The sequence below is a fragment of the Mobula hypostoma genome, chromosome 28 (assembly GCF_963921235.1).
Source record: "Mobula hypostoma chromosome 28, sMobHyp1.1, whole genome shotgun sequence".
Taxonomy (NCBI): domain Eukaryota; kingdom Metazoa; phylum Chordata; class Chondrichthyes; order Myliobatiformes; family Myliobatidae; genus Mobula; species Mobula hypostoma.
Genome location: NC_086124.1, coordinates 34,773,844 through 34,916,724, shown reverse-complemented (window position 1 = coordinate 34,916,724; position 142,881 = coordinate 34,773,844). Strand labels below are relative to the sequence as shown.

The window sequence follows — 142,881 nt, the reverse complement described above, 5'->3', positions numbered from 1 at the left end:
GGCATAGTTAAATATTTCAAGCACAAAATCACTGCACCGTAGGTAAAACCAACAGAAGTTTAAGACCGTGGATCCACACCTTGCCAAAGCCAATGCGAGACCGGTGGGAGTGAGACTGTGCACCTGACTTGTATTGGCGGGAAAGCAGTGCTCCTCGCATAACTGTGAGTTTTGGACACATATCATGAGACGTTGGTAGCAGTGCTCCTCGTATACCTGTGAATCTGCATAGTCTGAAGACGCATATAATGAGGATAGGGTGTATTCCGTCTGGGTAGCCTCCAACCTGATAGCATGAATATCGATTTCTCCTTACAGTAAAAATATTTTAACTCTCCCTCCTCTTTTCCTCTATTACCCATTCTAACTTCTACACCTCTTCTCACTTGCTTGTCACCCTCCTCCTTCCCTTTCTGCTATGGTCCACTCTCCTCTACAATCAGATTCCTTCCTCTCCAGTCCTTTACCTTTCTTGCCCACCTGGTTTCACCCATGGCCTCTAGTGATCCTCCTTCCCCACCCCCCATCTTTTTAATCTGGCGTCTTTTTCCTTCTCAGTCCTGACGAAGCATCCCAGTCCAAAGCGTTGATCGTTTATTTTTTCCGTGGATGCTGCCTGATCTGTTTTGGATTTTTTCCAACCCTATTTCTTCCTATTTCCAACCCTGTAATCCTTAACCACTTTATTAATGCAGAACCGATCAATGTAGAACCTATCAATATCCACTTTAAACATACGCAGTGACTTGGTCTCCACAACTACCTCTCGCAGTGAATTGCAGATTCACCACCATCTGGCTAAAGAAATTTCTCCTCGTCTCCGTTCTAAAGGGGCATGCTCCTGTTCTGAGGCTATCCCCTCTGGTCCTGGACTCCCCACTGTAGGAAACATCCTCTCCACGTCCACTCTATCTTGGCCTTGCAATATTTGATACGTTTTGATGAGGTGCACCTCTCACTCTTCCAAACCTCAGCGAGTACAGGCCCAGAGCCATCAAATACTCCTCATACATTCACCCTTCCATTCCCCAAATCATTCTTGTGACTCTCCTCTACACCCTCTCCGATGCAAAAATATACTTCCTTAGATATTGGACCCAAAACTGCTCACAACCTACCTGACCAATGCCTTATAAAGCCTCAGCAGTACATCACAGTGGTTAACACAACGTTTTACAGTACCAGTGACCCGGGTTCGATTTCCATCACACGGTAGTGTAGAGGTTAACACAACGGTTTACAGTACCAGTGACCCGGGTTCGATTTCCATCACACGGTAGTGTAGTGGTTAACACAACGGTTTACAGTACCAGTGACCCGGGTTCGATTCCCACTGCTGTTTGTACATTCTCCTCGTGACTGTGTGGGCTTCATCTAGGCGCTGCAGTTTAGACGGGTTGGTCATTGTAAATTGCCCCGTGATTAGGCTGAGTTTAACTCGGGGGTTGCTGGGTGGCATAGCTCGAAGGGCTGGAAGAGCCGATTTTGCATTCTATCTCAAAAATACCTGCCTCATGTTACACTTTGCCTCGTGCTCTACCTGGCTCGAGCTACACCTGCCTCGTACTCTACCTGGCTCGAGCTACACCTGCCTCGTGCTCTACCTGGCTCGAGCTACACCTGCCTCGTACTCTACCTGGCTCGAGCTACACCTGCCTCGTGCTCTACCTGGCTCGAGCTACACCTGCCTCGTGCTCTACCTGGCTCGAGCTACACCTGCCTCATGCTCTACCTGGCTCGAGCTACACCTGCCTCGTGCTCTACCTGACTCGAGCTACACCTGCCTCGTGCTCTACTTGGCTCGAGCTACACCTGCCTCGTGCTCTACCTAGCTCGAGCTACACCTGCCCTGAGGCAGAGCATTCCACATATCCACAACTCTCTGGGTGAAAAAGTTTTTCCTCAACTCCGTTCTAAATGGCCTACCCCTTATTCTTAGACCTAGAGCTCCACCTGCCTTGTGATACACCTGCCCTCATGCTGAACCTGCCCCGAGCTACACCTGTTTCATGCTCTACCTGCCTTGAGCTACACTTGTCTCGTGCTACACCTGCCTTGTGCTGTACCTGCATCAGACCATAAGACCATAAGATGTAGGAACAGAATTTGGCCATTCAGCCCATTAAGTCTGCTCTTAGTGCTGGTAATTATCCATACGACGGTTATTTGACATTGAAGTTGGAGTTCTTGGAACCGATGTGGGAGTGTCTGAGGTGCTGGTTTGTCCGTGCCCCGTTGAGAAGGGCGGTGTTTCACTTCTGGTTGGTGGTGGGGCTCAAGGAGCCTGCAAGGAGAAGGCTGGGAGAATTTTCTGGGAACATTTTCCATGTACCCAGTGTTCTGAGCGGCTTTTGAGGAAGTGCGTTTCTGCATTGGGCTGGATACCGAATGTAGACGCGGGGCTGTACGGTTCACCCAGTCAAAGTCAATCGTGTTAGACTGGAGTAGTGAGAGTGATGGGGACCCCCAAATTCCCCGGAGTGCCTGAGGGCGAAGCCCTCTTGGTGAACACTCTGGAAGACCACAGGGGGAGTCGGGCGTGCCTGCTGGGGTACTGGTGAGGCCCGAATTTCAGAAGCCCTCGGTTGTACAGGGTGGCAGTGATTGTCAGGAACACTACGAAGAGGGAGGTCACCTTCAAGTGGGAGATGCCCCTGGCGCATTTGTTCCCAGTGACGGTAATGTCTAGTGCCCCCGTGAGGCACGCTGGGGAGAAACTATTGGAAAAGGGTGGACAGCTGACCGCTGAATCATTCAACTTCGGGGACTCCCCGGTTTCTGCGGGTTGGAAGAGGAGGCTGGTAGAGGAGATGTTGAAGCTGGAAGGTGTCCCTTCCACTGATGAGTTTGATGTGAGTTGTTCCAAGAGCACTCGTCACACCATCCGGGTGACCAAGAACACCCCGTTTAGAGAGAGGTTGTGGCAACTGGCCCCTGTAGACGTGGAAGACATTGGGCAGCATTTGTGTAAGTTGAAGGAAGTTGGGATCATCACCAAGTCCCGAAGCCCCTATGCATCCCCAATAATAGTGGCCCGGAAGAAGTATGGGAAGGTACAGATGTGTGTGGACTATAGGATTCTGAACTGTCCCTGACCGGTAAATGGTCCCAAGGATTGAAGACGCACTGGCCTGCCTGAGTGGTGCAAAGTGGTTCAGTGTGCTGGACTTGAAGAGTGGATATTACCAGATCCCCATGAGTGAGGCTGACAAAGAGAAGACAACATTTATATGTCCCCTGGGATTCTTCCAGTTTGAAAGGATGCCGGGATATCAGGAGCCCCTGCCACCTACCAGCGACTCATGGAGAAGACAGTGGGGGATATGAATGTGATTGAGATATTGACATATCTGGATGACCTCATTGTGTTTGGGTCCACCTTGGAAGAACATGAAGCGAGGCAGCTGAAGGTGCTAGGCTGCCTGAAAGATGAAGGGTTAAAACTTTCCCTGGAAGAGTGCCAGTTCTGCCAAACGTCTGTTAGCTATGTTGGGCACATAGGGTAGCTACAGACCCAGCTAAGATCGAGGTGGTTACCACTTGGCCAAGACCCCAGACTGTGAGTGCTCTGCGCTTGTTCCTCGGGTTCTGTGGTTACTATCGAGGGTTGTGAAAAGCTACGTGAAAGTGAGTCACCCGTTGAATCAGCTTCTGTGTGGTTACCCTCCCTTGGGGAAGAAAGGGAGGGGGATAAAAGGACAGGAGGGTGGAGAGTATCTGAGCCCGTCGGAGCCCTTTGCACTGAGGTGGGATGCAAAATGTGAGGAGGCCTTTCAGTCGCTGAAGGAGCTGCTGACCCAGACGCCAGGGCTGGCTTTTGTGGACCCCTGATTGCCGTATGTCCTGCACACGGATGCCAGCCAAGAGGGTCTTGGGGGCGTCCTGTTTCAGGATCAGGACTCCAGGTTGAGGCCCATTGTGTTTGTCAGCTGGAGTTTGTCACCCTCCGAGAAAACCTATCCCACGCACAAGTTGGAATTTCAGGCGTTGAAATGGGCAATACTGGATAAGCTGAGTGACTACCTCTACGGGGCCAAGTCTGAGGTAAGGATCGACAACAACCCCTAATTTACATCCTGACATCAGCAAAACTGGATGTCACAGGCCATTGGTGGCTGGCTACGATTTCAGCCTGAAGTACTGGCTGGGGAGCCGGGACATTGATGCGGATGCTTTGTCCTGACGGGTGCATGACGGGACGAGGAGTGGGAGAACGTTCCTGTCCTGGGGGCCATATGTCAGTTTTCCATCACAGTGAAGGCAGAGGGAAAGGAGGGGCAGGATCGAGCGGTGGATCAATTGGGGGCTTCTGATGACGCCATCTCCCAAGTTCACTGTAAGCCGACTGCTCTGACGACAAACCAGCTGCTGGAATTGAGTTCTGGGGAAGTGGCAGCTGCTCAGTGAGATGACCCGGGCATCGGTATCGTTTGGGCAGCGGTCTGAAAGGGAGACTCGGCTCAGACAGAGAAGACAAAGCTCATGGCACTGCCTCCATTACTGAGAGATGGCCCTGGTCGGGGTGAGGAACCAGAACCAGGTCACTTCACCTTGACTGACCCTGGCGTCGCCAGCTGGTTCTGCCAGAGCAGTTTCGGAGGATTGTGTTGAAATCACTTTATGATGATTCTGGACGTTTGGGGGTTGAAAAGACCGATGGATTGCTCAGAGACTGGTTCTACTGGCCCTGAATGAAGTTGGAGGTCGAAGAATACTACAAGCCGTGCATTCGATGCATACGGAGGAAGATGCTGCCTACGAGGGCAGCTCTCTTGTCCCACTTGCAGAGTGCGGGGCCCCAGGACCTGGTGTGTACGGATTTCCTGTCCATAGAACCTGATACCAGCAACATGGCGAATGTCTTAGTCATCACGGACCACTACACCAGATATGCTCAGGCTTTTCCTACCAAGGACCAGAGGGCATCCACGGTGGTCAAAGTGTTTTGGGAGAAGTATTTCATCTTTATGGCCTCCCCAGGTGGATCAGGGACAGGATTTCGAGAGCAGACTCATTCATGAGTTGCTGTACGTGCTTGGAGTCGAGGAGTCAAGGACCACTCCCCATCTTCCACAGGGTGATCCCCGGCCTGAGAGGTTTAATCGGACCTTGCTGGACATCCTCAGGACCCTGGAGATCAGCAGGAAGAGCAGGTGGAGTCGACATATTGGACATCTGGTCCACTGCTACAACTGTACCCGAAATGAAGCTACGGGGTTCTTGCCATACTATCTGATGTTTGGGCGCGAGGTGAGGTTGCCCGTTGACCTTGTTTTGGGACTGACATGGGTGACTTACCACTGAAGACTTACCTGAAGTATGTGTCTGACGAGAGAAGAGAGCTGAAAAGTGCTTATGAATTAGCCGAGGTCACAGCAGCCAAGCAGAATCAAGGCAATAAGAGAAGGTACGATCAAGAGGTGAGGTTCTCCCAACTCCTGCTGGGAGACCGAGTCCTCATGAGGAATCTGGGGCTTACCTGGGAGGCACAAGTTGGCTGACTGCTGGGTGCGCCCTGTGTGGTGGAGAGTCGGGATTTCCGTGTGAAACCAGAGGATGGGAATGGGCCTGTCAACCACCTTCTGCCTGTGGGACAAGAGGAGCAGGTTGTCCCAGAGCCCGACCTGGAGCCGACACCGAGTAAGAGGACTCCGCAGTGATGCGTAGCGACTGCACGACCAACAGCAGGAGAGGTTAGGCCGGCCCCCATCGTTGAGACGGAAACTGAGAGGAGGAGGACTTGGATCTGTGGTACATGCCACCTTTCGCCAACTCCCCATTGATTGGGGAAGAGACTCCCGGCCCTTCCCCCATTGAGACAGGTGAAGTGGGGGTGGGGGGCGCTATCTGTGGGCAGCCTGGGTTGCAACGGGACCCTGCAGGGGATGGAGTGGGGCTTGGCCACGGGACAGAGGGGTCCGAGTTGCAGGTGGGCACAAGTGGGAGGCCGGGGGAGGCCTCGCCAGGTAGACCAGAAGTATCCCCAGTAGTGTCGGAACATGAAGAGGTAGCTGCGGGGGAGCGTAGGTCTCGGAGAATTAGGAGACCACCGGATAGGTTGGCCTATGTAGCACTGGGGGAACAGAGTATGGCCCCCACCGTTCTGGAGAGCTACATCACTGCCTTTCACACCTGGGTTGGACTTTGTGTTTTACAGGAAGGGTTGGCGAGACAGAGGACATGACTGAATTTGGTGAGGGAGAGTGTAACACCCTGGGAAAGGTTTCACAGCTAATGTAATGGTTTCTCTGTAGCAGCAGAGTTTGGGTTATGACTAGAGATAACGGGGCTTTGGAATGTGCGCGGTCCAGTGGGGGGAGTGGTTTTCTTTCTTGTGTGCCCGAGCGTGAGGGTTCGTGGGTGTTTGTTTGGTGGAAGATGAAGAGAAAAGAGGCCAGGAAGGAGTGGACTTGGAATGTGGTCGGGAGTCGATGACGCCCGGGGGAAATCGATCGAGAACGAACAGAGGGGAAACCGTGAGGTCCAACATGTGCTTTAGACAGTTCCATTAAAATGGACCCTTTCTCTTTTTGTTTTCTTTACTATCCCTTGAGTCAAATTAAGAATTATAAAGCTCAATTGTTTAATTGCATATGGTGTACTGTTTGTTATTTTGTGGGACTGATTTGTTACCAGGCAACACATCATGCAGCATCCACACAAACACGATTTCTCAGTTTAGCTGGGCCAGAGGCTGTCCTCCCCTAGACAAATGCATGTGGCCGAAACTGAGGGTGACACTTTGATGCCCTGACCGATCAGGAAACTATCAACCTCTGCTTTAAATATACCGATGGACTTGGCCTCCACTGCAGTCTGTGGTAGAATGTTCCAGATTCACTCCTCTCTGGCTAAAAAATTCCTCCTTACTTCAGTTCTAAAGGGTCACCCCTTAATTTTGTGGCTGTCCCCTCTACTTCTGGATGCCCCCACCAGGGAAAACAGCCTCCCCGCAGCTACCTTATCTGTTCCTTTCACCATTTGGTAGGTTTCAATGAGATCCCCACATAGAAACAGAAACAGAAAACCTAAAACACAATACAGGTCCTTCGGCCCACAATGCAGTGCCGAACATGTCCCTACCTTAGAAATTACCTGGGGTTACCCATAGCCCTCTATTTTTCTAAGCTCCATGTAGCCATCCACGAGTCTCTTAAAAGACCCTATCGTATCCGCCTCCACCACAGTCGCCGGCAGCCCATTCCACACACTCACCACTCTCTGAGTAAAAAACTTACCCCAACATCTCCTCTGTACCTACTTCCAAGCACCTTAAAACTGTTCCCTCTTGACAGTGAGTATAGGAATCGAGTGAGGTGGAGGATAAATGTGTGGCTGAGGGATTGGAGCAGGGGACAGGGTTTCAGATTTCTGGATCATTGGGACCTCCTTTGGGGCAGGAGTGACCTGTACAAAAAGGACGGGTTACACTTGAATCCCAGGCAGGCCAATATCCTGGCGCGGAGGTTTGCTAAGACTACTGGGGAGAGTTTAAACTAGAATTGCTGAGGGGTGGGAACCAAACTGAAGAGATGGAGGAAGGGGCAGTTGGCTCACAAATAGAGAAAGCTTGTAGACTGTGCGAGAGGGAGGATAGGCAGGTGAAGGGATGTGCTCAGACGGATGGTTTGAAATGTGTCTATTTTAATGCAAGGAGTATTGTGAACAAAGCAGATGAGCTTAGAGCGTGGATCAGTACTTGGAGCTATGATGTTATGGCCATTACAGAGACTTGGATGGCTCAGGGTCAGAATGATGTTGCTTTAGATGTTTCAGAAAGGACAGGGAGGGGGGCAAAAAAGGTGGGGGTGTGGCACTGCTGATCAGAGATAGTGTCACGGCTGCAGAAAAGGAAGAAATCATGGAGGGATTACCTACAGAGTTTCTGTGGGTGTAAGTTAGAAACAGGAAGGGGTCAATAACTCTACTGGGTGTTTTTTATAGACCACCCAATAGTAACAGGGACATCAAGGAGCAGATAGGAATACAGATTCTGGAAGGGTGTAATAATAACAGGGTTGTCATGGTGGGAGATCTTAATTTCCCAAAAATTGATTGGCATCTTCCTAGAGCAAGGGGTTTAGATGGGGTGGAGTTTTTGTTAGGTGTGTTCAGGAAGGTTTCTTGACACAATATGCAGATAAGCTTACAAGAGGAGAGGCTGTACTTGATCTGGTACTGGGAAATGAACCTGGTCAGATCTCTCAGTGGGAGAGTATTTTGGAGATAGTGATCATAATTCTATCTCCTTTACCATAGCATTGGAGAGGGATAGGAACAGACAAGTTAGGAAAGTGTTTAATTGGATTAAGGGAAAATATGAAACTATCAGGCAGGAACTTGGAAGCATAAATTGGGAACAGATGTTCTCAGGGAAATGTACGGCAGAAATGTGGCAAACATTCGGGGGATATTTGTATGGGGTTCTGCGTAGATACATTCCAATGAGACAGGGAAAGGATGGTAGGGTACAGGAACCGTGGTGTACAAAGGCTGTTCAAAACTTAGTCAAGAAGAAAAGAAAAGCTTACGAAAGGTTAAAAAACCTCGGTAATGATAGAGATCTAGAAGATTATAAAGTTAACAGGAAGGAACTTAAGAATGAAATGAGGAGAGTCAGAAGGGGCCATGAGAAGGCCTTGGCGAGCAGGATTAAGGAAAACCCCAAGGCATTCGACAAGTATGTGAAGAGCAAGAGGATAAGACGTGAGAGAATAGAACCAATCAAGTGTGACAGTAGAAAAGTATGCATGGAACCGGAGGAAATAGCAGAGGTACTTAATGAATACTTTGTTTCAGTATTCACTATGGAAAAGGATCTTGACAATTGTAGGGATGACTTACAGCGGACTGAAAAGCTTGAGCCTATAGACGTTAAGAAAGAGGATGTGCTGGAGATTTTGGAAAGCATCAATCTGGATAAGTCTCTGGGACCAGATGAGATACACCTCAGGGTACTGTGGGAGATGAGGGAGGAGATTGCTGAGCCTCTGGCGATGATCTTTGTATCATCAACGGTGATGGGAGAGGTTCTGGAGGATTGGAGAGTTGCAGATGTTGTTCCCTTATTCAAGAAAGGGAGTAGAGATAGCCCAGGAAATTATAGACCAGTGAGTTTTACTTCAGTGGTTGGTAAGTTGATGGAAAAGATCATGAGAGGCAGGATTTATGAACATTTGGAGAGGCAAAATATGATTAGGAATAGTTAGCATGGCTTTGTGAGAGGCAGGTCGTCCCTAATGAGCCTGAATTAACTTTTTGAGGATGTGACTAAACACGTTGATGAAGGTCGGGCAGTAGATGTAGTGGATATGGATTTCAGCAAGGCATTTGAAAAGGTACCCCATGCCAGTCTTATTGAGAAAGTAAGGGGGCATGGGATCCAAGGGGACATTGCTTTGTGGATCCAGAATTGGCTTGCCCACAGAAGGCAAAGAGTGGTTGTAGGTGGGTCATATTCTGCATGGAGGTTGGTGACCAGTGGTGTGTCTCAGGGATCTGTTCTGGGACCCCTTCTCTTCGTGATTTTTATAAATGACCTGGATGAGGAAGTGGAGGGATGGGTTAGTAAATTTGCTGATGACACAAAGGTTGGAGGTGTTGTGGATAGTGTGGAGGGCTGTCAGAGATTACAGCGGGACATCGATAGGATGCAGAACTGGGCTGAGAAGTGGCAGATGGAGTTCAACCCAGATAAGTGTGAAGTGGTTCATTTTGGTAGGTCAAATATGATGGCAGAATATAGTTTTAATGGTAAGACTCTTGGCAGTGTTGTGGATCAGAGGGATCTTGGGGTCCGAGTCCATAGGACACTCAAAGCTGCTGCGCAGGTTGACCCTGTGGTTAAAAGGCGTACGGTGCATTGGCCTTCATCAATCGTGGGATTGAGTTTAAGAGCCGAGAGGTAATGTTGCAGCTGTATAGGACCCTGGTCAGACCCCACTTGGAGTACTGTGCTCAGTTCTGGTCACTTCACTACAGGAAGGATGTGGAAACCATAGAAAGGGTGCAGAGGAGATTTACAAGGATGTTGCCTGGATTGGGGAACATGCCTTATGAGAATAGGTTGAGTGAACTCGGCCTTTTCTCCTTGGAGCGATGGAGGATGAGAGGTGACCTGATAGAGGTGTATAAGATGATGAGAGGCATTGATCGTGTGGATAGTCAGAGGCTTTTTCCCCAGGGCTGAAATGGCTAACACAAGAGGGCACAGTTTTAAGGTGCTTAGGAGTAGGTACAGAGATGTTTCTAAGCTGCTGTAAAAAGCCTTTATTGTTAGCCTTCTCTCTTGCGATCTGACACCAACCTGATTTTCCCAATCACCTTGCATATTGAAGTCCCCATTACAATTGTGACATTACCCTTATTGCATGCCCTTTCCAGTTCCCTTTGCAATCTCAACCCCACATCTTGACGACTATTTGGAGGCCTATATATGATTCCCTAAACATTTTTATTTACTCTTACAATTTCTTAACTCCACCCAGAAAGACTCAGCATTCTTTAACCCTATGTCACCTGAAATGGGGGCCACCAGGAAATGGTGCTGTTTCTGAAGATCTCCCAATCTCTGACAGGTTTCACCAATATACCGGAGGCCACACTGGGAGCACCAGATACAGTCGATGACCCCAACACACTCGCAGAAGAAGCGTCCATTGCCCCACCTGGAAGGATTGTCTGCAGCTCTGAATGGTCGTGAGGCAGGAGGGGTCGGGGCAAGTACAGCACTTGTTCCTCTTGCAAGAATAACACAGTTTCTTTCCCTAAGCAACACCTCCACCCTCTAACCCACCCCTCCACCCAGAAACCCACTGCCCCTACACCCACTAACCCACCCCTCCACCCAGAAACCCACCACCCCTACACCCAGAAACCCACCCCTCCACCCAGAAACCCACCCTACACCCACTAACCCACCCCTACACCCAGAAACCCACCCCGCCACCCAGAAACCCACCCTTACACTCACTAACCCACCCCTACACCCAGAAATCCACCCCTCCACCCAGAAACCCACCCCTACACTCACTAACCCACCCCTACACCCAGAAACCCACCCCTCCACCCAGACAACCAGCTCTCCACCCAGAAACCCAACCCTCCACCCAGACACCCACCCCTCCACCCAGAAACCCACTGCCCCTACACCCACTAAACCCACCCCTTCACCCAGAAACCCACCCTACACCCAGAAACCCACCCCTCCACCCTCTAACCCACCCCTCCACCCAAAACCCACCCCTCCACCCAGACACCCACCCCTCCACCCAGAAACCCACTGCCCCTACACCCACTAACCCACTCCTCCACCCAGAAACCCACCACCCCTACACCCACTAACCCACCCCTCCACCCTGAAACCCACCACCCCTACACCCACTAACCCACCCCTCCACCCAGAAACCCACCCCTACCCAGAAACCCACAACCCCTACACCCACTAACCCACCCCTCAGATACCCACCCCCCACCCAGAAACCCACCCCTCTACCCAGAAACCCACCACCCCTACTCCCAGAAACCCACCACCCCTACACCCACTAACCCATCACTCCACCCAGAAACCCACTGCCCCTACACCCACTAACCCACTCCTCCACCCAGAAACCCACCACCCCTACACCCACTAACCCACCCCTCCACCCAGACACCCACCCCTACACCCAGAAACCCACCACCCCTACACCCAGACACCCACCACTCCACACCCCGTTCAAACCCCTCTCTATCTCTGTAACCCCCTACACTCCCCCCTCCTGTTCAAACCCCTCCCTATCTCTGTAACCCCGACACTCCCCCCTCCTGTACAAACCCCTCACTCACCCCCTCCCTATCTCTGTAACTCCTACACTCCCCCTCCCATTCAAACCCTCCCTCAACCCCTCCCTATCTCCGTAACCCCTACACTCCTTCCTCCTGTTCACACCCCTCACTCACCCCCTCCCTATCTCTGTAACCCCTACACTCCCCAACCTCTTGTTCAAACCCCTCCCTCATGGCTCGTCCCCTCCCCTCCCAGTGCCGACCCAGAGACCAGACGGTTAATGTTGATGCTTTATTTCGTTAAGGAGCTCGATCCCTGCATCTAGTCCACCCAGAAGGTCGGAGTCCAGGCCGAGGGAAGAGTCTGCTGGTGGAGTCAGCGGTAGGAAGGATGTCTAGGATCCCTCTCTCTTCCTTGTCATGCCTCGAATGCCTCGGATGTGTTGTGGGGGGGAGGGGGCTATTGTTCACCCCTCCCCTGACGGAACCGAGACCCCCAGTTCCTGGCGTCATCCACAGGCCCCCATGGGATGTCCCGGTGGGAAGGGACACTCACCCCCGGCTCCTGGTCGTGGGCCCTTGGCCTGAGAGAAGGGCGGGGGCGAGGGGGGCAGGAAGGAGGTGGAGGAGAGGATGGAGTCAGTTCCCGGGGTTGGGGCCGCAGCTGGCGGTGGGCAACGGGACCCCGGCGGTACACTGGCCCGTGTTCGTCCCCACCCCTCAGGGGGGAGTGGGGGGAGGTGACGGGGAGGTGACCGCGGGGAGGCGTCCCCTCAGAGTGAGAGAGCACCCGCTGGACACAACCAGCGGCCCAGAGCCGACCTCCTTCCTCACCCGGATGATGAGGGTGAGGGTGAGGGTGAGGGTGAGAGTGGGGTGAGGGTGAATCCTCCCCGTCCTCTCCCTCAGAGGTGGGAGGGTGGGATCCCGAGGGGAGAGTGGCAGGGCATGGGGGTGAGGCTGAGGAGGAGGGGGAGGGGAGGGGCAGCCGGCTGGCTCCCTCATGGGGACGGACAGCCCGATGGAGGCGAGGGTTGGGGACGAGGTGGATGGTGGGTGGAGGAGTGTTTTCCTCACCTACCCCTTCCTGCTCACTCTCTTCCTCCTCGCCCTCAGAGGTCGGAGGGTGGGAATCCTGCTGGACAATGGAGGGGCAGGGGGAAGGGGAGGATGAAGGAGAGGGGGAGGCGGAGGGTGAGGAGATGGGGGATTGGGAGGGGATGGACGAGGCGAGGGAGAGGGGCTGGGAGATGAGGGAGGGGCTGGGGCGGGTGGAGGCGAGGGAGTAGGAAGGGCGGGAGATGAGGCTGGGTGCGGCTCGGGTAGAGACGAGGGAGAGGGAGGGTTGGGAAGAGATGAGGGAGGGGGTGGCACGAGAGCGGAGGGATGGGGACGGACGGGAGGAGTGGGAATCCCGAAGATAGCGAGGAGGAGAGGGGGTGGGGGAGGGTGGGCGTGTCTCCATCTCCTTCTCGTCGCCATCTCCATTGTAGACCACGCTGGTGAGGGAGGTGGGAGGGCTCAGGGAGCCACAGGGAGGGGCAGGCTGCCCCTGAGAGGGAGGGTTCCAGAGGCGAGTGTGGGGGGGGGGGCGGGAGCGAGAGTCACCTCGCGGCCCCTTCCTGGGCTCTGCCTCCTCGGGGTTGGCGAGGGAGGGTGTTGGGGTGGGCGTCTCCCTCGGTGGATCTCCTCCGCTCAGGCCAAGGCACACCTGGGGCAAAGGTGAGGGGCAGGGGGAGAGGCAGTGGGTCTGCGAAGGAGGGGCTGGCGCAGGCTCGCCTAAGGGGTAGAGGAGGAAGAGGGTGGTATATGGGGAGAGGGGAGGGAGGAGAGTTAGGAGGGAAGGGATGGGATGGAGGTAGGGAGGAGAAAAAAAAGTGAAACATAATTCAGATTGTGTCGTGGTTGAAGACAACCCCCTCCCACCGCTCTCGACCCCCTGAACACATATCTTTATCTACCTACACCATTCCCTTACACCAAAACCAGCCCTTGACACGGACCCCTTTCCCAGGATACAAGAGCTTTGGGCGAGACAGATGTGCGGGGCAGCGAGGATGGGTGCTTCCTTCCTACACAGGTAGGACGTAGGGAATGAGGTGTTAGCATACATCTTGAGAGGACCAGCAAGGACGTAATGCTGAGGCTTTACAAAGCTCTGCTCGGACTGCAACCGGGGTTTTGTGCCTTTATCTCAGAAAAGGTGTGTTGGCATTGGAGAGGGTGCAGAGGATGTTGACAAAACTATGGAAGGGTGAATGTAAAAGCAGTGTTTGATGGCTCTGGGCCTGTACTCGCAGGAGTTTAGAAGAATGGTGGGGGTGGGCATCTCACTGAAACCTTCTGAATGGTGAAAGGCCTCGATAGAGTGGATGTGGAGAGGATGTTTCCTATAGTCAGGGAGTCCAGGACTAGAGGGCACACTCTCAGAATAGAGGGGTGTTCACTTAGAACGGAGAAGAGGAGGAATTTCTTTAGACAGAGGGTGGTAAATCTGTGGAACTAATTGCCACAGGCAACTGTGGAGGCCAGCTGGGCCAGATGTTGGGTATAATTAAAGCGAAGTTTTATAGATTCTTGATTCATTGGGGCATCAAAGATTACAGGAGAATGGGGTTGAGAGGGATAATATGATTGAATGGTGGAGCAGACACAATGGGCCAAATTCTGCTCCATATCTCATGGTCTAATAACAACAGCAGTGTGTAGGGATGACAATCTTCGGGGATTGGCCGGTGAGGACACTTGGGTGGAGCTTCGAAATGAGAAGGGGAGGGTATAGACCCCAATCCACTCCACCTGCAGTGGTTAATGGAAGCCTGGCAAGACAGTGTAGAGAAATTGCTCATCATTGTAAGAATATTTGGGTTGTATGAGTGGGAGATTTTAACTGGGGCACCGGGAGTGATGGAATGCAATGGATTAAAGTTTATGAAATTCACCCAGTGGCCACCTGTAAACCTGCTTGGTAATGCAAATATCTAATCAGCCAATCACGTGGCAGCAACCAATGCATAAAAGCATGCAGACATGGTCAAGAGGTTCAGTTGTTCAGACTGAACATCAGAATGGGGAAGAAATGTGATCGAAGTGACTTTGACTGTGGAATGATAGTTGGTGGCAGATGAGCTGGTTTGAGTATCTCAGAAACTGCTCGTCTCCTTTATTAGGGACATCCACAACGTGGGCACAGACTCAAAGTTTGACACAGGAGCAGCTTCATCCCCTCTGAGTGGACAATGAACCCACAAACTCTTCCTCAGTATTTTCCCTCCTCACTGCGTGTTTAGTTTCGAATTGTCTATATTTATTACATTCTTAGAGATTTTATGATTACGTATTACAATGCTCTGTGGCCACAAAACAACAAATCTTACTGCATATGCCAGTGAGATTCAACCTGATTCCAATTCAGGAGCTGTCTCAAAAAGTGGCCACTAAGAGAATGTCCAGGAATGTCCTCTCATCAGGGGGACCCCACTCAGGAGGGTGCAACAGTCAGGAAATTGTGAGTCCAACAGAAATAATCCTGTCAGTTCTCAGATTGTGATGGGAAAGGATAGGACAATTAGTGATAATTTTTCAAAACTCGTTAGATTCTGGACTAGTTCCTGAGGATTGGAGGGTGGCTAATGTAACCCCACTTTTTAAAAAAGGAGGGAGAGAGAAACCGGGGAATTATCGACCGGTTAGCCTAACGTCGGTGGTGGGGAAACTGCTGGAGTCAGTTATCAAGGATGTGATAACAGCACATTTGGAAAGCGGTGAAATGATCGGACAAAGTCAGCATGGATTTGTGAAAGGAAAATCATGTCTGACGAATCTCATAGAATTTTTTGAGGATGTAACTAGTCGAGTGGATAGGGGAGAACCAGTGGATGTGGTATATTTGGATTTTCAAAAGGCTTTTGACAAGGTCCCACACAGGAGATTAGTGTGCAAACTTAAAGCACACGGTATTGGGGGTAAGGTATTGGTGTGGGTGGAGAATTGGTTAGCAGACAGGAAGCAAAGAGTGGGAATAAACGGGACCTTTTCAGAATGGCAGGCGGTGACTAGTGGGGTACCGCAAGGCTCAGTGCTGGGACCCCAGTTGTTTACAATATATATTAATGACTTGGATGAGGGAATTAAATGCAGCATCTCCAAGTTTGCGGATGACACGAAGCTGGGTGGCAGTGTTAGCTGTGAAGAGGATGCTAAGAGGATGCAGGGTGACTTGGATAGGTTGGGTGAGTGGGCAAATTCATGACAGATGCAATTTAATGTGGATAAATGTGAAGTTATCCACTTTGGTGGCAAAAATAGGAAAACAGATTATTATCTGAATGGTGGCTGATTAGGAAAAGGGGAGGTGCAACGAGACCTGGGTGTCATTATACACCAGTCATTGAAAGTGGGCATGCAGGTACAGCAGGCGGTGAAAAAGGCGAATGGTATGCTGGCATTTATAGCGAGAGGATTCGAGTACAGGAGCAGGGAGGTACTACTGCAGTTGTACAAGGCCTTGGTGAGACCACACCTGGAGTATTGTGTGCAGTTTTGGTCCCCTAATCTGAGGAAAGGCATCTTTGCCATAGAGGGAGTACAAAGAAGGTTCACCAGATTGATTCCTGGGATGGCAGGACTTTCATATGAAGAAAGACTGGATGAACTGGGCTTGTTCTCGTTGGAATTTAGAAGATTGAGGGGGGATCTGATTGAAACGTATAAGATCCTAAAGGGATTGGACAGGCTAGATGCAGGAAGATTGTTCCCGATGTTGGGGAAGTCCAGAACGAGGGGTCACAGTTTGAGGATAGAGGAGAAGCCTTTTAGGACCGAGATTAGGAAAAACTTCTTCACACAGAGAGTGGTGAATCTGTGGAATTCTCTGCCACAGCAAACTGTTGAGGCCAGTTCATTGGCTATGTTTAAGAGGGAGTTAGATATGGCCCTTGTGGCTACGGGGATCAGGGGGTATGGAGGGAAGGCTGGGGCGGGGTTCTGAGTTGGATGATCAGCCATGATCATAATAAATGACGGTGCAGGCTCGAAGGGCCGAATGGCCTACTCCTGCACCTATTTTCTATGTTTCTATGTTTCTATGACAGGTCCACAGGTCAGGCTGGATCTGATTTGAGAGGAATTTGACAAGGTCAAGCTGGGTTTGAGTGGGTGAGTCCACTTGAAGGTGAAGGAGTGAATCAGCAGACAGGAGAAAGACTGAAAATCTAGCTGAGCTGAGTGGTGTCACAACAACACCCTGTCACGCAACGCCAGCAAGACCAAGGAACTGATTGTAGACTTCAGGAGAGGAAACCAGAGGTTCATGAACCAGTAATCATCGGAGGACCAGAGGTTGAGAGGGTCAGTAACTTGAAATTCCTGGGCGTTACTATTTCAGAGGTCCTGTCCTGACCCCAGCACGTAACTGCAATCGCAAAGAAAGCACGACACCAACTCAACTTCCTTAGGCAACATACATCAAAGTTGCTGGTGAACGCAGCAGGCCAAGCAGCATCTATAGGAAGAGGCGCAGTCGACGTTTCAGGCCGAGACCCTTCGTCAGGACTAACTGAAGGAAGAACTCTTCCTTCAGTTAGTCCTGACGAAGGGTCTCGGCCTGAAACGTCGACTGCGCCTCTTCCTATAGATGCTGCTTGGCCTGCTGCGTTCACCAGCAACTTTGATGTATGTTGCTTGAATTTCCAGCATCTGCAGAATTCCTGTTGTTTACGTTCAACTTCCTTAGGAATCAGTTGAGGTTCGGTATGACATCGAAAACGTTGACAAACTTCGATAGGTGTGTGGTGGAGAGTGTGCTGACTGGCTGCATCACATCCTGGTATGGAAACACCAACGCCCTTGAATGGAAAATCCAACAAAAGGTAGTGGATTCAGCCCCGTCCATCACGGGTGAAGCCCTCCCAACCATTGAGCACATCTACGTTAAACACTGGCGAAGGAAAGCAGCATCCTTCACTCTCAGCCTCTTGCTCCAAACACTGTTCAGTTTTGAAATGCTCAAAGGAGAAACACTTATTAGAAAAACAAGACGTTTACCGGTATTTACAGATGGGACAGTATGTTAATAGGACGGTTAAATATGTAACCAAGGCAAGTACATGTCTGATAGAGCTATTTAGAAAAGCATATAATTCAGGCAATGGTAGTAGAATCATTTCAAGCGTGTATAAGGGTTTGTCAAATCTTAAAACACATTCGACTTCATACATTAAAACAAAATGGGGGAAGGAAGGAGGGATAATAATATCTGAGGAAGACTGGACAATAATATGGAGGTATCAATGGAAATGTACCAGCTCACAGAAATGGAGAGAGTTTGGCAGGAAAAACTTGATAAAATATTTTATTACACCCTCTCAGAAATCCCATTATGACAGTAACCTCCCTGTTTGCTGGAGAAATTGTGGAAATCAAAATGCAACCCATTATCATATTTTCTGGGAGTGCCCCACTATCAAAGACTATTGGAGTGGGATACATAATGCCCTACAAGACATCTTTAAATGTGAAATACCCTTAGAGAGTAAGACCATATATTTTGGGTATATACCTCAAGAATGGTTGAAAAGAGATAAATATTTAATGAATATACTGCTGGTGGCTGGTAAAAAGACCCTTACCAGGAAATGGTTATCACAGGAGAGCCCAACTTTAAGTCTATGGATGGAAATTACAATGGACATTTATAAAATGGAGAAGATAACAGCATCTGTTAATCATAAGTTGGAACAATTTGATTCATACTGGGAAAAATGGTTTAACTACATAACACCTCATAGGCCTGATTTTATTCTCACAAGTCAATGAATATGTTGTAAAAAAAAATCACTCCCTACTTTGTCCATAGTTTTCTTCTTTCAATTGTTCTTTCTTTCCTCTCCTTTCTGTAAGTGTATACCTCAGATAAATATTATGTGGAGATTTGTGATACATATGATTATACATATGATATATATGTACAGTATCTGAAATACATCTTATGGAAATGTTTGTTTGATGATGAAATGTATGACATGTATAGGAAACAGGGAGCAAATAAGGTGCTTGAGGAGTATAAAAAGAGCAAAAAAATAGTTAAGAAAGAAATCGGGAGGGCTAAAAGAAGACATGAGGTTGCCTTGGCAGTCAAGGTGAAGGATAATCCAAAGAGCTTCTACAGGTATATTAAGAGCAAAGGGATAGTAAGGGATAAAATTGGTCCTCTTGAAGATCAGAGTGGTCGGCTATGTATGGAACCGAAAGAAATGGGGGAGATCTTAAATAGGTTTTTTGTGTCTGTATTTACCAAGGAAACTGGCATGGAGTCTATGGAAATAAGGCAAACAGGTAGTGAGGTGATGGAACCTATACAGATTGAGGAGGAGGAGGTGCTTGCTATCTAGAGGCAGATCAGAGTCGATAAATCCTCAGGACCTGACAGGGTATTCCCTCGGACGTTGAAGGAGACTAGTGTTGAAATTGCAGGGGCCCTGGCAGAAATATTTAAAATGTTGGTATCTATGGGTGAGGTGCCGGCGGAATGAAGGATAGCTCATGTTGTTCCGTTGTTTAAAAAAGGCTCTAAAAGTAATCTGGGAAATTATAGGCCAGTAAATTTGACGTCCGGTAATCGGTAAATTATTGGAAGGAGTACTAAGAGATAGGATCTACAAGTATTTGGACAGACAGGGACTTCTTAGGGAGAGTCAACATGGCTTTGTGCATGGTAGGTCATGTTTAACCAATCTGTTAGAGTTTTACAAGGAGGTTACTGTTAGAGTGAGCTTTTGGGCAGATGATTCATTTACACTTAAATGACTTTGGCCAGTGGTCTTCTGTTTGTCAAAGTACTGTGGATTGAGTTCATAACAATGCCTTTCCTTAGAGCTGTGAATACCAGACGCTGCTGACACCGTAGTTTGACCAGATGCTGTAGTTTCAAAGACAGTTTTATCTAAAAATTTATAAATCTGGATTGTCCTCTATGTTAGCACGTAAAGTACCGAATAAATGTATTGTGGATTTAACTTGCATTCCTAAAGGCTGCCAATACTAACCCAGACATGTTGGCACCAGGAGGAAAGGATGAAGTCAGAAGGTGTGAAGTTTTGTATGTAGCTTCAAAAGGAAGCATTGTCTGTAACTTTGTAAGTACCAATTGCCTTTTGTGTTTAGCATATAAATATCGAGCCCACATTGGGCTAGCAGATCTTTCTACGGAAAGCGTCTCTGTCTGTATGATGCCTGCTGTACATTGTTGTGTCAAATAAAGCTGTTTTGTATTTACCAGTGACTCTGTCTCTCCAGTGATTACATCCACGCTACAACATTTGGTGTCAGAAATGGGATACTTCATGACCCATCATGTGGCCAGCGTTCCTGGCAGTCTAAGTTGGTGAGTATTTTTCTAAAATAACACTCACACTTGGATCTGTTTGGTCGGTGGTACATGGGAACAGGAGGTATCACGAACGCGGAGAGCTGAGCTGGTGGATATAAAAGTAGTGTGTGCGTGTGGTTGTGTGTTTATGTACGTGAGGAATCTTTACGTGTTAACTTGGTTAACTTGGACCACCAGTTGCGAAAGGTGGTACCCGACGGTATGATTCGAGACGCCAGAGTAGGGACGAGTATACTCATTCGGGGAGCTACATTTTAGTGTATGCGTTGGCAAGTGTGATGCAAAGGAATACAGCAGGCATCATGAGTTTGTGTACTCAAAAGTGGCAAATTGTGCAATACATACTCTGCAGTTTTAAGTATGTACTGTTTAACTGCTACCCGTTTTTGATATTTTGTGTAGTGTGGGAATTAGTGTGGGGATATCTCAGGGAGAGGTGTTACCCAGATAGATCTACCAGAATGGCACCTGTTGAGGTCAGGCAATGTCACGTTGAGAACCCTGATGATCCAAGCCTGCCCTTGACCTTGATTACGACTATTCATAAGCCCTTCACCCCCGGAGAGAAACAGAGTATCTTGTCTGAGTTGCCCTCACTTAAAATCGCCTGTGAGAATTCAGAATTCTGGCGCAAGCTCGAGGAAATGGTTGAAATTCACCAGATGCACCCTAAAGATATACACGTGTTGGTAAAAGCGAAGTGCCCAAGGAATATGTGGGACAGGATGGCCCAGGGGGTGAGGGATGGTACATGGGCAACTACTGTGAGCGCCAGTAATGAGGAAAGATATCGCTCTTTTAAAGGCAGCGGCTGGGGGGAGGCGAGAGTAGCTGGGGAACGATAATGGCAGTGATTCAAAAAGCTGACGAGACAGCCATGGATTATGCAGAACACAAATACTGAGTGTATGAGGAGTATTCAGGGTTGGATAATCCAGAGAGGGACGACCCAGTCTTCCTAAAAATGCTGAAGGAAGGCCTGAGCTCAGCCCACCGGCAAGTTTTAGATTTAGGCATAACGGTAGGGTCCAACTACTCTGCGATAGTTTCATGGGCCAGTGAGATAGACCCAAGGCAAGAGAAATCGTAAAGTGGGTTTAGTGGATGCAGCTGCTGTGATGTCCCGGAGGGATTGTTTTGCTTGCCGGCAGCCAGGGCACATAGAAAGCACTGCCGGACCAGGTATAAGACAGTGAAGGAGTTGATATGCTACAGCTGGGGCCTATCGGGACGTGTCTGGAGACAGAGTCCAAAAGAGAGGGGAAAACCCAGGTGAAGGTCACGGCAGACGCCCAGTCACTCACCCCATCAGCAGCCAGTCTGACTGTCGATGGATCAAAGAGCTAGTGACGGCGCCTCTTAGGGCAGGAAAGGATGTGGCAGCGGACTGCCCTGCCAGCCCTGGTGACCCGCGGGTGTACACGACGGCATTGTGAGGGGTTGGCAATGCAATATGTTCGTGGACACAGGGGCATCGGTATCGATAACAGGCTTACCCTTACCAGCAACCGGACGGGCCAGTTATATCAGGGTGTCGGAGGGAAAACAGTAAAAGCAGAAAGAAGCAAATCGCAAATACTAGAAATCGGGGGAGTGCAGCTTCCAGCGTATTTCTGGATATGTCCAAATAAAGAGGGCACGATCCTTGGAATAGACATCCTAAGGGAAGCAGGAGCTGTTTAGATTCAGGAAAAGGAGAAATAAAATGGACGTGTCAGGGGCAGTGAACGCGCACAACCAACAGAATACACGGCCTGGTTAGCATAGGCACAGCTGCCCCGATCATCAGAGACTGGAGCCCGGATGGGGCCTATGGGTTACCTTGTCAGCAGTTCCCAGCAGTGTGGGCTACACACAAGCAAGATTGTGGTCGAGCAAAGATAAACCCAGTTAAAATAGAGGAGGGTCTGTATAAACCCCCTAAGCAGGACCCTATACAGACTGACACACTGACCGCTGTTCAGGGTGAAACGAAGGAACAAAAACACCAGGGATACTCAGAGAGACTGCGGACACTCCAGAACATAAAGTTTTCCCAGATCCTCCGAGGGCAGACATTACTGCGAATAAGACAGCAGGGGAACAAGAGGCAATTGAAATTGCCAGTGTGCAGGAGGAAACGACAGAAGCCAGCTTAGTAAAATTATATGAAGAGGTAGAGACAGAAGAGAAGGAGAAATGGAGGAGAAAAGGAGGAAAGGAGGGACAGACGGGTGCTGGACACACGGGGAGGAAAGAGTCGTGATGGCCCCACCCTGTATTAGACAGATAGGACTGAAGTTATATCATGGGGCGATGCATGAGGGAAGGCAGAGCACGATCACAACCCTCCGGCAGGACTGGTGGGGGCCAGGGATGGGCGGGGATGTTGAGAAATTCTGCCACCATTGCATCATTTGTGCCCAGCATAACCCTGGTGAGGGCAGAAAGCTACAGCTGGCAAATCAGCCTCGGCCGAGGGGACCCTGGGAAAACATCCAGATAGACTTCACAGGGCCCCTGCCAAAAAGCACGGGGAAAAGTTGCTGTCTAGTAATCCTGGATCTCTTCACTCGGTGGGTAGAGGCTTTCCCAACAAGGGACCGCACCACCCACACCACTGCATGGATCCTAGTTCAGGAAATCCTCCCAAGGTGGGGGACCCCAGTTCAGGTGGATTCAGATCAGGGAGCACATTTCACGGGGAAAGTGATGAAGGAAATGTGCCAACTACTGGGGATTCGACAACGGTTCCACGTACCCTACCACCCCCAGAGTTCAGGGATGGTAGAAAGGATGAACCGAACAATCAAGAATGCGTTAGCCAAAGCTATAGCTGAGACAGGAAAGACGTGGGTTGATGCATTACCAGAAATCCTGATGAGATCGAGCGCAACCCGGAACCGCAAGTTGGGCCTCAGCTCCTATGAATTATTGATGGGGCGAGCAATGCAACTCCCTTAAGGGGTAATTACGGGTTGTGGGGAGCCTGGGGCTTACAGGGATAGAATGACACAATATGTTAAAGACCTTTGTAACCAACTTAAAGTGTTAAAGGACCGAGCAAAACAACAGCACTGAATCGCTGATCAGAGAGAGCCAGGGGGAAAGGGGATAGTCCTTCCACAGACCGGCGACCAAGTAATGGTGAGGGTACTGCCGGAAAGGCCGGGGTTTGCCCCCAGGTGGACAGGACCACAGACGGTACTCTTAACGAAAGATACGTGTGTCTGTGTACAGACTCGGCGAGGCAGCCAGTGGAAACACTGGACTCAGGTTAAAGCATAAAACTCACCCTCTTGTTGCTCCCACAGACAGAGCGGGGAACCAAGTGTACCCAGTAACCATGTAATTACAGAGAACCTGAGAGAGGAACACCAGCCGGCCATGCCAGACCTGACCACAGCTGATGAAAACATTACCCAGAGAAAACGCAAAGGCGGAAAACACAGACAGTGTGGCAGAAGACACTGAGAGCGTGTTGGAAAACCATGAATAGCCTGCTAAAGTGTGATGATGATGGTACTCTGTAGAGAAGGCTGGTTGCTGAGGGTAGATGATTAATTTTATAGCATAGTATAGAAAATTGTTGGGAAATAGATGGGGAGGGATTCTTGAGTTAAAGCAGAGACGGCGAGTTCCACCACTTTGATGGCATTTCATCATTGAAATGTTTCTACAACCAATGATCTCACTTTAGGAACTCTTTATCTCATTATTCCATTATTTATTGCTAATTATTTTTTACTTGCATTTGTTGTCTTCTACACTCTGGTTGATCCTTCATTGACTGTGTTATAGTTACTATTCTGTAGATTTGTTGAGTATGTCCGCAGGAAAACAAATCTCAGGGTTTTATACAGTGACATATATATACTTTGTACTGCTCCCAAAAAATTCCACTATTCAACCTTCCTGTCCTCCCCCCACCCCACACTGCTCCACTGTGGAAGAGGGTTCTCTAACAGAGGGATATATCTCTTGTCCCAAACAGGAGAAAATCTGCAGATGCTGGAAATCCAAGGCCAGGCAGCATCTGTGGAAAAGCGTACAGTTGACGTTTTGGGCCAAGACCCTTCAACAAGACTGAACATCTGTCCTGCTGAAACGTCGACTGTACTCTTTTCCATAGACGTGCCTGGCCTGCTGAGTTCCTCCAGCATTTTGTGTGATGTACCTGTGGTATCTGTAGAGGATTCTCAGAGAGGGATCTCTTGATTTGAGACCTTGAGGGAGTGGAACCTCAAGGGGAGGGATGAGGACTCTCCAGGAGGACTGATGTCATCTGGTGAATTTACCCCCCCCCCCACCTCCCCAGGACTTACCTGCTGCGGCTCCCATAAGGTGTGAGAACTCCAGCTCTGGGGATCCCCTACCTGCGGAGGAACACAGACCCTCTGTCAGTGAATGACTTCCTCACCGACCCCTTGCCAGGGAGGGAGAGTGCCTCACAAACTCACACAGACCCCTCGCTTGATTGTAAGACCTCCAACTCACTCACTCCCTCCTACAAACCTCTGTCATTCCCTCTCATTTCCACCCCTCATCTCCTCTCTCTCTCTCTGTGTTGTGTGTGTCTATGGATAGATATCCGTTCTCCTTCCCCCACTTCTCTCTATCTTTCACTCCCTCTATTCCTCTCTCTCCCTCTCCCCCATTCTTTCTCCCTCCCCTGTATTTCTCTCTCTCCACCCCCCAGGACAGAGGGAAATGGTGATGGACCCCTGGTGCAGATTTCACCCTTTCACCGTGACGTTGTTTCCAAATCAACACTCACGTTTTCTCTGAACCATCTTGCGTTTGAAACCAATGGCTGTCATCTGGAACTTGGAATAAACCTGTAGAAAGAGGGGTCACAGGTCACAATTAGAGCTGGAACCCTGGCTGAACTCTCCCCCGCTCTCCCCCACCCCCCCCGAGGGGACACTGGGGTGGGGAGAGGGGAGACTGGGGGTGGGGGAGAGGGGAGACTGGGGTGGAGAGAGGGGAGACTGGGGTGGGGGACTGGGGGTGGGGAGAGGGGAGACTGGGGTGGAGAGAGGGGAGACTGGGGGTGGGGAAGAGGGGAGACTGGGGTGGGGGAGAGGGGAGACTGGGGTGGGGAGAGGGGAGACTGGGGTGGGGGAGAGGGGAGACTGGGGGTGGGGAAGAGGGGAGACTGGGGGTGGGGAGAGGGGAGACTGGGGTGGGTAGAGGGGAGACTGGGGGTGGGGAGAGGGGAGACTGGGGGTGGGGGAGAGGGGAGACTAGGGGTGGGTAGAGGGGAGACTGGGGGTGGGAAAAGGTATGGGATTTGGTAATCTGGGGGAGGTGTTGGCTATTGAAGACTCTCACCATGAGAATGGTGTTGGTGATGATGATCACGAGGATAACAGTGCCAAAGGAACCCAGGAGGATCTGCCCAAGGTACTCGCAGCATTCTCCTTCCCCTGACTCCCTCGTACAGGGGTTCTCTGCCTCGCCCAGCGCTACGTTTCTCCACGACAGGAATGTAGCCATTGGGAGGAGGGAGTTAGAGCCCTGTGGAGGCTTCTCCTCCTCCCTCCTCCTCCTCTGTCACACTCTTGAGGTGCTCTCTCTCTCCTTCTTCACTCCTGCTCTCTCACTCACGGTCTCAATGGCCTCTCACTCTTCCTGCCGTTGCTCCCTCTCTCAGTCGTGGGCTTCAGACTCTCTCCCTTTTTCTGTCGATCTCTCAGTCTTGATGTTCTCTCTCTCCGCCTCCCGTCTCTCTGTCCCTCTCTCTCTCCCTCCCTCACTTTTTCTCACCGGTCTCAATGCTCTCTCTTTGCCCACAGCAGACTCTCTCTTCCATTCCCTCTCTCTCTGTATCTCTTCTCTTCGTAGACTCGAGTGAGGTGTGGACTGACCCACACACACGACCCGTCAGGGTCCAGGCAATGTCTGCTGTTCCCCTGCCCCTCGTCAAGGCCCTCACTGAAAGGAGGCATTGTGACCCGGGCCAGACTGGCGAGTGTTGTTTGTGATGTGGGTGAGTGATGGCAGGAGGGGCGTGAGAGGGAGGGAGGAGAGGGGGAGGGGTGGGATGAGAGGAGGGGAGGGGGGAGTCAGGGAGGAGAGGGAGAGGGGATGGGCTGGGGGAGGGGAATGGATGGGAGGAGAAGGCAGAGGAACTCAGGGTAGTGGAGGGAATAGGAGAGGGAAAAGGAAAGGAGGAGGAGGGGAGAGAGGGAGTGGTTGAAAGAGAGAGGGGAGGGGAGAGAGAGGGAGTGATTGAAAGAGAGAGGGGCCATGAAGTGTGAAGCTTGTGAAGACTCTGAAATAGACAGAAGCTAAGGATACTCCCGTAGCTGTCCCCTGACGGGACAGGATAACACAAAAAAAATATCACTACGGTACAGGATAACCCGTAAATGCATCCCTACGAGATAGGGTATCCCGTAAACATATCCCCACAGGACAGGATAACCCGTAAACGTATCCCTACGGGACAGGATAACCCATAAACATATCCCTGTGGAAAAGGGTATCCCGTAAACATATCCCTACGGGACAGGATAACCCGTAAACGTATCCCTACAGTTCAGGATAACCCGTAAACATATCACTACGGGACAGGATATCCCGTAAACGTATCCCTACGGGACAGGATAACCCATAAACATGACCCTACAATACAGGATAGCCCCATAACCGTCCCCCTACGGATCAGGATAATCCGTAACTGTATCTCTACGGGATAGGATAACCCGTAAACATATCCCTACGGATCAGGATAACCTGTAACTGTATCTCTATGCTACAAGCTTCTCCAGTGCCCGTCTCCCAATGGTACAGTGAACCCCTGTGCCCATCCCAGCAAAAGTACAGGGTACCTGAGCACCCATTTCACCTACATTACATGGTATCACTGTGCCCATCTCCCAATGACACAGTGCACAGCAGTGCCCATCCCCGAATGGTACAGTGTACCCCCCAGTGCCCATCCCCCAATGGTACAGTGTACTGCCTGTAAGTGATTATAAATAATGTGGGCTGCCTTAATGACTATCACCCAGTAGTACTCACATCGACAGTGATGAAATGCTTTGAGAGGTTGGTCATGACTAGACTGAACTCCGGCCTCAGCAAGGACCTGAACCCACTGCAGTTTGCCTATCGCCACAATAGGTCAACGGCAGACGCAATCTCCATGGCTCTCCACACGGCTTTAGACCACCTGGACAACTCAAACACCTACATTCATCGACTATTCCTACAATCCTGATGGAGATGTTACAGAACCTGGGCCTCTGTACCTCCCTCTACAATTGGATCCTCAACTTCCTAACCGGAAGACCACAGTCTGTGCGGATTGGTGATAACATCTCCTCCTCGCTGACGATCAACACTGGCACACCTCCGGGGTGTGTGCTTAGCCCACTGCTCTACTCTCTCTATACACATGACTGTGTGGCTAGGCATAGCTCAAATACCATCTATAAACTTGCTGACGATACAACCATTGTTGGTAGAATCTCAGGTGGTGACGAGAGGGCGTACAGGAGTGAGATATGCCAACTAGTGGAGTGGTGTCACAGCAACAGCCTGGCACTCAATGTCAGTAAGATGAAAGAGCTGATTGTGGACTTCAGGAAGGGTAAGACGAAGGAAAACATACCAATCCTCATAGAGGGATCAGAAGTGGAGAGAGTGAGCAGCTTCAAGTTCCTGGGTGTCAAGATCCCTGAGGATCTAACCTGGTCCCAACATATCGATATAGTTATAAAGAAGGCAAGACAACAGCTATACTTTATTAGGAGTTTGAAGAGATTTGGCATGTCAACAAATACACTCAAAAACCTCTATGGATGTACCATATTCTGTATTGCCTGTATTCTGACAGGCTGCATCTCTGTCTGGTATGGAGGGGCTGCTGCACAGGACCAAAAGAAGCTGCAGAGGGTTGTAAATCTAGTCGGCTCCATTATGGGTACTAGCCTACAAAGTACCCAGGACATCTTCAAGGAGCGGTGTCTCAGAAAGGCAGCGTCCATTATTAAAGACCTCCAACACCCAGGGCAGCCCTTCTCTCACTGTCACCATCAGGTAGGAGATACAGAAGCCTGAAGACACACACTCAGCGATTCAGGAACAGCTTCTTCCCCTCTGCCATCCGATTCCTAAATAGACATTGAACCCGTGAACACTACCTCATTTTTTAAATATATATTATTTCTGGTTTTGCACATTTTAATATCTATTCAATATAGGTACATTGTAATTGATTGATTTATTTTTTATTATTATTTATTTTATTTTATTCATTTTTCTCTCTCTGCTGGATTATCTATTGCATTGAACTGCTGCTGCTAAGTTAACAAATTTCACGTCACATGTTGATGATAATAAACCTGATTCTGATTCTGATCCGATTCTTAATTGAGTGCCCATCCCCCACGGTACAGTGAACCCCAGTACCCACCCCCCCAATGGTACAGTGAACCCCAGTGCCCATCCCCCCACAGTACAGTGAACCCCAGTATCCATCCCCCCACGGTAGAGTGAACCCCAGTGCCCACCCCCACGGTACAGTGAACCCCAGTGCCCCCCCCCCACGGTACAGTGAGCCCCAGTGCCCATCCCCCAATGGTACAGTGAACCCAGTGCCCATCCCCCCACGGTACAGTGAACCCCAGTACCCACCCCCCCCCCACAGTACAGTGAACCCCAGTGCCCCCCCATGGTACAGTGAACCCCAGTGCCCATCCCCCACGGTACAGCGAACCCAGTGCCCATCCCCCCACGGTACAGTTAACCCCAGTGCCCCCCCCCCACCGGTACAGTGAACCCCAGTGCCCACCCCCCAATTGTACAGCGTACCCCAGTGCCCATCCCCCACTGGTACAGTGAACCCCAGTGCCCATCCCCCAGTTGTACAGTGAACCCCAGTGCCCGTTCCCCAATTGTACAGTGAACCCCAGTGCCTATTCCCCAATTGTACAGTGAACCCCAGTACCCATTCCCCAGTTGTACAGTGAACCCAGTGCCCATTCCCCAATTTTACAGTGAACCCCATTACCCATTCCCCAGTTGTACAGTGAACCCCAGTGCCCATTTCCCAATTGTACAGTGAACCCCAGTGCCCATTCTCCAATTGTACAGTGAACCCCAGTGCCCATCCCCCAATGGTACAATGTACACCTTATCCTTGTTATATGTGGGGGATAGGTTCCTCGCAGTGGACGCATAATGTGAAATCGCATGATATGAATAATGATTTAAATGGAGGAAATAGGGATGCGCTCCAGAGGGCTTCCTAAATATGTTTTATCTGTAATTTATTCACATTTTCATACCAATAGGACACAAAAGCAGTACCACAAGACAACATTTGTATTATATTTAATCAATTTAAGGTAATATTCAATGTAATAAATGATAGAAAGGTAACATCCTCTGGTGTACAGTAGTCGCCAACAGTGGCAGGTATGTTCACTCCGGGAGATGAGGAAAAACTTTTTCACCCAGAGAGTGGTGGATATATGGAATGCTCTGCCCCAGAAGGCTGTGGAGGCCAAGTCTCTGGATGCTTTCAAAAAAGAGACAGATAGAGCTCTTAAAGATAGCGGAATCAAAGGTTATGGGGATAAGGCAGGAACTGGATACTGATTGTGGATGATCAGCCATGATCACAGTGAATGGCCGGTGCTGGCTCGAAGGGCTGAATGGCCTACTCCTGCACCTATTGTCTGTTGTCTATTGAGATGAGTGGTTGTTGTGGTGTCGGGCAGCTTTACAGCGATGAGGTGGATAGATAATATCAAGCACGGCACGGGCTGAAGGAAGACTCACGGAAATCTTAGAACTGCCGGCAGCAGAAGATTACAGCAATTTGAATAAAATGGTGAGGGTTGTTTGCTTGGCAGCATTTTGTTTTTCAGCATAAATTTGGTTGCAGGGAAGAAGGGTTGACGGCAGGGAATGACTGAAATGCTGACTCTGTTCTAAACTTGGGTCCATGTCCATCGCCATTTGTGCCAAATGTTCCGAATTCCGCCATTCCCTCCCCGTTGGTAAACTCCCGGGATTTTCAAAATCGTCTGTTGCTTGCAGCATCTGAGAGATAGTTCACCGTAAAACAAAATGAAAAACGCCTTGAATGTGGATCACACCTTGGTCGAGTGGTTGAATCAGCAATGTTGTGTTCAGCGGCAGGAAACGCACTGTTATGTTAGGATGAAAGCTGCCCGAGTGTTTCGGATGGGCTGGCGTATTGTCAAGCAACAAAAGAACTTTAAAGGCAGATTCTGTTCCTGGCAGCAGCGCCCCGGAGCTGTGTTACCGTCAGCTGATGCCGCACTGTTTCTCGATGTTAAAGCGGTTCTCTGCCGACCCAGGACATGACAGCGGACACGGTTAAATATGTCAAAGGCAAAGTCACTGCACCGCAGGTCAAACCAGCAGAAGTATGAGATCGCGAACCCGCACCTTGCAAAACCGACGCGAGACCGCGAGGCGCGCACACCCGACTTGTACCCCAGTGTCCACCCCCCCCACAGTACAGTGTACCCCAGTGTCCACCCCCCACAGTACAGTGTACCCCAGTGTGCACCCCCCACAGCACAGTGTACCCCAGTGTGCACCCCCCACAGTACAGTGTACCCCAGTGTGCACCCCCCCACAGTACAGTGTACCTCAGTGTGCACCCCCACAGTACAGTGTACCCCAGTGTCCACCCCCCACAGTACAGTGCACCCCAGTGTGCACCCCCACAGTACAGTGTACCCCAGTGTGCACCCCCACAGTACAGTGTACCCCAGTGTCCACCCCCCACAGTACAGTGCACCCCAGTGTGCACCCCCACAGTACAGTGTACCCCAGTGTCCACCCCACAGTACAGTGTACCCCAGTGTCCACCCCCACAGCACAGTGTACCCCAGTGTCCACCCCCCCACAGTACAGTGTACCCCAGTGTCCACCCCCACAGTACAGTGTACCCCAGTGTGCACCCCCCACAGTACAGTGTACCCCAGTGTCCACCCCCCACAGTACAGTGTACCTCAGTGTGCACCCCCACAGTACAGTGTACCTCAGTGTGCACCCCCACAGTACAGTGTACCCCAGTGTCCACCCCCCACAGTACAGTGTACCCCAGTGTGCACACCCCACAGTACAGTGTACCCCAGTGTGCACCCCCACAGTACAGTGTACCCCAGTGGCTGCCCCCACAGTACAGTGTACCCCAGTGTGCACCCCCCACAGTACAGTGTACCCCAGTGGCTGCCCCCACAGTACAGTGTACCCCAGTGTGCATCCCCACAGTACAGTGTACCTCAGTGTGCACCCCCACAGTACAGTGTACCCCAGTGTCCACCCCCCACAGTACAGTGTACCCCAGTGTGCACCCCCCACAGTACAGTGTACCTCAGTGTGCACCCCCACAGTACAGTGTACCCCAGTGTCCACCCCCCACAGTACAGTGCACCCCAGTGTGCACACCCCACAGTACAGTGTACCCCAGTGTGCACCCCCCACAGTACAGTGTACCCCAGTGGCTGCCCCCACAGTACAGTGTACCCCAGTGTGCATCCCCACAGTACAGTGTACCCCAGTGTCCACCCCCACAGTACAGTGTACCCCAGTGTCCACCCCCACAGCACAGCGTAACCCAGTGCCCACCCCACAGTACAGTGTAACCCAGTGTGCACCCCACAGTACAGTGTACCCCAGTGTGCACCCCCACAGTACAGTGTACCCCAGTGGCCGCCCCCACAGTACAGTGTAACCCAGTGTGCACCCCCCACAGTACAGTGTACCCCAGTGTCCACCCCACAGTACAGCATACCCCAGTGCCCCCCCACAGTACAGTGTACCCCAGTGGCCACCCCCCCACAGTACAGTGTACCCCAGTGTCCACCCCACAGTACAGTGTACCCCAGTGTCTACCCCCACAGTAGTGTACCCCCAGTGTCCACCCCTACAGTACAGTGTACCCCCATGTCCATCCCCCAACAGTACAGCGTACCCCAGTGCCCATCCCCCAACAGTAGTTTACCCCAGTGCTCACCCCAACATTACTGTATCCCAGTGTCCAGCCCCTTGTGGTACAGCGTACCCCAGTGCCCCCCCACAGTACAGCGTACCCCAGTGCTCACTTGGATTTAGCAAAATGAGGAGGGATCTCCTTGAAACCTTTTGAATTTTGTAAGATCGAGATGTGGGGGTGGGGGGAGCCCAGGACCAGAGAGCACAACCTCAGAATAGAGGGACATCCATTGAGAACAGATATGAGGAATTATTTTTTAGCCAGAGGGTGGTGAATCCGTGGAATTTATTGCTGGCCAAGTCATTGGGTATATTTAAAGCTGAAGTAGATAGATTATTGATCAGCAAGGGAGAATGGGGTTAAGAGGGATTATAAATGAGCAGAGCAGACTCCATGGGCAGAATGACCTAATTTTGCTCCAACGTCTTAAGGCTTCCATACTTGATTTCTCAAATAACTATTGAGATTGCGGCATAATGAATTCTGAACCGCTGTTGGGTAAATTCAGGAATTTTGTAATTGCCCAGTGAGCATGTTTGTGATTACTTATTGTCTTAGGCATGTGTTCCCAGCGTGTAAACTCACGTCCTTCTGCAGGTGTGCAGTAGACGGTATCCAAACATGGAATGGAAGCTGGTCTGCAACGGGTAGTCAAAACTGCCCAACGCATCGCCAGCACCCGCCCACCTGCCATCACCGACAGACGCACAGAAAGGTGCCGGGAAAGGGCCAGTGACTTGGATCCCACCCACCGTCTGTCCCACTCCCATCAGGGAGGGGCTACACACCCTGTCTGTCCCACTCCCCTCAGGGAGGGGGCTACACCCTCTGTCTGTCACACTCCCCTCAGGGAGGGGGCTACACACCCTGTCTGTAACACTCCCCTCAGGGAGGGGGCTACACACCCTGTCTGTCCCACTCCCCTCAGGGAGGGGGCTACACACCCTGTCTGTCACACTCCCATCAGGGAGGGGCTACACACCCTGTCTGTCACACTCCCCTCAGGGAGGGGGCTACACACCCTGTCTGTAACACTCCCCTCAGGGAGGGGGCTACACCCTCTGTCTGTCCCACTCCCCTCAGGGAGGGGTCTACACACCCTGTCTGTAACACTCCCCTCAGGGAGGGGGCTACACCCTCTGTCTGTCACACTCCCCTCAGGGAGGGGGCTACACCCTCTGTCTGTCACACTCCCCTCAGGGAGGGGGCTACACACCCTGTCTGTCACACTCCCCTCAGGGAGGGGGCTACACACCCTGTCTGTCCCACTCCCCTCAGGGAGGGGGCTACACACCCTGTCTGTCCCACTCCCCTCAGGGAGGGGGCTACACCCTCTGTCTGTCACACTCCCCTCAGGGAGGGGTCTACACACCCTGTCTGTCCCACTCCCCTCAGGGAGGGGGCTACACACCCTGTCTGTCCCACTCCCCTCAGGGAGGGGTCTACACCCTCTGTCTGTCACACTCCCCTCAGGGGGGGGGCTACACACCCTGTCTGTCACACTCCCCTCAGGGAGGGGGCTACACCCTCTGTCTGTCACACTCCCCTCAGGGAGGGGGCTACACACCCTGTCTGTCACACTCCCCTCAGGGAGGGGGCTACACCCTCTGTCTGTCACACTCCCCTCAGGGAGGGGGCTACACACCCTGTCTGTCCCACTCCCCTCAGGGAGGGGGCTACACCCTCTGTCTGTAACACTCCCCTCAGGGAGGGGGCTACACCCTCTGTCTGTCCCACTCCCCTCAGGGAGGGGGCTACACCCTCTGTCTGTCCCAGTCCCCTCAGGGAGGGGGCTACACCCTCTGTCTGTCACACTCCCCTCAGGGAGGGGGCTACACCCTCTGTCTGTCCCACTCCCCTCAGGGAGGGGGCTACACACCCTGTCTGTCACACTCCCCTCAGGGAGGGGGCTACACACCCTGTCTGTCACACTCCCCTCAGGGAGGGGGCTACACCCTCTGTCTGTCACACTCCCCTCAGGGAGGGGGCTACACAGCATCAAAAAGAGACACAAGAAAGTCTGCAGACGATGGAAATCCCAGAGCGACTCACACACTCAGCAGGTCAGGCAGCGTCTGTGGAAATGGACAAACAGTCGACGTTTTGGTTCAAGACCTTTCTTCAGGACTGAGAAGGAAGGAAGAATCTGAAGAAGAGGGGAGGGGAGGAAAAGGTACAAGGTGGCAGGTGATGGGTGAAACCTAGAGCCTGGAGGAATTCGGGTGGCGTAAAGAGCCGGGAAATTGACTGGAGAAAGAGAGACAGGGCTGGGGAAGGGGAAATCTGATGGGAGAGAAGGCCATGGAAGGGAGGGGAAGGAGAGGAGCACCAGAAGGAGGTGATGGGCAGGTACGGGAGGGAAATGGTGAAGGGGGGCTGGGGGTCATTACCAGAAGTTTGAGAAATCCATGTTCATGCCATTAGGTTGGAGACGACCCAGATGATAAGGTGTCGCTCCTCCAGCCTGAGTGTGGCCTCATTGGAGCAGTGGAGGAGGCCGTGGACTGACATGTCGGAATGGGAATGGGAAGTGGAATTGAAATGGGGGCCACCAGGAAATGGTGCTGTTTCTGAAGATCTCCCAATCTCTGACAGGTTTCACCAATATACCGGAGGCCACACTGGGAGCACCAGATACAGTCGATGACTCCAACACACTCGCAGAAGAAGCGTCCATTGCCCCACCTGGAAGGATTGTCTGCAGCTCTGAATGGTCGTGAGGCAGGAGGGGTCGGGGCAAGTACAGCACTTGTTCCTCTTGCAAGAATAACACAGTTTCTTTCCCTAAGCAACACCTCCACCCTCTAACCCACCCCTCCACCCAGAAACCCACTGCCCCTACACCCACTAAGCCACCCCTACACCCAGAAACCCACCCCTCCACCCACTGACTCACCCCTCCACCCAGAAACCCACCACCCCTACACCCACTAACTCACCCCTCCACCCAGAAACCCACCACCCCTACACCCAGAAACCCACCACCCCTACACCCACTAACCCATCCCTCCACCCAGAAACCCACCACCCCTACACCCAGAAACCCACCCCTACACCCACTAACCCACCCCTACACCCAGAAACCCACCCCTCCACCCAGAAACCCACCACCCCTACACCCACTAACCCACCCCTCCACCCAGAAACCCACCACCCCTACACCCACTAACTCACCCCTCCACCCAGAAACCCACCACCCCTACACCCAGAAACCCATCCCTCCACCCAGAAACCCACCACCCCTACACCCACTAACCCACCCCTCCACCCAGAAACCCACCACCCCTACACCCAGAAACCCACCCCTACACCCACTAACCCACCCCTACACCCAGAAACCCACCCCTCTACCCAGAAACCCACCACCCCTACACCCACTAACCCACCCCTCCACCCAGAAACCCACCACCCCTACACCCACTAACTCAACCCTCCACCCAGAAACCCACCACCCCTACACCCAGAAACCCACCCCTCCACCCAGAAACCCACCACCCCTACACCCACTAACCCACCCCTCCACCCAGAAACCCACCACCCCTCCACCCAGAAACCCACCACCCCTACACCCACTAACCCACCCCTCCACCCAGAAACCCACCACCCCTACACCCAGAAACCCACCCCTACACCCACTAACCCACCCCTACACCCAGAAACCCACCCCTCCACCCAGAAACCCACCACCCCTACACCCACTAACCCACCCCTCCACCCAGAAACCCACCACCCCTACACCCACTAACTCACCCCTCCACCCAGAAACCCACCACCCCTACACCCAGAAACCCACCCCTCCACCCAGAAACCCACCACCCCTACACCCACTAACCCACCCCTCCACCCAGAAACCCACCACCCCTACACCCAGAAACCCACCCCTACACCCACTAACCCACCCCTACACCCAGAAACCTACCCCTACCCCTACACCCACTAACCCACCCCTCAGATACCCACCCCTCCACCCAGAAACCCACCACCCCTACACCCAGAAACCCACCCCTCCAACCAGAAACCCACCACCCCTACACCCACTAACCCAACCCTCCACCCAGAAACCCACCACCCCTACACCCAGAAACCCACCCCTCCACCCAGAAACCCGCCACCCCTACACCCACTAACCCACCCCACCACCCAGAAACCCACCACCCCAACACCCACAAACTCACCCCACCACCCAGAAACCCACCACCCCTACACCCAGAAACCCACCCCTCCACCCAGAAACCCACCACCCCTACACCCACTAACCCACCCCTCCACCCAGAAACCCACCACCATTACACCCAGAAACCCACCACCCCTACACCCACTAACCCACCCCTCCACCCAGAAACCCACCACCCCTACACCCAGAAACCCACCCCTACACCCACTAACCCACCCCTACACCCAGAAACCCACCCCTCCACCCAGAAACCCACCACCCCTACACCCACTAACCCACCCCTCCACCCAGAAACCCACCACCCCTACACCCACTAACCCACCCCTCCACCCAGAAACCCACCATCCCTACACCCAGAAACCCACCCCTACACCCACTAACCCACCCCTACACCCAGAAACCCACCACCCCTACACCCAGAAACCCACCCCTACCCCCTCTACCCCACCCCTACACCCAGAAACCCACCCCTCCACCCAGAAACCCACCACCCCTACACCCACTAACCCACCCCTCCACCCAGAAACCCACCACCCCTACACCCACTAACTCACCCCTCCACCCAGAAACCCACCACCCCTACACCCAGAAACCCACCCCTCCACCCAGAAACCCACCCCTACACCCACTAACCCACCCCTACACCCAGAAACCTACCCCTACCCCTACACCCACTAACCCACCCCTCAGATACCCACCCCTCCACCCAGAAACCCACCACCCCTACACCCAGAAACCCACCCCTCCACCCAGAAACCCACCACCCCTACACCCACTAACCCAACCCTCCACCCAGAAACCCACCCCTACACCCACTAACCCACCCCTACACCCAGAAACCCACCCCTCCACCCAGAAACCCACCACCCCTACAGCCACTAACCCACCCCTCCACCCAGAAACCCACCCCTCCACACCCCATTCAAACCCCTCCCTCACCCCCTCCCTATCTCTGTAACCCCCACACTCCCCCCTCCTGTTCAAACCCCTCCCTCACCCCCTCCCTATCTCTGTAACCCCTACACTCCCCCCTCCTGTTCAAACCCCTCCCTCACCCCCTCCCTATCTCTGTAACCCCTACACTCCCCCCTCCTGTTCAAACCCCTCCATCACCCTCTCCCTATCTCTGTAACCACTACACTCCCCACCCTCCCATTCAAACCCCTCCCTCATGGCTCGTCCCCTCCCCTCCCAGTGCCGACCCAGAGACCAGACGGTTAATGTTGATGCTTTATTTCGTTAAGGAGCTCGATCCCTGCATCTAGTCCACCCAGAAGGTCGGAGTCCAGGCCGAGGGAAGAGTCTGCTGGTGGAGTCAGCGGTAGGAAGGATGTCTAGGATCCCTCTCTCTTCCTTGTCATGCCTCGAATGCCTCGGATGTGTTGTGGGGGGGAGGGGGCTATTGTTCACCCCTCCCCTGACGGAACCGAGACCCCCAGTTCCTGGCGTCATCCACAGGCCCCCGTGGGATGTCCCGGTGGGAAGGGACACTCACCCCCGGCTCCTGGTCGTGGGCCCTTGGCCTGAGAGAAGGGCGGGGGCGAGGGGGGCAGGAAGGAGGTGGAGGAGAGGATGGAGTGGGTTCCCAGGGTTGGGGCCGCAGCTGGCGGTGGGCAACGGGACCCCGGCGGTACACTGGCCCGTGTTCGTCCCCACCCCTCAGGGGGGAGTGGGGGGAGGTGACGGGGAGGTGACCGCGGGGAGGCATCCCCTCAGAGTGAGAGAGCACCCGCTGGACACAACCAGCGGCCCAGAGCCGACCTCCTTCCTCACCCGGATGATGAGGGTGAGGGTGAGGGTGAGGGTGAGAGTGGGGTGAGGGTGAATCCTCCCCGTCCTCTCCCTCAGAGGTGGGAGGGTGGGATCCCGAGGGGAGAGTGGCAGGGCATGGGGGTGAGGCTGAGGAGGAGGGGGAGGGGAGGGGCAGCCGGCTGGCTCCCTCATGGGGATGGACAGCCCGATGGAGGCGAGGGTTGGGGACGAGGTGGATGGTGGGTGGAGGAGTGTTTTCCTCACCTACCCTTTCCTGCTCACTCTCTTCCTCCTCACCCTCAGAGGTCGGAGGGTGGGAATCCTGCTGGACAATGGAGGGGCAGGGGGAAGGGGAGGATGAAGGAGAGTGGGAGGCAGAGGGTGAGGAGATGAAGGATTGGGAGGGGATGGACGAGGCGAGGGAGAGGGGCTGGGAGATGAGGGAGGGGGTGGGGCGGGTGGAGACGAGGGAGTAGGAAGGGCGGGAGATGAGGCTGGGTGCGGCTCGGGTAGAGACGAGGAAGAGGGAGGGTTGGGAAGAGATGAGGGAGGGGGTGGCACGAGAGCGGAGGGATGGGGACGGACGGGAGGAGTGGGAATCCCGAAGATAGCGAGGAGGAGAGGGGGTGGGGGAGGGTGGGCGTGTCTCCATCTCCTTCTCGTCGCCATCTCCATTGTAGACCACGCTGGTGAGGGAGGTGGGAGGGCTCAGGGAGCCACAGGGAGGGGCAGGCTGCCCCTGAGAGGGAGGGTTCCAGAGGCGAGTGTGGGGGCGGGGGCGGGAGCGAGAGTCACCTCGCGGCCCCTTCCTGGGCTCTGCCTCCTCGGGGTTGGCGAGGGAGGGTGTTGGGGTGGGCGTCTCCCTCGGTGGATCTCCTCCGCTCAGGCCAAGGCACACCTGGGGCAAAGGTGAGGGGCAGGGGGAGAGGCAGTGGGTCTGCGAAGGAGGGGCTGGCGCAGGCTCGCCTAGGGGTAGAGGAGGAAGAGGGTGGTATATGGGGAGAGGGGAGGGAGGAGAGTTAGGAGGGAAGGGATGGGATGGAGGTAGGGAGGAGAAAAAAAAGTGAAACATAATTCAGATTGTGTCGTGGTTGAAGACAACCCCCTCCCACCGCTCTCGACCCCCTGAACACATATCTTTATCTACCTACACCACTCCCTTACACCAAAACCAGCCCTTGACACGGACCCCTTTCCCAGGATACAAGAGCTTTGGGCGAGACAGATGTGCGGGGCAGCGAGGATGGGTGCTTCCTTCCTACACAGGTAGGACGTAGGGAATGAGGTGTTAGCATACATCTTGAGAGGACCAGCAAGGACGTAATGCTGAGGCTTTACAAAGCTCTGCTCGGACTGCAACCGGGGTTTTGGGCCTTTATCTCAGAAAAGGTGTGTTGGCATTGGAGAGGGTGCAGAGGATGTTGACAAAACTATGGAAGGGTGAATGTAAAAGCAGTGTTTGATGGCTCTGGGCCTGTACTCGCAGGAGTTTAGAAGAATGGTGGGGGTGGGCATCTCACTGAAACCTTCTGAATGGTGAAAGGCCTCGATAGAGTGGATGTGGAGAGGATGTTTCCTATAGTCAGGGAGTCCAGGACTAGAGGGCACACTCTCAGAATAGAGGGGTGTTCACTTAGAACGGAGAAGAGGAGGAATTTCTTTAGACAGAGGGTGGTAAATCTGTGGAACTAATTGCCACAGGCAACTGTGGAGGCCAGCTGGGCCAGATGTTGGGTATAATTAAAGCGAAGTTTTATAGATTCTTGATTCATTGGGGCATCAAAGATTACAGGAGAATGGGGTTGAGAGGGATAATATGATTGAATGGTGGAGCAGACACAATGGGCCAAATTCTGCTCCATATCTCATGGTCTAATAACAACAGCAGTGTGTAGGGATGACAATCTTCGGGGATTGGCCGGTGAGGACACTTGGGTGGAGCTTCGAAATGAGAAGGGGAGGGTATAGACCCCAATCCACTCCACCTGCAGTGGTTAATGGAAGCCTGGCAAGACAGTGTAGAGAAATTGCTCATCATTGTAAGAATATTTGGGTTGTATGAGTGGGAGATTTTAACTGGGGCACCGGGAGTGATGGAATGCAATGGATTAAAGTTTATGAAATTCACCCAGTGGCCACCTGTAAACCTGCTTGGTAATGCAAATATCTAATCAGCCAATCACGTGGCAGCAACCAATGCATAAAAGCATGCAGACATGGTCAAGAGGTTCAGTTGTTCAGACTGAACATCAGAATGGGGAAGAAATGTGATCGAAGTGACTTTGACTGTGGAATGATAGTTGGTGGCAGATGAGCTGGTTTGAGTATCTCAGAAACTGCTCGTCTCCTTTATTAGGGACATCCACAACGTGGGCACAGACTCAAAGTTTGACACAGGAGCAGCTTCATCCCCTCTGAGTGGACAATGAACCCACAAACTCTTCCTCAGTATTTTCCCTCCTCACTGCGTGTTTAGTTTCGAATTGTCTATATTTATTACATTCTTAGAGATTTTATGATTACGTATTACAATGCTCTGTGGCCACAAAACAACAAATCTTACTGCATATGCCAGTGAGATTCAACCTGATTCCAATTCAGGAGCTGTCTCAAAAAGTGGCCACTAAGAGAATGTCCAGGAATGTCCTCTCATCAGGGGGACCCCACTCAGGAGGGTGCAACAGTCAGGAAATTGTGAGTCCAACAGAAATAATCCTGTCAGTTCTCAGATTGTGATGGGAAAGGATAGGACAGGTCCACAGGTCAGGCTGGATCTGATTTGAGAGGAATTTGACAAGGTCAAGCTGGGTTTGAGTGGGTGAGTCCACTTGAAGGTGAAGGAGTGAATCAGCAGACAGGAGAAAGACTGAAAATCTAGCTGAGCTGAGTGGTGTCACAACAACACCCTGTCACGCAACGCCAGCAAGACCAAGGAACTGATTGTAGACTTCAGGAGAGGAAACCAGAGGTTCATGAACCAGTAATCATCGGAGGACCAGAGGTTGAGAGGGTCAGTAACTTGAAATTCCTGGGCGTTACTATTTCAGAGGTCCTGTCCTGACCCCAGCACGTAACTGCAATCGCAAAGAAAGCACGACACCAACTCAACTTCCTTAGGCAACATACATCAAAGTTGCTGGTGAACGCAGCAGGCCAAGCAGCATCTATAGGAAGAGGCGCAGTCGACGTTTCAGGCCGAGACCCTTCGTCAGGACTAACTGAAGGAAGAACTCTTCCTTCAGTTAGTCCTGACGAAGGGTCTCGGCCTGAAACGTCGACTGCGCCTCTTCCTATAGATGCTGCTTGGCCTGCTGCGTTCACCAGCAACTTTGATGTATGTTGCTTGAATTTCCAGCATCTGCAGAATTCCTGTTGTTTACGTTCAACTTCCTTAGGAATCAGTTGAGGTTCGGTATGACATCGAAAACGTTGACAAACTTCGATAGGTGTGTGGTGGAGAGTGTGCTGACTGGCTACATCACATCCTGGTATGGAAACACCAACGCCCTTGAATGGAAAATCCAACAAAAGGTAGTGGATTCAGCCCCGTCCATCACGGGTGAAGCCCTCCCAACCATTGAGCACATCTACGTTAAACACTGGCGAAGGAAAGCAGCATCCTTCACTCTCAGCCTCTTGCTCCGATTTAAAAAAGACCGTTTAAAATTCCCCTCCGTTTTAAACCTTTGGCGCTCTACGTCACGAGCCTGCGCACTCTAGCCTCTTTTCCTCGAGCAGTGTGAAAAAAAAGACTTCTCTCTGAGTTTCCTTTACTCTCAGCCTCTTGCTCCGCCAAAGGTTTAAAAAGGAAAATTGAAGCAATAGTGATAAGTGGGGACACTGAAAAGGCATTTGATGCGGTTAATTGGAATTTTCTACATGACACAATTATTAAAACTATATGGGCACCAGACGACAATCCTGCTGCTAGGATTAAATTCAATGGATATTTATCTAATAGTTTTACCCTAGAAAGGGGCACGAGACAGGGTTGTGCATGGTCACCGCTACTCTTCACATTATATCTGGAACCATCAGCTCAACACATCAGACAAAATGAAGATATCAGGGGAATTGCTATTAAAGGGACAGAACATAAATTGCCCTGTTACGTGATGATATTTTGATCTGTCTAGGGCAACCAACATACTCTTTACCTAAGTTGATGCAATCCTTTGAACAATATGGTCAATTATCAGGGTACAAGATGAACATAGATAAAACCCAACTACTTTCATATAACTATAGCCCACCAAGAGAAATTGAAAGTAGATATCCTTGGGTATGGCAAACAGAGTCTGTCAAATATTTGGGCATCATTATGCTAAAAGATTTGGCAAAATTATCGGAATGCAATTATCATGTTATACATAAAAAATTAAGGAAGATATAACAAGAAGGAACCGAATTCCTTTTCTTGGTCTCAGTTCAAGGATTGAATCTGTTAAAATGAATATACTGCCCAGATTACTATATCTCTTTTGGACCCTACCAATAGATTAAGCAAAATCAATTCAATGAATGGAACAAGAGGCTATCAAGGTATATATGGCGAAGTAAAAGGCCTAGGGTTCGTCTCAAAATTTTGCAATTAGCCAAGGAAAAGGGGGGATGGGGCCTACCTTCTCTTAGAGATTATTATTTTGCAGCACAGTTGAGAGCCGTGATATGCTGGTGCAACACATCATATGATGCTCAATGGAAAAACATTGAGGAGGGGATACTTTCCATCCCCATACAGGCAATTTTGGCTGATAACAACCTACAAAGTTACATAAATACATGGGTGAAATGGACTCTTAAAATATGGAAAACTATTATAAAAGAATATAAACTAGAGAGAGACATTGCAATTCTTAAATGGTGTGCATATGACTCGGATTTTACACCAAATAAACTGGATGCTAGATTTAAGGACTGGACAGCTAAAGGAACAACAGCTATTTGCAATATAATGAAAGAAGGAACAATGTTCAGTTTTGAAATGCTCAAAGAGAAACACTTATTAGAAAAACAAGACTTTTACCGATATTTACAGATGGGACAGTATGTTAATAGGACGGTTAAATATGTAACCAAGGCAAGTACATGTCTGATAGAGCTGTTTAGAAAAGCATATAATTCAGACATGGTAGTAGAATCATTTCAAGCGTGTATAAGGGTTTGTCAAATCTTAAAACACATTCGACTTCATACATTAAAACAAAATGGGAGAAGGAAGGAGGGATAATAATATCTGAGGAAGACTGGACAATAATATGGAGGTATCAACGGAAGTGTACCAGCTCACAGAAATGGAGAGAGTTCGGGTGGAAAAACTTGATAAAATATTTTATTACACCCTCTCAGAAATCCCATTATGACAGTAACCTCCCTGTTTGCTGGAGAAATTGTGGAAATCAAAATGCAAACCAGGAACGCCCTGTTATCAAAGACTATTGGAGTGGGATACACAATGCCCTACAAGACATCTTTAAATGTGAGATACCCTTAGAGAGTAAGACCATATATTTTTAGTATATACTTCAAGAATGGTTGAAAAGAGATAAATATTTAATATGTACTGCTGGTGGCTGGTAAAAAGAACCTTACCAGGAAATGGTTATCACAGGAGAGCCCTACTTTAAATGTATGGATGGAAATTACAATGGACATTTACAAAATGGAGAAGGTAACAGTATCTGTTAATCATAAGTTGGAACAATTTGATTCATACTGGGAAAAATGGTTTAACTACATTAAATTTTGAGAGTGCTGAGTTTGTATGTTCCTGTCAGGATTAAAGGCTGAGTGAATAAGAATAAGGAACCTTGGTTCTCAAGGGATATTGCAACTCTGATAAAGAAGAAGAGAGAGTTGTATGACATGTATAGGAAACAGGGAGTAAATAAGGTGCTTGAGGAGTATAAAAAATGCAAGAAAATACTTAAGAAGGAAATCAGGAGGGCTAAAAGAAGACATGAGGTTGCCTTGGCAGTCAAAGTGAAGGATAATCCAAAGAGCTTTTATAGATATATTAGGAGTAAAAGGATTGTAAGGGATAAAATTGGTCCTCTTGAAGGTAAGAGTGGTCGGCTATGTGTGGAACCAAAAGAAATGGGGGAGATCTTAAATGGGTTCTTTGCGTCTGTATTTACTAAGGAAACTGGCATGAAGTCTATGGAATTAAGGGAAACAAGTAGTGAGATCATGGAAACTGTACAGGTTGAAAAGGAGAAGGTGCTTGCTATCTTGAGGCATATTAAAGTGGATAAATCCCCGGGACCTGACAGGGTATTCCCTCAGATCTTGAAGGAGACTAGTGTTGAAATTGCAGGGGCCCTGGCAGATATATTTAAGATGTTGGTGTCTACAGGTGAGGTGCCGGAGGACTGGAGAATGGCTCATGTTGTTCCGTTGTTTAAAAAGAAAAGTCATCCAGGAAATCTGGTTCAAGAACAGTTACTACCCCTCAACCATCAGGCTCTTGAACAAAAGGGGACAACTACACTCACTTGCCCCACAACCAGTGATATCACTTTCAGGGACTCTCAACGCATTATCTCATGTTCTCCTTATTTATTACTATTTGTTTAGATTTGCATTTGCACAGTTTGTGGTCTTCTGCAGCCTGGTTCATTGATCCTGTTATCCTTACTATTCTGTAGAATTGCTGAGTATTCCCACAGGAAAATGAATCCCAGGGTTGTCTATGGTAACGTATTTATACTTCCATCATCAGAGATCCCCACCACCCAGGCCAGGCTCTCTTCTCACTTCTGCCATCAGGTAGAAGGTACAGGAGCCTCAGGACTCACACCACCAGGTTCAAGAACAGTTACCACCCCTCAACTATCAGGCCCCTGAACAAAAGGGGATAGTTACACTCACTTGCCTCATCATTGAAATGTTTCTACAACCAATGATCTCACTTTAGGAACTCTTTATCTCATTATTCCATTATTTATTGCTAATTATTTTTTATTTGCATTTGTTGTCTTCTACACTCTGGTTGATCCTTCATTGACTGTGTTATAGTTACTATTCTGTAGATTTGTTGAGTATGTCCGCAGGAAAACAAATCTCAGGGTTTTATACAGTGACATATATATACTTTGTACTGCTCCCAAAAAATTCCACTATTCAACCTTCCTGTCCTCCCCCACCCCACACTGCTCCACTGTGGAAGAGGGTTCTCTAACAGAGGGATATATCTCTTGTCCCAAACAGGAGAAAATCTGCAGATGCTGGAAATCCAAAGCAACACACACAAAATGCTGGAGGAACTCAGCAGGCCAGGCAGCATCTGTGGAAAAGCGTACAGTTGACGTTTTGGGCCAAGACCCTTCAACAAGACTGAACATCTGTCCTGCTGAAACGTCAACTGTACTCTTTTCCATAGACGTGTCTGGCCTGCTGAGTTCCTCCAGCATTTTGTGTGATGTACCTGTGGTATCTGTTGATTCTCAGAGAGGGATCTCTTGATTTGAGACCTTGAGGGAGTGGAACCTCAAGGGGAGGGATGAGGACTCTCCAGGAGGACTGATGTCATCTGGTGAATTTACCCCCCTCCCACCTCCCCAGGACTTACCTGCTGCGGCTCCCATAAGGTGTGAGAACTCCAGCTCTGGGGATCCCCTACCTGCGGAGGAACACAGACCCTCTGTCAGTGAATGACTTCCTCACCGACCCCTTGCCAAGGGAGGGAGAGTGCCTCACAAACTCACACAGACCCCTCGCTTGATTGTAAGACCTCCAACTCACTCACTCCCTCCTAAAAACCTCTGTCATTCCCTCTCATTTCCACCCCTCATCTTCTCTCTCTCTCTGTGTTGTGTGTGTCTATGGATAGATATCCGTTCTCCTTCTCCCCCCACTTCTCTCTATCTTTCACTCCCTCTATTCCCCTCTCTCCCTCTCCCCCATTCTTTCTCCCTCCCCTGTATTTCTCTCTCTCCACCCCCCAGGACAAAGGGAAATGGTGATGGACCCCTGGTGCAGATTTCACCCTTTCACCGTGACGTTGTTTCCAAATCAACACTCACGTTTTCTCTGAACCATCTTGCGTTTGAAACCAATGGCTGTCATCTGGAACTTGGAATAAACCTGTAGAAAGAGGGGTCACAGGTCACAATTAGAGCTGGAACCCTGGCTGAACTCTCCCCCGCTCTCCCCCACCCCCCCCCGAGGGGACACTGGGCTGGGTAGAGGGGAGACTGGGGTGGAGGAGAGGGGAGACTGGGGGTGGAGAGAGGGGAGACTGGGGGTGGGAGAGGGGAGACTGGGGGTGGGGGAGAGGGGAGACTGGGGGTGGAGAGAGGGGAGACTGGGGGTGGGAGAGGGGAGACTGGGGGTGGGGGAGAGGGGAGACTGGGGGTGGAGAGAGGGGAGACTGGGGTGGGGGAGAGGGGACACTGGGCTGGGGAGAGGGGTAGAGATGAGACTGGAGGATGGAGGGGAGACTGGGGGTGTGGGGGGAAAGGGGAGGGGATAATGTGGGAGTGGGTGGAAGCGGGGATGGAGGGGAGACTGGGGGTTGGGGGTAGACCGGTGTGGTTGGAGGGGGAGAGGGGAGACTGGGGGTGGGAGAGAGGGGAGACTGGGGGTGGGGAGAGGGGAGACTGGGGGTGGGGAGAGGGGAGACTGGGGGTGGGAAAAGGTATGGGATTTGGTAATCTGGGGCGGGGGGTGTTGGCTATTGAAGACTCACCATGAGAATGGTGGTGGTGATGATGATCACGAGGATAACAGTGCCAAAGGAACCCAGGAGGATCTGCCTAAGGTACTCGCAGCATTCTCCTTCCCCTGACTCCCTCGTACAGGGGTTCTCTGCCTCGTCCAGCGCTACGTTTCTCCACGACAGCAATGTAGCCATTGGGAGGAGGGAGTTAGAGCCCTGTGGAGGCTTCTCCTCCTCCCTCCTCCTCCTCTGTCACACTCTTGAGGTGCTCTCTCTCTCCTTCTTCACTCCTGCTCTCTCACTCACGGTCTCAACGGCCTCTCACTCTTCCTGCCGTTGCTCCCTCTCTCAGTCGTGGGCTTTAGCTTCTCTCCCTCTTTCTGTCAGGGTCCAGGCAATGTCTGCTGTTCCCCTGCCCCTCGTCAAGGCCCTCACTGAAAGGAGGCATTGTGACCCGGGCCAGACTGGCGAGTGTTGTTTGTGATGTGGGTGAGTGATGGCAGGAGGGGCGTGAGAGGGAGGGAGGAGAGGGGGAGGGGTGGGATGAGAGGAGGGGAGGGGGGAGTCAGGGAGGAGAGGGAGAGGGGTTGGGTTAGGGGGAGGGGAATGGTTGGGAGAAGAAGGCAGAGGAACTCAGGGTAGTGGAGGGAATAGAAGAGGAGAAAGGAAAGGAGGGGGAGGGGAGAGAGGGAGTGATTGAAAGAGAGAGGGGGTATGAAGTGTGAAACTTGTGAAGAGCCTGAAATAGACAGAAGGTAAGGATACTCCCATAGCTGTCCCCTGATCGGACAGGATAACCCCATAAACGTATCCCTACGGGACAGGATAACCCATAAACATATCACTACGGGACAGGATATCCCATAAACGTATCCCTACGGGACAGGATAACCCATTAACGTATCCCTACGGGACAGGATAACCCATAAACGTATCCCTACGGGACAGGATAACCTATAAACGTATTGCTACGGGACAGGATAACTCATAAACATGACCCTACAATACAGGATAGCCCCGTAACCGTCCCCCTACGGATCAGGATAATCTAACTGTATCCCTACGCTACAAGCTTCTCCAGTGCCCGTCTCCCAATGGTACAGTGTACCCCAGTGCCCATCCCCCAATGGTACAGTGTACCCCAGTGCCCATCCCCCCACGGTACAGTGTACCCCAGTAAGTGAGTATAAATAATGTGGGCTGCCTTAACGACGATCACCCAGTAGTACTCACATCGACAGTGATGGAATGCTTTGAGAGGTTGGTCATGACTAGACTGAACTCCGGCCTCAGCAAGGACCTGAACCCACTGCAGTTTGCCTCTCGCCACAATAGGTCAACGGCAGACGCAATCTCCATGGCTCTCCACACGGCTTTAGACCACCTGGACAACTCAAACACCTACATTCATCGACTATTCCTACAATCCTGATGGAGATGTTACAGAACCTGGGCCTCTGTACCTCCCTCTACAATTGGATCCTCAACTTCCTAACCGGAAGACCACAGTCTGTGCGGATTGGTGATAACATCTCCTCCTCGCTGACGATCAACACTGGCACACCTCCGGGGTGTGTGCTTAGCCCACTGCTCTACTCTCTCTATACACATGACTGTGTGGCTAGGCATAGCTCAAATACCATCTATAAACTTGCTGACGATACAACTATTGTTGGTAGAATCTCAGGTGGTGACAAGAGGGCGTACAGGAGTGAGATATGCCAACCAGTGGAGTGGTGCCATAGCAACAACCTGGCACTCAACGTCAGTGAGACGAAAGAGCTGATTGTGGACTTCAGGAAGGGTAAGACGAAGGAACACATACCAATCATCTTAGAGGGATCAGAAGTGGAGAGAGTGAGCAGCTTCAAGTTCCTGGGTGTCAAGATCTCTGAGGATCTAACCTGGTTCCAACATATCGATGTAGTTATAAAGAAGGCAAGACAACAGCTATACTTTATTAGGAGTTTGAAGAGATTTGGCATGTCAACAAATACACTCAAAAACCTCTATGGATGTACCATATTCTATATTGCCTGTATTCTGACAGGCTGCATCTCTGTCTGGTATGGAGAGGCTGCTGCACAGGACCAAAAGAAGCTGCAGAGGGTTGTAAATCTAGTCGGCTCCATTATGGGTACTAGCCTACAAAGTACCCAGGACATCTTCAAGGAGCGGTGTCTCAGAAAGGCAGCGTCCATTATTAAAGACCTCCAGCACCCAGGGCAGCCCTTCTCTCACTGTCACCATCAGGTAGGAGATACAGAAGCCTGAAGACACACACTCAGCGATTCAGGAACAGCTTCTTCCCCTCTGCCATCCGATTCCTAAATGAACATTGAACCCGTGAACACTACCTCACTTTTTTAATATATATTATTTCTGGTTTTGCACATTTTAAAATCTATTCAATATAGGTATATTGTAATTGATTGATTGATTTTATTTTATTATTTTTTTCTTCTGTATTATGTATTGCAGTGAACTTCTGCTGCTGAGTTAACAAATTTCACTGCACATGCTGGTGATAATAAACCTGATTCTGAATTGACAGCCCATTCCCCCAACTGTACAGTGTACCCAGTGTCCATCCCCCAACTGTACAGTGTACCCAGTGCCCACCCCAACTGTACAGTGTACCCCGTGCCCACCCCCAACTGTACAGTGTACCCAGTGCCCAGCCCCCAACTGTACAGTATTCCCCCAGTGTCCATCCCCCAATGGTACAGTGTACCCCAGTGCCCACCCCCAATGGTACAGTGTACCCCCAGTGCCCACCCCCAATGGTACAGTGTACCCCAGTGCCCATCTCCCAACGGTACAGTGTACCCCAGTGCCCATCTCCCAATGGTACAGTGTACCCCAGTGCCCATCTCCCAAGGGTACAGTGTACCCCAGTGTCCATCTCCCAATGGTACAGTGTACCTCAGTGCCCATCTCCCAACGGTACAGTGTACCCCAGTGCCCATCTCCCAACGGTACAGTGTACCCCAGTGCCCATCTCCCAATGGTACAGTGTACCTCAGTGCCCATCTCCCAACAGTACAGTGTACCCCAGTGCCCATCTCCCAACGGTACAGTGTACCTCAGTGCCCATCTCCCAACGGTACAGTGTACCCCAGTGCCCATCTCCCAACGGTACAGTGTACCTCAGTGCCCATCTCCCAACAGTACAGTGTACCCCAGTGCCCATCTCCCAATGGTACAGTGTACCTCAGTGCCCATCTCCCAACAGTACAGTGTACCCCAGTGCCCATCTCCCAACGGTACAGTGTACCTCAGTGCCCATCCCCCAATGGTACAGTGTACCCCAGTGCCCATCCCCCACCGGTACAGTGTACCCGTGCCCATCTCCCAACGGTACAGTGTACCCCAGTGCCCATCCCCCAATGGTACAGTGTACCCCAGTGCCCATCTCCCAATGGTACAGTGTACCCCTAGTGCCCATCCCCTTGTGGTACAGGGTACCCCTGTGCCCGTCCCCTATAAAAAGACTGATGAAACCAATGTGTACAAGAAGACAAATAAAAAAGTAAGTCAGGTGGAGAACATAAGTTGTAGAGTCTGTGTGTGTTTGAATTAGTTCAGCGTTGAGGTTTGTGAAGGTATCCAAGCTGGTTATCCATTGGCAGGGAGGAAGCGAGAGAGAAGGAAAGGGAGAGGTGACATGGAGAGAGGGAGGTGTGGAGGGTCGGGAGCAGAGGGGAAGGGAGGAGAGAGGAGAGGAGAGCGCGTCAGGAAGGGTCGGGGGAAGGATGAGGGGAGAGAACGTGCAAAATGACTAACCCCCGCTGTTAGAGAGGGAGGGGACAGTGCGGAGAATGACCCCCCCCCACTGTTAGAGAGGGAGGGGGCAGTGTGGAGAATGACTCCCCCCTCCCCCCCCCGCTGTCAGAGTACAAAGTACATGGGTGGGTAATCGAGTAATCTCAGCAAATCTATAGAACGGATCTATAACAAGACCAACTGACAAACGCAAAGATACATAAATAGCGATAAATCATGAGAAAATGATAGAGAGTCTTTAAAGTGAGATCATTGGTTGTGGGAACATCTCAATGGATGGGGCAAGTGAGTGTAGCCATCTCCTTTGGTTCAGGAGCCTGATGATTGAGGGGTGGTAACTGTTCTTGAACCTGGTGGTGCGAGTCCTCAGGCTCCTGCACCTTCTACCTGATGGCAGCAGTGAGAAGAGAGCCTGGCCTGGGTGGTGGGGATCTCTGACGATGGATGCTGTGTTTCATGTAGGCGTGTTCAATAGTTGGAAATGTTTTACCTGTGATGGACTGGGCCATACCCAATACCTTTTGAGGGGTTTTCTACTGAGGCATTGGTGTCCGCATACAGATTGTAATGTAACCAGTCAGCACACCTTCCACCACAAATCCATCGGTTCGGTAACACCCAGGAATTTAAAGTTACTGACCTCTCTACCTCTGACCTCTGATGATTACTGGTTCATGGACCTCTGGTTTCCCTCTCCTGGAGTCTACAATCAGTTCCTTGGTCTTGCTGACATTGAGTTAGAGTTTGTTGCTGTGACACCACTCAGACAAGTTTTCACTCTCCTTCCTGTATGCCAATTCATCTCCCCCTTTGATACGGCCCACAACAGTGGTGTTGTCAGCAAACTTGTATCTGGTGTTGGGGCTGTACCTAACCACACAGTCACAGGTGTAAAGTGAGTAGACCAGGGGCTAAGTACACATCCCCGTGGTGCTCCTGTGCTGATGGAGATTGTAGAGGAGATGTTTTTGCAAAACTGAATTGACTGTGATCTACAAGTGTGGAAATCCAGGGTCTCCAAGTGTGGAAATCCAGGGTCCAATTGCACAAGGGGGTATTGAAGCCCAGGTCATGGAGTTTATTGATTAGTTTTGAGGAAATAATGGTATTAAATGCTGAAGAGCATCCTGATGTATGTCCAGGCAAGAGGTGACATGTTTCATCACCAACTTCTCAAAACACTTTGTCACTGTGAATGTAAGTGTTACTGAACGATAGTCACTGGGGCAGGTCACCATGATTTTCTTCGGCACTGGTATGATTGAAGCTTGCTTGAAGCCGGTGGCTACCAAACACTGGCAGGGAAAGGTTGGGATGGTGGGAGCGAGAGGGAGAGAGACAGACAGAGAGAGATAGGGGGAGAGGAAAGCAGAAAAGCAGAGAGAGAGAGGGAGGGGTCTGAACCTCTCCCTCAGCCACTCCTTCACACCTCTCACAATCCCCTCCCTCCCTCTTCCCTGCCCTATATCTCTCTATCTCCCTTTCCACCCCTCTCCCCTTCTCCTTCCTCCCTCTCTCTCATCCCTCCCACCTCCCTCCCTCTTTCCTGCCCTCTCTCTCTCCTCTGATCCTTCTCCCCTTCCTCTCCTCTTGCCTCTCTCCCTTCCCTCTTCCCTGACCCTTCTCTCCCTCCCTTCCTGTCCCTCTCTCCCCATCCGCCTCCCTATCTGCCCTTGCTCTCCCCTCAATACCCCTCTGCCTATCCTCCCTCGCTCTCCCCTCCCCACTTCCTCTCTATTCTACCCCTCCTTATCCTCCCCGATATCCCCACCCCATCTCTCTTCCCTCCGCTCCCTCCATCCCCTCTCCTTCTCCCCCTCTGTCCCCTCCCCCTCCGTCTCTCTCCCTCTCTCCCCTCCCCCTCGCCTCCTCTCCCTTTACCCCTCTCCCCTCCCCCCCTCCGTCTCCCTCCCTCCTCCTCCTCTCCCTCCTCCGCCCTCCCTCTCTCTCTCCCTCCGTCCCGACCTCTCCCCGCTCCGTGCGCCATGAACGTGTTCAGGTTTCTGGGAGACCTCTCGCATCTGCTCGCCATTGTGCTGTTGCTGCTCAAGGTCTGGAGGAGCCGTTCGTGTGCAGGTGGGTTGCGGGCACCGCCCGGGGAGAGGAGGGGAGGGGGCTCTGCCGGGCCGGGCCTCGCCGTGGGAAGCTCCGGCCCCGGAACTCGGGCCGGGCCGGGCCGGGCCGGGGAACGCGCTCCACGCGGGACCAGGTACTGTACATGCCGGGCATCGCTGGGCCTGACCGGGGACTGGCCGGGCCCGGAACCAAAACTGCTCGGAGTCCCGGAGACGGCGAGGCCGAGTGGGCGTAGGTACCGGCCCGGCCGGGAATGCACGGCGCCAGGGACTGGGATTGAAGCCGTCTCCACCTCGGGGCCCCCTTCCCTGCCCTTCGTGCGGGTTTGAGCCCCGGAGTGGAGGGACAACTGTTCACCCTCACCGCCACCCCATGGAGGGGGGGATCAGCCGGGGGTCCTGCTCCCCATCTCCGTACAGTGACAGTGAGAGTGACCGCGGGGTGGGGGGGTACAAGGTCCTGAAGTGATGAATGTTGTAAAAATGCATTTATCTCTGTCTCACCCCCTCCCCCTGCACATCCTCCCTCCCTCCCCCTCACTCCCTCCCTCCCTCCCTCCCCCTCACTCCCTCCCTCCCTCCCTCCCTCCCCCTCACTCCCTCCCTCCCCATCACCCCCTCCCTCCCTCCCCATCACCCCCTCCCTCCCCATCACCCCCTCCCTCCCCCTCACCCCCTCCCTCCCTCCCTCCCCCTCACTCCCTCCCTCCCTCCCTCCCCCTCACTCCCTCCCTCCCTCCCCCCCCTCACTCCCTCCCTCCCCATCACCCCCTCCCTCCCTCCCCATCACCCCCTCCCTCCCTCCCCATCACCCCCTCCCTCCCCCTCACCCCCTCTCTCCCCTCACCCCCTCTCTCCCCCCCTCTCCCTCCCTCCCTCCCTCCCCCCCTCTCCCTCCCTCCCTCCCCCCCTCTCCCTCCCTCCCTCCCTCCCCCTCACTCCCTCCCTCCCTCCCTCCCCCTCACTCCCTCCCTCCCTCCCCCTCACTCCCTCCCTCCCTCCCCCCCCTCACTCCCTCCCTCCCTCCCCCCCCCTCACTCCCTCCCTCCCCATCACCCCCTCCCTCCCTCCCCATCACCCCCTCCCTCCCCCTCACCCCCTCCCTCCCCCTCACCCCCTCTCTCCCCCCCTCTCCCCCCTCTCCCCCTCTCTCCCCCTCTCTCCCCCTCTCTCCCCCTCTCTCCCCCTCTCTCCCTCCTCTCCCTCCCCTCACTCCCTCCCTCCCCCTCACCCCCTCCCTCCCCCCTCACCCCCTCTCTCCCCCTCTCTCCCTCTCTCCCCCCTCTCTCCCCTCACACCCTCCCTCCCCCCTCACCCCCTCTCTCCCCTTCACCCCTTACACCCCCTCCCCCTGCACATCCTCCCCCCTCTCTCCCCTCACACCCTCCCTCCCCCTCACCCCCTCTCTCCCCTTCACCCCTTACACCCCCTCCCCCTGCACATCCTCCCCCCTCTCTCCCCTCATACCCTCCCTCCCCCCTCACCCCCTCTCCCCTCACCCCCTCTCCCCTCACCCCCTCTCTCCCCCTCTCTCCCCCTCCCCCCTCTCTCCCCTCACACCCTCCCTCCCCTCACACCCTCCCTCCCCCTCACCCCCTCTCTCCCCTTCACCCCTTACACCCCCTCCCCCTGCACATCCTCCCCCCTCTCTCCCCTCATACCCTCCCTCCCCCTCACCCCCTCTCTCCCCTTCACCCCTTACACCCCCTCCCCCTGCACATCCTCCCCCCTCTCTCCCCTCATACCCTCCCTCCCCCTCACCCCCTCTCTCCCCTTCACCCCTTACACCCCCTCCCCCTGCACATCCTCCCCCCTCTCTCCCCTCATACCCTCCCTCCCCCCTCACCCCCTCTCTCCCCTTCACCCCTTACACCCCCTCCCCCTGCACATCCTCCCCCTCTCTCCCCTCACACCCTCCCTCCCCCTCACCCCCTCTCTCCCCTTCACCCCTTACACCCCCTCCCCCTGCACATCCTCCCCCCTCTCTCCCCTCATACCCTCCCTCCCCCCTCACCCCCTCTCTCCCCTTCACCCCTTACACCCCCTCCCCCTGCACATCCTCCCCCCTCTCTCCCCTCACACCCTCCCTCCCCCTCACCCTCTCTCTCCCCTTCACCCCTTACACCCCCTCCCCCTGCACATCCTCCCCCCTCTCTCCCCTCACACCCTCCCTCCCCCTCACCCCCTCTCTCCCCTTCACCCCTTACACCCCCTCCCCCTGCACATCCTCCCCTCTCTCCCCTCACCCCCTCTCCCCTCACCCCCTCTCCCCCTCACTCCCTCTGTCCCTCACTCCCTCTCTCCCCTTTCCCCCTCTCTCCCCCTCACCCTCTCTCCCCCTCACCCTCTCTCCCCACACCCCCTCCCCCTCCCCCTCTCTCCCCCTCCCCCTCTCTCCCCCTCCCCCTCTCTCCCCCTTCCCCCTCTCTCCCCCTTTCCCCCTCTCCCCTCACACCCTCTCCCCCCTCTCCCCCTCTCCTCTCCCCCCTCTCCCCTCCCCCCTCTCCCCCCTCTCCTCTCCCCCCTCTCCTCTCCCCCCTCTCCCCCCTCTCCTCTCCCCCCTCTCCCCTCCCCCCTCTCCCCCTGCACATCCTCCCCCCTCTCTCCCTCTCCCCCTCTCCCCTCACACCCCCTCTACCCCTCCCCTTTCCCTTCCCCCTCCGCTTCCCCTCCCCTTCCCCCTCCCTCTCCCCTCTCCCTCTCCCCCTCTCCCTCTCCCCCTCTCCCTCTCCCCCTCTCCCTCTCCCCCTCCCCCTCTCCCTCTCCCCCTCCCCTCTCCCTCTTCCCTTCCCCCCTCCTCTCCTCATCTCCTCTCTATCCTCCCCCTCCCCCCTCCCCCTCACCTACTCTCTCTCCTCACCTCTTCTCTCTCCCTATCCCCTCTCCCACACCCCATCTCACCCCCACCCCTTCTCTCCAAATCCCTGTAATAACCTCACCCCACTTACCCCTCTCGCCTCCACACCCTCTCTCTCACTCTGCTCTCTCCCCCTTCACCCGCTCCCTCACCCTCACAACCTCTCATCCACCTGTTCCCTCTCTCCGCTGTCCCCTATCCCTCCATCTCTCACTCTCTCCCCCTCTCCTCCCCCTCACCCCATCTCTCCTTTGCCCTCTCTCTTCCCACACTCTCCCAATCTCTGTCCTCTCCTGCATCTCCTCATCTCTCCCCTCTTCTCAGGAATCTCGGGGAAAAGCCAATTCCTCTTTGCCGCTGTCTTCACCACCCGCTACCTCGACCTGTTCACTAACTTCATCTCCTTCTACAACACTTGCATGAAGGTACTGTTCCGCATCAGACTGTTACCAGAGCCTCTGAAGGGATGGTGTGGAGGGAGCTTCACTCTGTGTCTGACTCCGGGAGTGTGTGATGGGACGGTGTGGAGGGAGCTTCACTCTGTGTCTGAGCCCGGGAGTGTGTGATGGGACGGTGGGGAGGGAGTTTCACTCTGTGTCTGACTCCGGGAGTGTGTGATGGGACGGTGTGGAGGGAGATTCACTCTGTGTCTGACCCCGGGAGTGTGTGATGGGACAGTGTGGAGGGAGCTTCACTGTGTATCTGACCCTGGGAGTGTGTGATGGGACGGTGTGGAGGGAGCTTCACTCTGTGTCTGACCCCGGGAGTGTGTGATGTGACGGTGTGGAGGGAGTTTCACTCTGTGTCTGACCCTGAGAGTGTGTGATGGGACGGTGTGGAGGGAGCTTCTCTCTCTGTCTGACCCCGGGAGTGTGTGATGGGACGGTGTGGAGGGAGCTTCTCTCTCTGTCTGACCCCGGGAGTGTGTGATGGGACAGTGTGGAGGGAGATTAACTCTGTGTCTGACCCCGGGAGTGTGTGATGGGACAGTGTGGAGGGAGCTTCACTGTGTATCTGACCCTGGGAGTGTGTGATGGGACGGTGTGGAGGGAGTTTCACTCTGTGTCTGAGCCCGGGAGTGTGTGATGGGACGGTGGGGAGGGAGTTTCACTCTGTGTCTGACCCCGGGAGTGTGTGATGGGACGGTGGGGAGGGAGTTTCACTCTGTGTCTGAGCCCGGGAGTGTGTGATGGGACGGTGGGGAGGGAGTTTCACTCTGTGTCTGACCCCGGGAGTGTGTGATGGGACGGTGTGGAGGGAGTTTCACTCTGTGTCTGACCCCGGGTGTGTGTGATGGGATGGTGTGGAGGGAGATTCACTCTGTGTCTGACCCCGGGAGTGTGTGATGGGACGGTGTGGAGGGAACTTCTCTCTCTGTCTGAACCCGGGAGTGTGTGATGGGACGGTGTGGAGAGAGATTCACTCTGTGTCTGAACCCGGGAGTGTGTGATGGGACGGTGTGGAGGGAGATTCACTCTGTGTCTGACCCCGGGAGTGTGTGATGGGACGGTGTGGAGGGAGATTCACTCTGTGTCTGACCCCGGGAGTGTGTGATGGGACGTTGTGGAGGGAGATTCAGTCTGTTTCTGACCCCGGGAGTGTGTGATGGGACGGTGTGGAGGGAGCTTCTCTCTCTGTCTGACCCCGGGAGTGTGTGATGGGACGGTGTGGAGGGAGATTCACTCTGTGTCTGACCCTTTTTTTTTATATACAAAATTCTTTATTACAAATGTCGGTGCTATACAATATTTACAAACCCAGTGACTAACATATTTACTACACTACAAACAGACAATACATCTTAAACCAATATATTGCCATCCTCATCAATGATGGCATTTACACCCCGCGGAGCCCAACGGTCCCGGAACACCTCTACGGTCGCCGTGGACTGTGCGTATTCCTTTTCAATGTTCACCCGGGCACGAACATACCCCCTAAACATAGCCAGGCAGTCCGCCCGGGGAGAACCTCCTGCCACCCTTTTCCAGGAGCCACGGATGGCAATTTTCGCCAGCCCCAGGAGCAAGTTGACAAGGACATCCTCATCCCTCTGTGCCCCCCTCCTTACTGGATGACCATATATAAATAGGGTGGGACTGAAATGCAACCAGAAGGCGAGAAGCAGCCCACGCAAAAACGCGAAAAGGGGCTGCAGCCTCACACACTCCACGTACATGTGGTACACGGTCTCCTCCAGCCCGCAGAAGTGACACGCGGCTGGGAGATCCGTGTACAGACTAAAGAACTTATTGCAGGGCACCGCTTTATGCAGCACCCTCCAGCCGAGATCCCCAAGGTGCATGGGGAGGACTCCCTTGTAAAGGGACTTCCATTGGGGACCCCCCTCACCTCCAGGTGGAAAGACCGACCGCCATGGCGTGTTGGGACGGTGGACAAAGGCTAGGAAGTGGAGGGTGTGGAGCAGCAGCCCCTAAAGGTACCTCCTGCCTGCATCCCTGAATGGGATTGTGGGTGTCGATGAAAGACGGCTCAAGTTGTGTGGATTCGTCTCTCGGGTAAGGCTGCGGGGCCTGGGCCCGACGAGCAGCTCAGCTTGAGTCGATCCACACACCTGAGCCGCACCGACATCCGCTGAGGCAGGGCAAGGGTCGGCCAGGACCCCGCCCTCTGCCAGAGGAGGGGATTCCCGGCCTGAGGCAACCATGTTCCAGACTCTCAGTAGGTCCTGATAGAAGCCGGGCAGCCTCTGCAAAGCAGCACGGCTGACGCCTGCCGGTGGTAGCTGCATATCTTCGTGAAGGCAGCAGCCCCTCCGGAGGAAGAAAGTCGCCAACACGTGCCACCTGGGAGGGCGCTCGGCGTACAGGAATCTCTGCAGAGTCCTGAGGCGGAGAGCCGCCAGTCGTGTGCGTACACACACCAGCGACTGTCCGCCCTCTCCTACTGGGAGACTCAGAACCGCTGCAGAGACCCAGTGTTTCCTGTTTCCCCAGAAGAAGTCCACCAGCTTCCTCTGCATTCTCGCAACAAAAGGGGCAGGGGGGGCCAAGGTGACCATCCGGTACCACAACATGGAGGCCACCAGCTGGTTTATGACCACCACCCTGCCTCGATAGGAAAGCACCCTGAGAAGGCCTGACCAGCGCCCTAGCCGGGCCATGACCTTTGTCTCCAGGTCCTGCCAGTTCGCCAGCCAGGTCTCCCCAGAAGGACTCAGGTAGACTCCCAGATAGAGAAGACGTCTGGTGCTCCACTCAAAAGCTCTCATCTCCTCCGGCAGGGAGTCCACCTGCCACTGGCCTACTAAGAGTCCGGAACATTTCGCCCAGTTGATCCTGGCGGAGGATGCCGCCGAGAAAACATCTTGGCACTCGCGCATCCTCCGCAGGTCACAGGGGTCTGTCATCATGAGGAGTACGTCATCGGCGTAGGCTGAGAGGACGACCCTCATGTCCGGTTCGCGCAGAACCAGACCTGTCAGCCTTCGCCGAAGAAGGCCGAGGAATGGCTCGACACAGATCGCATACAGTTGACCGGACATGGGGCACCCTTGACGCACTCCTCTTCGGAAGTGGATAGGTCCTGTCAGTGATCCGTTGATCTTAACTAGGCACTCTGCGGCAGAGTACAGGAGCCGAACTCGGGCCACAAAGTGTGGTCCGAGCCCAAAAGCCTGCAGGGTGCCCAGCAGGAAACTGTGGTCCACCCGGTCAAACGCCTTCTCCTGGTCAAGAGAAAGAAACGCTGCCGGGGTCCCAGTCTCCTGGAGCAGGTGGATCAGGTCCCGTACTAGGTGGACATTGTCCTGGATGGAGCGGCCCGGGACCGTGTAAGATTGGTCAGGATGGACCACCTGTCCAATTACCGAACCCAGACGGTTGGCCATTGCCCGGGCGAAGATCTTGTAGTCCGCGCACAAGAGGGAGACCGGCCGCCAGTTCTTTAGCAGGCGGAGGTCTCCCTTCTTGGGCAGTAGGACCACAACAGCTCTTCGCCATGAGAGGGGCATTTCTCCGGTGGCTAGGCTCTCCCCTAGGACAAGGCTGTAATCATCCCCCAGGACATCCCAAAAAGCCTGATAAAACTCAACACTCAGTCCATCCAAACCAGGGGACTTGCCCCTCCGGAGTTGCCGAAGGGCAGTGGACAGCTCCTCCCGAGTCAGGGGGGCATCCAGACGCACTGCATCCTCTGGACTGACCTTAGGCAAATCCTTCCAGACTTCATTGCACGCCTCCGCATTTGACGGATCAGACGAGAATAAGGACCGATAGAATGAACGGACCTCGTTGTTAATTCCATCAGGGTCCGTGATGGAGGAGCCATCGGCAGCCAGCAATTCCACTAGCTGCTTTTGAACTCCCCGCCACCTCTCCAACGAGTAGAAGAAGGGTGAGCCACGGTCCAAATCCTGCAGCATTTGGATCCGTGACCTCACGTACGCACCTCGGGACTGCTGAAGCTGCAAGTCCCTTAGTGCGTCCTTCTTCTCCTGGTATTCCTGCCACAGCTGCTGGTCTCCAGTGGTCGGACCGAGGCGGGACTCCAGGTCAAGCAACGCTCTCTCAAGCCACTCAATCTCAGAGCCCCGCCCTTTGGTCGACCCCCTAGTGTACTCCCGACATAAAAACCGGATGTGGGCAAAGCCCACATCCCACCATAGCCGTAGGGAGCAGAACTCTCTCCGCCTCTCCTTCCAGGAGACCCAGAACGCTCGGAACGAATCCCGGAAACGGCTGTCCTCCAGCAGCCGGTTGTTAAAATGCCAATACCTGGATCCCACCCGAGGGTGTAGTGGAATAAATTCCATCCACACAAGGTGATGATCCGAGCACGACACTGGCCGCATGGAGGACGCCGACACGCGGGAGGCGTAGGCCCGAGAGATGTAAATGCGGTCTATCCTGGAACCTCCTTCTCTAGACCTTCTCGAGAAGGCGCTAGAGTTGGGGTGAAAATTCCGCCAGCTGTCCACCGAGTCAAAGGAGCCGACTAGCTCCTTTAACTTTTTTGCTGATGCTGGGTCGCGTTGGAGGCCCGAACGGTCCTCCGCCTCGAGGGTACAATTGAAATCTCCCCCGAGGATGACGCAGTCCCCAGGATCGATGGAGCTCAGCAGGGTGGACAGCTGACAGAATAGGCGCGTCTGCATCACACCGCGCCTGGGAGCGTACACATTGATAAAATGCAATGGTACGCCATCCAGGCGCACAACCAGGTGGAGCAGACGGCCGGGCACAAACGTCTTGGACCCTTTCAATTACTGGCTGGAAGGTCGGGGCCAACAGGATCGCCACCCCGCTAGAAATGGAGCTGAGGTGGCTCATGTAGACCCCGCCCTGCCACTCCAGGAGCCAAGCAGACGCGTCCCCAGGGATGGTATGGGTTTCCTGCAGGAAACTCACCGTATACCGCCCATCCCTGAGGACTGAGAGATTGTTATGCCTGCGAAGAGGACCCCTGCTGCCATTTACATTGAGACTAGCTATGGTAAGCTTCATGGCGGGAGCACACTAGGTCTCAGCAGCTGCGCCCATTTCGGTGAGAGCGGAGGCGCCTTCCACCACACTGTCCGGAAAGAAAGCAAGGATACCTTTTGCTTTCCGGGCTCGGGCGGTACCAGCAACACCCTGTGACCCACCATCCCCCGTAGGAGCGAGGCTGCTTCTCCCTCTGATGTCCCTTACTAGGTCATCCAGGAAAGATTTTAGTTGCCGTCTGTCGTTCCCCACCACCGCATTCCTCTTTCCCTTTCCCTTTCGTCTGAGGATGACTCGCAGGGACCTCACCAGCCTCGGCATGCTGGGCCAGCGAAGCGAGGCTAGCTGAGGCCGGTGCTTGGCACCCTCAGAGGTGAGAATGAAATGCTTAATTTCCTCTACAGGTATCAATGGGGATTTCTCAGGAGGGGTGAGGATGTCCATTGTTTCACTATCGAAAGAGTCCCCCTCCAACCCGTCACTGCAGACAGAATCCCCATCGGCCTCCCCGCATGTTCCAGTAGATGGCTGCGCCTGCGACCCACACCGCGCAGCGGGCACCTCGCTCTTACCTGCCTGCTCCACCGTCGCATCAGCCTCATCCACATTTGCGACAGTGGAGAGACAATCCCCAGGGACTCCCTGCAAGTCATTTATTGCTGGGGTCGATGTGCACAGAATATCGTCCTCCCTAGGGGGCAGGCATAGAGGGGAACCCGGCACCTTTGGTCCAAGGGATTCATAAGCCGCCTGGTGCTGAGAATGAGAGAGCTTTGCCTCGTCTCCTCTTACAGTATTCGGTACACTGGTCTCCAGAGAGGCGCTGACTTGTAGGTCCTGGGTGGAGGCCTCCAGGGCTGCCTCATTTGTGCAAACAGGCCTATCACAAGCTTTTTGCACAACCACACCGTCTACCCCAGGACTGGTGGCTACATCTGAGGACTCAGGTTTAGAACCAACCCCTACCCGGATTCCCACCCCTTCCTGGGACTCCCCCGCATCTACATCCCCTGCCCTCTTGCGGGAACGTTCCCTTCTCCTCTTCACGCTGGAGGAGCACACAGGTGCAGGCTTCACCGATGGGGCGGCGCCTTCTGTTTCCATCGCCCCGTCTGCTTGCGCACCTCCCCGAGCCCCACGCTCCACTTCAGACGAAACGGGTGTGAGCTCTGCGGCCTCAAAGACCCGCTTCTTACTATGTTTGGATTTCCCCTTTGCCTTCTTACTCCGCACAGACTCCACCCCGTCCCCCACCTGAACTACAGGGAGAGGAGCAGGGACCGACCCAACCGTAGAAGTAGGGACAGGGGTAGGGGTAGGGGCAGGGTGAGGGGCTGGGGCAGGATCACGGGCGGGGGCAGGGTCAGATGCAGGCGCAGGCGCACGCGCAGGAGTAGGATCAGGGGCAGAGGTAGCTGGGGCACTGGTGCCCGAAGTGGGCTCCCTCGGGTTCCGGGCGGCAGGACAGTCCCTCCGAAAGTGCCCCACCTCCCTGCACGCATGGCACCGTGGGCGCTCGGAGCTCCAGTACACCTGATAATCTACTCCCTCGTGCCGTACAGTAAAGCGGCCCTCAACATCGTCCTCCCTTTCCAGCTGCATGAAAACCTGACGCCGGAAAGAGATTACGGTGCGGAGGGTGCGTCTCTTAAATTTGTGTCGGATGGCAGTGATCTCCGACCTTACTTGCCCTAAACGGGCCAGTGGGGGAAGCAAGTCCTCATTTGGAATGAAAGGCTTAACATGCCCAAGCACGATACGTTGCGTGGGGGCCGTCACCAGCTCCATAGGTAAAAAGATGTTGTCCACCGTGACTCCCCTGCTTAGGGCCCGGTGCACTAGCTCTTCATTCACCAGATAGAACACCGCCTTTCCGAACTCCTTCTCGGTGGCCAGAATACCACCTTTCCCCACAAGGTCCTCCATTGCCTCCGTACACTTTTCTAGTGTCATTCCAGGGCGCAAAATACATTGCACCCCACGTTCCACCTTCACCGACCGAAACAGGGCGTTGTCCGAGGCCGGGGAGGCAGCCACCCTTGAGTAACTCCCCGAAGGCCCGCGACTCCCTGGAGACTGGTCCGGCATGCTGGCGCTCTTTCCAGTCCGAGAATTTTGCGGCGGTGCCAGTTAGAAGTCCTGGAGCGAGTCGAATAACTGGCCGGGAAAGTTTGCAGTCGACAGTTCCTCGCTGGCTCGGCGCCAGGAAAGGCTCCGTCGGACGTGCAGAGACCCAGGCCGGGAGAGGCCGAAACGTCCTTCCAGATGCTCCGGCACCGGCACCGACACCGGACAAAAAATCAGGAAAACAATGGAGGAGGAACGTTGCCCCGATGTCAATGGGGGGAAAACGACGGCGTTTCCCTCCGGTTTTGGAGCGAACCGGCTTACTGGCGAGTTGCCAGCGGCCGCAGCTGGGAGCTACGCAGTAAGCAGCCGCCAACAAACCCAGTCCAAACCGGCAGCAAAAACTCCACACCGAGCTTCCACGCCAACGCCGTCACTCACTCAGTTGTCCAAGAGACTTTTAGAGCCACCTCCAAAGTATTCCACGAACTTTATCCAGTAGTTTTCCTTCGATTTCTCCCAGCTCAGTCAGCACAGCTCCTCTCTGTGTCTGACCCTGGGAGTGTGTGATGGGACAGTGTGGAGGGAGATTCACTCTCTGTCTGACCCTGGGAGGGTGTGATGGGACGGTGTGGAGGGAGATTCACTCTGTGTCTGACCCCGGGAGTGTGTTTTGGGATGGTGTGGAGGGAGATTTACTCTGTATCTGACCCCGGGAGTATGTGATGGGATGGTGTGGAGGGAGATTCACTCTGTGGTGTGTGATGGGATGGTGTGGAGGGAGATTCACTCTGTGTCTGACCCCGGGAGTGTGTGATGGGATGGTGTGGAGGGAGCTTCTCTCTCTGTCTGACCCCGGGAGTGTGTGATAGGACGGTGTGGAGGGAGATTCACTCTGTGTCTGACCCCGTGAGTGTGTGATGGGACGGTGTGGAGGGAGCTTCTCTCTCTGTCTGACCTCGGGAGTGTGTGATGGGACGGTGTGGAGGGAGATTCACTCTGTGTCTGATCCTGGGAGTGTGTGATGGGACGGTGTGGAGGGAGCTTCACTCTGTGTCTGACCCCGGGAGTGTCTAATGGGACGGTGTGGAGGGAGTTTCACTCTGTGTCTGACCCCGGGAGTGTGTAATGGGATGGTGTGGAGGGAGCTTCACTCTGTGTCTGACCCTGGGAGTGTGTGATGGGATGGTGTGGAGGGAGATTCACTCTGTGTCTGACCCCGGGAGTGTGTGATGGGATGGTGTGGAGGGAGCTTCACTCTGTGTCTGATCCCGGGAGTGTGTGTTGGGACCGTGTGGAGGGAGCTTCATTCTGTGTCTGACCCCGGGAGTGTGTGATGGGACGGTGTGGAGGGAGCTTCTCTCTGTCTGACCCCAGGAGTGTGTGATGGGACGGTGTGGAGGGAGCTTCACTCTCTGTCTGACCCCGGGAGTGTGTTATGGGACGGTGTGGAGGGAACTTCACTCTGTGTCTGACCCCGGGCGTGTGTGATGGGACGGTGTGGAGGGAGATTCACTCTGTGTCTGACCCCGGGAGTGTTTGATGGGACGGTGTGGAGGGAGCTTCTCTCTCTGTCTGACCCCGGGAGTGTGTGATGGGGCGGTGTGGAGGGAGATTCACTCTGTGTGTGACCCCGGGAGTGTGAGATGGGACGGTGTGGAGGGAGATTCACTCTGTGTCTGACCCCGGGAGTGTGTGATGGGACGGTGTGGAGGGAGATTCACTCTGTGTCTGACCCCGGGAGTGTGTGATGCGATGGTGTGGAGGGAGCTTCTCTCTCTGTCTGACCCCGGGAGTGTGTGATGGGACGGTGTGGAGGGAGATTCACTCTGTGTCTGATCCCGGAGTGTGTGATGGGACGGTGTGGAGGGAGATTCACTCTGTGTCTGACCCCGGGAGTGTGTGTTGGGACGGTGTGGAGGGAGATTCACTCTGTGGTGTGTGATGGGATGGTGTGGAGGGAGATTCACTCTGTGTCTGACCCCGGGAGTGTGTGATGGGATGGTGTGGAGGGAGCTTCTCTCTCTGTCTGACCCCGTGAGTGTGTGATGGTACGGTGTGGAGGGAGCTTCTCTCTCTGTCTGACCCCGGGAGTGTGTGATGGGACGGTGTGGAGGGAGATTCACTCTGTGTCTGACCCCAGGAGTGTGTGATTTGATGGTGTGGAGGGAGATTCACTGTGTGTCTGACCTTGAGAGTGTGTGATGGCACAGTGTGGAGGGAGCTTCTCTCTCTGTCTGAACCCGGGAGTGTGTGATTGGACGGACTGGAGGGAGTTTCTCTCTGTGTCTGACCCCGGGAGTATGTGATGGGACGGTGTGGAGGGAGATTCACTGTGTCTGACTCCGGGAGTGTGTGATGGGACAGTGTGGAGGGAGATTAACTCTGTGTCTGACCCCGGGAGTGTGTGATGGGACAGTGTGGAGGGAGCTTCACTATGTGTCTGACCCTGGGAGTGTGTGATGGGACGGTGTGGAGGGAGATTCACTCTGTGTCTGACCCCGGGAGTGTGTGATGGGACGGTGTGGACGGAGCTTCACTCTGTGTCTGACCCCAGGAGTGTGTGATGGGACGGTGTGGAGGGACTTTCACTCTGTGTCTGACCCCGGGAGTGTGTGATGGGACGGTGTGGAGGGAGCTTCACTCTGTGTCTGACCCCGGGAGTGTGTGATGGGATGGTGTGGAGGGAGCTTCTCTCGCTGTCTGACCCCGGGTGTGTGTGATGGGACGGTGTGGAGGGAGATTCACTCTGTGTCTGACCCAGGGAGTGTGTGATGGGACGGTGTGGAGGGAGCTTCTCTCTCTGTCTGACCCCGGGAGTGTGTGATGGGACGGTGTGGCGGGAGATTCACTCTGTGTCTGACCCCGGGAGTGTGTAATGGGATGGTGTGGAGGGAGATTCACTGTGTGTCTGACCTTGAGAGTGTGTGATGGCACAGTGTGGAGGGAGATTCACTCTGTGTCTGACCCCGGGAGTGTGTGATGGGACGGTGTGGAGGTAGCTTCAGTCTGTGTCTGACCCCGGGAGTGTGTGATGGGACAGTGTGGAGGGAGATTCACTCTGTGTCTGATCCTGGGAGTGTGTGATGGGACGGTGTGGAGGGAGATTCACTCTGTGTCTGATCCTGGGAGTGTGTGATGGGACGGTGTGGAGGGAGCTTCACTCTGTGTCTGACCCCGGGAGTGTCTAATGGGACGGTGTGGAGGGAGTTTCACTCTGTGTCTGACCCCGGGAGTGTGTGATGGGACGGTGTGGAGGGAGCTTCACTCTGTGTCTGACCCTGGGAGTGTGTGATGGGATGGTGTGGAGGGAGATTCACTCTGTGTCTGACCCCGGGAGTGTGTGATGGGATGGTGTGGAGGGAGCTTCACTCTGTGTCTGATCCCGGGAGTGTGTGTTGGGACCGTGTGGAGGGAGCTTCATTCTGTGTCTGACCCCGGGAGTGTGTGATGGGACGGTGTGGAGGGAGCTTCACTCTGTCTGACCCCAGGAGTGTGTGATGGGACGGTGTGGAGGGAGCTTCACTCTCTGTCTGACCCCGGGAGTGTGTTATGGGACGGTGTGGAGGGAATTTCACTTTGTGTCTGACCCCGGGAGTGTGTGATGGGACGGTGTGGAGGGAGATTCACTCTGTGTCTGATCCCGGGAGTGTGTGATGGGACGGTGTGGAGGGAGATTCACTCTGTGTCTGACCCCGGGAGTGTGTGATGGGACGGTGTGGAGGGAGATTCAGTCTGTTTCTGACCCCGGGAGTGTGTGATGGGACGGTGTGGAGGGAGCTTCTCTCTCTGTCTGACCCCGGGAGTGTGTGATGGGGCGGTGTGGAGGGAGATTCACTCTGTGTGTGACCCCGGGAGTGTGTGATGGGACGGTGTGGAGGGAGATTCACTCTGTGTCTGACCCCGGGAGTGTGTGATGGGATGGTGTGGAGGGAGATTCACTCTGTGTCTGACCCCGGGAGTGTGTGATGCGATGGTGTGGAGGGAGCTTCTCTCTCTGTCTGACCCCGGGAGTGTGTGATGGGACGGTGTGGAGGGAGATTCACTCTGTGTCTGATCCCGGGAGTGTGTGATGGGACGGTGTGGAGGGAGATTCACTCTGTGTCTGACCCTGGGAGTGTGTGATGGGAAGGTGTGGAGGGAGCTTCACTGTGTGTCTGACCACGGGAGTGTGTGATGGGACGGTGTCGAGGGAGATTCACTCTGTGTCTGACCCCGGGAGTGTGTGATGGGACGGTGTGGAGAGAGATTCACTCTGTGTCTGACCCCGGGAGTGTGTGATGGGACGGTGTGGAGGGAGCTTCTCTCTCTGTCTGACCCCGGGAGTGTGTGATGGGGCGGTGTGGAGGGAGATTCACTCTGTGTGTGACCCCGGGAGTGTGAGATGGGACGGTGTGGAGGGAGATTCACTCTGTGTCTGACCCCGGGAGTGTGTGATGGGACGGTGTGGAGGGAGATTCACTCTGTGTCTGACCCCGGGAGTGTGTGATGCGATGGTGTGGAGGGAGCTTCTCTCTCTGTCTGACCCCGGGAGTGTGTGATGGGACGGTGTGGAGGGAGATTCACTCTGTGTCTGATCCCGGGAGTGTGTGATGGGACGGTGTGGAGGGAGATTCACTCTGTGTCTGACCCCGGGAGTGTGTGATGGGACGGTGTGGAGGGAGATTCAGTCTGTTTCTGACCCCGGGAGTGTGTGATGGGACGGTGTGGAGGGAGCTTCTCTCTCTGTCTGACCCCGGGAGTGTGTGATGGGGCGGTGTGGAGGGAGATTCACTCTGTGTGTGACCCCGGGAGTGTGTGATGGGACGGTGTGGAGGGAGATTCACTCTGTGTCTGACCCCGGGAGTGTGTGATGGGACGCTGTGGAGGGAGATTCACTCTGTGTCTGACCCCGGGAGTGTGTGATGCGATGGTGTGGAGGGAGCTTCTCTCTCTGTCTGACCCCGGGAGTGTGTGATGGGACGATGTGGAGGGAGATTCACTCTGTGTCTGATCCCGGGAGTGTGTGATGGGACGGTGTGGAGGGAGATTCACTCTGTGTCTGACCCTGGGAGTGTGTGATGGGAAGGTGTGGAGGGAGCTTCACTGTGTGTCTGACCCCGGGAGGGTGTGATGGGACGGTGTGGTGGGAGATTCACTCTGTGTCTGACCCCGGGAGTGTGTGATGGGACGGTGTGCAGGGATATTCAGTCTGTGTCTGACCCCGGGAGTGTGTTTTGGGACGGTGTGCAGGGAGATTTACTCTGTGTCTGTCCCCGGGAGTATGTGATGGGACGGTGTGGAGGGAGATTCACTCTGTGTCTGACCCCGGGAGTGTGTGTTGGGACGGTGTGGAGGGAGATTCACTCTGTGGTGTGTGATGGGATGGTGTGGAGGGAGATTCACTCTGTGTCTGACCCCGGGAGTGTGTGATGGGATGGTGTGGAGGGAGATTCAATCTCTGTCTGACCCTGGGAGGGTGTGATGGGACGGTGTGGAGGGAGATGCACTCTGTGTCTGACCCCGGGAGTGTGTGATGGGACGGTGTGCAGGGAGATTCACTCTGTGTCTGACCCCGGGAGTGTGTTTTGGGATGGTGTGGAGGGAGATTTACTCTGTCTCTGACCCCGGGAGTATGTGATGGGATGGTGTGGAGGGAGATTCACTCTGTGTCTGACCCCGGGAGTGTGTGTTGGGACGGTGTGGAGGGAGATTCACTCTGTGGTGTGTGATGGGATGGTGTGGAGGGAGATTCACTCTGTGTCTGACCCCGGGAGTGTGTGATGGGATGGTGTGGAGGGAGCTTCTCTCTCTGTCTGACCCCGGGAGTGTGTGATGGCACAGTGTGGAGGGAGATTCACTCTCTGTCTGACCCCGGGAGTGTGTGATGGGACGGTGCGGAGGAAGCTTCACTCTGTGTCTGACCCCGGGAGTGTGTGATGGGACAGTGTGGAGGGAGATTCACTCTGTGTCTGACCCTGGGAGTGTGTGATGGGACAGTGTGGAGGGAGATTCACTCTGTGTCTGATCCCGGGAGTGTGTGATGGGACGGTGTGGAGGGAGATTCACTCTGTGTCTGATCCTGGGAGTGTGTGATGGGACGGTGTGGAGGGAGCTTCACTCTGTGTCTGACCCCGGGAGTGTGTAATGGGACGGTGTGGAGGGAGTTTCACTCTGTGTCTGACCCCGGGAGTGTGTGATGGGACTGTGTGGAGGGAGCTTCACTCTGTGTCTGACCCTGGGAGTGTGTGATGGGATGGTGTCGAGGGAGATTCACTCTGTGTCTGACCCCGGGAGTGTGTGATGGGACGGTGTGGAGGGAGATTCAGTCTGTTTCTGACACCGGGAGTGTGTGATGGGACGGTGTGGAGGGAGCTTCTCTCTCTGTCTGACCCCGGGAGTGTGTGATGGGGCGGTGAGGAGGGAGATTCACTCTGTGTGTGACCCCGGGAGTGTGTGATGGGACGGTGTGGAGGGAGATTGACTCTGTGTCTGACCCCGGGCGTGTGTGATGGGACGGTGTGGAGGGAGATTCACTCTGTGTCTGACCCCGGGAGTGTGTGATGCGATGGTGTGGAGGGAGCTTCTCTCTCTGTCTGACCCCGGGAGTGTGTGATGGGACGGTGTGGAGGGAGATTCACTCTGTGTCTGACCCCGGGAGTGTGTGATGGGACGGTGTGGAGGGAGCTTCACTGTGTCTGACCCCGGGAGTGTGTGATGGGACGGTGTGGAGGGAGCTTCACTCTCTGTCTGACCCCGGGAGTGTGTTATGGGACGGTGTGGAGGGAACTTCACTCTGTGTCTGACCCCGGGAGTGCGTGATGGGACGGTGTGGAGGGAGATTCACTCTGTGTCTGATCCCGGGAGTGTGTGATGGGACGGTGTGGAGGGAGATTCACTCTGTGTCTGACCCCGGGAGTGTGTGATGGGACGGTGTGGAGGGAGATTCAGTCTGTTTCTGACCCCGGGAGTGTGTGATGGGACGGTGTGGAGGGAGCTTCTCTCTCTGTCTGACCCCGGGAGTGTGTGATGGGGCGGTGTGGAGGGAGATTCACTCTGTGTCTGACCCCGGGAGTGTGTGATGGGACGGTGTGGAGGCAGATTCACTCTGTGTCTGACCCCGGGAGTGTGTGATGGGACGGTGTGGAGGGAGATTCACTCTGTGTCTGACCCCGGGAGTGTGTGATGGGACGGTGTGGAGGGAGATTCAGTCTGTTTCTGACCCCGGGAGTGTGTGATGGGACGGTGTGGAGGGAGATTCACTCTGTGTCTGACCCCGGGAGTGTGTGATGGGACGGTGTGGAGGGAGATTCACTCTGTGTCTGACCCCGGGAGTGTGTGATGCGATGGTGTGGAGGGAGCTTCTCTCTCTGTCTGACCCCGGGAGTGTGTGATGGGACGGTGTGGAGGGAGATTCACTCCGTGTCTGATCCCGGGAGTGTGTGATGGGACGGTGTGGAGGGAGATTCACTCTGTGTCTGACCCTGGGAGTGTGTGATGGGAAGGTGTGGAGGGAGCTTCACTGTGTGTCTGACCCCGGGAGTGTGTGATGGGACGGTGTGGAGGGAGATTCACTCTGTGTCTGACCCCGGGAGTGTGTGATGGGACGATGTGCAGGGAGATTCACTCTGTGTCTGACCCCGGGAGTGTGTTTTGGGACGGTGTGGAGGGAGATTTACTCTGTGTCTGACCCCGGGAGTATGTGATGGGACGGTGTGGAGGGAGATTCACTCTGTGTCTGACCCCGGGAGTGTGTGTTGGGACGGTGTGGAGGGAGATTCACTCTGTGGTGTGTGATGGGATGGTGTGGAGGGAGATTCACTCTGTGTCTGACCCCGGGAGTGTGTGATGGGATGGTCTGGAGGGAGATTCACTCTCTGTCTGACCCTGGGAGGGTGTGATGGGACGGTGTGGAGGGAGATTCACTCTGTGTCTGACCCCGGGAGTGTGTGATGGGACGGTGTGCAGGGAGATTCACTCTGTGTCTGACCCCGGGAGTGTTTGGGATGGTGTGGAGGGAGATTTACTCTGTCTCTGACCCCGGGAGTATGTGATGGGATGGTGTGGAGGGAGATTTACTCTGTCTCTGACCCCGGGAGTGTGTGATGGGATGGTGTGGAGGGAGATTCACTCTGTGTCTGACCCCGGGAGTGTGTGTTGGGACGGTGTGGAGGGAGATTCACTCTGTGGTGTGTGATGGGATGGTGTGGAGGGAGATTCACTCTGTGTCTGACCCCGGGAGTGTGTGATGGTACGGTGTGGAGGGAGCTTCTCTCTCTGTCTGACCCCGGGAGTGTGTGATGGGACGGTGTGGAGGGAGATTCACTCTGTGTCTGACCCCGGGAGTGTGTGATGGGACGGTGTGGAGGGAGATTCACTCTGTGTCTGACCCCGGGAGTGTGTGATGCGATGGTGTGGAGGGAGCTTCTCTCTCTGTCTGACCCCGGGAGTGTGTGATGGGACGGTGTGGAGGGAGATTCACTCCGTGTCTGATCCCGGGAGTGTGTGATGGGACGGTGTGGAGGGAGATTCACTCTGTGTCTGACCCTGGGAGTGTGTGATGGGAAGGTGTGGAGGGAGCTTCACTGTGTGTCTGACCCCGGGAGTGTGTGATGGGACGGTGTGGAGGGAGATTCACTCTGTGTCTGACCCCGGGAGTGTGTGATGGGACGATGTGCAGGGAGATTCACTCTGTGTCTGACCCCGGGAGTGTGTTTTGGGACGGTGTGGAGGGAGATTTACTCTGTGTCTGACCCCGGGAGTATGTGATGGGACGGTGTGGAGGGAGATTCACTCTGTGTCTGACCCCGGGAGTGTGTGTTGGGACGGTGTGGAGGGAGATTCACTCTGTGGTGTGTGATGGGATGGTGTGGAGGGAGATTCACTCTGTGTCTGACCCCGGGAGTGTGTGATGGGATGGTCTGGAGGGAGATTCACTCTCTGTCTGACCCTGGGAGGGTGTGATGGGACGGTGTGGAGGGAGATTCACTCTGTGTCTGACCCCGGGAGTGTGTGATGGGACGGTGTGCAGGGAGATTCACTCTGTGTCTGACCCCGGGAGTGTTTGGGATGGTGTGGAGGGAGATTTACTCTGTCTCTGACCCCGGGAGTATGTGATGGGATGGTGTGGAGGGAGATTTACTCTGTCTCTGACCCCGGGAGTGTGTGATGGGATGGTGTGGAGGGAGATTCACTCTGTGTCTGACCCCGGGAGTGTGTGTTGGGACGGTGTGGAGGGAGATTCACTCTGTGGTGTGTGATGGGATGGTGTGGAGGGAGATTCACTCTGTGTCTGACCCCGGGAGTGTGTGATGGTACGGTGTGGAGGGAGCTTCTCTCTCTGTCTGACCCCGGGAGTGTGTGATGGGACGGTGTGGAGGGAGATTCACTCTGTGTCTGACCCCAGGAGTGTGTGATTTGATGGTGTGGAGGGAGATTCACTGTGTGTCTGACCTTGAGAGTGTGTGATGGCACAGTGTGGAGGGAGATTCACTCTCTGTCTGACCCCGGGAGTGTGTGATGGGACGGTGTGGAGGTAGCTTCAGTCTGTGTCTGACCCCGGGAGTGTGTGATGGGAAGGTGTGGAGGGAGATTCACTCTGTGTCTGATCCTGGGAGTGTGTGATGGGACGGTGTGGAGGGAGATTCACTCTGTGTCTGATCCTGGGAGTGTGTGATGGGACGGTGTGGAGGGAGCTTCACTCTGTGTCTGACCCCGGGAGTGTCTAATGGGACGGTGTGGAGGGAGTTTCACTCTGTGTCTGACCCCGGGAGTGTGTGATGGGACGGTGTGGAGGGAGCTTCACTCTGTGTCTGACCCTGGGAGTGTGTGATGGGATGGTGTGGAGGGAGATTCACTCTGTGTCTGACCCCGGGACTGTGTGATGGGATGGTGTGGAGGGAGCTTCACTCTGTGTCTGATCCCGGGAGTGTGTGTTGGGACCGTGTGGAGGGAGCTTCATTCTGTGTCTGACCCCGGGAGTGTGTGATGGGACGGTGTGGAGGGAGCTTCACTCTGTCTGACCCCAGGAGTGTGTGATGGGACGGTGTGGAGGGAGCTTCACTCTCTGTCTGACCCCGGGAGTGTGTTATGGGACGGTGTGGAGGGAATTTCACTTTGTGTCTGACCCCGGGAGTGTGTGATGGGACGGTGTGGAGGGAGATTCACTCTGTGTCTGATCCCGGGAGTGTGTGATGGGACGGTGTGGAGGGAGATTCACTCTGTGTCTGACCCCGGGAGTGTGTGATGGGACGGTGTGGAGGGAGATTCAGTCTGTTTCTGACCCCGGGAGTGTGTGATGGGACGGTGTGGAGGGAGCTTCTCTCTCTGTCTGACCCCGGGAGTGTGTGATGGGGCGGTGTGGAGGGAGATTCACTCTGTGTGTGACCCCGGGAGTGTGTGATGGGACGGTGTGGAGGGAGATTCACTCTGTGTCTGACCCCGGGAGTGTGTGATGGGATGGTGTGGAGGGAGATTCACTCTGTGTCTGACCCCGGGAGTGTGTGATGCGATGGTGTGGAGGGAGCTTCTCTCTCTGTCTGACCCCGGGAGTGTGTGATGGGACGGTGTGGAGGGAGATTCACTCTGTGTCTGATCCCGGGAGTGTGTGATGGGACGGTGTGGAGGGAGATTCACTCTGTGTCTGACCCTGGGAGTGTGTGATGGGAAGGTGTGGAGGGAGCTTCACTGTGTGTCTGACCACGGGAGTGTGTGATGGGACGGTGTCGAGGGAGATTCACTCTGTGTCTGACCCCGGGAGTGTGTGATGGGACGGTGTGGAGAGAGATTCACTCTGTGTCTGACCCCGGGAGTGTGTGATGGGACGGTGTGGAGGGAGCTTCTCTCTCTGTCTGACCCCGGGAGTGTGTGATGGGGCGGTGTGGAGGGAGATTCACTCTGTGTGTGACCCCGGGAGTGTGAGATGGGACGGTGTGGAGGGAGATTCACTCTGTGTCTGACCCCGGGAGTGTGTGATGGGACGGTGTGGAGGGAGATTCACTCTGTGTCTGACCCCGGGAGTGTGTGATGCGATGGTGTGGAGGGAGCTTCTCTCTCTGTCTGACCCCGGGAGTGTGTGATGGGACGGTGTGGAGGGAGATTCACTCTGTGTCTGATCCCGGGAGTGTGTGATGGGACGGTGTGGAGGGAGATTCACTCTGTGTCTGACCCCGGGAGTGTGTGATGGGACGGTGTGGAGGGAGATTCAGTCTGTTTCTGACCCCGGGAGTGTGTGATGGGACGGTGTGGAGGGAGCTTCTCTCTCTGTCTGACCCCGGGAGTGTGTGATGGGGCGGTGTGGAGGGAGATTCACTCTGTGTGTGACCCCGGGAGTGTGTGATGGGACGGTGTGGAGGGAGATTCACTCTGTGTCTGACCCCGGGAGTGTGTGATGGGACGCTGTGGAGGGAGATTCACTCTGTGTCTGACCCCGGGAGTGTGTGATGCGATGGTGTGGAGGGAGCTTCTCTCTCTGTCTGACCCCGGGAGTGTGTGATGGGACGATGTGGAGGGAGATTCACTCTGTGTCTGATCCCGGGAGTGTGTGATGGGACGGTGTGGAGGGAGATTCACTCTGTGTCTGACCCTGGGAGTGTGTGATGGGAAGGTGTGGAGGGAGCTTCACTGTGTGTCTGACCCCGGGAGGGTGTGATGGGACGGTGTGGTGGGAGATTCACTCTGTGTCTGACCCCGGGAGTGTGTGATGGGACGGTGTGCAGGGATATTCAGTCTGTGTCTGACCCCGGGAGTGTGTTTTGGGACGGTGTGCAGGGAGATTTACTCTGTGTCTGTCCCCGGGAGTATGTGATGGGACGGTGTGGAGGGAGATTCACTCTGTGTCTGACCCCGGGAGTGTGTGTTGGGACGGTGTGGAGGGAGATTCACTCTGTGGTGTGTGATGGGATGGTGTGGAGGGAGATTCACTCTGTGTCTGACCCCGGGAGTGTGTGATGGGATGGTGTGGAGGGAGATTCAATCTCTGTCTGACCCTGGGAGGGTGTGATGGGACGGTGTGGAGGGAGATGCACTCTGTGTCTGACCCCGGGAGTGTGTGATGGGACGGTGTGCAGGGAGATTCACTCTGTGTCTGACCCCGGGAGTGTGTTTTGGGATGGTGTGGAGGGAGATTTACTCTGTCTCTGACCCCGGGAGTATGTGATGGGATGGTGTGGAGGGAGATTCACTCTGTGTCTGACCCCGGGAGTGTGTGTTGGGACGGTGTGGAGGGAGATTCACTCTATGGTGTGTGATGGGATGGTGTGGAGGGAGATTCACTCTGTGTCTGACCCCGGGAGTGTGTGATGGGATGGTGTGGAGGGAGCTTCTCTCTCTGTCTGACCCCGGGAGTGTGTGATGGCACAGTGTGGAGGGAGATTCACTCTCTGTCTGACCCCGGGAGTGTGTGATGGGACGGTGCGGAGGAAGCTTCACTCTGTGTCTGACCCCGGGAGTGTGTGATGGGACAGTGTGGAGGGAGATTCACTCTGTGTCTGACCCTGGGAGTGTGTGATGGGACAGTGTGGAGGGAGATTCACTCTGTGTCTGATCCCGGGAGTGTGTGATGGGACGGTGTGGAGGGAGATTCACTCTGTGTCTGATCCTGGGAGTGTGTGATGGGACGGTGTGGAGGGAGCTTCACTCTGTGTCTGACCCCGGGAGTGTGTAATGGGACGGTGTGGAGGGAGTTTCACTCTGTGTCTGACCCCGGGAGTGTGTGATGGGACGGTGTGGAGGGAGCTTCACTCTGTGTCTGACCCTGGGAGTGTGTGATGGGATGGTGTCGAGGGAGATTCACTCTGTGTCTGACCCCGGGAGTGTGTGATGGGACGGTGTGGAGGGAGATTCAGTCTGTTTCTGACACCGGGAGTGTGTGATGGGACGGTGTGGAGGGAGCTTCTCTCTCTGTCTGACCCCGGGAGTGTGTGATGGGGCGGTGAGGAGGGAGATTCACTCTGTGTGTGACCCCGGGAGTGTGTGATGGGACGGTGTGGAGGGAGATTTACTCTGTGTCTGACCCCGGGCGTGTGTGATGGGACGGTGTGGAGGGAGATTCACTCTGTGTCTGACCCCGGGAGTGTGTGATGCGATGGTGTGGAGGGAGCTTCTCTCTCTGTCTGACCCCGGGAGTGTGTGATGGGACGGTGTGGAGGGAGATTCACTCTGTGTCTGACCCCGGGAGTGTGTGATGGGACGGTGTGGAGGGAGCTTCACTGTGTCTGACCCCGGGAGTGTGTGATGGGACGGTGTGGAGGGAGCTTCACTCTCTGTCTGACCCCGGGAGTGTGTTATGGGACGGTGTGGAGGGAACTTCACTCTGTGTCTGACCCCGGGAGTGCGTGATGGGACGGTGTGGAGGGAGATTCACTCTGTGTCTGATCCCGGGAGTGTGTGATGGGACGGTGTGGAGGGAGATTCACTCTGTGTCTGACCCCGGGAGTGTGTGATGGGACGGTGTGGAGGGAGATTCAGTCTGTTTCTGACCCCGGGAGTGTGTGATGGGACGGTGTGGAGGGAGCTTCTCTCTCTGTCTGACCCCGGGAGTGTGTGATGGGGCGGTGTGGAGGGAGATTCACTCTGTGTCTGACCCCGGGAGTGTGTGATGGGACGGTGTGGAGGCAGATTCACTCTGTGTCTGACCCCGGGAGTGTGTGATGGGACGGTGTGGAGGGAGATTCACTCTGTGTCTGACCCCGGGAGTGTGTGATGGGACGGTGTGGAGGGAGATTCAGTCTGTTTCTGACCCCGGGAGTGTGTGATGGGACGGTGTGGAGGGAGCTTCTCTCTCTGTCTGACCCCGGGAGTGTGTGCTGGGGCGGTGTGGAGGGAGATTCACTTTGTGTGTGACCCCGGGAGTGTGTGATGGGACGGTGTGGAGGGAGATTCACTCTGTGTCTGACCCCGGGAGTGTGTGATGGGACGGTGTGGAGGGAGATTCACTCTGTGTCTGACCCCGGGAGTGTGTGATGCGATGGTGTGGAGGGAGCTTCTCTCTCTGTCTGACCCCGGGAGTGTGTGATGGGACGGTGTGGAGGGAGATTCACTCCGTGTCTGATCCCGGGAGTGTGTGATGGGACGGTGTGGAGGGAGATTCACTCTGTGTCTGACCCTGGGAGTGTGTGATGGGAAGGTGTGGAGGGAGCTTCACTGTGTGTCTGACCCCGGGAGTGTGTGATGGGACGGTGTGGAGGGAGATTCACTCTGTGTCTGACCCCGGGAGTGTGTGATGGGACGATGTGCAGGGAGATTCACTCTGTGTCTGACCCCGGGAGTGTGTTTTGGGACGGTGTGGAGGGAGATTTACTCTGTGTCTGACCCCGGGAGTATGTGATGGGACGGTGTGGAGGGAGATTCACTCTGTGTCTGACCCCGGGAGTGTGTGTTGGGACGGTGTGGAGGGAGATTCACTCTGTGGTGTGTGATGGGATGGTGTGGAGGGAGATTCACTCTGTGTCTGACCCCGGGAGTGTGTGATGGGATGGTCTGGAGGGAGATTCACTCTCTGTCTGACCCTGGGAGGGTGTGATGGGACGGTGTGGAGGGAGATTCACTCTGTGTCTGACCCCGGGAGTGTGTGATGGGACGGTGTGCAGGGAGATTCACTCTGTGTCTGACCCCGGGAGTGTTTGGGATGGTGTGGAGGGAGATTTACTCTGTCTCTGACCCCGGGAGTATGTGATGGGATGGTGTGGAGGGAGATTTACTCTGTCTCTGACCCCGGGAGTGTGTGATGGGAAGGTGTGGAGGGAGATTCACTCTGTGTCTGACCCCGGGAGTGTGTGTTGGGACGGTGTGGAGGGAGATTCACTCTGTGGTGTGTGATGGGATGGTGTGGAGGGAGATTCACTCTGTGTCTGACCCCGGGAGTGTGTGATGGTACGGTGTGGAGGGAGCTTCTCTCTCTGTCTGACCCCGGGAGTGTGTGATGGGACGGTGTGGAGGGAGATTCACTCTGTGTCTGACTCCTGGAGTGTGTGATTTGATGGTGTGGAGGGAGATTCACTGTGTGTCTGACCTTGAGAGTGTGTGATGGCACAGTGTGGAGGGAGATTCACTCTCTGTCTGACCCCGGGAGTGTGTGATGGGACGGTGCGGAGGAAGATTCACTCTGTGTCTGACCCCGGGAGTGTGTGATGGGACAGTGTGGAGGGAGCTTCACTCTGTGTCTGACCCTGGGAGTGTGTGATGGGACAGTGTGGAGGGAGATTCACTCTGTGTCTGACCCCGGGAGTGTGTGATGGGACGGTGTGGAGGGAGCTTCTCTCTCTGTCTGAACCCGGGAGTGTGTGATTGGACGGACTGGAGGGAGTTTCTCTCTGTGTCTGACCCCGGGAGTATGTGATGGGACGGTGTGGAGGGAGATTCACTGTGTCTGACTCCGGGAGTGTGTGATGGGACGGTGTGGAGGGAGATTCACTCTGTGTCTGACCCCGGGAATATGTGATGGGACGGTGTGGACGGAGCTTCACTCTGTGTCTGACCCCAGGAGTGTGTGATGGGACGGTGTGGAGGGACTTTCACTCTGTGTCTGACCCCGGGAGTGTGTGATGGGACGGTGTGGAGGGAGCTTCACTCTGTGTCTGACCCCGGGAGTGTGTGATGGGATGGTGTGGAGGGAGCTTCTCTCGCTGTCTGACCCCGGGTGTGTGTGATGGGACGGTGTGGAGGGAGATTCACTCTGTGTCTGACCCAGGGAGTGTGTGATGGGACGGTGTGGAGGGAGCTTCTCTCTCTGTCTGACCCCGGGAGTGTGTGATGGGACGGTGTGGAGGGAGATTCACTCTGTGTCTGACCCCGGGAGTGTGTGATGGGACGGTGCGGAGGAAGCTTCACTCTGTGTCTGACCCCGGGAGTGTGTGATGGGACAGTGTGGAGGGAGATTCACTCTGTGTCTGACCCTGGGAGTGTGTGATGGGACAGTGTGGAGGGAGATTCACTCTGTGTCTGATCCCGGGAGTGTGTGATGGGACGGTGTGGAGGGAGATTCACTCTGTTTCTGATCCTGGGAGTGTGTGATGGGACGGTGTGGAGGGAGCTTCACTCTGTGTCTGACCCCGGGAGTGTGTAATAGGACGGTGTGGAGGGAGTTTCACTCTGTGTCTGACCCCGGGAGTGTGTGATGGGACGGTGTGGAGGGAGCTTCACTCTGTGTCTGACCCTGGGAGTGTGTGATGGGATGGTGTCGAGGGAGATTCACTCTGTGTCTGACCCCGGGAGTGTGTGATGGGATGGTGTGGAGGGAGCTTAACTCTGTGTCTGATCCCGGGAGTGTGTGTTGGGACCGTGTGGAGGGAGCTTCACTCTGTGTCTGACCCCGGGAGTGTGTGATGGGACGGTGTGGAGGGACTTTCACTCTGTGTCTGACCCCGGGTGTGTGTGATGGGACGGTGTGGAGGGAGCTTCACTCTGTGTCTGACCCCGGGAGTGTGTGATGGGATGGTGTGGAGGGAGCTTCTCTCGCTGTCTGACCCCGGGTGTGTGTGATGGGACGGTGTGGAGGGAGATTCACTCTGTGTCTGACCCAGGGAGTGTGTGATGGGACGGTGTGGAGGGAGCTTCTCTCTCTGTCTGACCCCGGGAGTGTGTGATGGGACGGTGTGGAGGGAGCTTCTCTCTCTGTCTGACCCCGGGAGTGTGTGATGGGACGGTGTGGCGGGAGATTCACTCTGTGTCTGACCCCGGGAGTGTGTAATGGGATGGTGTGGAGGGAGATTCACTGTGTGTCTGACCTTGAGAGTGTGTGATGGCACAGTGTGGAGGGAGATTCACTCTGTGTCTGACCCCGGGAGTGTGTGATGGGACGGTGTGGAGGTAGCTTCACTCTGTGTCTGACCCCGGGAGTGTGTGATGGGACAGTGTGGAGGGAGATTCACTCTGTGTCTGACCCTGGGAGTGTGTGATGGGACAGTGTGGAGGGAGATTCACTCTGTGTCTGATCCTGGGAGTGTGTGATGGGACGGTGTGGAGGGAGATTCACTCTGTGTCTGATCCTGGGAGTGTGTGATGGGACGGTGTGGAGGGAGCTTCACTCTGTGTCTGACCCCGGGAGTGTGTGTTGGGACGGTGTGGAGGGAGATTCACTCTGTGGTGTGTGATGGGATGGTGTGGAGGGAGATTCACTCTGTGTCTGACCCCGGGAGTGTGTGATGGGATGGTGTGGAGGGAGATTCACTCTCTGTCTGACCCTGGGAGGGTGTGATGGGACGGTGTGGAGGGAGATTCACTCTGTGTCTGACCCCGGGAGTGTGTTTTGGGATGGTGTGGAGGGAGATTTACTCTGTCTCTGACCTCGGGAGTATGTGATGGGATGGTGTGGAGGGAGATTCACTCTGTGTCTGACCCCGGGAGTGTGTGTTGGGACGGTGTGGAGGGAGATTCACTCTGTGGTGTGTGATGGGATGGTGTGGAGGGAGATTCACTCTGTGTCTGACCCCGGGAGTGTGTGATGGGATGGTGTGGAGGGAGCTTCTCTCTCTGTCTGACCCCGGGAGTGTGTGATGGGACGGTGTGGAGGGAGATTCACTCTGTGTCTGACCCCGTGAGTGTGTGATGGTACGGTGTGGAGGGAGCTTCTCTCTCTGTCTGACCCCGGGAGTGTGTGATGGGACGGTTTGGAGGGAGATTCACTCTGTGTCTGACCCCAGGAGTGTGTGATTTGATGGTGTGGAGGGAGATTCACTGTGTGTCTGACCTTGAGAGTGTGTGATGGCACAGTGTGGAGGGAGATTCACTCTCTGTTTGACCCCGGGAGTGTGTGATGGGACGGTGTGGAGGGAGATTCACTCTGTGTCTGATCCCGGGAGTGTGTGATGGGACGGTGTGGAGGGAGATTCACTCTGTGTCTGACCCCGGGAGTGTGTGATGGGACGGTGTGGAGGGAGATTCAGTCTGTTTCTGACCCCGGGAGTGTGTGATGGGACGGTGTGGATGGAGATTCACTTTGTGTGTGACCCCGGGAGTGTGTGATGGGACGGTGTGGAGGGAGATTAACTCTGTGTCTGACCCCGGGAGTGTGTGATGGGACGGTGTGTAGGGAGATTCACTCTGTGTCTGACCCCGGGAGTGTGTGATGCGATGGTGTGGAGGGAGCTTCACTCTGTGTCTGACCCCTGGAGTGTGTGATGGGACGGTGTGGAGGGAGATTCAGTCTGTGTCTGATCCCGGGAGTGTTTTATGGGACGGTGTGGAGGGAGATTCACTCTGTGTCTGACCCTGGGAGTGTGTGATGGGAAGGTGTGGAGGGAGCTTCACTGTGTGTCTGACCCCGGGAGTGTGTGATGGGACGGTGTGGAGGGAGATTCACTCTGTGTCTGACCCCGGGAGTGTGTGATGGGACGGTGTGGAGGGAGCTTCTCTCTCTGTCTGACCCCGGGAGTGTGTGATGGGGCGGTGTGGATGGAGATTCACTTTGTGTGTGACCCCGGGAGTGTGTGATGGGATGGTGTGGAGGGAGCTTCTCTCTCTGTCTGACCCCGGGAGTGTGTGATGGGACGGTGTGGAGGGAGATTCACTCTGTGTCTGACCCCGTGAGTGTGTGATGGTACGGTGTGGAGGGAGCTTCTCTCTCTGTCTGACCCCGGGAGTGTGTGATGGGACGGTGTGGAGGGAGATTCACTCTGTGTCTGACCCCAGGAGTGTGTGATTTGATGGTGTGGAGGGAGGGAGATTCACTGTGTGTCTGACCTTGAGAGTGTGTGATGGCACAGTGTGGAGGGAGATTCACTCTCTGTCTGACCCCGGGAGTGTGTGATGGGACGGTGCGGAGGAAGCTTCACTCTGTGTCTGACCCCGGGAGTGTGTGATGGGACAGTGTGGAGGGAGCTTCACTCTGTGTCTGACCCTGGGAGTGTGTGATGGGACAGTGTGGAGGGAGATTCACTCTGTGTCTGAACCCGGGAGTGTGTGATGGGACGGTGTGGAGTGAGCTTCTCTCTCTGTCTGAACCCGGGAGTGTGTGATTGGACGGACTGGAGGGAGTTTCTCTCTGTGTCTGACCCCGGGAGTATGTGATGGGACGGTGTGGAGGGAGATTCACTGTGTCTGACTCCGGGAGTGTGTGATGGGACAGTGTGGAGGGAGATTAACTCTGTGTCAGACCCCGGGAGTGTGTGATGGGACAGTGTGGAGGGAGCTTCACTATGTGTCTGACCCTGGGAGTGTGTGATGGGACGGTGTGGAGGGAGATTCACTCTGTGTCTGACCCCGGGAGTGTTTGATGGGACGGTGTGGACGGAGCTTCACTCTGTGTCTGACCCCAGGAGTGTGTGATGGGACGGTGTGGAGGGACTTTCACTCTGTGTCTGACCCCGGGAGTGTGTGATGGGACGGTGTGGAGGGAGCTTCACTCTGTGTCTGACCCCGGGAGTGTGTGATGGGATGGTGTGGAGGGAGCTTCTCTCGTTGTCTGACCCCGGGTGTGTGTGATGGGACGGTGTGGAGGGAGATTCACTCTGTGTCTGACCCAGGGAGTGTGTGATGGGACGGTGTGGAGGTAGCTTCTCTCTCTGTCTGACCCCGGGAGTGTGTGATGGGACGGTGTGGCGGGAGATTCACTCTGTGTCTGACCCCGGGAGTGTGTAATGGGATGGTGTGGAGGGAGATTCACTGTGTGTCTGACCTTGAGAGTGTGTGATGGCACAGTGTGGAGGGAGATTCACTCTGTGTCTGACCCCGGGAGTGTGTGATGGGACGGTGTGGAGGTAGCTTCACTCTGTGTCTGACCCCGGGAGTGTGTGATGGGACAGTGTGGAGGGAGATTCACTCTGTGTCTGATCCCAGGAGTGTTTGATGGGACGGTGTGGAGGGAGATTCACTCTGTGTCTGATCCTGGGAGTGTGTGATGGGACGGTGTGGAGGGAGTTTCACTCTGTGTCTGACCCCGGGAGTGTGTGATGGGACGGTGTGGAGGGAGCTTCACTCTGTGTCTGACCCTGGGAGTGTGTGATGGGATGGTGTGGAGGGAGATTCACTCTGTGTCTGACCCCGGGAGTGTGTGATGCGATGGTGTGGAGGGAGCTTCTCTCTCTGTCTGACCCCGGGAGTGTGTGATGGGACGGTGTGGAGGGAGATTCACTCTGTGTCTGATCCCAGGAGTGTGTGATGGGACGGTGTGGAGGGAGATTCACTCTGTGTCTGACCCCGGGAGTGTGTGATGGGTCGGTGTGGAGGGAGATTCTCTCTCTGTCTGACCCCGGGAGTGTGTGATGGGGCGGTGTGGAGGGAGATTCACTCTGTGTGTGACCCCGGGAGTGTGTGATGGGACGGTGTGGAGGGAGATTCACTCTGTGTCTGACCCCGGGAGTGTGTGATGGGACGGTGTGGAGGGAGATTCACTCTGTGTCTAACCCCGGGAGTGTGTGATGCGATGGTGTGGAGGGAGCTTCTCTCTCTGTCTGACCCCGGGAGTGTGTGATGGGAAGATGTGGAGGGAGATTCACTCTGTGTCTGATCCCGGGAGTGTGTGATGGGACGGTGTGGAGGGAGATTCACTCTGTGTCTGACCCTGGGAGTGTGTGATGGGACGGTGTGGAGGGAGCTTCTCTCTCTGTCTGACCCCGGGAGTGTGTGATGGGACGGTGTGGAGGGAGCTTCTCTCTCTGTCTGACCCCGGGAGTGTGTGATGGGACGGTGTGGCGGGAGATTCACTCTGTGTCTGACCCCGGGAGTGTGTAATGGGATGGTGTGGAGGGAGATTCACTGTGTGTCTGACCTTGAGAGTGTGTGATGGCACAGTGTGGAGGGAGATTCACTCTGTGTCTGACCCCGGGAGTGTGTGATGGGACGGTGTGGAGGTAGCTTCACTCTGTGTCTGACCCCGGGAGTGTGTGATGGGACAGTGTGGAGGGAGATTCACTCTGTGTCTGACCCTGGGAGTGTGTGATGGGACAGTGTGGAGGGAGATTCACTCTGTGTCTGATCCTGGGAGTGTGTGATGGGACGGTGTGGAGGGAGATTCACTCTGTGTCTGATCCTGGGAGTGTGTGATGGGACGGTGTGGAGGGAGCTTCACTCTGTGTCTGACCCCGGGAGTGTCTAATGGGACGGTGTGGAGGGAGTTTCACTCTGTGTCTGACCCCGGGAGTGTGTGATGGGACGGTGTGGAGGGAGCTTCACTCTGTGTCTGACCCTGGGAGTGTGTGATGGGATGGTGTGGAGGGAGATTCACTCTGTGTCTGACCCCGGGAGTGTGTGATGGGATGGTGTGGAGGGAGCTTCACTCTGTGTCTGATCCCGGGAGTGTGTGTTGGGACCGTGTGGAGGGAGCTTCATTCTGTGTCTGACCCCGGGAGTGTGTGATGGGACGGTGTGGAGGGAGCTTCTCTCTGTCTGACCCCAGGAGTGTGTGATGGGACGGTGTGGAGGGAGCTTCACTCTCTGTCTGACCCCGGGAGTGTGTTATGGGACGGTGTGGAGGGAACTTCACTCTGTGTCTGACCCCGGGAGTGTGTGATGGGACGGTGTGGAGGGAGATTCACTCTGTGTCTGACCCCGGGAGTGTGTGATGGGACGGTGTGGAGGGAGCTTCTCTCTCTGTCTGACCCCGGGAGTGTGTGATGGGGCGGTGTGGAGGGAGATTCACTCTGTGTGTGACCCCGGGAGTGTGAGATGGGACGGTGTGGAGGGAGATTCACTCTGTGTCTGACCCCGGGAGTGTGTGATGGGACGGTGTGGAGGGAGATTCACTCTGTGTCTGACCCCGGGAGTGTGTGATGCGATGGTGTGGAGGGAGCTTCTCTCTCTGTCTGACCCCGGGAGTGTGTGATGGGACGGTGTGGAGGGAGATTCACTCTGTGTCTGATCCCGGGAGTGTGTGATGGGACGGTGTGGAGGGAGATTCACTCTGTGTCTGACCCCGGGAGTGTGTGTTGGGACGGTGTGGAGGGAGATTCACTCTGTGGTGTGTGATGGGATGGTGTGGAGGGAGATTCACTCTGTGTCTGACCCCGGGAGTGTGTGATGGGATGGTGTGGAGGGAGCTTCTCTCTCTGTCTGACCCCGGGAGTGTGTGATGGTACGGTGTGGAGGGAGCTTCTCTCTCTGTCTGACCCCGGGAGTGTGTGATGGGACGGTGTGGAGGGAGATTCACTCTGTGTCTGACCCCAGGAGTGTGTGATTTGATGGTGTGGAGGGAGATTCACTGTGTGTCTGACCTTGAGAGTGTGTGATGGCACAGTGTGGAGGGAGCTTCTCTCTCTGTCTGAACCCGGGAGTGTGTGATTGGACGGACTGGAGGGAGTTTCTCTCTGTGTCTGACCCCGGGAGTATGTGATGGGACGGTGTGGAGGGAGATTCACTGTGTCTGACTCCGGGAGTGTGTGATGGGACAGTGTGGAGGGAGATTAACTCTGTGTCAGACCCCGGGAGTGTGTGATGGGACAGTGTGGAGGGAGCTTCACTATGTGTCTGACCCTGGGAGTGTGTGATGGGACGGTGTGGAGGGAGATTCACTCTGTGTCTGACCCCGGGAGTGTGTGATGGGACGGTGTGGACGGAGCTTCACTCTGTGTCTGACCCCAGGAGTGTGTGATGGGACGGTGTGGAGGGACTTTCACTCTGTGTCTGACCCCGGGAGTGTGTGATGGGACGGTGTGGAGGGAGCTTCACTCTGTGTCTGACCCCGGGAGTGTGTGATGGGATGGTGTGGAGGGAGCTTCTCTCGCTGTCTGACCCCGGGCGTGTGTGATGGGACGGTGTGGAGGGAGATTCACTCTGTGTCTGACCCAGGGAGTGTGTGATGGGACGGTGTGGAGGGAGCTTCTCTCTCTGTCTGACCCCGGGAGTGTGTGATGGGACGGTGTGGCGGGAGATTCACTCTGTGTCTGACCCCGGGAGTGTGTAATGGGATGGTGTGGAGGGAGATTCACTGTGTGTCTGACCTTGAGAGTGTGTGATGGCACAGTGTGGAGGGAGATTCACTCTGTGTCTGACCCCGGGAGTGTGTGATGGGACGGTGTGGAGGTAGCTTCAGTCTGTGTCTGACCCCGGGAGTGTGTGATGGGACAGTGTGGAGGGAGATTCACTCTGTGTCTGACCCTGGGAGTGTGTGATGGGACAGTGTGGAGGGAGATTCACTCTGTGTCTGATCCTGGGAGTGTGTGATGGGACGGTGTGGAGGGAGATTCACTCTGTGTCTGATCCTGGGAGTGTGTGATGGGACGGTGTGGAGGGAGCTTCACTCTGTGTCTGACCCCGGGAGTGTCTAATGGGACGGTGTGGAGGGAGTTTCACTCTGTGTCTGACCCCGGGAGTGTGTGATGGGACGGTGTGGAGGGAGCTTCACTCTGTGTCTGACCCTGGGAGTGTGTGATGGGATGGTGTGGAGGGAGATTCACTCTGTGTCTGACCCCGGGAGTGTGTGATGGGATGGTGTGGAGGGAGCTTCACTCTGTGTCTGATCCCGGGAGTGTGTGTTGGGACCGTGTGGAGGGAGCTTCATTCTGTGTCTGACCCCGGGAGTGTGTGATGGGACGGTGTGGAGGGAGCTTCACTCTGTCTGACCCCAGGAGTGTGTGATGGGACGGTGTGGAGGGAGCTTCACTCTCTGTCTGACCCCGGGAGTGTGTTATGGGACGGTGTGGAGGGAATTTCACTTTGTGTCTGACCCCGGGAGTGTGTGATGGGACGGTGTGGAGGGAGATTCACTCTGTGTCTGATCCCGGGAGTGTGTGATGGGACGGTGTGGAGGGAGATTCACTCTGTGTCTGACCCCGGGAGTGTGTGATGGGACGGTGTGGAGGGAGATTCAGTCTGTTTCTGACCCCGGGAGTGTGTGATGGGACGGTGTGGAGGGAGCTTCTCTCTCTGTCTGACCCCGGGAGTGTGTGATGGGGTGGTGTGGAGGGAGATTCACTCTGTGTGTGACCCCGGGAGTGTGTGATGGGACGGTGTGGAGGGAGATTCACTCTGTGTCTGACCCCGGGAGTGTGTGATGGGATGGTGTGGAGGGAGATTCACTCTGTGTCTGACCCCGGGAGTGTGTGATGCGATGGTGTGGAGGGAGCTTCTCTCTCTGTCTGACCCCGGGAGTGTGTGATGGGACGGTGTGGAGGGAGATTCACTCTGTGTCTGATCCCGGGAGTGTGTGATGGGACGGTGTGGAGGGAGATTCACTCTGTGTCTGACCCTGGGAGTGTGTGATGGGAAGGTGTGGAGGGAGCTTCACTGTGTGTCTGACCACGGGAGTGTGTGATGGGACGGTGTCGAGGGAGATTCACTCTGTGTCTGACCCCGGGAGTGTGTGATGGGACGGTGTGGAGAGAGATTCACTCTGTGTCTGACCCCGGGAGTGTGTGATGGGACGGTGTGGAGGGAGCTTCTCTCTCTGTCTGACCCCGGGAGTGTGTGATGGGGCGGTGTGGAGGGAGATTCACTCTGTGTGTGACCCCGGGAGTGTGAGATGGGACGGTGTGGAGGGAGATTCACTCTGTGTCTGACCCCGGGAGTGTGTGATGGGACGGTGTGGAGGGAGATTCACTCTGTGTCTGACCCCGGGAGTGTGTGATGCGATGGTGTGGAGGGAGCTTCTCTCTCTGTCTGACCCCGGGAGTGTGTGATGGGACGGTGTGGAGGGAGATTCACTCTGTGTCTGATCCCGGGAGTGTGTGATGGGACGGTGTGGAGGGAGATTCACTCTGTGTCTGACCCCGGGAGTGTGTGATGGGACGGTGTGGAGGGAGATTCAGTCTGTTTCTGACCCCGGGAGTGTGTGCTGGGACGGTGTGGAGGGAGCTTCTCTCTCTGTCTGACCCCGGGAGTGTGTGATGGGGCGGTGTGGAGGGAGATTCACTCTGTGTGTGACCCCGGGAGTGTGTGATGGGACGGTGTGGAGGGAGATTCACTCTGTGTCTGACCCCGGGAGTGTGTGATGCGATGGTGTGGAGGGAGCTTCTCTCTCTGTCTGACCCCGGGAGTGTGTGATGGGACGATGTGGAGGGAGATTCACTCTGTGTCTGATCCCGGGAGTGTGTGATGGGACGGTGTGGAGGGAGATTCACTCTGTGTCTGACCCTGGGAGTGTGTGATGGGAAGGTGTGGAGGGAGCTTCACTGTGTGTCTGACCCCGGGAGTGTGTGATGGGACGGTGTGGTGGGAGATTCACTCTGTGTCTGACCCCGGGAGTGTGTGATGGGACGGTGTGCAGGGATATTCAGTCTGTGTCTGACCCCGGGAGTGTGTTTTGGGAAGGTGTGCAGGGAGATTTACTCTGTGTCTGTCCCCGGGAGTATGTGATGGGACGGTGTGGAGGGAGATTCACTCTGTGTCTGACCCCGGGAGTGTGTGTTGGGACGGTGTGGAGGGAGATTCACTCTGTGGTGTGTGATGGGATGGTGTGGAGGGAGATTCACTCTGTGTCTGACCCCGGGAGTGTGTGATGGGATGGTGTGGAGGGAGATTCAATCTCTGTCTGACCCTGGGAGGGTGTGATGGGACGGTGTGGAGGGAGATTCACTCTGTGTCTGACCCCGGGAGTGTGTGATGGGACGGTGTGCAGGGAGATTCACTCTGTGTCTGACCCCGGGAGTGTGTTTTGGGATGGTGTGGAGGGAGATTTACTCTGTCTCTGACCCCGGGAGTATGTGATGGGATGGTGTGGAGGGAGATTCACTCTGTGTCTGACCCCGGGAGTGTGTGTTGGGACGGTGTGGAGGGAGATTCACTCTGTGGTGTGTGATGGGATGGTGTGGAGGGAGATTCACTCTGTGTCTGACCCCGGGAGTGTGTGATGGGATGGTGTGGAGGGAGCTTCTCTCTCTGTCTGACCCCGGGAGTGTGTGATGGGACGGTGTGGAGGGAGATTCACTCTGTGTCTGACCCTGGGAGTGTGTGATGGGACAGTGTGGAGGGAGATTCACTCTGTGTCTGACCCCGGGAGTGTGTGATGGGACGGTGTGGAGGGAGCTTCTCTCTCTGTCTGAACCCGGGAGTGTGTGATTGGACGGACTGGAGGGAGTTTCTCTCTGTGTCTGACCCCGGGAGTATGTGATGGGACGGTGTGGAGGGAGATTCACTCTGTGTCTGACTCCGGGAGTGTGTGATGGGACAGTGTGGAGGGAGATTAACTCTGTGTCAGACCCCGGGAGTGTGTGATGGGACAGTGTGGAGGGAGCTTCACTATGTGTCTGACCCTGGGAGTGTGTGATGGGACGGTGTGGAGGGAGATTCACTCTGTGTCTGACCCCGGGAGTGTGTGATGGGACGGTGTGGAGGGAGCTTCACTCTGTGTCTGACCCCGGGAGTGTGTGATGGGACGGTGTGGAGGGACTTTCACTCTGTGTCTGACCCCGGGAGTGTGTGATGGGACGGTGTGGAGGGAGCTTCACTCTGTGTCTGACCCCGGGAGTGTGTGATGGGATGGTGTGGAGGGAGCTTCTCTCGCTGTCTGACCCCGGGTGTGTGTGATGGGACGGTGTGGAGGGAGATTCACTCTGTGTCTGACCCAGGGAGTGTGTGATGGGACGGTGTGGAGGGAGCTTCTCTCTCTGTCTGACCCCGGGAGTGTGTGATGGGACGGTGTGGAGGGAGCTTCTCTCTCTGTCTGACCCCGGGAGTGTGTGATGGGACGGTGTGGCGGGAGATTCACTCTGTGTCTGACCCCGGGAGTGTGTGATGGGATGGTGTCGAGGGAGATTCACTCTGTGTCTGACCCCGGGAGTGTGTGATGGGACGGTGTGGAGGGAGATTCAGTCTGTTTCTGACACCGGGAGTGTGTGATGGGACGGTGTGGAGGGAGCTTCTCTCTCTGTCTGACCCCGGGAGTGTGTGATGGGGCGGTGAGGAGGGAGATTCACTCTGTGTCTGACCCCGGGAGTGTGTGATGGGACGGTGTGGAGGGAGATTGACTCTGTGTCTGACCCCGGGCGTGTGTGATGGGACGGTGTGGAGGGAGATTCACTCTGTGTCTGACCCCGGGAGTGTGTGATGCGATGGTGTGGAGGGAGCTTCTCTCTCTGTCTGACCCCGGGAGTGTGTGATGGGACGGTGTGGAGGGAGATTCACTCTGTGTCTGACCCCGGGAGTGTGTGATGGGACGGTGTGGAGGGAGCTTCACTGTGTCTGACCCCGGGAGTGTGTGATGGGACGGTGTGGAGGGAGCTTCACTCTCTGTCTGACCCCGGGAGTGTGTTATGGGACGGTGTGGAGGGAACTTCACTCTGTGTCTGACCCCGGGAGTGCGTGATGGGACGGTGTGGAGGGAGATTCACTCTGTGTCTGATCCCGGGAGTGTGTGATGGGACGGTGTGGAGGGAGATTCACTCTGTGTCTGACCCCGGGAGTGTGTGATGGGACGGTGTGGAGGGAGATTCAGTCTGTTTCTGACCCCGGGAGTGTGTGATGGGACGGTGTGGAGGGAGCTTCTCTCTCTGTCTGACCCCGGGAGTGTGTGATGGGGCGGTGTGGAGGGAGATTCACTCTGTGTCTGACCCCGGGAGTGTGTGATGGGACGGTGTGGAGGCAGATTCACTCTGTGTCTGACCCCGGGAGTGTGTGATGGGACGGTGTGGAGGGAGATTCACTCTGTGTCTGACCCCGGGAGTGTGTGATGGGACGGTGTGGAGGGAGATTCAGTCTGTTTCTGACCCCGGGAGTGTGTGATGGGACGGTGTGGAGGGAGCTTCTCTCTCTGTCTGACCCCGGGAGTGTGTGCTGGGGCGGTGTGGAGGGAGATTCACTTTGTGTGTGACCCCGGGAGTGTGTGATGGGACGGTGTGGAGGGAGATTCACTCTGTGTCTGACCCCGGGAGTGTGTGATGGGACGGTGTGGAGGGAGATTCACTCTGTGTCTGACCCCGGGAGTGTGTGATGCGATGGTGTGGAGGGAGCTTCTCTCTCTGTCTGACCCCGGGAGTGTGTGATGGGACGGTGTGGAGGGAGATTCACTCCGTGTCTGATCCCGGGAGTGTGTGATGGGACGGTGTGGAGGGAGATTCACTCTGTGTCTGACCCTGGGAGTGTGTGATGGGAAGGTGTGGAGGGAGCTTCACTGTGTGTCTGACCCCGGGAGTGTGTGATGGGACGGTGTGGAGGGAGATTCACTCTGTGTCTGACCCCGGGAGTGTGTGATGGGACGATGTGCAGGGAGATTCACTCTGTGTCTGACCCCGGGAGTGTGTTTTGGGACGGTGTGGAGGGAGATTTACTCTGTGTCTGACCCCGGGAGTATGTGATGGGACGGTGTGGAGGGAGATTCACTCTGTGTCTGACCCCGGGAGTGTGTGTTGGGACGGTGTGGAGGGAGATTCACTCTGTGGTGTGTGATGGGATGGTGTGGAGGGAGATTCACTCTGTGTCTGACCCCGGGAGTGTGTGATGGGATGGTCTGGAGGGAGATTCACTCTCTGTCTGACCCTGGGAGGGTGTGATGGGACGGTGTGGAGGGAGATTCACTCTGTGTCTGACCCCGGGAGTGTGTGATGGGACGGTGTGCAGGGAGATTCACTCTGTGTCTGACCCCGGGAGTGTTTGGGATGGTGTGGAGGGAGATTTACTCTGTCTCTGACCCCGGGAGTATGTGATGGGATGGTGTGGAGGGAGATTTACTCTGTCTCTGACCCCGGGAGTGTGTGATGGGATGGTGTGGAGGGAGATTCACTCTGTGTCTGACCCCGGGAGTGTGTGTTGGGACGGTGTGGAGGGAGATTCACTCTGTGGTGTGTGATGGGATGGTGTGGAGGGAGATTCACTCTGTGTCTGACCCCGGGAGTGTGTGATGGTACGGTGTGGAGGGAGCTTCTCTCTCTGTCTGACCCCGGGAGTGTGTGATGGGACGGTGTGGAGGGAGATTCACTCTGTGTCTGACCCCAGGAGTGTGTGATTTGATGGTGTGGAGGGAGATTCACTGTGTGTCTGACCTTGAGAGTGTGTGATGGCACAGTGTGGAGGGAGATTCACTCTCTGTCTGACCCCGGGAGTGTGTGATGGGACGGTGTGGAGGTAGCTTCAGTCTGTGTCTGACCCCGGGAGTGTGTGATGGGACAGTGTGGAGGGAGATTCACTCTGTGTCTGATCCTGGGAGTGTGTGATGGGACGGTGTGGAGGGAGATTCACTCTGTGTCTGATCCTGGGAGTGTGTGATGGGACGGTGTGGAGGGAGCTTCACTCTGTGTCTGACCCCGGGAGTGTCTAATGGGACGGTGTGGAGGGAGTTTCACTCTGTGTCTGACCCCGGGAGTGTGTGATGGGACGGTGTGGAGGGAGCTTCACTCTGTGTCTGACCCTGGGAGTGTGTGATGGGATGGTGTGGAGGGAGATTCACTCTGTGTCTGACCCCGGGAGTGTGTGATGGGATGGTGTGGAGGGAGCTTCACTCTGTGTCTGATCCCGGGAGTGTGTGTTGGGACCGTGTGGAGGGAGCTTCATTCTGTGTCTGACCCCGGGAGTGTGTGATGGGACGGTGTGGAGGGAGCTTCACTCTGTCTGACCCCAGGAGTGTGTGATGGGACGGTGTGGAGGGAGCTTCACTCTCTGTCTGACCCCGGGAGTGTGTTATGGGACGGTGTGGAGGGAATTTCACTTTGTGTCTGACCCCGGGAGTGTGTGATGGGACGGTGTGGAGGGAGATTCACTCTGTGTCTGATCCCGGGAGTGTGTGATGGGACGGTGTGGAGGGAGATTCACTCTGTGTCTGACCCCGGGAGTGTGTGATGGGACGGTGTGGAGGGAGATTCAGTCTGTTTCTGACCCCGGGAGTGTGTGATGGGACGGTGTGGAGGGAGCTTCTCTCTCTGTCTGACCCCGGGAGTGTGTGATGGGGCGGTGTGGAGGGAGATTCACTCTGTGTGTGACCCCGGGAGTGTGTGATGGGACGGTGTGGAGGGAGATTCACTCTGTGTCTGACCCCGGGAGTGTGTGATGGGATGGTGTGGAGGGAGATTCACTCTGTGTCTGACCCCGGGAGTGTGTGATGCGATGGTGTGGAGGGAGCTTCTCTCTCTGTCTGACCCCGGGAGTGTGTGATGGGACGGTGTGGAGGGAGATTCACTCTGTGTCTGATCCCGGGAGTGTGTGATGGGACGGTGTGGAGGGAGATTCACTCTGTGTCTGACCCTGGGAGTGTGTGATGGGAAGGTGTGGAGGGAGCTTCACTGTGTGTCTGACCACGGGAGTGTGTGATGGGACGGTGTCGAGGGAGATTCACTCTGTGTCTGACCCCGGGAGTGTGTGATGGGACGGTGTGGAGAGAGATTCACTCTGTGTCTGACCCCGGGAGTGTGTGATGGGACGGTGTGGAGGGAGCTTCTCTCTCTGTCTGACCCCGGGAGTGTGTGATGGGGCGGTGTGGAGGGAGATTCACTCTGTGTGTGACCCCGGGAGTGTGAGATGGGACGGTGTGGAGGGAGATTCACTCTGTGTCTGACCCCGGGAGTGTGTGATGGGACGGTGTGGAGGGAGATTCACTCTGTGTCTGACCCCGGGAGTGTGTGATGCGATGGTGTGGAGGGAGCTTCTCTCTATGTCTGACCCCGGGAGTGTGTGATGGGACGGTGTGGAGGGAGATTCACTCTGTGTCTGATCCCGGGAGTGTGTGATGGGACGGTGTGGAGGGAGATTCACTCTGTGTCTGACCCCGGGAGTGTGTGATGGGACGGTGTGGAGGGAGATTCAGTCTGTTTCTGACCCCGGGAGTGTGTGATGGGACGGTGTGGAGGGAGCTTCTCTCTCTGTCTGACCCCGGGAGTGTGTGATGGGGCGGTGTGGAGGGAGATTCACTCTGTGTGTGACCCCGGGAGTGTGTGATGGGACGGTGTGGAGGGAGATTCACTCTGTGTCTGACCCCGGGAGTGTGTGATGGGACGCTGTGGAGGGAGATTCACTCTGTGTCTGACCCCGGGAGTGTGTGATGCGATGGTGTGGAGGGAGCTTCTCTCTCTGTCTGACCCCGGGAGTGTGTGATGGGACGATGTGGAGGGAGATTCACTCTGTGTCTGATCCCGGGAGTGTGTGATGGGACGGTGTGGAGGGAGATTCACTCTGTGTCTGACCCTGGGAGTGTGTGATGGGAAGGTGTGGAGGGAGCTTCACTGTGTGTCTGACCCCGGGAGGGTGTGATGGGACGGTGTGGTGGGAGATTCACTCTGTGTCTGACCCCGGGAGTGTGTGATGGGACGGTGTGCAGGGATATTCAGTCTGTGTCTGACCCCGGGAGTGTGTTTTGGGACGGTGTGCAGGGAGATTTACTCTGTGTCTGTCCCCGGGAGTATGTGATGGGACGGTGTGGAGGGAGATTCACTCTGTGTCTGACCCCGGGAGTGTGTGTTGGGACGGTGTGGAGGGAGATTCACTCTGTGGTGTGTGATGGGATGGTGTGGAGGGAGATTCACTCTGTGTCTGACCCCGGGAGTGTGTGATGGGATGGTGTGGAGGGAGATTCAATCTCTGTCTGACCCTGGGAGGGTGTGATGGGACGGTGTGGAGGGAGATGCACTCTGTGTCTGACCCCGGGAGTGTGTGATGGGACGGTGTGCAGGGAGATTCACTCTGTGTCTGACCCCGGGAGTGTGTTTTGGGATGGTGTGGAGGGAGATTTACTCTGTCTCTGACCCCGGGAGTATGTGATGGGATGGTGTGGAGGGAGATTCACTCTGTGTCTGACCCCGGGAGTGTGTGTTGGGACGGTGTGGAGGGAGATTCACTCTGTGGTGTGTGATGGGATGGTGTGGAGGGAGATTCACTCTGTGTCTGACCCCGGGAGTGTGTGATGGGATGGTGTGGAGGGAGCTTCTCTCTCTGTCTGACCCCGGGAGTGTGTGATGGCACAGTGTGGAGGGAGATTCACTCTCTGTCTGACCCCGGGAGTGTGTGATGGGACGGTGCGGAGGAAGCTTCACTCTGTGTCTGACCCCGGGAGTGTGTGATGGGACAGTGTGGAGGGAGATTCACTCTGTGTCTGACCCTGGGAGTGTGTGATGGGACAGTGTGGAGGGAGATTCACTCTGTGTCTGATCCCGGGAGTGTGTGATGGGACGGTGTGGAGGGAGATTCACTCTGTGTCTGATCCTGGGAGTGTGTGATGGGACGGTGTGGAGGGAGCTTCACTCTGTGTCTGACCCCGGGAGTGTGTAATGGGACGGTGTGGAGGGAGTTTCACTCTGTGTCTGACCCCGGGAGTGTGTGATGGGACGGTGTGGAGGGAGCTTCACTCTGTGTCTGACCCTGGGAGTGTGTGATGGGATGGTGTCGAGGGAGATTCACTCTGTGTCTGACCCCGGGAGTGTGTGATGGGACGGTGTGGAGGGAGATTCAGTCTGTTTCTGACACCGGGAGTGTGTGATGGGACGGTGTGGAGGGAGCTTCTCTCTCTGTCTGACCCCGGGAGTGTGTGATGGGGCGGTGAGGAGGGAGATTCACTCTGTGTGTGACCCCGGGAGTGTGTGATGGGACGGTGTGGAGGGAGATTTACTCTGTGTCTGACCCCGGGCGTGTGTGATGGGACGGTGTGGAGGGAGATTCACTCTGTGTCTGACCCCGGGAGTGTGTGATGCGATGGTGTGGAGGGAGCTTCTCTCTCTGTCTGACCCCGGGAGTGTGTGATGGGACGGTGTGGAGGGAGATTCACTCTGTGTCTGACCCCGGGAGTGTGTGATGGGACGGTGTGGAGGGAGCTTCACTGTGTCTGACCCCGGGAGTGTGTGATGGGACGGTGTGGAGGGAGCTTCACTCTCTGTCTGACCCCGGGAGTGTGTTATGGGACGGTGTGGAGGGAACTTCACTCTGTGTCTGACCCCGGGAGTGCGTGATGGGACGGTGTGGAGGGAGATTCACTCTGTGTCTGATCCCGGGAGTGTGTGATGGGACGGTGTGGAGGGAGATTCACTCTGTGTCTGACCCCGGGAGTGTGTGATGGGACGGTGTGGAGGGAGATTCAGTCTGTTTCTGACCCCGGGAGTGTGTGATGGGACGGTGTGGAGGGAGCTTCTCTCTCTGTCTGACCCCGGGAGTGTGTGATGGGGCGGTGTGGAGGGAGATTCACTCTGTGTCTGACCCCGGGAGTGTGTGATGGGACGGTGTGGAGGCAGATTCACTCTGTGTCTGACCCCGGGAGTGTGTGATGGGACGGTGTGGAGGGAGATTCACTCTGTGTCTGACCCCGGGAGTGTGTGATGGGACGGTGTGGAGGGAGATTCAGTCTGTTTCTGACCCCGGGAGTGTGTGATGGGACGGTGTGGAGGGAGCTTCTCTCTCTGTCTGACCCCGGGAGTGTGTGCTGGGGCGGTGTGGAGGGAGATTCACTTTGTGTGTGACCCCGGGAGTGTGTGATGGGACGGTGTGGAGGGAGATTCACTCTGTGTCTGACCCCGGGAGTGTGTGATGGGACGGTGTGGAGGGAGATTCACTCTGTGTCTGACCCCGGGAGTGTGTGATGCGATGGTGTGGAGGGAGCTTCTCTCTCTGTCTGACCCCGGGAGTGTGTGATGGGACGGTGTGGAGGGAGATTCACTCCGTGTCTGATCCCGGGAGTGTGTGATGGGACGGTGTGGAGGGAGATTCACTCTGTGTCTGACCCTGGGAGTGTGTGATGGGAAGGTGTGGAGGGAGCTTCACTGTGTGTCTGACCCCGGGAGTGTGTGATGGGACGGTGTGGAGGGAGATTCACTCTGTGTCTGACCCCGGGAGTGTGTGATGGGACGATGTGCAGGGAGATTCACTCTGTGTCTGACCCCGGGAGTGTGTTTTGGGACGGTGTGGAGGGAGATTTACTCTGTGTCTGACCCCGGGAGTATGTGATGGGACGGTGTGGAGGGAGATTCACTCTGTGTCTGACCCCGGGAGTGTGTGTTGGGACGGTGTGGAGGGAGATTCACTCTGTGGTGTGTGATGGGATGGTGTGGAGGGAGATTCACTCTGTGTCTGACCCCGGGAGTGTGTGATGGGATGGTCTGGAGGGAGATTCACTCTCTGTCTGACCCTGGGAGGGTGTGATGGGACGGTGTGGAGGGAGATTCACTCTGTGTCTGACCCCGGGAGTGTGTGATGGGACGGTGTGCAGGGAGATTCACTCTGTGTCTGACCCCGGGAGTGTTTGGGATGGTGTGGAGGGAGATTTACTCTGTCTCTGACCCCGGGAGTATGTGATGGGATGGTGTGGAGGGAGATTTACTCTGTCTCTGACCCCGGGAGTGTGTGATGGGATGGTGTGGAGGGAGATTCACTCTGTGTCTGACCCCGGGAGTGTGTGTTGGGACGGTGTGGAGGGAGATTCACTCTGTGGTGTGTGATGGGATGGTGTGGAGGGAGATTCACTCTGTGTCTGACCCCGGGAGTGTGTGATGGTACGGTGTGGAGGGAGCTTCTCTCTCTGTCTGACCCCGGGAGTGTGTGATGGGACGGTGTGGAGGGAGATTCACTCTGTGTCTGACCCCAGGAGTGTGTGATTTGATGGTGTGGAGGGAGATTCACTGTGTGTCTGACCTTGAGAGTGTGTGATGGCACAGTGTGGAGGGAGATTCACTCTCTGTCTGACCCCGGGAGTGTGTGATGGGACGGTGCGGAGGAAGCTTCACTCTGTGTCTGACCCCGGGAGTGTGTGATGGGACAGTGTGGAGGGAGCTTCACTCTGTGTCTGACCCTGGGAGTGTGTGATGGGACAGTGTGGAGGGAGATTCACTCTGTGTCTGACCCCGGGAGTGTGTGATGGGACGGTGTGGAGGGAGCTTCTCTCTCTGTCTGAACCCGGGAGTGTGTGATTGGACGGACTGGAGGGAGTTTCTCTCTGTGTCTGACCCCGGGAGTATGTGATGGGACGGTGTGGAGGGAGATTCACTGTGTCTGACTCCGGGAGTGTGTGATGGGACGGTGTGGAGGGAGATTCACTCTGTGTCTGACCCCGGGAGTGTGTGATGGGACGGTGTGGACGGAGCTTCACTCTGTGTCTGACCCCAGGAGTGTGTGATGGGACGGTGTGGAGGGACTTTCACTCTGTGTCTGACCCCGGGAGTGTGTGATGGGACGGTGTGGAGGGAGCTTCACTCTGTGTCTGACCCCGGGAGTGTGTGATGGGATGGTGTGGAGGGAGCTTCTCTCGCTGTCTGACCCCGGGTGTGTGTGATGGGACGGTGTGGAGGGAGATTCACTCTGTGTCTGACCCAGGGAGTGTGTGATGGGACGGTGTGGAGGGAGCTTCTCTCTCTGTCTGACCCCGGGAGTGTGTGATGGGACGGTGTGGAGGGAGATTCACTCTGTGTCTGACCCCGGGAGTGTGTGATGGGACGGTGCGGAGGAAGCTTCACTCTGTGTCTGACCCCGGGAGTGTGTGATGGGACAGTGTGGAGGGAGATTCACTCTGTGTCTGACCCTGGGAGTGTGTGATGGGACAGTGTGGAGGGAGATTCACTCTGTGTCTGATCCCGGGAGTGTGTGATGGGACGGTGTGGAGGGAGATTCACTCTGTGTCTGATCCTGGGAGTGTGTGATGGGACGGTGTGGAGGGAGCTTCACTCTGTGTCTGACCCCGGGAGTGTGTAATGGGACGGTGTGGAGGGAGTTTCACTCTGTGTCTGACCCCGGGAGTGTGTGATGGGACGGTGTGGAGGGAGCTTCACTCTGTGTCTGACCCTGGGAGTGTGTGATGGGATGGTGTCGAGGGAGATTCACTCTGTGTCTGACCCCGGGAGTGTGTGATGGGATGGTGTGGAGGGAGCTTAACTCTGTGTCTGATCCCGGGAGTGTGTGTTGGGACCGTGTGGAGGGAGCTTCACTCTGTGTCTGACCCCGGGAGTGTGTGATGGGACGGTGTGGAGGGACTTTCACTCTGTGTCTGACCCCGGGAGTGTGTGATGGGACGGTGTGGAGGGAGCTTCACTCTGTGTCTGACCCCGGGAGTGTGTGATGGGATGGTGTGGAGGGAGCTTCTCTCGCTGTCTGACCCCGGGTGTGTGTGATGGGACGGTGTGGAGGGAGATTCACTCTGTGTCTGACCCAGGGAGTGTGTGATGGGACGGTGTGGAGGGAGCTTCTCTCTCTGTCTGACCCCGGGAGTGTGTGATGGGACGGTGTGGAGGGAGCTTCTCTCTCTGTCTGACCCCGGGAGTGTGTGATGGGACGGTGTGGCGGGAGATTCACTCTGTGTCTGACCCCGGGAGTGTGTAATGGGATGGTGTGGAGGGAGATTCACTGTGTGTCTGACCTTGAGAGTGTGTGATGGCACAGTGTGGAGGGAGATTCACTCTGTGTCTGACCCCGGGAGTGTGTGATGGGACGGTGTGGAGGTAGCTTCACTCTGTGTCTGACCCCGGGAGTGTGTGATGGGACAGTGTGGAGGGAGATTCACTCTGTGTCTGACCCTGGGAGTGTGTGATGGGACAGTGTGGAGGGAGATTCACTCTGTGTCTGATCCTGGGAGTGTGTGATGGGACGGTGTGGAGGGAGATTCACTCTGTGTCTGATCCTGGGAGTGTGTGATGGGACGGTGTGGAGGGAGCTTCACTCTGTGTCTGACCCCGGGAGTGTGTGTTGGGACGGTGTGGAGGGAGATTCACTCTGTGGTGTGTGATGGGATGGTGTGGAGGGAGATTCACTCTGTGTCTGACCCCGGGAGTGTGTGATGGGATGGTGTGGAGGGAGATTCACTCTCTGTCTGACCCTGGGAGGGTGTGATGGGACGGTGTGGAGGGAGATTCACTCTGTGTCTGACCCCGGGAGTGTGTTTTGGGATGGTGTGGAGGGAGATTTACTCTGTCTCTGACCTCGGGAGTATGTGATGGGATGGTGTGGAGGGAGATTCACTCTGTGTCTGACCCCGGGAGTGTGTGTTGGGACGGTGTGGAGGGAGATTCACTCTGTGGTGTGTGATGGGATGGTGTGGAGGGAGATTCACTCTGTGTCTGACCCCGGGAGTGTGTGATGGGATGGTGTGGAGGGAGCTTCTCTCTCTGTCTGACCCCGGGAGTGTGTGATGGGACGGTGTGGAGGGAGATTCACTCTGTGTCTGACCCCGTGAGTGTGTGATGGTACGGTGTGGAGGGAGCTTCTCTCTCTGTCTGACCCCGGGAGTGTGTGATGGGACGGTTTGGAGGGAGATTCACTCTGTGTCTGACCCCAGGAGTGTGTGATTTGATGGTGTGGAGGGAGATTCACTGTGTGTCTGACCTTGAGAGTGTGTGATGGCACAGTGTGGAGGGAGATTCACTCTGTGTTTGACCCCGGGAGTGTGTGATGGGACGGTGTGGAGGGAGATTCACTCTGTGTCTGATCCCGGGAGTGTGTGATGGGACGGTGTGGAGGGAGATTCACTCTGTGTCTGACCCCGGGAGTGTGTGATGGGACGGTGTGGAGGGAGATTCAGTCTGTTTCTGACCCCGGGAGTGTGTGATGGGACGGTGTGGATGGAGATTCACTTTGTGTGTGACCCCGGGAGTGTGTGATGGGACGGTGTGGAGGGAGATTAACTCTGTGTCTGACCCCGGGAGTGTGTGATGGGACGGTGTGTAGGGAGATTCACTCTGTGTCTGACCCCGGGAGTGTGTGATGCGATGGTGTGGAGGGAGCTTCACTCTGTGTCTGACCCCTGGAGTGTGTGATGGGACGGTGTGGAGGGAGATTCAGTCTGTGTCTGATCCCGGGAGTGTTTTATGGGACGGTGTGGAGGGAGATTCACTCTGTGTCTGACCCTGGGAGTGTGTGATGGGAAGGTGTGGAGGGAGCTTCACTGTGTGTCTGACCCCGGGAGTGTGTGATGGGACGGTGTGGAGGGAGATTCACTCTGTGTCTGACCCCGGGAGTGTGTGATGGGACGGTGTGGAGGGAGCTTCTCTCTCTGTCTGACCCCGGGAGTGTGTGATGGGGCGGTGTGGATGGAGATTCACTTTGTGTGTGACCCCGGGAGTGTGTGATGGGATGGTGTGGAGGGAGCTTCTCTCTCTGTCTGACCCCGGGAGTGTGTGATGGGACGGTGTGGAGGGAGATTCACTCTGTGTCTGACCCCGTGAGTGTGTGATGGTACGGTGTGGAGGGAGCTTCTCTCTCTGTCTGACCCCGGGAGTGTGTGATGGGACGGTGTGGAGGGAGATTCACTCTGTGTCTGACCCCAGGAGTGTGTGATTTGATGGTGTGGAGGGAGATTCACTGTGTGTCTGACCTTGAGAGTGTGTGATGGCACAGTGTGGAGGGAGATTCACTCTCTGTCTGACCCCGGGAGTGTGTGATGGGACGGTGCGGAGGAAGCTTCACTCTGTGTCTGACCCCGGGAGTGTGTGATGGGACAGTGTGGAGGGAGCTTCACTCTGTGTCTGACCCTGGGAGTGTGTGATGGGACAGTGTGGAGGGAGATTCACTCTGTGTCTGAACCCGGGAGTGTGTGATGGGACGGTGTGGAGTGAGCTTCTCTCTCTGTCTGAACCCGGGAGTGTGTGATTGGACGGACTGGAGGGAGTTTCTCTCTGTGTCTGACCCCGGGAGTATGTGATGGGACGGTGTGGAGGGAGATTCACTGTGTCTGACTCCGGGAGTGTGTGATGGGACAGTGTGGAGGGAGATTAACTCTGTGTCAGACCCCGGGAGTGTGTGATGGGACAGTGTGGAGGGAGCTTCACTATGTGTCTGACCCTGGGAGTGTGTGATGGGACGGTGTGGAGGGAGATTCACTCTGTGTCTGACCCCGGGAGTGTTTGATGGGACGGTGTGGACGGAGCTTCACTCTGTGTCTGACCCCAGGAGTGTGTGATGGGACGGTGTGGAGGGACTTTCACTCTGTGTCTGACCCCGGGAGTGTGTGATGGGACGGTGTGGAGGGAGCTTCACTCTGTGTCTGACCCCGGGAGTGTGTGATGGGATGGTGTGGAGGGAGCTTCTCTCGTTGTCTGACCCCGGGTGTGTGTGATGGGACGGTGTGGAGGGAGATTCACTCTGTGTCTGACCCAGGGAGTGTGTGATGGGACGGTGTGGAGGGAGCTTCTCTCTCTGTCTGACCCCGGGAGTGTGTGATGGGACGGTGTGGCGGGAGATTCACTGTGTGTCTGACCCCGGGAGTGTGTAATGGGATGGTGTGGAGGGAGATTCACTGTGTGTCTGACCTTGAGAGTGTGTGATGGCACAGTGTGGAGGGAGATTCACTCTGTGTCTGACCCCGGGAGTGTGTGATGGGACGGTGTGGAGGTAGCTTCACTCTGTGTCTGACCCCGGGAGTGTGTGATGGGACAGTGTGGAGGGAGATTCACTCTGTCTCTGATCCCAGGAGTGTTTGATGGGACGGTGTGGAGGGAGATTCACTCTGTGTCTGATCCTGGGAGTGTGTGATGGGACGGTGTGGAGGGAGTTTCACTCTGTGTCTGACCCCGGGAGTGTGTGATGGGACGGTGTGGAGGGAGCTTCACTCTGTGTCTGACCCTGGGAGTGTGTGATGGGATGGTGTGGAGGGAGATTCACTCTGTGTCTGACCCCGGGAGTGTGTGATGCGATGGTGTGGAGGGAGCTTCTCTCTCTGTCTGACCCCGGGAGTGTGTGATGGGACGGTGTGGAGGGAGATTCACTCTGTGTCTGATCCCAGGAGTGTGTGATGGGACGGTGTGGAGGGAGATTCACTCTGTGTCTGACCCCGGGAGTGTGTGATGGGTCGGTGTGGAGGGAGATTCTCTCTCTGTCTGACCCCGGGAGTGTGTGATGGGGCGGTGTGGAGGGAGATTCACTCTGTGTGTGACCCCGGGAGTGTGTGATGGGACGGTGTGGAGGGAGATTCACTCTGTGTCTGACCCCGGGAGTGTGTGATGGGACGGTGTGGAGGGAGATTCACTCTGTGTCTAACCCCGGGAGTGTGTGATGCGATGGTGTGGAGGGAGCTTCTCTCTCTGTCTGACCCCGGGAGTGTGTGATGGGAAGATGTGGAGGGAGATTCACTCTGTGTCTGATCCCGGGAGTGTGTGATGGGACGGTGTGGAGGGAGATTCACTCTGTGTCTGACCCTGGGAGTGTGTGATGGGACGGTGTGGAGGGAGCTTCTCTCTCTGTCTGACCCCGGGAGTGTGTGATGGGACGGTGTGGAGGGAGCTTCTCTCTCTGTCTGACCCCGGGAGTGTGTGATGGGACGGTGTGGCGGGAGATTCACTCTGTGTCTGACCCCGGGAGTGTGTAATGGGATGGTGTGGAGGGAGATTCACTGTGTGTCTGACCTTGAGAGTGTGTGATGGCACAGTGTGGAGGGAGATTCACTCTGTGTCTGACCCCGGGAGTGTGTGATGGGACGGTGTGGAGGTAGCTTCACTCTGTGTCTGACCCCGGGAGTGTGTGATGGGACAGTGTGGAGGGAGATTCACTCTGTGTCTGACCCTGGGAGTGTGTGATGGGACAGTGTGGAGGGAGATTCACTCTGTGTCTGATCCTGGGAGTGTGTGATGGGACGGTGTGGAGGGAGATTCACTCTGTGTCTGATCCTGGGAGTGTGTGATGGGACGGTGTGGAGGGAGCTTCACTCTGTGTCTGACCCCGGGAGTGTCTAATGGGACGGTGTGGAGGGAGTTTCACTCTGTGTCTGACCCCGGGAGTGTGTGATGGGACGGTGTGGAGGGAGCTTCACTCTGTGTCTGACCCTGGGAGTGTGTGATGGGATGGTGTGGAGGGAGATTCACTCTGTGTCTGACCCCGGGAGTGTGTGATGGGATGGTGTGGAGGGAGCTTCACTCTGTGTCTGATCCCGGGAGTGTGTGTTGGGACCGTGTGGAGGGAGCTTCATTCTGTGTCTGACCCCGGGAGTGTGTGATGGGACGGTGTGGAGGGAGCTTCTCTCTGTCTGACCCCAGGAGTGTGTGATGGGACGGTGTGGAGGGAGCTTCACTCTCTGTCTGACCCCGGGAGTGTGTTATGGGACGGTGTGGAGGGAACTTCACTCTGTGTCTGACCCCGGGAGTGTGTGATGGGACGGTGTGGAGGGAGATTCACTCTGTGTCTGACCCCGGGAGTGTGTGATGGGACGGTGTGGAGGGAGCTTCTCTCTCTGTCTGACCCCGGGAGTGTGTGATGGGGCGGTGTGGAGGGAGATTCACTCTGTGTGTGACCCCGGGAGTGTGAGATGGGACGGTGTGGAGGGAGATTCACTCTGTGTCTGACCCCGGGAGTGTGTGATGGGACGGTGTGGAGGGAGATTCACTCTGTGTCTGACCCCGGGAGTGTGTGATGCGATGGTGTGGAGGGAGCTTCTCTCTCTGTCTGACCCCGGGAGTGTGTGATGGGACGGTGTGGAGGGAGATTCACTCTGTGTCTGATCCCGGGAGTGTGTGATGGGACGGTGTGGAGGGAGATTCACTCTGTGTCTGACCCCGGGAGTGTGTGTTGGGACGGTGTGGAGGGAGATTCACTCTGTGTCTGATCCTGGGAGTGTGTGATGGGATGGTGTGGAGGGAGATTCACTCTGTGTCTGACCCCGGGAGTGTGTGATGGGATGGTGTGGAGGGAGCTTCTCTCTCTGTCTGACCCCGGGAGTGTGTGATGGTACGGTGTGGAGGGAGCTTCTCTCTCTGTCTGACCCCGGGAGTGTGTGATGGGACGGTGTGGAGGGAGATTCACTCTGTGTCTGACCCCAGGAGTGTGTGATTTGATGGTGTGGAGGGAGATTCACTGTGTGTCTGACCTTGAGAGTGTGTGATGGCACAGTGTGGAGGGAGCTTCTCTCTCTGTCTGAACCCGGGAGTGTGTGATTGGACGGACTGGAGGGAGTTTCTCTCTGTGTCTGACCCCGGGAGTATGTGATGGGACGGTGTGGAGGGAGATTCACTGTGTCTGACTCCGGGAGTGTGTGATGGGACAGTGTGGAGGGAGATTAACTCTGTGTCAGACCCCGGGAGTGTGTGATGGGACAGTGTGGAGGGAGCTTCACTATGTGTCTGACCCTGGGAGTGTGTGATGGGACGGTGTGGAGGGAGATTCACTCTGTGTCTGACCCCGGGAGTGTGTGATGGGACGGTGTGGACGGAGCTTCACTCTGTGTCTGACCCCAGGAGTGTGTGATGGGACGGTGTGGAGGGACTTTCACTCTGTGTCTGACCCCGGGAGTGTGTGATGGGACGGTGTGGAGGGAGCTTCACTCTGTGTCTGACCCCGGGAGTGTGTGATGGGATGGTGTGGAGGGAGCTTCTCTCGCTGTCTGACCCCGGGTGTGTGTGATGGGACGGTGTGGAGGGAGATTCACTCTGTGTCTGACCCAGGGAGTGTGTGATGGGACGGTGTGGAGGGAGCTTCTCTCTCTGTCTGACCCCGGGAGTGTGTGATGGGACGGTGTGGCGGGAGATTCACTCTGTGTCTGACCCCGGGAGTGTGTAATGGGATGGTGTGGAGGGAGATTCACTGTGTGTCTGACCTTGAGAGTGTGTGATGGCACAGTGTGGAGGGAGATTCACTCTGTGTCTGACCCCGGGAGTGTGTGATGGGACGGTGTGGAGGTAGCTTCAGTCTGTGTCTGACCCCGGGAGTGTGTGATGGGACAGTGTGGAGGGAGATTCACTCTGTGTCTGACCCTGGGAGTGTGTGATGGGACAGTGTGGAGGGAGATTCACTCTGTGTCTGATCCTGGGAGTGTGTGATGGGACGGTGTGGAGGGAGATTCACTCTGTGTCTGATCCGGGGAGTGTGTGATGGGACGGTGTGGAGGGAGCTTCACTCTGTGTCTGACCCCGGGAGTGTCTAATGGGACGGTGTGGAGGGAGTTTCACTCTGTGTCTGACCCCGGGAGTGTTTGATGAGACGGTGTGGAGGGAGCATTACTCTGTGTCTGAACCTGGGAGTGTGTGATGGGATGGTGTGGAGGGAGATTCACTCTGTGTCTGACCCCGGGAGTGTGTGATGGGATGGTGTGGAGGGAGCTTCACTCTGTGTCTGATCCCGGGAGTGTGTGTTGGGACCGTGTGGAGGGAGCTTCATTCTGTGTCTGACCCCGGGAGTGTGTGATGGGACGGTGTGGAGGGAGATTCACTCTGTGTCTGACCCCAGGAGTGTGTGATGGGACGGTGTGGAGGGAGCTTCACTCTCTGTCTGACCCCGGGAGTGTGTTATGGGACGGTGTGGAGGGAATTTCACTTTGTGTCTGACCCCGGGAGTGTGTGATGGGACGGTGTGGAGGGAGATTCACTCTGTGTCTGATCCCGGGAGTGTGTGATGGGACGGTGTGGAGGGAGATTCACTCTGTGTCTGACCCCGGGAGTGTGTGATGGGACGGTGTGGAGGGAGATTCAGTCTGTTTCTGACCCCGGGAGTGTGTGATGGGACGGTGTGGAGGGAGCTTCTCTCTCTGTCTGACCCCGGGAGTGTGTGATGGGGTGGTGTGGAGGGAGATTCACTCTGTGTGTGACCCCGGGAGTGTGTGATGGGACGGTGTGGAGGGAGATTCACTCTGTGTCTGACCCCGGGAGTGTGTGATGGGATGGTGTGGAGGGAGATTCACTCTGTGTCTGACCCCGGGAGTGTGTGATGCGATGGTGTGGAGGGAGCTTCTCTCTCTGTCTGACCCCGGGAGTGTGTGATGGGACGGTGTGGAGGGAGATTCACTCTGTGTCTGATCCCGGGAGTGTGTGATGGGACGGTGTGGAGGGAGATTCACTCTGTGTCTGACCCTGGGAGTGTGTGATGGGAAGGTGTGGAGGGAGCTTCACTGTGTGTCTGACCACGGGAGTGTGTGATGGGACGGTGTCGAGGGAGATTCACTCTGTGTCTGACCCCGGGAGTGTGTGATGGGACGGTGTGGAGAGAGATTCACTCTGTGTCTGACCCCGGGAGTGTGTGATGGGACGGTGTGGAGGGAGCTTCTCTCTCTGTCTGACCCCGGGAGTGTGTGATGGGGCGGTGTGGAGGGAGATTCACTCTGTGTGTGACCCCGGGAGTGTGAGATGGGACGGTGTGGAGGGAGATTCACTCTGTGTCTGACCCCGGGAGTGTGTGATGGGACGGTGTGGAGGGAGATTCACTCTGTGTCTGACCCCGGGAGTGTGTGATGCGATGGTGTGGAGGGAGCTTCTCTCTCTGTCTGACCCCGGGAGTGTGTGATGGGACGGTGTGGAGGGAGATTCACTCTGTGTCTGATCCCGGGAGTGTGTGATGGGACGGTGTGGAGGGAGATTCACTCTGTGTCTGACCCCGGGAGTGTGTGATGGGACGGTGTGGAGGGAGATTCAGTCTGTTTCTGACCCCGGGAGTGTGTGCTGGGACGGTGTGGAGGGAGCTTCTCTCTCTGTCTGACCCCGGGAGTGTGTGATGGGGCGGTGTGGAGGGAGATTCACTCTGTGTGTGACCCCGGGAGTGTGTGATGGGACGGTGTGGAGGGAGATTCACTCTGTGTCTGACCCCGGGAGTGTGTGATGCGATGGTGTGGAGGGAGCTTCTCTCTCTGTCTGACCCCGGGAGTGTGTGATGGGACGATGTGGAGGGAGATTCACTCTGTGTCTGATCCCGGGAGTGTGTGATGGGACGGTGTGGAGGGAGATTCACTCTGTGTCTGACCCTGGGAGTGTGTGATGGGAAGGTGTGGAGGGAGCTTCACTGTGTGTCTGACCCCGGGAGTGTGTGATGGGACGGTGTGGAGGGAGATTCTCTCTGTGTCTGACCCCGGGAGTGTGTGATGGGACGGTGTGGAGGGATATTCAGTCTGTGTCTGACCCCGGGAGTGTGTTTTGGGAAGGTGTGCAGGGAGATTTACTCTGTGTCTGTCCCCGGGAGTATGTGATGGGACGGTGTGGAGGGAGATTCACTCTGTGTCTGATCCCGGGTGTGTGTGATGGGACGGTGTGGAGGGAGATTCACTCTGTGTCTGATTCCGGGAGTGTGTGATGGGACGGTGTGGAGGGAGATTCACTCTGTGTCTGACCCCGGGAGTGTGTGATGGGATGGTGTGGAGGGAGATTCAATCTCTGTCTGACCCTGGGAGGGTGTGATGGGACGGTGTGGAGGGAGATTCACTCTGTGTCTGACCCCGGGAGTGTGTGATGGGACGGTGTGCAGGGAGATTCACTCTGTGTCTGACCCCGGGAGTGTGTTTTGGGATGGTGTGGAGGGAGATTTACTCTGTGTCTGACCCCGGGAGTATGTGATGGGATGGTGTGGAGGGAGATTCACTCTGTGTCTGACCCCGGGAGTGTGTGTTGGGACGGTGTGGAGGGAGATTCACTCTGTGGTGTGTGATGGGATGGTGTGGAGGGAGATTCACTCTGTGTCTGACCCCGGGAGTGTGTGATGGGATGGTGTGGAGGGAGCTTCTCTCTCTGTCTGACCCCGGGAGTGTGTGATGGGACGGTGTGGAGGGAGATTCACTCTGTGTCTGACCCTGGGAGTGTGTGATGGGACAGTGTGGAGGGAGATTCACTCTGTGTCTGACCCCGGGAGTGTGTGATGGGACGGTGTGGAGGGAGCTTCTCTCTCTGTCTGAACCCGGGAGTGTGTGATTGGACGGACTGGAGGGAGTTTCTCTCTGTGTCTGACCCCGGGAGTATGTGATGGGACGGTGTGGAGGGAGATTCACTGTGTCTGACTCCGGGAGTGTGTGATGGGACAGTGTGGAGGGAGATTCACTCTGTGTCTGACCCCGGGAGTGTGTGATGGGACAGTGTGGAGGGAGCTTCACTATGTGTCTGACCCTGGGAGTGTGTGATGGGACGGTGTGGAGGGAGATTCACTCTGTGTCTGACCCCGGGAGTGTGTGATGGGACGGTGTGGACGGAGCTTCACTCTGTGTCTGACCCCAGGAGTGTGTGATGGGACGGTGTGGAGGGACTTTCACTCTGTGTCTGACCCCGGGAGTGTGTGATGGGACGGTGTGGAGGGAGCTTCACTCTGTGTCTGACCCCGGGAGTGTGTGATGGGATGGTGTGGAGGGAGCTTCTCTCGCTGTCTGACCCCGGGTGTGTGTGATGGGACGGTGTGGAGGGAGATTCACTCTGTGTCTGACCCAGGGAGTGTGTGATGGGACGGTGTGGAGGGAGCTTCTCTCTCTGTCTGACCCCGGGAGTGTGTGATGGGACGGTGTGGAGGGAGCTTCTCTCTGTGTCTGACCCCGGGAGTGTGTGATGGGACGGTGTGGAGGGAGATTCACTCTGTGTCTGACCCCGGGAGTGTGTAATGGGATGGTGTGGAGGGAGATTCACTCTGTGTCTGACCCTGGGAGTGTGTGATGGGACAGTGTGGAGGGAGATTCACTCTGTGTCTGACCCTGGGAGTGTGTGATGGGATGGTGTGGAGGGAGATTCACTCTGTGTCTGATCCTGGGAGTGTGTGATGGGACGGTGTGGAGGGAGCTTCACTCTGTGTCTGACCCCGGGAGTGTGTGTTGGGACGGTGTGGAGGGAGATTCACTCTGTGTCTGACCCCAGGGAGTGTGTGATGGGATGGTGTGGAGGGAGATTCACTCTGTGTCTGACCCCGGGAGTGTGTGATGGGATGGTGTGGAGGGAGATTCACTCTGTGTCTGACCCTGGGAGTGTGTGATGGGACGGTGTGGAGGGAGATTCACTCTGTGTCTGACCCCGGGAGTGTGTGATGGGACGGTGTGCAGGGAGATTCACTCTGTGTCTGACCCCGGGAGTGTGTGATGGGAGGGTGTGGAGGGAGATTCACTCTGTCTCTGACCACGGGAGTGTGTGATGGGATGGTGTGGAGGGAGATTCACTCTGTGTCTGACCCCGGGAGTGTGCGATGCGACGCTGTTGAGAGAGATTCACTCTCTCTCTGACCCAGGAGTGTGTGATGGGATGCTGAGGAGGGAGATTCTCTCTGTGTCTGACCCAGGGAGTGTGTGATGGGACGGTGTGGAGGGAGCTTCTCTCTCTGTCTGACCCCGGGAGTGTGTGATGGGACGGTGTGGAGGGAGATTCACTCTGTGTCTGACCCCGTGAGTGTGTGATGGGACGGTGTGGAGGGAGCTTCACTCTGTGTCTGACCCCGGGAGTGTGTGATGGGACGGTGTGGAGGGAGATTCACTCTGTGTCTGACCCCAGGAGTGTGTGATTTGATGGTGTGGAGGGAGATTCACTGTGTGTCTGACCTTGAGAGTGTGTGATGGCACAGTGTGGAGGGAGATTCACTCTCTGTTTGACCCCGGGAGTGTGTGATGGGACGGTGTGGAGGGAGATTCACTCTGTGTCTGATCCCGGGAGTGTGTGATGGGACGGTGTGGAGGGAGATTCACTCTGTGTCTGACCCCGGGAGTGTGTGATGGGACGGTGTGGAGGGAGATTCAGTCTGTTTCTGACCCCGGGAGTGTGTGATGGGACGGTGTGGAGGGAGCTTCTCTCTCTGTCTGACCCCGGGAGTGTGTGATGGGGTGGTGTGGAGGGAGATTCACTCTGTGTGTGACCCCGGGAGTGTGTGATGGGACGGTGTGGAGGGAGATTCACTCTGTGTCTGACCCCGGGAGTGTGTGATGGGATGGTGTGGAGGGAGATTCACTCTGTGTCTGACCCCGGGAGTGTGTGATGCGATGGTGTGGAGGGAGCTTCTCTCTCTGTCTGACCCCGGGAGTGTGTGATGGGACGGTGTGGAGGGAGATTCACTCTGTGTCTGATCCCGGGAGTGTGTGATGGGACGGTGTGGAGGGAGATTCACTCTGTGTCTGACCCTGGGAGTGTGTGATGGGAAGGTGTGGAGGGAGCTTCACTGTGTGTCTGACCACGGGAGTGTGTGATGGGACGGTGTCGAGGGAGATTCACTCTGTGTCTGACCCCGGGAGTGTGTGATGGGACGGTGTGGAGAGAGATTCACTCTGTGTCTGACCCCGGGAGTGTGTGATGGGACGGTGTGGAGGGAGCTTCTCTCTCTGTCTGACCCCGGGAGTGTGTGATGGGGCGGTGTGGAGGGAGATTCACTCTGTGTGTGACCCCGGGAGTGTGAGATGGGACGGTGTGGAGGGAGATTCACTCTGTGTCTGACCCCGGGAGTGTGTGATGGGACGGTGTGGAGGGAGATTCACTCTGTGTCTGACCCCGGGAGTGTGTGATGCGATGGTGTGGAGGGAGCTTCTCTCTCTGTCTGACCCCGGGAGTGTGTGATGGGACGGTGTGGAGGGAGATTCACTCTGTGTCTGATCCCGGGAGTGTGTGATGGGACGGTGTGGAGGGAGATTCACTCTGTGTCTGACCCCGGGAGTGTGTGATGGGACGGTGTGGAGGGAGATTCAGTCTGTTTCTGACCCCGGGAGTGTGTGCTGGGACGGTGTGGAGGGAGCTTCTCTCTCTGTCTGACCCCGGGAGTGTGTGATGGGGCGGTGTGGAGGGAGATTCACTCTGTGTGTGACCCCGGGAGTGTGTGATGGGACGGTGTGGAGGGAGATTCACTCTGTGTCTGACCCCGGGAGTGTGTGATGCGATGGTGTGGAGGGAGCTTCTCTCTCTGTCTGACCCCGGGAGTGTGTGATGGGACGATGTGGAGGGAGATTCACTCTGTGTCTGATCCCGGGAGTGTGTGATGGGACGGTGTGGAGGGAGATTCACTCTGTGTCTGACCCTGGGAGTGTGTGATGGGAAGGTGTGGAGGGAGCTTCACTGTGTGTCTGACCCCGGGAGTGTGTGATGGGACGGTGTGGTGGGAGATTCACTCTGTGTCTGACCCCGGGAGTGTGTGATGGGACGGTGTGCAGGGATATTCAGTCTGTGTCTGACCCCGGGAGTGTGTTTTGGGAAGGTGTGCAGGGAGATTTACTCTGTGTCTGTCCCCGGGAGTATGTGATGGGACGGTGTGGAGGGAGATTCACTCTGTGTCTGACCCCGGGAGTGTGTGTTGGGACGGTGTGGAGGGAGATTCACTCTGTGGTGTGTGATGGGATGGTGTGGAGGGAGATTCACTCTGTGTCTGACCCCGGGAGTGTGTGATGGGATGGTGTGGAGGGAGATTCAATCTCTGTCTGACCCTGGGAGGGTGTGATGGGACGGTGTGGAGGGAGATTCACTCTGTGTCTGACCCCGGGAGTGTGTGATGGGACGGTGTGCAGGGAGATTCACTCTGTGTCTGACCCCGGGAGTGTGTTTTGGGATGGTGTGGAGGGAGATTTACTCTGTCTCTGACCCCGGGAGTATGTGATGGGATGGTGTGGAGGGAGATTCACTCTGTGTCTGACCCCGGGAGTGTGTGATGGGACGGTGTGGAGGGAGATTCACTCTGTGGTGTGTGATGGGATGGTGTGGAGGGAGATTCACTCTGTGTCTGACCCCGGGAGTGTGTGATGGGATGGTGTGGAGGGAGCTTCTCTCTCTGTCTGACCCCGGGAGTGTGTGATGGGACGGTGTGGAGGGAGATTCACTCTGTGTCTGACCCTGGGAGTGTGTGATGGGACAGTGTGGAGGGAGATTCACTCTGTGTCTGACCCCGGGAGTGTGTGATGGGACGGTGTGGAGGGAGCTTCTCTCTCTGTCTGAACCCGGGAGTGTGTGATTGGACGGACTGGAGGGAGTTTCTCTCTGTGTCTGACCCCGGGAGTATGTGATGGGACGGTGTGGAGGGAGATTCACTGTGTCTGACTCCGGGAGTGTGTGATGGGACAGTGTGGAGGGAGATTAACTCTGTGTCAGACCCCGGGAGTGTGTGATGGGACAGTGTGGAGGGAGCTTCACTATGTGTCTGACCCTGGGAGTGTGTGATGGGACGGTGTGGAGGGAGATTCACTCTGTGTCTGACCCCGGGAGTGTGTGATGGGACGGTGTGGACGGAGCTTCACTCTGTGTCTGACCCCAGGAGTGTGTGATGGGACGGTGTGGAGGGACTTTCACTCTGTGTCTGACCCCGGGAGTGTGTGATGGGACGGTGTGGAGGGAGCTTCACTCTGTGTCTGACCCCGGGAGTGTGTGATGGGATGGTGTGGAGGGAGCTTCTCTCGCTGTCTGACCCCGGGTGTGTGTGATGGGACGGTGTGGAGGGAGATTCACTCTGTGTCTGACCCAGGGAGTGTGTGATGGGACGGTGTGGAGGGAGCTTCTCTCTCTGTCTGACCCCGGGAGTGTGTGATGGGACGGTGTGGAGGGAGCTTCTCTCTCTGTCTGACCCCGGGAGTGTGTGATGGGACGGTGTGGCGGGAGATTCACTCTGTGTCTGACCCCGGGAGTGTGTAATGGGATGGTGTGGAGGGAGATTCACTCTGTGTCTGACCCTGGGAGTGTGTGATGGGACAGTGTGGAGGGAGATTCACTCTGTGTCTGATCCTGGGAGTGTGTGATGGGATGGTGTGGAGGGAGATTCACTCTGTGTCTGATCCTGGGAGTGTGTGATGGGACGGTGTGGAGGGAGCTTCACTCTGTGTCTGACCCCGGGAGTGTGTGTTGGGACGGTGTGGAGGGAGATTCACTCTGTGGTGTGTGATGGGATGGTGTGGAGGGAGATTCACTCTGTGTCTGACCCCGGGAGTGTGTGATGGGATGGTGTGGAGGGAGATTCACTCTCTGTCTGACCCTGGGAGGGTGTGATGGGACGGTGTGGAGGGAGATTCACTCTGTGTCTGACCCCGGGAGTGTGTGATGGGACGGTGTGCAGGGAGATTCACTCTGTGTCTGACCCCGGGAGTGTGTTTTGGGATGGTGTGGAGGGAGATTTACTCTGTCTCTGACCTCGGGAGTATGTGATGGGATGGTGTGGAGGGAGATTCACTCTGTGTCTGACCCCGGGAGTGTGTGTTGGGACGGTGTGGAGGGAGATTCACTCTGTGGTGTGTGATGGGATGGTGTGGAGGGAGATTCACTCTGTGTCTGACCCCGGGAGTGTGTGATGGGATGGTGTGGAGGGAGCTTCTCTCTCTGTCTGACCCCGGGAGTGTGTGATGGGACGGTGTGGAGGGAGATTCACTCTGTGTCTGACCCCGTGAGTGTGTGATGGTACGGTGTGGAGGGAGCTTCTCTCTCTGTCTGACCCCGGGAGTGTGTGATGGGACGGTGTGGAGGGAGATTCACTCTGTGTCTGACCCCAGGAGTGTGTGATTTGATGGTGTGGAGGGAGATTCACTGTGTGTCTGACCTTGAGAGTGTGTGATGGCACAGTGTGGAGGGAGATTCACTCTCTGTTTGACCCCGGGAGTGTGTGATGGGACGGTGTGGAGGGAGATTCACTCTGTGTCTGATCCCGGGAGTGTGTGATGGGACGGTGTGGAGGGAGATTCACTCTGTGTCTGACCCCGGGAGTGTGTGATGGGACGGTGTGGAGGGAGATTCAGTGTGTTTCTGACCCCGGGAGTGTGTGATGGGACGGTGTGGAGGGAGCTTCTCTCTCTGTCTGACCCCGGGAGTGTGTGATGGGGCGGTGTGGATGGAGATTCACTTTGTGTGTGACCCCGGGAGTGTGTGATGGGACGGTGTGGAGGGAGATTAACTCTGTGTCTGACCCCGGGAGTGTGTGATGGGACGGTGTGTAGGGAGATTCACTCTGTGTCTGACCCCGGGAGTGTGTGATGCGATGGTGTGGAGGGAGCTTCACTCTGTGTCTGACCCCTGGAGTGTGTGATGGGACGGTGTGGAGGGAGATTCAGTCTGTGTCTGATCCCGGGAGTGTTTTATGGGACGGTGTGGAGGGAGATTCACTCTGTGTCTGACCCTGGGAGTGTGTGATGGGACGGTGTGGAGGGAGATTCACTCTGTCTCTGACCCCTTTTTTTTTTTTTTACAAAATTCTTTATTACAAATGTCGGTGCTATACAATATTTACAAACCCAGTGACTAACATATTTACTACACTACATACAGACAATACATCTTAAACCAATATATTGCCATCCTCATCAATGATGGCATTTACACCCCGCGGAGCCCAACGGTCCCGGAACACCTCTACGGTCGCCGTGGACTGTGCGTATTCCTTTTCAATGTTCACCCGGGCACGAACATACCCCCTAAACATAGCCAGGCAGTCCGCCCGGGGAGAACCTCCTGCCACCCTTTTCCAGGAGCCACGGATGGCAATTTTCGCCAGCCCCAGGAGCAAGTTGACAAGGACATCCTCATCCCTCTGTGCCCCCCTCCTTACTGGATGACCATATATAAATAGGGTGGGACTGAAATGCAACCAGAAGGCGAGAAGCAGCCCACGCAAAAACGCGAAAAGGGGCTGCAGCCTCACACACTCCACGTACATGTGGTACACGGTCTCCTCCAGCCCGCAGAAGTGACACGCGGCTGGGAGATCCGTGTACAGACTGAAGAACTTATTGCAGGGCACCGCTTTATGCAGCACCCTCCAGCCGAGATCCCCAAGGTGCATGGGGAGGACTCCCTTGTAAAGGGACTTCCATTGGGGACCCCCCTCACCTCCAGGTGGAAAGACCGACCGCCATGGCGTGTCGGGACGGTGGACAAAGGCGAGGAAGTGGAGGGTGTGGAGCAGCAGCCCATAAAGGTACCTCCTGCCTGCATCCCTGAATGGGATTGTGGGTGTCGATGAAAGACGGCTCAAGTTGTGTGGATTCGTCTCTCGGGTAAGGCTGCGGGGCCTGGGCCCGACGAGCAGCTCAGCTTGAGTCGATCCACACACCTGAGCCGCACCGACATCCGCTGAGGCAGGACAAGGGTCGGCCAGGACCCCGCCCTCTGCCAGAGGAGGGGATTCCCGGCCTGAGGCAACCATGTTCCAGACTCTCAGTAGGTCCTGATAGAAGCCGGGCAGCCTCTGCAAAGCAGCACGGCTGACGCCTGCCGGTGGTAGCTGCATATCTTCGTGAAGGCAGCAGCCCCTCCGGAGGAAGAAAGTCGCCAACACGTGCCACCTGGGAGGGCGCTCGGCGTACAGGAATCTCTGCAGAGTCCTGAGGCGGAGAGCCGCCAGTCGTGTGCGTACACACACCAGCGACTGTCCGCCCTCTCCTACTGGGAGACTCAGAACCGCTGCAGAGACCCAGTGTTTCCTGTTTCCCCAGAAGAAGTCCACCAGCTTCCTCTGCATTCTCGCAACAAAAGGGGCAGGGGGGGCCAAGGTGACCATCCGGTACCACAACATGGAGGCCACCAGCTGGTTTATGACCACCACCCTGCCTCGATAGGAAAGCACCCTGAGAAGGCCTGACCAGCGCCCTAGCCGGCCCATGACCTTTGTCTCCAGGTCCTGCCAGTTCGCCAGCCAGGTCTCCCCAGAAGGACTCAGGTAGACTCCCAGATAGAGAAGACGTCTGGTGCTCCACTCAAAAGCTCTCATCTCCTCCGGCAGGGAGTCCACCTGCCACTGGCCTACTAAGAGTCCGGAACATTTCGCCCAGTTGATCCTGGCGGAGGATGCCGCCGAGAAAACATCTTGGCACTCGCGCATCCTCTGCAGGTCACAGGGGTCTGTCATCATGAGGAGTACATCATCGGCGTAGGCCGAGAGGACGACCCCCATGTCCGGTTCGCGCAGAACCAGACCTGTCAGCCTTCGCCGAAGAAGGCCGAGGAATGGCTCGACACAGATCGCATACAGTTGACCGGACATGGGGCACCCTTGACGCACTCCTCTTCGGAAGTGGATAGGTCCTGTCAGTGATCCGTTGATCTTAACTAGGCACTCTGCGGCAGAGTACAGGAGCCGAACTCGGGCCACAAAGTGTGGTCCGAGCCCAAAAGCCTGCAGGGTGCCCAGCAGGAAACTGTGGTCCACCCGGTCAAACGCCTTCTCCTGGTCAAGAGAAAGAAACGCCGCCGGGGTCCCAGTCTCCTGGAGCAGGTGGATCAGGTCCCGTACTAGGTGGACATTGTCCTGGATGGAGCGGCCCGGGACCGTGTAAGATTGGTCAGGATGGACCACCTGTCCAATTACCGAACCCAGACGGTTGGCCATTGCCCGGGCGAAGATCTTGTAGTCCGCGCACAAGAGGGAGACCGGCCGCCAGTTCTTTAGCAGGCGGAGGTCTCCCTTCTTGGGCAGTAGGACCACAACAGCTCTTCGCCATGAGAGGGGCATTTCTCCGGTGGCTAGGCTCTCCCCTAGGACAAGGCTGTAATCATCCCCCAGGACATCCCAAAAAGCCTGATAAAACTCAACACTCAGTCCATCCAAACCAGGGGACTTGCCCCTCCGGAGTTGCCGAAGGGCAGTGGACAGCTCCTCCCGAGTCAGGGGGGCATCCAGACGCACTGCATCCTCTGGACTGACCTTAGGCAAATCCTTCCAGACCTCATTGCACGCCTCCGCATTTGACGGATCAGGCGAGAATAAGGACCGATAGAATGAACGGACCTCGTTGTTAATTCCATCAGGGTCCGTGATGGAGGAGCCATCGGCAGCCAGCAATTCCACTAGCTGCTTTTGAACTCCCCGCCACCTCTCCAACGAGTAGAAGAAGGGTGAGCCACGGTCCAAATCCTGCAGCATTTGGATCCGTGACCTCACGTACGCACCTCGGGACTGCTGAAGCTGCAAGTCCCTTAGTGCGTCCTTCTTCTCCTGGTATTCCTGCCACAGCTGCTGGTCTCCAGTGGTCGGACCGAGGCGGGACTCCAGGTCAAGCAACGCTCTCTCAAGCCGCTCAATCTCAGAGCCCCGCCCTTTGGTCGACCCCCTAGTGTACTCCCGACATAAAAACCGGATGTGGGCTTTGCCCACATCCCACCATAGCCGTAGGGAGCAGAACTCTCTCCGCCTCTCCTTCCAGGAGACCCAGAACGCTCGGAACGAATCCCGGAAACGGCTGTCCTCCAGCAGCCGGTTGTTAAAATGCCAATACCCGGATCCCACCCGAGGGTGTAGTGGAATAAATTCCATCCACACAAGGTGATGATCCGAGCACGACACTGGCCGCATGGAGGACGCCGACACGCGGGAGGCGTAGGCCCGAGAGATGTAAATGCGGTCTATCCTGGAACCTCCTTCTCTAGACCTTCTCGAGAAGGCGCTAGAGTTGGGGTGAAAATTCCGCCAGCTGTCCACCAAGTCAAAGGAGCCGACTAGCTCCTTTAACTTTTTTGCCGATGCTGGGTCGCGTTGGAGGCCCGAACGGTCCTCCGCCTCGAGGGTACAATTGAAATCTCCCCCGAGGATGACGCAGTCCCCAGGATCGATGGAGCTCAGCAGGGTGGACAGCTGACAGAATAGGCGCGTCTGCATCACACCGCGCCTGGGAGCGTACACATTGATAAAATGCAATGGTACGCCATCCAGGCGCACAACCAGGTGGAGCAGACGGCCGGGCACAACGTCTTGGACTCTTTCAATTACTGGCTGGAAGGTCGGGGCCAACAGGATCGCCACCCCGCTAGAAATGGAGCTGAGGTGGCTCATGTAGACCCCGCCCTGCCACTCCAGGAGCCAAGCAGACTCGTCCCCAGGGATGGTATGGGTTTCCTGCAGGAAACTCACCGTATACCGCCCATCCCTGAGGACTGAGAGATTGTTATGCCTGCGAAGAGGACCCCTGCTGCCGTTTACATTGAGACTAGCTATGGTAAGCTTCATGGCGGGAACACACTAGGTCTCAGCAGCTGCGCCCATTTCGGTGAGAGCGGAGGCGCCTTCCACCACACTGTCCGGAAAGAAAGCAAGGATACCTTTTGCTTTCCGGGCTCGAGCGGTACCAGCAACACCCTGTGACCCACCATCCCCCGTAGGAGCGAGGCTGCTTCTCCCTCTGATGTCCCTTACTAGGTCATCCAGGAAAGATTTTAGTTGCCGTCTGTCGTTCCCCACCACCGCATTCCTCTTTCCCTTTCCCTTTCGTCTGAGGATGACTCGCAGGGACCTCACCAGCCTCGGCATGCTGGGCCAGCGAAGCGAGGCTAGCTGAGGCCGGTGCTTGGCACCCTCAGAGGTGAGAATGAAATGCTTAATTTCCTCTACAGGTATCAATGGGGATTTCTCAGGAGGGGTGAGGATGTCCATTGTTTCACTATCGAAAGAGTCCCCCTCCAACCCGTCACTGCAGACAGAATCCCCATCGGCCTCCCCGCATGTTCCAATAGATGGCTGCGCCTGCGACCCACACCGCGCAGCGGGCACCTCGCTCTTACCTGCCTTCTCCACCGTCGCATCAGCCTCATCCACATTTGCGACAGTGGAGAGACAATCCCCAGGGACTCCCTGCAAGTCATTTATTGCTGGGGTCGATGTGCACAGAATATCGTCCTCCCTAGGGGGCAGGCATAGAGGGGAACCCGGCACCTTTGGTCCAAGGGATTCATAAGCCGCCTGGTGCTGAGAATGAGAGAGCTTTGCCTCGTCTCCTCTTACAGTATTCGGTACACTGGCCTCCAGAGAGGCGCTGACTTGTAGGTCCTGGGTGGAGGCCTCCAGGGCTGCCTCATTTGTGCAAACAGGCCTATCACAAGCTTTTTGCACAACAACACCATCTACCCCAGGACTGGTGGCTACATCTGAGGACTCAGGTTTAGAACCAACCCCTACCCGGATTCCCACCGCTTCCTGGGACTCCCCCGCATCTACATCCCCTGCCCTCTTGCGGGAACGTTCCCTTCTCCTCTTCACGCTGGAGGAGCACACAGGTGCAGGCTTCACCGATGGGGCGGCGCCTTCTGTTTCCATCGCCCCGTCTGCTTGCGCACCTCCCCGAGCCCCACGCTCCACTTCAGACGAAACGGGTGTGAGCTCTGCGGCCTCAAAGACCCGCTTCTTACTATGTTTGGATTTCCCCTTTGCCTTCTTACTCCGCACAGACTCCACCCCGTCCCCCACCTGAACTACAGGGAGAGGAGCAGGGACCGACCCAACCGTAGAAGTAGGGACAGGGGTAGGGGTAGGGGCAGGGTGAGGGGCTGGGGCAGGATCACGGGCGGGGGCAGGGTCAGATGCAGGTGCAGGCGCACGCGCAGGAGTAGGGTCAGGGGCAGAGGTAGCTGCGGCACTGGTGCCCGAAGTGGGCTCCCTCGGGTTCCGGGCGGCAGGACAGTCCCTCCGAAAGTGCGCCACCTCCCTGCACGCATGGCACCGTGGGCGCTCGGAGCTCCAGTACACCTGATAATCTACTCCCTCGTGCCGGACAGTAAAGCGGCCCTCAACATCGTCCTCCCTTTCCAGCTGCATGAAAACCTGACGCCGGAAAGAGATTACGGTGCGGAGGGTGCGTCTCTTAAATTTGTGTCGGATGGCAGTGATCTCCGACCTTACTTGCCCTAAACGGGCCAGTGGGGGAAGCAAGTCCTCATTTGGAATGAAAGGCTTAACATGCCCAAGCACGATACGTTGCGTGGGGGCCGTCACCAGCTCCATAGGTAAAAAGATGTTGTCCACCGTGACTCCCCTGCTTAGGGCCCGGTGCACTAGCTCTTCATTCACCAGATAGAACACCGCCTTTCCGAACTCCTTCTCGGTGGCCAGAATACCACCTTTCCCCACAAGGTCCTCCATTGCCTCCGTACACTTTTCTAGTGTCATTCCAGGGCGCAAAATACATTGCACCCCACGTTCCACCTTCACCGACCGAAACAGGGCGTTGTCCGAGGCCGGGGAGGCAGCCGCCCTTGCGTAACTCCCCGAAGGCCCGCGACTCCCTGGAGACCGGTCCGGCATGCTGGCGCTCTTTCCAGTCCGAGAATCCTACAGCGCTGTCGATTAGAAGTCCTGGAGCGAAACGAGTAACTGACCGGGAAAGTTTGCAGTCGACAGTTCCTCGCTGGCTCGGCGCCAGGAAAGGCTCCGTCGGACTTGCAGAGACCCAGGCCGGGAGAGGCCGAAACGTCCTTCCAGATGCTCCGGCACCGGCACCGACACCGGACGAAAAATCAGGAAAACAATGGAGGAGGAACGTTGCCCCGATGTCAATGGGGGAAAAACGACGGCGTTTGCCTCCGGTTTTGGAGCGAACCGGCTTACTGGCGAGTTGCCAGCGGCCGCAGCTGGGAGCTGCGCAGTAAGCAGCCGCCAACAAACCCAGTCCAAACCGGTAGCAAAACTCCACACCGAGCTTCCACACCAACGCCGTCACTCACTCAGTTGTCCAAGAGACTTTTAGAGCCACCTCCAAAGTATTCCACGAACTTTATCCAGTAGTTTCCTTCGATTTCTCCCAGCTCAGTCAGCACAGCTCCTCTCTGTGTCTGACCCCGGGAGTGTGTGAGGGGACAGTGTAGAGGGAGCTTCACTCTGTGTCTGACCCCGGGAGTGTGTGATGGGACAGTGTGGAGGGAGCTTCACTGTGTGTCTGACCCCAGGAGTGTGTGATGGGACGGTGTGGAGGGAGCTTCACTGTGTGTCTGACCCCAGGAGTGTGTGATGGGACGGTGTGGAGGGAGATTCACTCTGTGTCTGACCCCAGGAGTGTGTGATGGGACGGTGTGGAGGGAGATTCACTCTGTGTCTGACCCCAGGAGTGTGTGATGGGACGGTGTGGAGGGAGATTCACTCTGTGTCTGACCCCGGGAGTGTGTGATGGGACGGTGTGGAGGGAGATTCACTCTGTGTCTGACCCCGGGAGTGTGTGATGGGACGGTGTGGAGGGAGATTCACTCTGTGTCTGACCCTGGGAGTGTGTGATGGGACGGTGTGGAGGGAGATTCACTCTGTGTCTGACCCTTGTTTTTAACAAAATTCTTTATTACAAATGTCGGTGCTATACAATATTTACAAACCCAGTGACTAACATATTTACTACACTACAAACAGACAATACATGTTAAACCAATATATTACCACCTTCATCAATGATGGCATTTACACCCCGCGGAGCCCAACGGTCCCGGAACACCTCTACGGTCGCCGTGGACTGCGCATATTCCTTTTCAATATTCACCCGAGCACGAACACACCCCCTAAACATAGCCAGGCAGTCAGCCCGGGGAGAACCTCCTGCCACCCTTTTCCAGGAGCCATGAATGGCAATTTTCGCCAGCCCCAGGAGCAAGTTGACAAGGACATCCTCATCCCTCTGTGCCCCCCTCCTTACTGGATGACCATATATGAATAGGCGAGAAGCGGCTGGGAGATCCGTGTACAGACTAAAGAATTTATTACAGGGCACCGCTCTATGCAGCACCCTCCAGTCGAGATCCCCAAGGTGCATGGGAAGAACCCCCTCGTAAAGGGACTTCCATTGGGGACCCCCTCACCTCCAGGTGGAAAGACCGACCACCATGGCGTGTCGGGACGGTGGACAAGGGCTAGGAAGTGGAGGGTGTGGAGCAGCAGCCCATAAAGGTACCTCCTGCTTGCATCCCTGAATGGGATAGTGGGTGTTGATGAAAGACGGCTCAAGTTGTGCGGATTCGGCTCCCGGGTAAGGCTGCGGAGCCTGGGCCCGACGAGCGGCTCAGCCTGAGTCGATCCACACACCTGAGCCATACCGACATCCGTTGAGACAGGGCAAGGGTCGGCCAGGACCCCGCGCTCTGCCAGAGGAGGGGATTCCTGGCCTGAGGCAGCCATGTTCCAGACTCTCAGTAGGTCTTGATAGAAGCCTGGCAGCACTGCTGACACCCGCCGGCGGTAGCTGAAAATCTTCGGCAAGACAGCAGCCCCTCCGGAGGAAGAAAGTCGCCAACACGTGCCACCTGGGAGGGTGCTCGGCGTACAGGAATTTCTGCAGAGTCCTGAGGCGGAGAGCCGCCAGTCGCGTACGTACACACACCAGCGACTGTCCGCCCTCTCCTTCTGGGAGACTCAGAACCGCTGCAGAGACCCAGTGTTTCCTGTTACCCCAGAAGTCGTCCACTAGCTTCCTCTGCATTCTCACGACAAAAGGGGCAGGAGGGGCCAAGGTGACCATCCGGTACCACAACATGGAGGCCACCAGCTGGTTTATGACCACCACCCTGCCTCGATGGGAAAGTCCATTGGGGACCCCCTCACCTCCAGGTGGAAAGACCGACCGCCATGGCGTGTCGGGACCGTGGACAAGGGCTAGGAAGTGGAGGGTGTGGAGCAGCAGCCCATACAGATACCTCCTGCTTGCATCCCTGAATGGGATTGTGGGTGTCATTGAAAGACGGCTCAAGTTGTGTGGATTTGTCCACTGCCCTTCCATTCTTTCCATTAAGTATGCCTTAGGTCAGGAGTTGTTGCTGGTTAGCCTGGCATTTATTTGACCTCGCAGAAGTTCCAAAAATTACTAAAATGGGGTCTGGTATTATCTGAACCTTTAGTACCTTCGATAGGACCTCAGATATTTGCTTCCAATACTCTTGTATCCCGGGACTTGCATTTCTCGCACATTGGGGACACCGCTGGGAATATTTTATGAATCCTTACTTTTGAGTAATGTAGTCTGTGTAGGATTTTAAACTGTATTAAACAATGCCTGGCATTGATGGAACAGGAGTTAACATAGTCCAAAGCCTCATTCCATATAACCTCCTCTATCTCTGTACCCAAGTCCTTTTCCCACTCTGTTTTAATATTATCCATTGTTGTATGACACTTGTTTTGTTTGGCATCATACAGATAGGCGATGATGTGTTCTGTCCCTAAACATGATCTTAAATGATTATCTAATTTATCAGGTTCTGCTGTCTCAAAACCAGAAAGATGTGATCTTATATATTGTCTTAGCTGGAGGTACCTGAAAAAAATGACTCTTTTGCAATCCGAATTTGTCCTGGAGCTGCGGAAATGATGCAAAAATCCCTTGTATGTATAAGTCTCCAACGCTGTGTATCCCTAATTCTCGCCATGCATCAAAGGCCCCATCTATACATGAGGGAATAAAAGAGGGGTTTGCTGATATAGGTACAAGGAAAGATAATGTTCTGAGTTTCAAATGCTTCCCCATTTGTCTCCACATCTGTATGGTCCCATGGATAATGGGATTGCCTCTATAACAGGCTTTATTTAACCGAATAGGGGACATAGTGATTGCCCCCATGGAATATGGTAGGCAATCCTCACGCCCCATCTCCAACCATCCGGGAAGTACAACTGTGTCATCTATCCAGTATGCTATATGGCTAATGTTAGCAGCCCAGTGATAAAAAATAAAGTTGGGTACTGTAGTGCCAGCCCCCCTCTAGTCTTATTCTTGCAGAGATGTTCTTTCCTAATTCGATGGGCTTTATAATTCCATTAAAAAGGTAAGAGTTATCGAATCTAATCCTTCAAAAAAGGTTTTGGTAAGATATACGGGCAGGTTCTGAAATAGAGCAGTTGGGGAAGAAAGATCATCTTGACTGCATGTATTCTACCCACTAAAGAAATTGGGATTGTCTACCAAAATTCTATTTTCTTTTTAATCTTTCCAATTAGAAGGATAAAATTTGCTTCAAATAGAGAACTATACTTTTTGGTTATTGCAATTCCAAGGTAAGTAAACCTCTGAAGAGTTATTTTGAATGGAAATTGTTTAAGCCCCTCCTGTTCTTCTGCACAAAATACTCTGCAGATGCTGGGGCCAAAGCAACACTCACCACAAGCTGGAGGAACTCAGCAGGTCGGGCAGCATCCGTGGAAAAGATCGGTCGATGTTTCGGGCCGGAACCCTTTGTCAGGACCGATCTTTTCCACGGATGCTGCCCGACCTGCTGAGTTCCTCCAGCTTGTGGTGAGTGTTCCTGTTCTTCTACTTGGACTGGGAATAATTCACTTTTCCCCCAATTAATCTTTTACCCCGAGAAAGTGCCAAATAAATTGACTATTTCCAGCAAAATTGGAATAGTAATATATGGTTTCGTTACAAACAACAAAACGTCATCCGCATAAAGGAAAATTTTGTTGTTAGTACATTCTGTAATGTACCAATAAATGTCGAGGTGAGAACGTATAGTCTCCGCCAGTGGTTCCAGGGCCAATTCAAACAATAAGGAGCTTAATGCACAGCCCTGTCTTGTGCCCCTGTGCAAACTGAATGGTTCCGAGAGGGTCTGATTAGTTAGTATTTTAGCACTAGGGTTACTGTACAGTAGCTTAATCCAAGTTATAAATTTGTCTCCCATTCCAAATTTTTTCGAAACCTCGTGGAGATATTGCCATTCCACTTGGTCGAATGCTTTCTCAGCATCTAAACTTAATATTATAAGGTCTTCCTTACGATGTCTTGGAGAATGCATTATATTAAGAAGGTGCCTGATGTTATGGAAAGAATTCCTTTTAAGGTTAAACCCTGTTTGATCTGAGTGCAGCAGTTTATTTATCTGCTGACTGAGTCTTCTTGCCAGCGTTTTAGCCAAAATTTTCTGATCCGAATTTAGCAGTGAAATCGGCCTACAAGATCCTACCTCCTCTGGGTCTTTGTCCTTCTTTGGAATAAGCGTGATAATGGCCTTGTTCAGGGTTTGGGGTAACCTGCCAGTTTCAAACGACTTTCTATACATCCTTACCATACAAGGTGCTAATAAGTCACTAAACTTCTTATAAAACTCATTACCCATTCCATCCGAACCTGGACTCTTGCCATTTTTCAGGGATCTTATTGTCCTTACTATTTTGTCATTTGTAACTCTGCTTCCAAAGCCTGACACTCCCGTCAGATTGAGTGAAGGTAGCCTACAAGTGTCCAGAAATGTGTGCGCGCTCCCCGTCGGTACATCAGATTGAGATGCATATAATTTTTCATAATACTGACGGAATCTTTGATAAATGTCTTTGTGTGACATCAGCGGAGTGCCCGAGTCTGGTTTAGTTTTATGAATGGCCCAATCACTTTCCAATTTGCGTAGCTGTCTTGCCAGCAATTTGTGCGGTCTATCACCAAATTCAAAGAAATTCTGTTTTGTAAACATGAAGGCTCTGCAATCCTTTCTGAGAGTATTTGGTTAAGTTTGTATTTTAATGCTGAAATTCTGTTGTATTTTTCAGCGGATGGTTGTCATGCATTCTCCGTGCCTAGTTTACATATTTGTTCTTCTAGTTCTATTTGTTCTGCTCTACTACGTTTCTTTAGGGAAGACTGAAAAGAAATTATACATCCTCTAACATAAGCTTTAAATGTTTCCCATAGTCGTCCTGGGGGTGTTTCACTATTATCAGTTGTCTCAAAAAACAATAAAATTTGCGATTCTAAATACTCACAACGTTTTGGGTTTGAGGATTAAACCTCCAATTTCTATGTATTTGCGTTGATTCACCCAGCTCCAGTGAGAAAGTAACGGCTGTGGTCTGAGATGACAATATTATGATATCTTATCGACTTGTGGCAATATTTTGCTATCAAGGAGGAAATAGTCAATCCTAGTATATACATTATGAGCTCTAGAGTGGAATGAATACTCTCGCCCTGTAGGGTTGAATAGTCTCCATATCTCACACAGATTCATATTGTCTATATATGTTCTCAGCAGGTTACTTGGTAATGCACTCTGATTGGAAGATCTGTCTAAATATGTATCCAGAACAAAATTAAAATCCCCTCCAATAATCAGGTTAGTGCTGGAGACTTCTGGTATCAATCATAGAACTCGTCTAAAAAATTCTGGGTCATCCCAGTCTGGTCCGTAGATATTCAGTAAGGTAACTGGCGTAGATTGTATTTCCCCAGTAACTATAACATATCTCCCATCCTCGTCCGCTATTGTTGTTAGGTGACGAAATGGAACGTTTCTGCGAATTATTATTGCCACACCCCTAGATTTCATTGGAAACTTTGAGGCCTATCCACTTGCCCCTAATTTTACAGTGAGCTTCATTCTTCAGATGTGTTTCCTGCAAGAAGATCACATTGGCCTGTAGCGACTTTAGGTGAGACAGAACTTTACCCCTTTTCACCGGGCAATAATCCCATTTACGTTCCAGGACAAAAAATAATGCAATTTCTTGTTCCCTGACCTCCTACCATCTCGGTATTTAACATCTGTATGATAATGTTTTTGATCTGTTCTGGACCTTGTAAATCTGTTGGTCATTAGAATTGAATGGATCCTAAACAGCACTCCCTTACCCCTGACCCTCCCTCCCCCCACAACCCCCATCACCCTTGAAAGCTCGAAATAACCAACAAAAAAACCATATCTCCATACACAAATACACCTAGTCAAAACTCTAGGAATAACTTCTCGATCTCTAACACTTCTCTGAAGCAATTTAGCAGCTCCCCAGTTATATAGATGGTCACAGAGACAAATCTGGCATTGGAATGAAAAAACTGAGAAAAACTAGCAAACAGAGATTATCGAGATGTTAAAGTAAGTGTGATTCTCAAAGCTATAACTTAGTCTAGCACCAGAAAGTCTAGCACCATTAACAACATACTCCTCATACAACACCAGTTTAGACAAACTCTTATTACTCTGTGTGCACTCATAGGGCCTTAATCCGACATAGTACAATCCAAATATAACTCAAAGAGCCCTGTTTTCTACAGGGATTACAGACAGGGCCTCATTAATGTCCCAAACGTTCACTATTTCCTATCACAGAGTTTTACTTGGGGCATCTTCATTCTGTAAGGGGTTTCTTCTCGCTGTGCACAGTCATTTCTCAGTGTTTCCCAAATGACGTTCTGCATACCAGCGAGCTCCTTCTGGATCTGTAAACACCGCCTCAGTTCCATTAATTGTCACTTGTAGCTTCGCGGGATGGAGGAGGCCAAACTTGACTCCGGGTCTATCCCGCAGCAACCTCCTGACCGGTGTGAAAGCCGCACGTCGTTTAGCCACTGTGGATGGAAGGTCTCTGACGATCTGAATCCTTTGTCCTTGATATTGTAGATTCTTGGTACCTATCGCCTTCTGCATTATATCTTCTTTCTTTTCTTTTTTAAATCTTTTTATTGAGTAAGTATACAAAAAAGGTAAGCCATATAAACATTAATACAATGTTAAAGTATAATAAAATTCCAAAAGATAACAATACCAAAAAGAAAATACTACAAACAATGTAATTTAAGCATAAGAAACCAAAATAACATAATAGTATACTAGATTTTATATATATCAATGGAAAAAAAGAAAAAAAAAACCCCCAAAAAAAAACCCACCGTGCAACTAACTAAAAGCAAAGCAAAGCAATGGGCTAACTTGAAACCAAACAGAGTTAAACTTAAAATCACGTCCTCAATCCCGACCTCCATTAAAACAGTGAAAAAAAAAACAAGAAGGGTAAATATTACATTAAATGAAAATATCGAATAAAAGGTCCCCAAATCTGTTCAAATTTAAATGAAGAATCATAAAGGTTACTTCTAATTTTCTCCAGATTCAAACATAAAATCGTCTGAGAAAACCAAAAAAAGGTAGTTGGAGCATTAAGCTCTTTCCAATGTTGTAAAATACATCTTTTCGCCATTAAAGTAAGAAATGCAATCATTCTACGGGCTGAAGGGGAAAGATTACTAGAAATTTTAGGTAGTCCAAAGATAGCAGTAATAGGGTGAGGAGAGATATCTATATTTAATACCTTAGAAATAATATTGAAAATATCTCTCCAAAAAGTTTCCAAAGTAGGGCAAGACCAAAACATATGAGTTAAAGAGGCTATCTGCCCCGAACATCTATCACAGAAAGGATTAATATGCGAGTAAAAACGCGCTAACTTATCTTTGGACATATGTGCTCTATGCACCACTTTAAATTGAATTAGGGAATGTTTAGCACAAATAGAGGAAGTATTAACTAATTGTAAAATCTGCCCCCAATCATCCACAGAAATGGTAAGCCCCAATTCCTGTTCCCAATCTACCCTAATCTTATCAAATGGAGCTTTCCTGAGTTTCATAATAATATTATAAATCATAGCCGATGCACCTTTCTGACATGGATTAAGGTTAATTATCAAATCTAAAATATATATAGGAGGAAGCATTGGAAAGGAAGGAAGTATAGTACTTAGAAAATTTCTAACTTGTAAATATCTAAAAAAATGTATTCTTGATAGGTTATATTTATTAGATAATTGTTCAAAAGACATAAGGGAACCATCTAAAAATAAATCCAAAAACCGTAAAATACCCTTAGTCTTCCAAGTTTGAAAAGCGCGATCCGTAAAAGAGGGAGGAAAAAATATGTTACCTAAAATAGGAATCGCTAACCCGAATTGATTAAGATCAAAAAATTTTCTGAATTGAAACCAAATACGCAAAGCATATTTAACGATCGGGTTAGAGACCTGCTTAAGGCGTTTCGAATCAAAAGGAAGAGATGAACCTAAAATAGAACCAAGTGTATAACCCTGAACAGATTGTAATTCCAATGCTACCCATTTAGGAATAGATAGTATATCCCGGTCAAGTAACCAAAATTTCATATGTCGAATATTAATAGCCCAATAATAAAATCTAAAGTTAGGTAATGCTAAACCTCCATCTCTCTTAGCTTTCTGTAAATGTATTCACAGTGATAAAATTGGCAAGCTGCTGGCTAATCAATTGAAATCTAATTATGTTAAATCTCAAATCAATCAGATTTATAACCAAAATGATCGATTGATATTGGATCATGTGGGGATTAATCAAACCTTTTGTGATTTTTATTCTTCTTTATATCAATCAGAGTCTCCTCGAGATTCTAAATATATGAATGATTTTTTAGATAAGTTAGACTTTCCTCAGATTTCACAGGATATGTCTTCTTTATTAGATACTTCCATTACAATGGATGAGATTAAGAATGTTATTTTTTCTGTGAATCTGGGGAAAGCTCCTGGCCCTGATGGGTTTACCGTTGAATTTTATAAATGTTTTGCTTCTTTATTGATTCCTTGGCTCTATAAGGTTTTTGAGGCTTCTTTGAAACTTGGTAAACTTCCGGAATCTTTTAATAGAGCATCAATTTCTTTAATACTAAAGAAGGATAAAGACCCTGCTCAATGTGCATCTTATAGACCAATATCTTTATTAAATGTTGATTCTAAAGTTTTTTCTAAGTTATTAGCAAATAGACTAGAAAAAGTACTTCCTTCTATTATTTCGGAAGACCAAACGGGTTTTATTAAAGGTCGTTACTCTTTTTATAATATTCGTACATTGTTAAATATCGTTTATACTCCCTCACAAAATGTTCCTGAGTGTGTTATTTCTTTAGATGCCGAGAAAGCTTTTGATAGAGTAGAATGGCCTTATTTATTTAAGGTGCTTGAAATGTTTAATTTTAGCCTGAAATTTATATCCTGGATTAAACTGTTATATCACTCCCCTCTAGCCTCGGTTCGTACTAACTCTTTAAACTCACCTTTTTTTCCTCTCTTTCGTGGTACTCGACAAGGCTGTCCTCTTAGTCCCCTATTATTTGATATTGCATTAGAACCTCTTGCAATTGCTATTCGAGAATCTTCAAATATTACTGGGATAACTCGGGGATTAAAGTCCCATAAATTATCACTCTATGCTGATGATTTACTTTTATATATTTCTAATCCTGAGAGATCTATTCCTGCTGTTTTAGAGTTATTAGCACAATTTGGTCTTTTCTCAGGTTATAAATTAAATCTTAGTAAGAGTGAACTTTTTCCGATTAATAAACATCTTCCCTTATATTATAAATTTCCATTTAAATTGATTAATAATTACCTTTCATATCTTGGGATTAAAATTACTTGTAAACATAAAGATTTATTTAAGACTAACTTTTTACCATTAATAGACCATATTACTCAACTTTCATCTAAATGGTTTCCTTTATATTTAACTTTGATTGGTCGTATTAATGCAGTTAAGATGTTTTTTTTGCCAAAATTTTTATATGTGTTTCAGGCATTACCAATTTTCGTTCCTAAATCTTTTTTTGATAAAGTCGACTCTAAAATTTCTTCATTTATTTGGCAGAATAAGAATCCGAGACTGGGTAAAATACATTTATATCTTCAAATACATGGCAATAATGGATTCTCACGATCAGGTGTCGCGGCGGCTTGTCGTCCCCTGGAGCTTCTGAAGTGCTCTAAATGCTCGGTCTATCACCAGAGCTTCTTCCAAGTTTAGAGCTTTTAGCATCTGTGCCGCGAAATCTCTTGTCTTCTGCCCATTTTCCTTCCCCTCTCGTAGGCCCGCAATTCTCAGATTCTGTTGTTTCGAACGTCCCTCTAAATCCCGGCATTTTTCAGAAAGTTGTTCAACTTGCCCACCAAGTCGTTTCACCTCGCTTTCCAGCTCCACAACTATGTCCGAAGCTCCATTAGCCGACTCTGCTATCTCTTTCAGAGTTTCATCCTGTGTATTCAGCTGGGCTTTCAATGCGGTAATCGCAGCGTCATTTTCCGCTTTCAACGAAGCAATTTCACTTCTCAAAGAGGCCACGACCTCTGCAACTTTTTCTTCAATTTTCTTACAGATGTCTGACTTCATCGTAGTTAGCTCTGCACGTAGCGACTCTGTGGCCACCAATACCGCATTGTTGTCCATACCCTGTGACGTGGCTCCATGTGGCCCTCACTCGTGAGCTCCGCGGTGTCAATTGGGCCTGTTTCTCCGTTTGTCTCTTCCTCTTCTCGGCATTTTGTAGTGTACTCCTCACTCTTTCTCCTTCTGGTATGTATTGAAGAGCACCTCCCCTTCGTTTGCCACCCTAGACCTCAAATTGACTAACATCAAATCTGCTGGAGCTACAGGAGGGTGCGTCCTACTTGCTCATGGCTCAACAACGCCCCCACCGTCAAATGTTCTTCATATGACAAACCGTTGATTCTTGGAATCGTTTTTGTGAACATCTTTTGAACTCTGTCCGGTGTCAGCACATCCTTTCTAATATAAGGGGCCCAAACCTGCTCACAATATTCCAAGTGAGGCCTCACCAGTGCTTTATAAAGTTTCAACATTACATCCTTGCTTTTATATTCTAGATCTCTTGAAATAATTGCTAACATTGCATTTGCCTTCCTCACCACCAACTGCTAGTTAACCTTTAGGGACTCTCAAATCCCTTAGTCTCTTTACTTCCTGCCCCTCCACTATCTTCATATAGTCTGCAAACTTTGTAACAAAGCCATCAATTCCATCATCTAAATCATAGGTATGTAACATTTAAGTAATGGATCCCATCACAGTGCCCTGTGGAACATGGCGGGCAGCCAGAAAAGGCTCCCTTTATTCCCACTCTTTCAAGCTACAGATTTATCCATGCTGGAATCTTTCCTGTGATACCACTGGCTCGTAGTTTGTTAAGCAGCCTCATGTGTAGCACCTCGACAAAGGCCTTCTGAAAATCCAAGTACACAACATCAGCCAATGCTCCTTTGTCTATCTTGCTTGTTAATTCTTCAAAGAATTCCAACAGATTTGTCAGGCAAGATGTTCCCTTGAGGAACGTGCTGGAGGAATTCCCTTTGAATTCCCTTGAGGAAACCATACAGACCACGGCCTGTCTTATCATGGGCCTCCAGGCACCCTGAGACCTCATCCTTAATAATCAACTCCAGCAACTTCCCAATCGTAGAGTAACTGGCGTATAATTTCATTTTTTCCTGCTTCTCTCCCTTCTTGAAGATAGAGTGACATTTGCAATTTTTCAGACTTCTGGAACTATTCCAGAATCTCATGATTTTTGGATCCTCATTACTTTGCCTGTTGGATCTCTTCAGCCACCTCTTTCAGAACTCTGGGGTGTACACCATCTGATTTATCTACCTTCAGACCTTTCAGTTTCCCAGGAACCTTCTCCCGAGTAATAGTAACTTCACACACTTCACACTTCCACCACACTGCAAGTGCTTTCTGCCGTGAAGACTAATGCAAAATACTTACTTAGTTCATCAGCCATTTCCTTGCCCCCATTACTATCTCTCCAGCATCGTTTTCTGGTGGACCGATATCCACTCTCACCTCTCCTTTACACTTCATGTATCTGAAGAAACTGTTGGTATTCTCTTTAATATTATTGGCTAGGTTACTTCCTAATAACTTTTTAGTTGCCTTCCGTTGGTATTTGAAAGCTTCCCAAATCCTCTAACTTGCCACTAATTTTTGCTCTATTATATGCCCTCTCTTTGGCTTGTATGTTGGCTTTGACTTTGCTCGTTAGCTGCGGTTATGTCTTCTTTCCATTAGTATACTTCAACCTCTTTGGGATATATTCTGTCCTTTCCGAACTGCTTCCAGAAATTCCAGCCATTACCGTCATCATCCTGCCAGTGTTCTTTTCCAATCATTTCTGGCCAACTCCTCTCTCATGTCTCTATAATTCTCTTTGCTCCACTATAATACTGATATATCTGACTTTAGCTTCCCCGTCTCAAAATTCAGAGTGAATTCAATCATGTTATAATCATTGTCCCCGAAGGGTTCTTTTACTTTAGGCTCTCTGATCAATTTTGGTTCATTACACAACTCCCAATCCAGAATAGCTGATCCCCTAGTGGGCTCAACCATAAGCTGCTCTAAAAAGCCATCTCATAGGCAATCTAGAAACTCCCCCTCTTGGAATCAAGCACCAACCTGATTTTCCCAATCTCCCTACGTATTGAAACCCCCCATGACTGTTGTGATATTGCCCTTTTGGCATGCATTTTCTGTCTCTCTTAGTAACCTGTAGACCACATCCTTACTATTGAGTGGGGGTCTGTATATAATTCCCATCAGGGTATTTTACCCTTTCAGTTCCTTAGCTCTATCCACCTTCTGATCCCATATCTCCTTCTTCCAAAGATTTGCTTTCATATTTTTACCAACAAAGCAACGCCACCCACTCATCCTTCCAGACTGTCCTTCCGATGCAGTGTGTGTCCTTGGACTTGAAGCTCCCAGCTATGATCTTCTCTCAGCCAGTCGCTGCTCTGGGATGGTGTGGGGGAACTTTCACTCTGTGTGAAGGGATGCTGTGTCTGACCCAGGGCTGTTTCTATTTCAGCTTGTCTATATCAGCTGCTCCTATGGAACAGTGTGGTTGATTTACTCCAAGTTTAAAGCCACTTATGATGGAAACCATGACACGTTTCGGGTGGAATTTCTGCTGGTCCCTACTGCCATTTTGGCCTTTCTTGTCAACCATGACTTCAGTCCTCTTGAGGTACGAGCGCTTTACTATTAAGGGACGTGTACATACTCTTAGACCTGAGTGCTAACCTCCGAACCCATGCTCTGTGGAGAATCCGGACAGATGCTGACGTGATCAGCTCTGACAGATGTTGACGCACTCCATCTCCAGATGTTTCCCCTTTCTGTTTGTAAGATATTGATGCTCTCTATCAATAGAAGTTGTCACTGTCCACCCCGGGGACACTGTTAATCTCCAGCCCCCAGATGCTGTCACCCTCCAACCCCCAGGTACAGTCGCCCTCCAAACCCCAGGTACAGTCGCTCTCCAACACCCAGACGCTGTCACTCTCCAATCCCCAGCTACAGTCGCCCTCCAAACCCCAGGTATAGTCACTCTCCAACACCCAGACGCTGTCACCCTCCAACCCCCAGGTACAGTCACCCTCCGACCCTCAGGTAGAGTCGCCCTCCAAACCCCAGGTACAGTCGCTCTCCAACACTCAGACGCTGTCACCCTCCAACCCCCAGGTACAGTCACCCTCCGACCCTCAGGTAGAGTCACCCTCCGACCCTCAGGTAGAGTCACCCTCCGACTCTCAGGTAGAGTCACCCTCCAAACCCCAGGTACAGTCACCTTCTGACCCTCAGGTACAGACACCCTCCGACCCTCAGGTACAGTCACCCTCCGACCCTCAGGTAGAGTCGCCCTCCAAACCCCAGGTACAGTCGCTCTCCAACACTCAGACGCTGTCACCCTCCAACCCCCAGGTACAGTCACCCTCCGACCCTCAGGTAGAGTCACCCTCCGACTCTCAGGTAGAGTCACCCTCCAAACCCCAGGTACAGTCACCTTCTGACCCTCAGGTGCAGACACCCTCCGACCCTCAGGTACAGTCACCCTCCGACCCTCAGGTAGAGTCACCCTCCAAACCCCAGGTACAGTCGCCCTCCAACCCTCAGGTACAGACACCCTCCGACCCTCAGGTAGAGTCACCCTCCAAACCCCAGGTAGAGTCACCCTCCAAACCCCAGGTACAGTCGCCCTCTGACCCTCAGGTACAGTCAAGCTCCGAACCTCAGGTAGAGTCACCCCCCAACCCCCAGCTACAGTCGCCCTCCAAACCCCAGGTACAGTCGCCCACCAAACACCTGGACACTGTCACCCTCCAACCCCCAGGTACAGTCGCCCTTCAAACCCCAGGTACAGTCGCTCTCCAACACCCAGACGCTGTCACCCTCCAACCCCCAGCTACAGTCGCCCTCCAAACCCCAGGTATAGTCGCTCTCCAACACCCAGACGCTGTCACCCTCCAACCCCCAGGTACAGTCACCCTCCGACCCTCAGGTAGAGTCACCCTCCGACTCTCAGGTAGAGTCACCCTCCAAACCCCAGGTACAGTCACCTTCTGACCCTCAGGTACAGACACCCTCCGACCCTCAGGTACAGTCGCCCACCAACCCCCGGGCGCTGTCACCCTCCAACCCCCAGGCACAGTCACCTTCCAACCCCCGAACGCTGTCACCCTCCAACTCCTAGGTACAGTCACCCTCCAACCCCCAGGTACAGTCACCCTTCAACCCCCGGACGCTGTCACCCTCCAACCCCCAGGTACAGTCACCCTCCAACCCCCGGACGCTGTCACCCTCCAACCCCCAGGTACAGTCGCCCACCAACTCCCAGGTACGATCAACCACCAACCCCCAGGTACAGTTGACCACCAACCCCTGGACACTGTCACCCACCAACCCCCACGTACAGTCGCCTACCAACCCCTGGACACTGTCATCCACCAACCCCCAGGTACAGTCGCCCACCAACCCCCGGACACTGTCACCCTCCAACCCCCAGGTACAGTCGCCCACCAACGCCCAGGTACAGTCACTCTCCAACCCCCAGGTACAGTTGCCCACCAACCCCTGGACACTGTCACCCACCAACCCCCAGACGCTGTCACCCTCCAACCCCCGGACGCTATCACCCTCCAACCCCCGGACGCTATCACCCTCCAATCCCCGGACGCTGTTACCCTCCAACCCCCGGACGCTGTTACCCTCCAATCCCCAGGTACAGTCGCCCACGAACCCCCAGGTACAGTCACTCTCCAACCCCCAGGTACAGTTGTCCACCAACCCCCGGACGCTGTCACCCTCCAACCCCCAGGTACAGTCACCCACCAACTCCCAGGTACAGTCACCCACCAACCCCTGGACACTGTCACCCTCCAACCCCCAGGTACAGTCACCTTCCAACCCCTGGATGCTGTCACCCTCCAACCCCCAGGTACAGTCGCCCACCAAACACCTGGACACTGTCACCCTCCAACCCCCAGGTACAGTCGCCCTTCAAACCCCAGGTACAGTCGCTCTCCAACACCCAGACGCTGTCACCCTCCAACCCCCAGCTACAGTCGCCCTCCAAACCCCAGGTATAGTCGCTCTCCAACACCCAGACGCTGTCACCCTCCAACCCCCAGGTACAGTCACCCTCCGACCCTCAGGTAGAGTCACCCTCCGACTCTCAGGTAGAGTCACCCTCCAAACCCCAGGTACAGTCACCTTCTGACCCTCAGGTACAGACACCCTCCGACCCTCAGGTACAGTCGCCCACCAACCCCCGGGCGCTGTCACCCTCCAACCCCCAGGCACAGTCACCTTCCAACCCCCGAACGCTGTCACCCTCCAACTCCTAGGTACAGTCACCCTCCAACCCCCAGGTACAGTCACCCTTCAACCCCCGGACGCTGTCACCCTCCAACCCCCAGGTACAGTCACCCTCCAACCCCCGGACGCTGTCACCCTCCAACCCCCAGGTACAGTCGCCCACCAACTCCCAGGTACGATCAACCACCAACCCCCAGGTACAGTTGACCACCAACCCCTGGACACTGTCACCCACCAACCCCCACGTACAGTCGCCTACCAACCCCTGGACACTGTCATCCACCAACCCCCAGGTACAGTCGCCCACCAACCCCCGGACACTGTCACCCTCCAACCCCCAGGTACAGTCGCCCACCAACACCCAGGGCCAGTCACGCTCCACCCCCCAGGTACAGTTGCCCACCAACCCCTGGACACTGTCACCCACCAACCCCCAGACGCTGTCACCCTCCAACCCCCGGACGCTATCACCCTCCAACCCCCGGACGCTCTCACCCTCCAATCCCCGGACGCTGTTACCCTCCAACCCCCGGACGCTGTTACCCTCCAATCCCCAGGTACAGTGGCCCACGAACCCCCAGGTACAGTCACTCTCCAACCCCCAGGTACAGTTGTCCACCAACCCCCGGACGCTGTCACCCTCCAACCCCCAGGTACAGTCACCCACCAACTCCCAGGTACAGTCACCCACCAACCCCTGGACGCTGTCACCCTCCAACCCCCAGGTACAGTCACCTTCCAACCCCTGGATGCTGTCACCCTCCAACCCCCAGGTACAGTCACCTTCCAACCCCTGGACGCTGTCACCCTCCAACCCCCAGGTACAGTCACTCTCCAACCCCCAGACGCTGTCACCCTCCAACCCCCGGACGCTGTCACCCTCCAATCCCCAGGTGCAGTTGCCCACGAACCCCCAGGTACAGTCACCCTCCAACCCCCGGGTACAGTTGTCCACCAACCCCCGGACACTGTCACCCACCAACCCCCAGGTACAGTCGCCCACCAACCCCCGGAGGCTGTCACCCTCCAACCCCCAGGTACAGTCGCCCACCAACTCCCAGGTACAGTCACCCACCAACCCCTGGACAGTCACCCACCAACCCCCAGGTACAGTCGCCCACCTACTCCCAGGTACAGTTGTCCACCAACCCCCGGACACTGTCACCCACCAACCCCCAGGTACAGTCGCCCACCAACCCCCAGGTACAGTCGCCCACCTACTCCCAGGTACAGTTGCCCACCAACCCCCGGACACTGTCACCCTCCAACCTCCAGGTACAGTCACCTTCCAACCCCCGGACGCTGTCACCCTCCAAACCCTGGATGCTGTCACCCTCCAACCCCCAGGTACAGTCACCCACCAACCCCCAGGTACAGTCCTGAGGACGCTGTGGCTCTTCATTCCCCGGACGTTTCCCCTCTCCGCTACCCAGATGTCGATACTCCCCATTGCCAGATGCTTCCCTTCTCCATTCTGCAGGGGTTGTCCCTCTCGGCTCCCCAGATGTTGACCTGTCCCCCCCTGGCCTTGGCAGATCATGTGGACCTTCTCGATCTACCTGGAGTCGGTGGCCATCTTGCCGCAGCTGTTCATGGTGAGTAAGACGGGCGAGGCGGAGACCATCACCAGCCACTACCTCTTCGCCTTGGGCCTGTATCGTGGTCTCTACCTCCTCAACTGGATATGGCGCTTCTACTCTGAGGCCTTCTTTGACCTGATCGTCATCGTTGCCGGCATCGTCCAGACCGTCCTCTACTGTGACTTCTTTTACTTGTACATCACCAAAGGTAGGTCCCGCCTAGTGGGTGAGGGGTCAGTCCGTGGGTGATGGGTCAGCCCGTGGGTGAGAGGTCAGCCCGCGGGTGAGAGGTCAGCCCGCGGGTGAGGGGTCCCGTGGGTGAGGGGTCAGTCCGTGGGTGAGGGGTCCCGCGGATGAGGGGTCAGCCCGTGGGTGAGGGGTCCCACGGGTGAGGAGTCCCGCCTAGTGGGTGAGGGGTCTGCCCGTGGGTGAGAGGTCAGCCCGAGAGTGAGGGGTCAGCCCGCGGGTGAGGGATCAATCCATGGGTGAGAGGTCAGCCTGCGGGTGAGGGGTCTCGCGGGTGAGGGGTCAGTCCGTGGGTGAGGGGCAGCTCGCGGGGAGATCGGTCTCTTGCGCTGTGGTGTAAGGAATCTCTTGTGCGGGGGAGTTCATGCAATGAGGGATCTCCCACTGTGGGCCAGCTTGTGGTATGAGGGAGCTCCTGTGCTGGGGGAGCTCTTGTAGCAAGGAATTTCCCATGATGGGCCAGGTTTTGAGGTGAGGGATCTCTCACAGTGGGGGACCTCGTGCATTGGGAGAACTTGTGGAGCAATGGATCAGCTGCAGTTCAGGAGCTCACGGGATGAGGGATCTCTCCCAGTGGGGGACCTTCCTGGGTGAGGGATCTCTCACAGTGGGGGACCTGGCCGGGTGAGGGATCTCTCCCAGTGGAGGACCTGCCTGGGTGAGGGATCTCTCACAGTGGGGGACCTGGCCGGGTGAGGGATCTCTCCCAGTGGGGGACCTGCCCGGGTGAGGGATTTCTCACAGTGGGGGACCTCCCTGGGTGAGGGATCTCTCCTGGTGAGGGACCTCCCTGGGTGAGGTATCTCTCCTGGTGAGGGACCTCCCTGGGTGAGGGATCTCTCATGGTGAGGGATCTCTCCCACTGGGGCACTTCCCTCAACGGGGAGCCCTTCAAATGAGAGATTGTTCACAATTGGGAGCCTCCCCTTATGCTGTACTCCAACACTACTTCCCTTGCTTCATCTCTCCCTCAAACTCTGGGAGGAGATCTCTCCATTGCTCTGCAACGAGACTCTGATTTCGGATTCTCTCGAATGGGTTTGGAGGGTTCCTATCACAAAGGCACAGATCACTCAGCTAAACACTGACGTCTCATTTCCATCTCCCCCCCTCTTCTCCCCTCTCTCCCCCCTCTCTCCCCCCTCTCTCCCCCCTCTCTCCCCCCTCTCTCCCCCCTCTCTCCCCCCTCTCTCCCCCCTCCCCCCCCTCTCCCCCTTCTCCCTCCCCCTTCTCTCTCCCCCTCTCCCCCTTCTCCCCTCTCCTCTTTCACCCCCTTCCCTCCCCTTCTTCCTTCCTCTTTTTCCCTCCCCCTCCCCTCTCCCTCTTCCCTCCCCCTCCCCTCCTTCCGTCCCGCACCCCTCTTCCCCACCCCTCCTCTCCTCTCCTCCTTTGCAGTACTCCAAGGGAAGAAGTTGAGTCTGCCGGCATAGAGGATCTTGACGACGGGAGACGGGATCTCTTTGGAGAGATCTCCATGGGGTGGGGCAGAGACGGGGGTGGGGGGGTGGGTGTGTAGAGATAATTCCTGGGTTTGCTGGTGAAGATGTAAGTGTCTCTCTCGCTTGTGGGTGGGACTTTGGAATCTCCCTGTGCCAAGGGACTGAGGGCATCTTTGTGGGCATTAATTGTTCCTGCCCCACCCACATCTCCCCTTGTCCTCTCCCGCCCTTCACTCCCTATCCTCTCCTCTGTTCCCTCACCCAATCCTCCCTCCTCCCCCAATTTGCCTGTTGTGCCTCCCCCCCTTACCCCGTTGAGGGTGGAGCCGAGTCTCCCCAGGGTCTGAGCGCCACCCTGTCCGTGTCTGTATTTTTTCCACTGCGTTTCTGGGATTTCTCTGTCTGGGTTGGGTTGCACTCTGTATATAAACCAGTTGGATTGTAGAATGAGGTTGTGCAAATTGAATAAACTCTCAGCGTTTCAACTTGTCATGATGTCTGCATCTCCCCTTGTCCCTATCTCTGTAACCCCTACACTCCCCATCGTCCAGTTCAAACCCCTCCCTCACCCCCTCCATATCTCTGTAACCCCTACACTCCCCCCTCCTGTTCAAACCCCTCCCTCACCCCTTCCCTATCTCTGTAACCCCTACACTCCCCCTCCTGTTCAAACCCCTCCCTCATCCCCTCCCTATCTCTGTAACCCCTACACTCCCCCCTCCTGTTCAAACCCCTTCCTCACCCCCTCCCTATCTCTGTAACCCCGACACTCCCCCCTCCTGTTCCAACCATCCCTCACCCCCTCCCTATCTCTGTAACCCCTCACTCACCCCCTCCTGTTCAAACCCCTCCCTCACCCCCTCCCTATCTCTGTAACCCCTACACTCCCCCCTCCTGTTCAAACCCCTCCCTCATCCCCTCCCTATCTCTGTAACCCCTCACTCACCCCCTCCTGTTCAAACCCCTCCCTCACCCCCTCCCCATCTCTGTAACCCCGACACTCCCCCCTCCTGTTCAAACCCCTCCCTCACCCCCTCCCCATCTCTGTAACCCTGACACTCCCCCTCCTGTTCAAACCCCTCCCTCACCCCCTCCCTATCTCAGTAACCCCTACACTCCCCCTCCTGTTCAAACCCCTCCCTCACCCCCTCCCTATCTCTGTAACCCCTACACTCCCCATCGTCCAGTTCAAACCCCTCCCTCACCCCCTCCATACCTCTGTAACCCCTACACTCCCCCCTCCTGTTCAAACCCCTCCCTCACCCCTTCCCTATCTCTGTAACCCCTACACTCCCCCTCCTGTTCAAACCCCTCCCTCATCCCCTCCCTATCTCTGTAACCCCTACACTCCCCCCTCCTGTTCAAACCCCTCCCTCACCCCCTCCCTATCTCTGTAACCCCGACACTCCCCCCTCCTGTTCCAACCATCCCTCACCCCCTCCCTATCTCTGTAACCCCTCACTCACCCCCTCCTGTTCAAACCCCTCCCTCACCCCCTCCCTATCTCTGTAACCCCTACACTCCCCCCTCCTGTTCAAACCCCTCCCTCATCCCCTCCCTATCTCTGTAACCCCTCACTCACCCCCTCCTGTTCAAACCCCTCCCTCACCCCCTCCCCATCTCTGTAACCCCGACACTCCCCCCTCCTGTTCAAACCCCTCCCTCACCCCCTCCCCATCTCTGTAACCCCGACACTCCCCCCTCCTGTTCAAACCCCTCCCTCACCCCCTCCCCATCTCTGTAACCCCGACACTCCCCCTCCTGTTCAAACCCCTCCCTCACCCCCTCCCTATCTCAGTAACCCCTACACTCCCCCCTCCTGTTCAAACCCCTCCCTCACCCCCTCCCTATCTCTGTAACCCCTCACTCACCCCCTCCTGTTCAAACCCCTCCCTATCTCTGTAACCCCTACACCCCCTGTCATCTTGTTCTTATTGGGCGTTTAAAAGGAGTGGGAGACGTGGTCCCGGTGGGTTTGAAGGAAACAGGAAATGTTCCAGTGGGTTTGAAAGGAACGGGAAATGTTCCGGTGGGTTTGAAGGGAACGGGAAATGTTCCGGTGGGTTTGAAGGGAACGGGAAATGTTCCGGTGGGTTTGAAGGGAACGGGAAATGTTCCGGTGGGTTTGAAAGGAACGGGAAATGTTCCGGTGGGTTTGAAGGGAACGGGAAATGTTCCGGTGGGTTTGAAGGGAACGGGAAATGTTCCGGTGGGTTTGAAAGGAACGGGAAATGTTCCGGTGGGTTTGAAGGGAACGGGAAATGTTCCGGTGGGTTTGAAGGGAACGGGAAATGTTCCGGTGGGTTTGAAAGGAACGGGAAATGTTCCGGTGGGTTTGAAGGGAACGGGAAATGTTCCGGTGGGTTTGAAGGGAACGGGAAATGTTCCGGTGGGTTTGAAGGGAACGGGAAATGTTCCGGTGGGTTTGAAAGGAACGGGAAATGTTCCGGTGGGTTTGAAGGGAACGGGAAATGTTCCGGTGGGTTTGAAGGGAACGGGAAATGTTCCGGTGGGTTTGAAAGGAACGGGAAATGTTCCGGTGGGTTTGAAAGGAACGGGAAATGTTCCGGTGGGTTTGAAGGAAACGGGAAATGTTCCGGTGGGTTTGAAGGAAACGGGAAATGTTCCGGTGGGTTTGAAAGGAACGGGAAATGTTCCGGTGGGTTTGAAAGGAACGGGAAATGTTCCGGTGGGTTTGAAAGGAACGGGAAATGTTCCGGTGGGTTTGAAGGAAACGGGAAATGTTCCGGTGGGTTTGAAGGAAACGGGAAATGTTCCGGTGGGTTTGAAAGGAACGGGAAATGTTCCGGTGGGTTTGAAAGGAACGGGAAATGTTCCGGTGGGTTTGAAAGGAACGGGAAATGTTCCGGTGGGTTTGAAAGGAACGGGAAATGTTCCGGTGGGTTTGAAGGAAACGGGAAATGTTCCGGTGGGTTTGAAAGGAACAGGAAATGTTCCGGTGGGTTTGAAAGGAACAGGAAATGTTCCGGTGGGTTTGAAAGGAACGGGAAATGTTCCGGTGGGTTTGAAAGGAACGGGAAATGTTCCGGTGGGTTTGAAGGAAACGGGAAATGTTCCGGTGGGTTTGAAGGAAACAGGAAATGTTCCGGTGGGTTTGAAAGGAACGGGAAATGTTCCGGTGGGTTTGAAAGGAACGGGAAATGTTCCGGTGGGTTTGAAAGGAACAGGAAATGTTCCGGTGGGTTTGAAAGGAACGGGAAATGTTCCGGTGGGTTTGAAGGAAACAGGAAATGTTCCGGTGGGTTTGAAAGGAACAGGAAATGTTCCGGTGGGTTTGAAGGAAGCGAGAGGTGGGTCCTGGTGGGTTTGAAGGGTGAGTGAGAGGAGCTTAGAAAACTAGAGAGCTGTGGGTAACCTGAGGTAATTTCTAAAGTAAGGACATGTTTGGCACAGAATTGTGGGCCGAAGGGCCTGTATT

At 54.5% G+C, this 142,881-nt stretch overlaps 2 protein-coding genes across 2 annotated transcripts; one reads left to right on the top strand and one right to left on the bottom strand.

Moving 5' to 3' along the window:
* Positions 1-37,536: 37,536 nt before the first annotated feature.
* LOC134338801 (uncharacterized) lies at positions 37,537-47,795 on the bottom strand. The gene is made up of 4 exons (XM_063034870.1): positions 46,739-47,795; positions 46,074-46,134; positions 45,620-45,670; positions 37,537-39,015 (listed from the first exon to the last, which is right to left on the bottom strand). Exons 1-4 carry the CDS (start codon positions 46,901-46,903, stop codon positions 37,697-37,699), a joined length of 1,596 nt encoding a protein of 531 aa, XP_062890940.1. The 5' UTR covers positions 46,904-47,795; the 3' UTR covers positions 37,537-37,696.
* A 4,326-nt stretch (positions 47,796-52,121) lies between these two features.
* Positions 52,122-139,926, top strand: LOC134338811 (ER lumen protein-retaining receptor 1). Its single transcript, XM_063034886.1, has 5 exons — positions 52,122-52,570; positions 55,751-55,851; positions 133,389-133,547; positions 137,713-137,965; positions 139,399-139,926. The coding sequence occupies exons 1-5, from the start codon at positions 52,480-52,482 to the stop codon at positions 139,431-139,433; spliced, it is 639 nt and encodes a 212-aa protein (XP_062890956.1). The 5' UTR covers positions 52,122-52,479; the 3' UTR covers positions 139,434-139,926.
* The last annotated feature ends 2,955 nt before the right edge of the window (positions 139,927-142,881 follow it).

Coding starts and splice junctions, on each gene's coding strand:
- LOC134338801 (XM_063034870.1), bottom strand. CDS start 46,903: ATGGCTACATTGCTGTCGTGGAGAAACGTAGCGCTGGACGAGGCAGAG. Junction 45,671..46,073: donor CAAGATGGTTCAGAGAAAAC/GTGAGTGTTGAT, acceptor GTTCCTCCGCAG/GTAGGGGATCCCCAGAGCTG. Junction 39,016..45,619: donor CCTTATGGGAGCCGCAGCAG/GTAAGTCCTGGG, acceptor CTCTACCCCTAG/GCGAGCCTGCGCCAGCCCCT.
- LOC134338811 (XM_063034886.1), top strand. CDS start 52,480: ATGAACGTGTTCAGGTTTCTGGGAGACCTCTCGCATCTGCTCGCCATT. Junction 52,571..55,750: donor GAGGAGCCGTTCGTGTGCAG/GTGGGTTGCGGG, acceptor CCCTCTTCTCAG/GAATCTCGGGGAAAAGCCAA. Junction 133,548..137,712: donor ATGACTTCAGTCCTCTTGAG/GTACGAGCGCTT, acceptor TGGCCTTGGCAG/ATCATGTGGACCTTCTCGAT.